Here is a 118442-nt window from a genome sequence, read left to right as displayed (position 1 = left end):
CCTCCCTTGAATATTGCATTGGGGATCTAAGCTCATGTTTCCAGTGGGGAGGGAGAATACCCAGACCATGAAACATCCTCAGAAAGTGAAAGAGCGGAAAATGAAGAATGAGAAGGAAGGAATACATTCAGCATCAGGGCTGCAGTGGGATGTTTTTCTATATCCACACAGAATTTGTGGGAATGGGGTGCTCCCTCAATGCCAAAAGTCACAGGCTTTGTGTTTAAACTGCTGCTGTCAAAGCTTGGAGAATAACTAAAACAAAAAGGTCACAGGTCAAGTGGATGTTTTCCAATTAACCAGAGCTCCGTTTAAATCCTGGGGAAGGAAATAACCCAACAAACATCCACCAGCCCTGTGCCTGTGTCCCCTGCTCAGGTGCTAGCTGCTGCTGGCAGCAGGTCCTACTGGGACATGCCACAGGCTGTCAGCTGCCTCAGCATCCTGAAACAGTCCTCAGGCAGCATCACCTCCCCAACAGATTTCTGTGCAAATTTCAAATTCAGCAGGATTGGTTTCAGATTTGATCTAGGTCAGCAATCAGGAGGGTCAAGAGGCTGCTTCAGGTGAGCATGGAAGGTGAGAGAACACCAGCCTGTGGGCTGGAGGCTCATCCTAAGCCCCTGCAACACATCTTCAGCCAAGGGCTGGTGTTTGCTGCTCTAAATTCAGCAGTTTTGGGTAAGCAATGCTTCAGGGGAGCATCAGGGCAAATGTGTCTCTGCCACTGCTGCACATCGCCCCTCGCAAACTCCCCCCACAAGGTTTTGGTGTGGCCAATTGCTCTTCCCTGAGTTGTAGCCTGAAAATAGGGATAGATAAAGGCAAAGTGTTCTGGGAGCCATGCCAAGCCAAGGCACCGAGTTGTTAAGAGATCTGTATCTCAATAACAGATTTTTTTTGGTCTTTATCAGCTTTTAAGAGAAAATACGATGCTTGCAGGAGCAGATTGAGATCATCCTAAGGAATGGAGCTCTCCTTTTAAAATAGTATTGCTTTTATTACTATTATTTTAATATAATAATAATAAGATAATAATAATAATAATAACAATAATAATAATAATAATAATAATAATAATAATAATAATAATAATAATAATAATAATAATTCTGCAGTGAAGCCATATATGAGAATGTTATTTGTGTAGGAACTGGAAATGAACCTGAAATGATCAGCGTATTTTTTTAAAGGCACTTTACAAGTAATTTGGCATTGGAAAAGGTACAACTATCCATCAAAGCAGGGCTTGGGGATAAAATAATTAGAAATCACACAACCATAGCAAAGGAAGATTAGTGCTAAAATTAGAAGCCATAAAGTTGTTTTTAGATTAGGCTGGAATCTGGGCAGGCTGCTTTATGGTAGACTGTTACTTTAAAAAAATGTAAGGTGAGAGGTGTGAATTGTCTGCATTTGGTCGTGTCCCAGTGGAAATGCTGTTGTGAATGTTGGGTGGGATGATCTATGAGGTGAAATTCAGGGAAATCCTCAGGGGATGGAAGTGCAGTCCCGTGTGAAAGGTGACCAGCTGCTAAAGGAGCTGGGTTCAGTGCTGAGCGCTTCTCCACAAGCGTGTCCCCGTAGGTTTGGTTTGCTCCTAGTTTTGTTTCTGGGTTGTAGTGGCCAAACACCCACACTGCATCCAGAAAAGGTGGTGGGATGGCTGGAATTGGGAATTTAGGTTGGAATTTCCACCCACAGGTGGGGTGGGTGTGAGTTGGAGCTGCTGTGGTCCCCAGACCTGAGCTGTGCCCTTGGGTCCAGACAGTGAGATCAGGTGGGCACAGCCCATGGAGCTTCATCACTTTGTTTTCCTGCTGGACCTCCTCTGGCATGAATGGGAATGAATCCTCTATCACAGACAAACACAAAATTCATCAGAGGACAGATCAGGAGAGCTTGGGGTCTTCATTCTGCACAAGAGAAGAATCCAGGGACACCTCAGAGCCCCTGCCAGGGCCTCAAGGGGCTCCAGGAGAGCTGCACAGCCACTGGGGACAAGGCGTGGAGGGACAGCACAAAAGGGAATAGTTTTGCAGCAGAAGGAGAGATCCAGACTAGATAGAAGGAAGAAATTTTTTGTAATAAAGGAGGTGAGGCCCTGGCACAGATTTCTCAGAGAGGTGGACGCTCCATATATAAATCCCTTCAGGAAAAAGGGCCTTGGTACTAAAGCACTTCTGGTATACCTGGAAGGATGTAACATGAGCAAAAGGCTGGAGGACAAGGTCAGGCACATCCAGGTGTTTTCACTGAGGAAGATGTCTCTATCTCGAGGAGAGACCCCTTCACCCAGAGAAAGATGACTTCTTCAGGGCTCATGCCTTTAGATTTGGAGTGGGGGACTGCTGGGATAGAAACCCAAACTTTGTGGGATGTGCTGCCTAAATATGGACACAATTAGGTGTACCTCTTCCCCTGGTCCCAGCAGAGGTGCCAAATGGAAAGGGTCTCAGGTTCCCTGCTGTCTGGGAAGCACCAGCCCTGTTGTGACCACCCACAGCATCTTCCCTGCGCGTGCATTTCCCGGTGCCTGCAGGGGAAAAGTGGAGTTGAGCAGACTGCCTGCTCCCCCCCAGCACGCTCCCCGCTGTGCCTCCAGCTCAGTGAAAGCAGGACAACTCCTCATCGACTCTTTGTAGCCCGAGAACAGAGCCTTGGAAAAGTCCAGCAGCGGGAACTTTACTAATTCCAGCTAATGACTCCGAAATACTGACTGAAGGGGGAACAATTGCGCATCATCAAAAGTCGCAGACAAAAGAAATGCAGTGCATTGTAATAGCAAACGAAGCTGAATCTGATCTGATGGAGCACCTTTCATATTCCAAGCGTTTCAAAGCCCTTGGCAGAGTAATGAGCTGCATGCTGACAGCGGGGCCACTGGACTGGGCTTTATGTGGCCAACAAAAGCCAGCACAGTTGTTGGCAGAGGACTGCTCGTGGTGGGAGAGGGGATGGATGGTGGCTGGCATGTTGGTGCTATCCTGTGCTTTCCTGGTGTTTTTAGTGCTCTTGGATCTCTGGCTAGTGTTTGGATGGGTGCTGGAGGCGACCAGGCAAGATATGTTGGTCTTTCTTAAAGGGGGCTTAAAGGAAAGATGTAGACAGAGTTTTTAGTGGGGTCTGTGGTGAGAGGGCAAGTGTTGATGGTTTTAGATTAAAAGCAGGGAGATTCAGACTTGGTGTGATGGAGAAAGTCTTTATGATGAGGGTGGTGAGGCCCTGGCACAGGGTGCCCATAGCAGCTGTGGCTGCCCCTGGATCCCTGGGGGTGTCCAAAGCCAGTTTGGATGGGGCTTGGAGTCACCTGGGATAGTGGGAAGTCTCCCTGGCCCTGGCAAGGGGTTGGAACTGGATATTAAGGTCCCCTCAATGCAAACCATTTCAGGATTCTTATTTAAGAGGGGTGGAGAGACACGTTCTGACACACATGAGGATCCCTTGGTGCAGCTGAGAATAGCCCTCGGCCTCCCAGGTCACCATCTGGCCCTCTAATCTTGTGGTCCCCATGACAGTTTCATGAAGGCCCACGTACAACTCCGGCTCTTTAATTTTAGCTAAGCCAGAATAGCTCTGGTGCAGCTGTGGGAACAGATATCTTAGCCCTCAAACTATTCCTGTGGCAGGGAAGTTTCTTGCCAGTTGCGAGGAGAGGAAAAGGTTAATTGCATATTTTTTTTTCCTTTTTTTCTTTCCTTTTTTTTTTCCGAAGAGGAAATAAGTGTACCTACCCCACCCTAAGGGGACAGCACAAATCTGTCACCCCTTGCTGGGTGGGGGCAGGCAGCTGGGCTGTGTTGAGGAAGTCACCCTGGGGAGGGAAGGGGTTTGGGGCATGGGTGGGGGGCCTTGGCTGCCTGCCCCGAGCTGCAGGCAGAGAGGGGGCTGTGGTCCTGGGCTGCATTAGACAAGGCTCTAATGCTGTCTGCAGAGCCCTAGAATTGCAGAATGGTTTGTGTTGAAGCGACCTTAAAGCCCATCCAGTGCCATCCCCTGCCATGGGCAGGGACACCTTCACTATCCCAGGCTGCTCCAAGCCCCATCCAGCCTGGCCTTGGGCACTGCCAGGGATCCAGGGACAGCCACAGCTGCTCTGGGCACCCTGGGCCAGGGCCTGCCCACCCTCCCAGCCAGCAATTCCTAATTCCCAAGATCCCAAAATCTGTCCCTGCCCTCTGGCCCTGGGAAGCCATTGCCTGGCTGCTGTCCCTGCATGCCTTGTCCCCAGTGGCTGTGCAGCTCTCCTGGAGCCCCTGGAGGCCCTGGCAGGGGCTCTGAGGTGTCCCTGGAGCCATGGGACTTCTAACAAGTTAATCTCACCCAGGGCTGTAATAGAAAATCTGTACATGAGCCTGGTTTGGAGTTAGGAAATTTGCTGAGGGGTGAAGGAGATCTCAGACCTTGTCCTGTGTGACCCAGGTCCTTCAGTAACTCCTTCCTTCAGCTCCCTGCTAGCCAAGACCACCAGATTCCAGCAGCTTCACGGCTTTCCTGGAGGAGCATGTGGGTTGGTGTTGGGTTTGCTGCATCACCCCCATCCCAGCAGTCAAGGGAGGGTGGGAAGCTGAGCTGCTTTGGAAGCCTGGATCCTCCTCACTCCATCTGTGTTTCTGTGCACTCCAACTGGGTCGGGCTGATGCCATGGCAAGGCTTCCTCCTGCAGACAGCAGTCTTGCAGGCTGTCATCCTGCAGCAGGGGCTTGATGGTGTGCAGATGGATTTGCTTTCCTGTTTCCCTTCCTGTTAGCCTCGTGCTGAGGCTGGCCAGCCCTGCTCCCCAGGCAGGAATATCTCAAGAGGCCAGCTCACCATCTCCATCATGACCCAACCTCGTGTAGGTGTCCTGTTTCCACTTCTGAATCAATGCCCAAAGGAATATAAAAGGAACCAACGTTTTAAGTTTCTCGGGGAGCTGATTGCAATAAAAAAACCACACAGAGCCTATCCAAATCTTTCTTTTTGTGGTTTTATATCAGCAGGGCTGGTGTGAGCAGCCTGTGCTCATCATCTTCTGAGTGTAGAAGGAGTCAAATCAGCTCTGGGGGCTCAGGGGAGATTGTGCTCAGAGAAGGAGCAGGGGAAGGTGGAGTTGATGTTGGTCCTGGTGGTGTGTTTGAGGTGGATTTACATCCTTACACTTCTCCAGAGGGATGCTTTGCCCATGGTTCTCATTTCAGCTGAATGTTGTGGTAAGGACAGGAGGGGGGACATTACGAGGGGGAATGCTGGATTTTTAATTCCAAGCTGTCACTGTTTGGTCCAGGAGAGTATCAGTGGAGCCTGGGTGCTGTTTCCCAGAGGAGGGGTGGATCTGGTGAGCCTGTGGGGCTGTGGGGCAGTGCTCTGCCCAAGGCTGAGCCACAGCCCTGGGGCAGAGGGGGCTCTCACTGCCCCCTCTGGCACAGCTCCAAGGCAAGGGGCTCATCTGGATTCTGCCAAATAGGTTTCCTTGCCTCCTGTCTGGGATTCACCATGTGTCTGAGCTTTTAATATCACTTCACTCTGCGTCCCTACGTCCCATGCCCCTGTCCCAGATGTATTTGTTTAAGTGGCTTTAATTAACTTACATTTTCCTGTGCGTGACAGCTCCTTGAGGCTTTGGTAGCTGTTTTCTGTCCTTCCACAGTTGTCACTGACATGTAGCACTTTCCCTGCAGACCAGCTTTCAAGCCTACCGTGTTCTTCCCTTCCTCTGCGGAATTATTTTAACATACTGAAGGGAATTGTTTCCATGTGAGCATAGTTGCACACTCTCAATTGATTATTAGGTGTGATTTTCCTCATCCCTGCTGGTATCTAAGAGGATTTTGTGCAAGGAAGCCAGAGTGGCGTGGGATGATGGCTCAGGTCAGATAGATTTATCTTCACCAGTGACAAGACTGATAACTCTGGAGTGGCATGGCTACAGGTGTTATCATTTGGGTGTCTCCTCAAGAGTGAAGGTTAATGTCTTGCCACTACTGATCCATCACAGTGTTATCTGCAGGATTTACAGGTCTTCTCGTGCCTTTCCAGCAGCAGCAGATCCAGTTTCCTGGAGCTCTGAGCTGGGTACCTGCTCCCTGCTTGCAGCAGCCGTAGGGATCACATTGGCAACCCCTTGCTCTCATGGATTTGTTTGGACTCAAAGTCAGGGAAAATTCCTGCTTGTCGCTGCACAGTTTTATGTTTCCCCAGTGGGATGGACTGGGGCAAGCCCAGGGGTTCAGTGCTCTGCTGAGGGAAGGCATCACAGGATGGGTTGGAAGGGACCTCAGAGCTGATCTCCTCCACCCCCTGCCATGGGCAGGGACACCTCCCACTATCCCAGGCTGCTCAAAGGCATCAGGCAGGTGAAGGCAAGATGAAGGCAAGACAAGCCTTGATCCTGTCTTCCTGAGGATCGCCCAAAAAATCTGACCAGGAGGATGGAAAAGAGCAAGGAGGGACTCAGATCTGAAGTAAAATCTCTTGGGGAAAAGAAAAAAAAAAGGAAAGAGCAATAAATCCAGCAAATTAAAATGAAAAGGCAGCTTACATGAGTGACAATTGTACAGCATCAGATAACGCTGCATCCTGAATTCCAGTGGGATAGGAAATATGAAGCAAAAATCACTCAGGTGCTTCTAGATAGCGATAAGGAAAGCAATTCCCATTTACCGGTAGAAATAAAATAAGAGGTCGTGATAAACCCTCCATGACTAGACTGGATTAGGGCTCTGGCTGTGAAAATTCATTACAGGCATGCAAAAGAATGCGTATCGTGCCAGCTAAACTGACTACAAACACCATTTATTTGGAGAAGAGACGATTCAGTCAGAATAAATAGATTTCTTTCAAAGGGAAGGGAGGGTGATCTGACACAAATCTATATTCCTGCCTTGTCATTTATTATGCAAATAAGTCTCACACCTCTCTAAGACATGAGGGATGAGTTTATGTTGGAGTTTTATGTTGGAAGAATAATCTTAAACTGCTCCAAGGATTCCAGGGCCAGGCTGGGGTTTCTTGCACACAGTGGCAGGAGATGCTGATTTCAGGAGGGGTTCTGGTGGCAATGAGGGTCATGCAGCTTGGTCAGATGTTTTTTCAGATTTCCCATAAACCAACCCATCCCTTCACATTTTTTCTTACTGTTTGTGGTGTTTTGCTTAGGATTCTTATTTTATATTTTATTTATTTTATTTTATATTATTTAAATTTAAATTTAATTTAATTTATTTTTTTATTTTTTTATTTTATTTTAATTTATTTTTGCTTTGTTCTAGAGTCATAGAATCACAGAGTGGTTTTGGATGGGAGAGACCTTAAAGGTCTCCTAATTCCACCCCCCTGCCATGGGCAGGACACCTTGTACTATCCCAGGTTGCTCCAAACCCCACCCAGCCTGGCCTTGGACACTTCCAGGGATGGGGCAGTCACAGCTTATGTGGGAAATACCTTTTCTTGTATTTTCTAGTATTTTATTTTACTTTATTTGCTCATTCTCTGTAGGAATGACTATATATGGGGGTCATGTGCAGATGGGAGCCTGTGGTGTGTTATCTATCCTTATCTTCAGTTCTCTTTTTTTTTTTGGTATCAGCACCCATTAAAGCTGCATCACTCTGCTGGGCTCAGTGGAGCAGGACACGTTTGAGGTTCAGACTCTGAGGTGGTTGTAGGTGGCAGCAGAAGCACTTAGCCTGATGTGCAGGGACCGAAAAGTGACCTAACACCTCCCGTTCTAGCAATTACATCTCTCAGGATGCTAATTTTAGAAAGAGAATTGAGCTGGCAGGGGCCACAAACAGTGGATGAAACCCTGATACTCCATTCGGCGGAGAGAGGGCTGAGCCACTGTTAAAAGAACAAAAAAACAGCAACAACAGAAATGAAACAGAAAAGTATATCTAGAAGGTTTTTTTTTTTTCCCTGACAAGAACGTTGTAATTTTTGTAGCTGTGTTTTGGAAAAACTCCTGATGAATTGTGTGGTCCTGAATTATATATGTGTGAGCAAAGCTCCAGGGGGGGAATCCTGACTCACAAATCCACCAAGCTCCCATCTCTGAGATGGACTCTCTGTGTGACTCAGGATATGTGGATCTTCTCTCTAATGCAGCATGGAAGCCAGGGGGATGCTTGGGGAGTAGAGGGATCCAGGTGAGACATTGTGCAGTTGTGGGACACCCAGACAACCTGGTTGTAGCAAACACACACTCAAAGGACTTCCCTAAATGCTTGATCCCAGATCCTTCTCCATCCCAGCCAGTCCAAAGTATTTGCATAGATTTCTGTTTCTGGTGATCTTAGGAGAAGATAGATGGGCAATAGATGGCTTGTGATGGGAGTAAAGGACAGGGAGACAGGTCTTGGATGAGTAGGAAGGACTGAGCACCCAGCTTCTGCTGCAGCCAGGGAGGAGGACGGTGCCCCGCATGGGTGTCTTACTTCTCCAGGGGTATTTCACACTTGTGTTGTACCCTCAGCATTTCTCTGCTGCTGGGCTGGCTGGGCTCTAGCAGTGCTCTGGAGAGATTCTGCTAATGGGATCTGACCTGATGGCTTTGCATGTTTTAAGTAAATTAAACACAGCTGCTAGGAAAATCCAGTAACCTTAACAGCACCACGGCTCCATTGCCTGCATTGTAATTACAGCGGCAACCGCTGGGAAGTTCTACTTTCTGGTTTATTTTAAAATAACTTCTGAGGCACCCTTTGATCAACTACTTCATCCCCAAGTCCTGCCTGTCCTCTCCCAAGGTTTAACCCTTGCTGTATCTTTAAGCATCTGTCTGATCACACTTTCAGTCAGTCACAAAGGCAAGCAGCTGATTGCAAAAATTACTTTTCCATCCAAATATATCCTTTAATTTTTGAAGGACAATTTTAAGCCAGAGTTTACAGGGTACATGCAGACTGCAGACACTGAACTGAGTTTTATGGCTCCTGGGGAAGGGCAACTTGAAATATGCATCTTTTTCGTATGCTTCATCCAAAATCCTTTGTGCCCTGCAGAGAAATGGGGTTTCTGTCACAGTGACAACAGTAAAAGGACTTAAATTTATGTAGGGAGCAAAATTAGGAGCCTAATTAGTTTTTCCCTTGTCAGCCCTTGAGTGCAACTCATGCTGCAAAATCAAGTGGTCATCTCATGGCATGGCATAGCTGTGTGCTCCTTCCCTGCATTAAAAACTCACACCAGCTTCTCTGTAGGAGCTGCATGGGCTTAAATTTCTGAAGGACACCCAGGATTAGGGAAATGGCTCAGGGTATTCCATCAGAGCCTGTAAAAGGGCATGAAACAGCTATGTTTTAAGCATGTCCCAGGTTGGCTCAGCATTGTGGGGTGATGGTAGTACCTTGATGGCAGCGTGTTCAGGGCGCCACAGCTGCTGCACCTGAGGTCATGTTGTATTTGATTATATAATCATAGTTTGGTTTGGATGGAAAGGGACCTTTGGAGGCCATGTGGTTCCATCCCCCTGCCATGGGCAGGGACACTTTCCACTACCCAGGTTGCTCTAAACCCTGTCCAACCTGGCCTTGGACACTTCCAGGGGTCCAGGGGCAGCCACAGCTGCTCTGGGCACCCTGTGCCAGGGTCTCAGCACCTTCATCATAAATCATGGTTATGGCTACCCTTCAGCCTGCTGGACATGGGATGAGCTGTCTCACAAAGTTCTGAGGGTATGTTTTCCGTCTTGTTTTCCAACCTGATTCCTTCTCTTTGCATCCAGGCTACCCAGGACAGGCAGGTCCCAGCTGTGGAGCCCTGCTCTGCTCTCCCATCTGCTGTCAGCAGCACACTGATGTGTGTCTGCCTTGGAGAGCAAAGCGGGTGCCTGTGCATGTGATTTGGGTGAAAACACTGGCTGAGTGTGATTGAGGTTGTAAAGTTTATGAGATTCTGCATTTTATGGTAAATTTTAAATTGACGCTGCAATCAGGGGCATTAGGGTCTGTAAAGGAAAGTCGGTGTGATGTGTTGCAGAGCGCGAGGTGGTAATTTCCTCTCTTATATTGATCCTATCAACAGCAAAGAATGAAGCAGCTGCTTCTTGGAGGATTGGTTTTTTAATGTGTTCATTTTATGTAATTTGTAGAGTATTATTTATTATGTGGGGTTTTTCCCCCCTGTGCTGCCTTTCCCTCTTCCCCCATTTCTAGAAGGGTGCAGCACAGTCTTACCTACACTTCTCACCTGTGGATTTCAAAACCCCTTTCCAGCCACAGCTGATGCTGCTATTTTCACACAGGAAGGGGAAAAGTGAGCACTGGAGATTGGAAAGGATGTCAGCCCAAAGATGCAGCCAGGTCACTCCTTCTGGCCACAATCCACATGCTCAGTTCTTTCCGAGCTGGGAGCGATGATCTGTCTCAGGGCAGGTTGTTTTTTTTTTTTTTTTTGCTGGAAGAAACAGTCCCTGGCAATAAAAAAAACCCAGCAGTAATCATCCCAAACACTCTCCTAGGCAATGAAATGTCCATTTGTGCCAAGGCATGGTAGAAATGCCTTTTCAGAGTTTGTTTTCCATGTGGGATTTTCTGCAGGGGCGTGGGTGACTTGGCTCCCGTGATTCTAGAGGGCATCTCCAGGGCACTGCCCTGTTTGAGGCAACAAAGGCTTTCAGTGAAGCTCAGGAAGAGTTTGAGGAAGTCAAAGACTCTTTAGTGCATATGAAGGGAATGGGCAGAGGCCTTTGGGAGGAATTTGGGGGTTACCTGGGTATGAAAGATGTGAGATGAGCTCTTCCCCAGGCTTAGACCTATTACAGATGAATCACAGCAAAGGGGGTGTTTTTATGATGTTTGGTTTTCTGATATGCCAAGAAGATTTAAAAAGAACTGATTGCAAAAGTAATGGGCATTTTTAAGTAACATTTTATGGGGATTTCTTGAAAATGCTGTAATACAGCCTACTGTAGAAGCATCTGCTTCCCAGATTAACAGAGGGTTTGCAAACAGCACTTGGGAAGCACCCTCCAAGATTATTTCAAAACTGCAGAACAGATTTGGTGAATGATTTATGACATGGATTTGCATATCAGTTGCTCTTTCTCCTTTCTTTGTCAAATTTACTTGTTTCAGTCCTATTATGCACTAGCACTGGAACCATCCTGGAAGTGTGGATGTGCCAGGATTGTGCTGCTCATCACAGCAGGGGCCTGAGGGTGCAGAGCTGCAGGGCATCCCCATCCCATGCAAATGGGTTTTATTTAGGAGCTGTTGAAACTTAGACCAGGAGCTGGAGGTAGGCTGCAGTGGCAGATAAAAATACTGACTTGGTGCTCAATCTCCTTTTAGGGTCAGTGGATGTTTGGCCAGTGGAGTCTGGAGGGTGTTTCACACCCCAAGAGAGATACTGAAGTTTGGGTAACTGAATGGCTCCCCAAACACCCAAAATGGTGTCAACTGCATCCCCATGGGCTGCAGTAAGAGCTGGGGCAGCCACCACACGTGTAGCCACAATTAATCTGCTGGCCATAGTGTCCATTTTTACCCTAGGACACATTGCTTAGTCTCCATCTGTCAGTCAGGAGGGATGCAGGCCCAGGGTTTTGCCGAAAAAAGCCAGGCATGGGTCTGGGATAGCTTAGGGAGTCCAGTGGAGCAATGAGAACCTGCATGAAGGCAACTAAAGCCAGGATCTGTGTGGGCACCCCCTGAGATGCCTTAGCTGGAGCTGAGCCCTGCCTGGTGTGCCAGGGACTGGTGTGGGTTTTCAGGCTGTCCCTGGGAGTCACCTCCTGGCCTGGACACTGGGGAGGGCATGCCCATGGTCTGTGCTGGCTGTCAGTCCAGGGCAGTCCTGTGCTTCAGGTGACCCAAATTCCAGCTGCTGGCTGCTCAGGGCTAGAGCATGGATGGCAGCCTTGGAGGACCACTGGAAATATGTGAGTGCTTGTGCTTTTGAGGACAGGACTGTTCCCTGGAGAAATCCCTGGTGTCCTCAGCATGGACATGGACCTGTTGGAATGTCCAGAGATGCTCCAGGGGCTGGAGCCCCTCTGCTCTGGAGCCAGCCTGGCACAGCTGGGGCTGTTCAGCTGCACAAGAGAAGGCTCCAGGGAGAGTTCAGAGCCCCTGAAGTGCCTGAAGAAGGCTTAGAAAAGAGATGGAGACAAACTTAACAGGGTGTGTTACAATAGGACAAGGGGTGATGTTTATAAACTGAAGGGGAATCAGTTTAGATCAGCTGTCAGGAAGAAGTTTTTTACAGTGAGTGTGGTAAAACTGGCACAGGCTGCCCAGAGAAACTGTGGATGCCCCAGTCCTGGAAACATTCAAGGTCAGGCTGGACAGGGTTCTGAACCACCTGGTCTAGCTGAAGATGTCCCTGTTCATGGCAGAGAGGTTGAACCAGGTGGCTGTGAAGGTCCCTTCCAACCCACACTGCCCTGTGATTCTGTGATAAAGGCTGTTTCTTCAGGTGGGCTTGGCCTCGAGGGCTGGACAAGCATTCCACATCCCCAGTTTATTTGGGAATCATCTCCCCTGGCCCAGCAACTCAGCCCAGCCAGGTGATGGAGAGGTCAGTGTGCTGAAGAGGGGCAGAAGCTCCACTGCTGGCGACGCGTGGTGAGAGGAGCAGCCCCACGAGTGAGCTGATGTGGCACGTCAGTGATGTGTCCAGGGAGGGTAATTAGAAATCTGAATGTCATCTGCAGGAGGGCGTGTTCGAGTCATTCTGCAAACCACCCCAAGAAGCTAAAAGGGGCCTTGTGGCTGAAGGGGAAGCCACAGGCAAGCCTGGTTGATTTGTAGCCTCTCATCGCACGTGTGTTTTGGGAACAGGAGAATGAAGCCTGGGCTGCCCTCAGCAATGCCCATCCTATTTTGGAAACTGCTGCAAGAGCATCAGGGCATCTTCTGGTGCAGAGGGTGGATCGTGGGTGTGTTTATTCTCAGCCACTCTTCTAGAGTTGATGAAACTGAAGCGCTCTTGGAGGGTTGATGAAACTGTGATTCAGGTGCAGCCTTTTTTTAGCCCAGGAACTCCCATTTATTGCCCCATGAGAATTCTTCTGTGCCTCAAACAGGGGTTTGAATTGTTTAAGTTGGAATCATAGAATCATAGAATCATTTAGGTTGGAAAAGTCCTCCGAGACCATCGAGTCCAACCTTCCCCCCAGCTCTGCCAAGGCCACCACTGACCCCTGTCCCGCCACGTGCACATGGGTTTTAAATCCCTCCAGGAATGAGGACTCCACCACTGTCCTGGGCAGCCTGTGCCATGGCTGGACAGCTCATTCTTTGAAGGAATCTCTCCTCAGATCCCATCTCAACCTGCCCTGGCTCACCTTGAGGCCATTCCCTCTTGTCCTGTTGCTTGTGAGGAGACACCAACCCCACCTGCCCACAACAGGGTGTTGAATTGTCCTTGCTCTGGGGAGCAAGGCAGTGAAGGACCTGTGAGGAGAAGGAGCTTTAGGCAGAAGTTAGAGCTGAAACTCAACACTTCTCAAGGGAAATGTGGTGCCAGCCCTTGCCCTGGTGCTGTGGGAGGCTGTGTGCTGACCCAAGCAGAGCTCATGAGCTCTGCCATGAAGCCAGGATCCATTGCAGGGTTTTTGCAGCCTCCCCTGGGAATTTTGCCCTAAACAAAGATGATGGTAGTGGCCCAGTGTGGACATGTTTACATTAAGCTCTTTGCCCATTGTTGATCACTTTTGGCTGTTGAGTGGCAAACAAGGTGTTAGTCCAGGACAGTGGTGGCTCCTTGTGAGTTAATGAACTGAACTAAGGAAGGAGGCTAATGAACTGGCTAAGGAAGGAGGTCCTGCTGGAGGGTCACAGCAGCTGGATGCTCTTGAAAGCTTGTGGACTCACTGGCTGCAGGGAAGTCCCATTCTTGGGGCTGATTGTGGCCCTGGGGCTGGTCTGCAGCCACTCCGTGCTGTACCACTCACATGTGCTCCATTAATGTCCTCAGACTGCCTAAATGTCCTCAGGCCAGTGAGGAGGAGAATTAGGGGCCATCACAAAGCTTACCCTTCATGGTTTTGCTCTGTTCCTTGAGTATATTTGCAGAGCAGTAATTTACTGGTGTCATAAATTGGGTAGGGTGATCAGAGCCTGTGCGTTTCTCCATCCTGGCATCCAGGTGTCAGCCTGGCTTGGAAAATGTTGTTGACACTTCCCCACGAAAATAATGAGAATCTCATAAAGGCTGAATCAAGTTTGCTGGCTCTTTCTAAAGGCTGGGAGAGGAATCTCATTTGCTTCCTTCTGTCATGAGTAATGGGAAATATTGCTGGTGGATTCTGCACTAGTAAACCCATTCAAGGGCTGCCTGGAGAGGAAAAAGAGGTGGTTGGGTGATTGATTCAGTCAGAAACCTCTTGGGGAACTGGGGAAGAGAAGGCAGTGTCTCCATCTCCAGCTGCCCCATGATAACCAGTATCTCCTTGCCCATGGATGTGGCACTTGGTGCCATGGTTTAGTTGAGCTGTCAGGGAACGGCTTGGACTTGATGATCTTGAAGGTCTCTTCCAACTCTGTGTGATTCTATGATTCTGTGATTCTGTAATAGAGAGACTGCACACAATGAGTGGCTGTTTCTTGCTTTGCACACCACTAATCCTTGGCAGAGAGATCCTGTTTTATTTGTGGCTTCCATGAGTAGGAGGGAGCCTCTTGACCCTGGCCAGGACTCAGGTACAAACCCAGGTTCGAGGACAGATGTGAGCTGGTGGTGTCATTTTAGGGAAAATACCCCAGATTACAGCTTCTTTGGCATGCAGACAGTGCATTTCTATCTGACTGCTGAGCCACAGGAGCATTTTCCAGCTGAGCACTACTGCATCATATGTTCCCAGTGTTGTAATAGCCACAATGGTCTTCCTCACTGTCCTCACCCAGGAGAAGGCCTGGGCCAGCCCCCCAAATTGTCCTAGGGGACCCTGTTGATATGTTGGCTACCTGCTAGTTGGGTTCTCGCACCTTGAGGTTGTTCTGAAGTGGAGTAAAGCACCCCAAAAATCCTTCTGCCACTCTCCTTCATCAGCCCTGAGTCCAGCCAAGCTGCTGGGGCTCCCACATGGAGGTGTCAGCTTCTGGAAATGCAAGCCCCCATCTCCATCATTTGAAGTTCCAGTGGTGGTCAGGAGCTTCTGTAGAGTTCCATTTCTCCAAAAGGTTTTCCCAAGCTGAGAGGGGCAGGGAACTTTTATGGGCAGAGTTGGGAGGATGCTGGTCATACACCTTCTATCTCTGCACCCCACTACTGAGCTGCCACTGGTGACTGAACTGTGGATGTAGGAATAAGCTGACAATCCTGAGGGGCCAAAGTGTAACGTTGATCTGGGGGAGGGATGGGTGAAGCAGCCCAGAGCTGCCCCAGTGTGATCCATTCCTGGGGCCTTCATCTTCCAGCTGTCACTGGAGATGTGATACAGGGGGAGGATGGGTGGGCTTGCCCTCCGTGGCAGGTGTTGCTAGGTGATTTTGTGGTACAGGGAAGGGTGATGAGCAGAGGAACTGACCCTGGGAACACGTGTGGTGGGAAAGCAGGAGCAGGCCTGGCTCTGTTTTCTCATCATCCCAGCAGAAACTTCTCCAGAGCTGGCCCTTCTTAACCACATAATCAGTCCTGGATCTGATGAGGGGTTTTGTTTTGTGTTTTTTTCTCTCTGTTTTTCCCTAGGAAATGGTCAGAGGAGCGAAAGGCACATCACCATTTTGAAACAAAACCAAGGGTACTGGTGAGTACACACTGGGATGAGCCTTGTGGGGAGAGCTGGCAAGTGGGATGCAGACTGGGGAGAGCTGTGTGGCTGTCCTGATACCTTCCTGGGGTCTTGGGGTTCTGATCTGCCCTTCAGTCACTGAGATTTCCTGTGGGAGAGGCGGTAGTTTGCTGTGTTAATGGATCAGCACAAATCATCTTTACCACCACCACCACGATTCTCTGCTGTCGTCAACGACCAAACCTCTAATTGCTCTTCCTGTAAATCCGTGGAAGATGCTCTCATCAATATGTGTGTTCTCAGTGCTGAGTGCTGGAAGGAGCAGGCAGCAGATATGCTGGCAGCTGCACAGGAGTGCACCAAGCAACAATATTTGTTAATGCTTGGAGTGCTTTTGGCTGTTGTTGTGCTTGGCCCCGTCCAGACCCAGTCACGGGGCTGCGATCTGGGTGGCATTTCAAGGTCCTCTCCAGCAGACCTGTTTTCTGCAGCTGTCACACAGGAGGCTGGGACTTGGATGTTTGCCTAGAGGTCTTGAACAGGAAGAAAGGAGAATCCTTTTTTTATCATCTGAGCTAGCTCAGATATGCCAGAGCCAGACCCTGAGCTGATGTTTTTGAACTGAGATATTTTGCATTGTATCAGGTGGGAGGCTGGGGTTTTTTTTCACTATCTTCTCATGAGAACTTCCTGGTTTACACTGGCCAAACTCTCAGCAGAGTGATGCTGTGAGCCCCCGCAGGTTCCCATCCCTCAGGGACCAAATTCCCACATCTTTCCTCCGTGCACGTGTGATGGATGCTGAGGGGCATCTTGGGGCTGGGCTGTCACAGAATTGTAGAACCGTGGTTTGGGTTGGAAGGGGCTTTTAAAGCTCATTTCATTCCAACCCCCTGCCATGGGCAAGGACACCTTCCACTGTCCCAGGCTGCTCCAAGCCCCATCCAGCCTGGCCTTGGACACTGCCAGGGATCCAGGGGCAGCCACAGCTGCTCTGGGCAACCTGTGCCAGGACCTCACCATCCTCATCATAAAAAATTTCTTTCTTACACTTACTCTTGTATCTGCTGTCACCTGGGGAGCAGTGCTGGTGGAGGTTGTATCACGGGGAAATGCAGATTTTTAAGACACACCTCAGCTGCTGTAATACAGTTCGAGTGTAGATGAAGGGAGAAACTTACACAGTGTGGCTTCAGCAAGCAATCTTCAGACATTTAAAAATCTAGGGGCCCTTTATGGTTAGTGGAGGTGTTTTTATCCCATGTTCTATCTGATCTAGTTTGGGCAGCCTGTGAGGATGAGCAGAAGTCTGTCCTTCCTCTTTGGCTGCAAGAGCAGCCCAGGTGAGGAATGGTGTGTCTGCAGGGTCACCATCTGATAAGGCAGCCAGGGAGGGTGCTGAGACCCTGTTTTCCCCCAACACCCCTGCCAGCAGAAGAGCTTGAGAAGGGGTGCTTTGTTCACAGGAATCATCCCTGACTCCAAAACAGGTTCTAATCAGTGCCTGGAGCACAGACTAAACTCCTTTCTGTCTCCCACACCTCCTCCAGCTTCCCTGCTGCCTCTCTGCAATCAGCTAGAAGAAAAACACAGACTGTTCCTGAGAACAGCAACCCCTTCTCCTGTAAACAGGGCAACCAGCAAGGCTGCTGCAGAGCTGAGTGCTGTCAGCCTGGGGTGGTGAATGTGGTTCCCATGCAGTTCTCTTGCACCCATCTGCTCCCAAATTCCAGCTGTTTCCCCTCCATGCCCCCCAGCTTCCTGGCAGAGGTGGTGATGCCTGGCAGGGCCAGTGTGTATCTGAAGCATTGGGTATTTCATCGTGCTGGCTTTCCAGACTTACACCAGTGGGGGTTTGGCCCCTTGAGCTCCAGCAATCCTGAAGTGAGGCAGCTTATTAAGCATCCGTTTGCGCTGTCTTTAGCGTTAAATAATTGGTTCCTTAGCATATTTGAGTTGGAGGGTATCTGATAATCCTCTGAACTATCCATCAGGCTCCATTATCATCTCTGCACTCCTGTGCCAGCTGCCTTGTGTCAGCTCTGCCTGGGGTTTACAAATAGATTTTGTTTCTCCTGCAGTTTTGCCTCTTTTCTTCAGCCTCCCTCTCTCAAAAGAGCTGTTTCAGGCTCCTTAAAAATTTGTGCAGACACTTCTGTCAGCATCTTTCTGCTGACTGGTGAGTGATGGGTCCCATCCTTGTGCTGCCTTCTGCTCCTGATGGGGTCCCCAAGCAAAAACTCTTCGTTTACCTCAAAAGGAATAGAATTGTTGTCTCCACTGAAAGGATTTCCACCTTCAAAGTGATAAATCTTCACATTGTTTGAGTTTTCTTACTGGCTCAGAGGATTTGTAGCATGCACAGTGATGACTTGTCAGCTGCCCTCTGGCAGACCAGCACTGTACATACATGTGGGGCAAAAACCATGTATGTCCTGATGGTATTTTAGTAAGGATGCTTCAGAGGGCTCCTAAAAAAGCCTCCTAGCCAGGTGGGTAATGTGAGAGCTGAGAATAGAATAATTAGAATAGAATAGAATAGAATAGAATAGAATAGAATAGAATAGAATAGAATAGAATAGAATAGAATAGAATAGAATAATTTGGGTCAGAGGAGACCTTTAAAAGACAGCTTGTCCAACCCCCCTGCAATAAGCAACATATACCATATTCAACTATACCAGGTAGCTCAAAGCCCTGTCCAGTCTTTATCATATTATTTTTGTTACCTGTTGCTGCTACTGCCATGCCAGCTGTGAGAGGGATGCTCAGCATCCTTCAAAAATCAGGCTTGTTCTCTCCAGGAGTGCAGCATCCTGGAGGAGGTGGATGGGTTGGGAGATTATATCCTTATGGATCTCATTTCCTTTTAGAGCTAATCCTAAAGTCACACACACCAGGGCTAGGACCTGCAGATGCATATATTCCCATTTTACAGGAGGTGCTGCTGGATGTTTTGCCAGTATCAGGAAAGACATAGCTGGGTTTTACTCATGCAAGATGAACTTCTGCCTTTTTATATAGCTTAAGAAATGTTTTTCCCAGTGAAATGTTGGGGTTATCAAAGCTGGTTTTAGGCTGACAGGGCAGGATTGCAGGTCATAGCAGGGTGTAGCACTAGGGCAGGCAAGAGGAGTCAGAAAAACAGGGCCTGTCTCTTTTATAAACATCTTCCTATATAGTGTGAACACTTGTTTTCTTACTTGTTCTAGAGGCATCTTTTGCTCCTAGAGTATAAAACCTGCAAGGCAAATTCCAGCATCTTCAGCCCATTTAGGAACTCTCCAGCTCGTACATTGAATTTTACCCCTGCATTTCCAGATTGCCTTTTAAAATTTTTTTCTCTAGTTCTAACCTGTCAAGAGGAGATTGATAAGAGGAGATTAATATCCTAAAAGAGCCACCTGGTACTTCTGTAAAAATACATTGGTGCGACTGTCTAAAGGACAAAAACATGGTGTTTTGTACCAAAATATATTTGCTTTTGCAATAGTAACTTTTCCTTTGCATCCCTGCCCTGGGTGCAGTGTATTGTTGGACAGGAGCCATCTCTTAAGTGAGCTTGCAGTATGAAGAAGGAAAAACAGGGTGAAAAAAACCTATAAACAGGGTAAATTATTGTGGAACAAGAGGTATTAATTTTGCTTAACACATGGAGGAGAGTGATGCTGGATGGTTTTAAGTGATCCAACAGAGTCCACACACCTTCAGCAGAGGCAGAGACCTGCTTTTCTAAGACATTTGCAATGTTTCAAAGCCTGCAGATTCTGCTTGTCCAGAAGACGTGACAGCGCCCTGGTGTCACTGTGAGACAAAAACCTCCCCGATTCCTGCGCCTGTGCCCTAATGTCATTACTCCCCTTCCCTTGCAGATCCGCATAATGACATTCATGGTCACACACGCACACAAAAATACTTTATATAAAGAAAATGAATCTGGCTTCAGCCGGCTCTCGCCTTCTGCTGCGCTTACCTCCAGACCCCGGCTCGCCCAGGGTGAAATGAGAAGGGGAGTTAATGTGGCGGGGTCATTTCTCACTGCTGAATTGGTCAGCCATCTACCAAGCCAATTTCTGCAGCTTTTCAGTGGTGTGGCAGACCCCTGGGTAATATTTGCCTGAATAGAGCCCTAAGTGTTTAAGCTGTATTGCTAGGAATGGCTGTTTTATCCTATGCATCTGAGATTTCAACTCATCAGACATGAAGCAGGTCAAGACTCTCATGCCATTGTGTGCATTATAGTGAACAGAACAGAATATGCTTGATAAAAGGGAGGACTTAAAAGAAATGCTTCTTTAGAGCTGAAACTTTCAAGTCCCACAATGCATCAAAGACCCCTCGTACAGACTTTGAAAGGGGTGAAAGGCATTACCTAATATTTGGAGGAAATGAATAATAAAGCATCCCAAGTGCCTGGAAACTAATTTAGGAGTGCACGCTGCACTGTATTGCCTCTGCTGGATTTGCTCCCCAGAAGAGTTGCTAACAAAAGGTTTAAAAAATAAAATAAAATTACGTTTGGCGACCAACTTTTCTGCCTTGAAATGCCCCCTTTTTTGTAATGTTTCCTGGTAAGACTTACTTATGAAAAGATGAAATACAGCCTGTGCTGCAAACACCAGGTCTCAAATGAATCTCCGGAGCCCGCAAGGTTTCCCACCATTCTCCTCCCCACCGCAGCCTTTTGTTCCTTCATGTTGAAAGCACTGCTTCCAGGATGCTTGCAGGATGCCCAGGCACTACCAGCTCCTGGAGTTTAGTCATATCTCAGGAAAAAGAGGGGAAAAAAGAATCAACCTATTTCTGTGGCCTTTGCTTTTGTTCCAGCAAAACCACCTTTGTGTAAAGCCAGGGCTGCTCTGCTGGTGACCTGTGGCTCCTTGCAGCTGGAATTGGGAGCTGGGTACCCTGCTGAAGGTACCAGTTGTGTTTCTGGCATCCCCATGGATGCTGAAGGTGCTGTTTGGAGCCTGAGATATTTATTGTAGAGTCACAAAATGGTTTAGGTTGGAAAGGACCTTTAAGCTTGTCTAGTTCCAAACCCTCTGCTATGGGCAGGACAGCTTCCACCAGACCAGGTTGCTCCAAGTCCCCATCCAACCTGGCCCTTCCAGATGCTTCCTTCCATCACCGCTTCTGAGATGCACTGACTCCTAACACAGTGTTCTCCAAGGCTCCCATGGGATTTGGGAGCTGCAGAGCTTGTGTGGGCTCAGCCTCTGCCTTGTGTCGTGAGATGGGAGTCTCCCTGAGCTCTGCTTTCACCATCTGTGGAGATCAGTTAAATCTGAGTGCTTTCTTACCTGCTTCTCCCCCAGGCCATGCTTAATTGAGGGCAGGAGGGCAGGCAGGAGTGCTCAGGCAATATTTACAAGAAGAAGGGGGTGTTAATGGGCCAGCAGGGCTGGAGCAGTGGGGTATGGAGATGATGGGCAGTGGTTCTCGGGCAGTGTTTCCCACTTTTTTTTTTCCCCAGTTACCAGAGGTGATTAAAACCTCAGCTTTGTGGCTTTATGTCCAAAAGAGTTAAATCTGGACTTCTACCCCCATAAAACTTCCAGTGCTGGGGCTGCTGTTTCAGTGGGACCTTCTGTAGTGGGAAAACAATGGGATATTGGGATGGGGGAGGATGCCTGTGAATTACCAGTCATTGCAAGATTGGAGGAAGGAGAACTTTTAGCAAAATAATCTTCAAAAAAGTCTTCTTTTGTCAATCCACCACCCTTGTTAGGCCAGTTATTCTAGTTACCGGTTATCAGAGGGGCAGTGGATGCCCCATCTATGGCCATGTTGGACAGGACTTGGAGCACTCTGCTCTAGTGGAAAGTGACTCTGCCCGTGGGCAGGGGGCTGGACTAGATGGCCTTTAATAGTTCCTTTTCAGCCCAAAGCATTGTGTGGTTCTGTGGATCTGTTTAGTGTATCTCCTTGGCATCCTTCCTGACCAGGGTGTGTGCAGCTGCTGGTTCAAGGCACTGATGGTCTCAGCCACAAATCCCAGTGGCTGGTGAGGCACAAGAAGTGGTGTACAGGGTGACAAACAAGACCCAAGCCTTTCCACCAGCTTTTTTTCCTTAACACTGGAGAGCCAGCTGACAAAGCCTGACCCATCTTTGACAAATCAATAATCAGAAACCAGGATAATTTCTCATGGAAAGGAAACCTGGCGGTTCTGCGAGGGGAGTTTCATGCCCTGTCTTAACGATACATCAGTGTCCGGGGACTTTTTAGTCTTGTGCTTGGGTTTTATGATCCATATTACTTCTCCTTTAATTTTTATTGCTTGGCTTTAGTTTTTGATACAGTGCTGGAAGCACCTTGGTGGGCAGGGATGGCTCCCTTAGCGCTGGCTGTCACCTTGTGGCTTGACCCACATTTCAGGGAGGAGCAGAGGGGCCGGACGTGGGCTCGACAGCCCTTTATGTGGTGACAGCCCTGCCTGTGTCAGCCCCTGCCTGCCAGCACTGCGAGCTGAGAGGTTGGCCTTGCTGATCACCCCCCTGGGCTCTGCTCCTTTCTCCTGGGCTTCAAGCAGAGCGTGGCAGGACATGATCTTTTCCCCTGCAGAACATCTCCTTCAGGGGGTCTGTGACCCATGATCGTGTTCCTAGGACGTGTCTGAGCCAGGATAACCAGGTAAGGCATTGGTGCTGGCTGGCCCTGGTTTCTTCCTCCCAGCAGATCAGGTGAGGTTTGCTTCTCTTCCTTGTGGGCCACCCTTGCTGTAGTTTTGCTTCTGGTTTGCTGCCCACTGCAGAGAGAAATAAAATCTTCTCTAAGATCATTCTGATAGGTAAAGGCAGTGAAATGTGGAAAACTCTGAGGTTCATCTGGGAAGCTTTAACACTTCAGGGGCACGGGGGATCAGCCATGCTCTCCTGAGCTGGACCCTCAAACACAATTCTGCCTGGTCTGCTGGTGTCTCAGAATAGCTCTGGATAAGATATGCTGTCAGAGGAAGCAAAGGGAAGGGATTTATTTAGCCTAGATGGGAAGCTGGCATTGCCCAAGCTTCGTGGTAATGGGGTGACTTGTGTTAAGGAGATATTTAGGCTGCACCGGTTGGCATCTCAGTGTGAAGGGATAACCCTGGCTGTCCCCTGGCGCTCCCTCCATGCCAGCTGATAACCCATGCCATTTAGGAGAGCTTTCACTCCTTGCTGCTTTGCATTTCTGCTCTCTGCTTCAGGACAGATCCAAACCCCACTGGCACCAGGGAAGATTTTCTCTGACTTCAGCTGGCTCCGTGCTCCCAGAGAGAAGACATGACACAACTTGTGCATCGCGGTTTATTCCTGGTGACAAGTGCACCTTCCCCAGTGCCCTTTCACACCCCTGAATGCAGGGAATGGGATGCTGGTCCCCTCCCAGGCACCCCAAGAGCAGGGCTGTCAGAGCCAGGGAGCTTGCATGCTGCTGGGAGAAATCCTCCCCTCAGTACCCAAGGGACCTGAGTGCTGGTTCAAAAGGTTGCCAAGCACTGTCAGCTCCTGTTTGGGGCTGCTGTGCTGAAGGGAGATCCTGCCAAGGAGGTCACAGGCTGAATTTGAAGTGATTGTGGTTTGAAATGATCTTCCAGGTTTGTCAGTCCCGTCAGAATTCAGCTCGTTTAAGAGTGGCCAGATGTTTGGGGTGCATGGGGCTGGGAACCACCCCAAGGAGGTGGCACAGCTGGGCCCTGGGCCTTCCCCAGCAAGGCAGTGCCCCACTTCATCTGCTGCAGGTGATAAACTGCAGGTAGCTACAGGAAAGGAAGGAGCGATGACTTCAACCTCAGCATCAAGTCTGCCATGGTGCTGAAGTCCTTCTGGTGGCAGCAGTGTGGTCAGGATCCATCCATCCATCCATCCATCATCCATCCATCCCTCCATCATCCATCCATCCATCCATCCATCCATCCATCCATCCATCCATCCATCCATCCATCCATCCATCCATCCATCATCCATCCATCCCATAGTTCCCAGACTATGGGTATCCTTCCCCATGCATGTGGCTATGTCCCTTTCCCTCTTCCCCCAATCAGATCTGACATTTGCTCATGCCCACAGTGGAGACTCCACTGATTTAGGCAGCTCAGGGAGAAGCTTGCTGTACTTGTCTCCCACCAGCATCTCATTTGAAATCCAACCTGCTCATGAATGCTCTTGCTCCAGGTTTCTTTATTGAAACACTTTGTAAATAAAATTAGAATACCAAAGCAGTAGAGCCTGGCAAAAAGCAAGGAGGAATGTTTCTTGGCATGTAAACATATCCTCAACCAAGAAAAAGCCTAATTTATTCTGGTGAAGCAGAGAGAATCCAGCAACCTCCCTTTTGTTGTGCAGTTCACATGTATTGCTGTACTCACACCTGAAATCTTTTGCTGAAAGTTTGGCATCATTTCTTCCCCTTTTGCTCAGAGAACTGCTAGATTCGAAGTGGCTTCATCCTTTCTGGCTCTGTAAGAGCTGATTCCCACAGAACCCACAGCTACCACAGAGGAAAGGACTCGTTGGGCTGGGAGCTGCAGCCTGCATTTCATCACCTACCAGGAGTCCCATCTGTCAGTGGGAGCCACACAGTTCTCCCCTGCTAACAAAATTATTTATTTTGTCCCGTCATTAAGGATATTCATGCAGCAGAAATGGGAATGATCTCTGCTTTGTGAGTTTCAGAAGCCCATTTTGTATTTGTCTTGGTGGTAGAGGAGCAGTAAAGAGCTCTGTGATCTCGCCTGTTAGGATAAGTGAGTTTTGGAAGAGGTTTTCTGTCTGATACTCTGTCTAAAAGCGTGGGGAAATGCCATTCTAAAGGCTGTTAAAACACAATTGCTCACTGATTTACACTGTCAAGGAGTGCCTCTTTACTGGGAGATGTACACTGAATAAAAGCAGTTCAAGTGGTGCTTTTAATAAATAGATAATGGAACAGCATTTTATCTTCTGCTTTAATCCGTTATGTTAGCATAGGGTAGTGTATCCCTCTGATAGATTTTGAGATAGCAGAAACTGCGAGTCAAACCACTTTCCTTCTGAGTCTTTGAAGAGGAATTGCACACTGGTGAAAGGTACTGGGCTCTCAGTGGACTGGGATCTTTCTCCCCTGGATGGATCAGTTGGGTCCCAGTGGGTTGGGGTTCAGGGCACTGATCTTAGAATCGTGAATATCATAGAATATCTTGTGTGTCCAGGGCAGGGAACGGAGCTGGGGAAGGGGCTGGAGCCCCAGGAGAGGCTGAGGGAGCTGGGAAGGGGCTGAGCCTGGAGCAAAGGAGGCTCAGGGGGGACCTTGTGGCTCTGCACAGCTCCTGACAGGAGGGGACAGCCAGACGTGGTTTAGATTGCATTAGGGAAAATTCCTTATAATTATAAACAATTCTGTGATTCTAAATTGGAAGGAACCCATAAGGACCATAAAATCCAACTTCCCCACTACTTGCAGCACTGTCTAAACATAAGAGTATCATGCAGATGTTCCTTAGACTCTATCAGGCTTGGGGCCACAACCTGGAGAGCTTGTTCTGGTGCCTGACCACCCTCTGGGTGAAGAGCCTGTTCTGATTTCCAGCCTGAAATTGTAACTTCATTCCATGATGCCTTGGCTTTGCCCATGGGCCTGTTGCCTTGCTGGGTGGCATCACCCATGCTTCACATCCCAAATGCCATGTGGAGTCCTCTGTAGCCCCCAGTTCCCATGGTTTTGACTGGGAAGGGTGTGGAGCCACATGGGAGGAGGTTCCTCTGTGGAAAGCTCTTCTCTGAGCCCTTGGACTTCTCTAGAGGCACCAGGTTGCTGGGGCTGAGTGCCTTGAAGCTAAATGAGCTGTTGGCTGCTTGGTTAGGAAAGAAACAGGACACTTTGGGAGGCAGGAAAAAGGTCATTTATCCTGTTGCTGCTCATCCTTGTTAATTCATTGTTTCCGTTGAAAACCCTGCACTTAGCTGCTTCATGAATGAACCCAGTGTCTGTGCCTCCAAAAACAACTTGGCCTGGTGAAAAATAAGACCTCCTTTCACCTCCTTTCTGCTCTGCCCTGTTTTTTCCCCCCCTTGTTTTCTTCCACTCACATCCATCCTGCCTGGGTGGCAGTCCCAGTTTGTCCCTGTGGAGCAGGGCTGGAGCCCAGGGCTGGGTTTACAGAATGGTTTGGGTTGGAAGGGACCTTAAAGATCATCTCATTGCTCCCCCTGCCATGGGCAGGGACACCTTCCCCTGTCCCAGGCTGCTCCAAGCCGTGTCCAGGCTGGCCTTGGACACTCCCAGGGATCCAGGGGCAGCCCCAGCTGCTCTGGGAAACCTGTGCTGGTGTTTTGTCATCCTCAGCATGAAGGATTTCATCCCAGGGGCTGCTCCCCTGTGTGGAAGAGGTTTGCTGTGACCCTGCAGGGGTGCTCCCAAGTCAAAGGGAATGGGAAAGCTGGAAGGAAAGGTCTGGAGAATGGGGAGTGACTCAGCTGCATGGCAGGAGGGACTGTCAAGGAGGAAGGGTGGGTAGGGAGATGGAGATATGGAATGAGGAGGTTTAGTGTGGGGGCCAGAGGGGCTGGAGGGTGACCTGGGTGCTGGGATGGGGCTGAGACATGGCCCAGCTGTGGTGAGCAAAGCCTTTTGCAGCGACTGCCTGGTGTGGAAGGGCAGATGGAGCAGAGGAGAGGTGCCTGTGCAGTGGTGGCTGGTCTCCTAATGCCCTTCAGCAGCTGGAGTGGAGCAGAGCTGGCACCACATCAGCACTGAGCTCTCTCAGGACCATCTGTGAGCCAAGGGCAATGAGAACAATTACCAGCCAGAGCAAAAAATCACCAGGAGAGAGGCTGGAAAAAGCTGTGGGGGAGGCTTGGAGCCAAGCAGAGGCAGAGAAAAGGGCATCTCTAAGCTAAGGAATGGCCAGAGAAAGTACACTGTCTGGTCTCCCTTTCTCATAACACAGGGGCTGTTCAAGGAAACAGCTGTGTCCATGAGAAAATACTTTTCCCTTGGGCTGAGCCTGTGAAAGTGACTGGTAGGGGATGCCTCCAAAGCTGGGAATTCAACACTCAGATAAGGCTTGGATGTTGTTTGGGAATGGTAACGAAAACAAGAGCTATAAATGAAACCTGGAAAAGTGATTACTCTTTATTCAGGGGTTCAAAACAATCTTGAACTTGTTGGAGTTGAGAGAGAACCTTCTTGGAAGCACAGCCGGGGTTGGCTAGGGTGGTTTGCAGGTGTATCAGCCTGTGGGTGCTGGGCTCTTTGGGGCAATTGGTAAAGCCTGGGTGGCACCTAAAGCCATAATGCCAAGCTGCTTGGACACAGGGACTTGGAGAGGTCAGCCTGGAGAAGGCTCCAGGGAGATCTTCTACCCCCTTCCAGGGCCTCCAGGGGCTCCAGGAGACCTGCAGAGCCACTGGGGACAAGCCAGGGAGGGACAGCACCCAGGGAATGGCTTCCAGGGCCAGAGGGCAGGGTTAGTGTTGAAATTGGGAATAAATCCTTCCCTGTGAGGGTGGTGAGGCCCTGGCCCAGGGTGCCCAGAGCAGCTGTGGCTGCCCCTGGATCCCTGGAAATGTCCAAGGCCAGGCTGGATGGGGCTTGGAGCAGCCTGGGACAGTGGGACTGTCCCTGGGACAGTCCCTGCCATGGGAGGGGTGGCACTGGATGGGCTTTAAGTTCTGTTCCAACCCAAACCAAACTGTGACTCTGAGATTGCTGGCCTTGTCCACAGAGCTTTTCTTTGAGGAATCCTGCCAGCAGGGAGAGCAGCTTTGAAGCTTTTCCCAGGGCAGGGAAGGAACAAAGAAAAGAGTAGATATTTCCTAAGAGTAATCTGGCTGGTCCATCTGGTGCTCCCAAAAAGGCCGGTGAGATGGCACAGCACGGGGGAAGGCTGTGAAAGGTTGGAGGCATCAAAGTGGAAGGTGATTAGAACCCAAGCAGAATAGCAGCAAGGATGGTCCCCAGGGAGGGAGGAAGCCTGGCAGGGTTCCATCAGGGAGGGTTAGCAAAGAGAAGCAGGAAATTAAAGCAGGGCAGTAATGAGGGTCAAGCTGCTATCTCCAAGGCTTTGGGAAGTACGGGTTTCACTGACTCTGAGCTGCAGAGCCTGCTGCTCCAGGGAAGGGGGATGGGAGGGGCACATTAATTTGTTAAATGGGTAGAAATAAATTAGTGTGTAAACCTGTAACGTTTGTTTCCCCAGTCTGAAGGGGAGAGCTGTGCTCAGCCTGGCTAGGCTGATGTTTTAACCAGGTCTGCTGAGGTTTTGTAGGTTTTTAAGCCAAACCGCCCTTTTGGACAGTCTTGATTATAAAATCTTCTCCATCCTGTCTCCCAGTGAAACTGTGTGGATGGAGATGCTGCTTTTCTGACCTCTCTCTTAAGTTTTTGGTGGCTCTTTTCTCCCACAGCCCTGGAGTGCTGGGGAGGGAACCTGAAAGGGGGTGGACCATTTGGGTCACCTTGTCCTGGATGTCAGCCCAGCCTTTACCTGGCTCAGGCTGCAAGCCCCTCCAGAGCCTTTCCAGGGCTCTTTCCTGGCCTGAAACGATCAGGATTCTGCATCCCCCACACACATCCCACCCAGCTGCAGGGCTAAGGCCTCCCTGTTAATGAGACTCGTTAGGCTCACACGGGGGAGTGGATATGTGGGGCCCAGACCATCTCTCATTCTCTCCTCATGAGTGTGCATCTCTCATTCCCTCCTCCTGGCTGTTTCAGCCATCTGTGCTCCATCCTTCAGCTGGGACAGGGCCTGCTCTGGCACTTGGGGGGTGGACCCTCTGAACTGAGTGGGTGCCACTGTCCCCACCATGAGCAGGAGCCCATGGTGATGGGGTTCAGAGGTGGGCAAGGGAAGATGCTGCCACAGCTTTTGGTTCTATTTTGCAGAGCTTTGTAGAGGTCTTCACAGCCACCCACTGCACCTTGTAGCTCTAGGAACCTGCAGGAGTAGGTGGTGGAAGCATGGCTTGGTGTTTGGATGGCTCAGAAGTTGCCTTGAGGTAGCCTGAAGTGCCCTCACCCCCAGCTGTGTTATGGCTGATGGAGGGCAGTTCTGGCCTGCACAGATTTGCTGCAGGATCAGAGCCTTTCCCCAGGGACCCACCACAGACAGGCAGGACCACCACCTTGGCCTGGAGCAGCTGGAATTTGAATGCAAATTACCCCAACTAACCTGGCCCGGCCACCCCACCACCAGCACGGGGGTGCAAGGTCTGTGCTGCCACCACAAGCTGAGCATGACCCAAAAGGAGGAGCCTTCAGCAGGACCAAACTCTGCAAAACAGCTTTCTGAGGTAGAGCACATCTCTCATGATTGCCCTCCCTGAAGTGACTTCTCATTTACAGGATCGTGACCTAAAGATCTGTCCCAGCAGGAGGAGACCAGAGGGAAGTCATAGGTCTCCCCTGCTTCTCTAAAGATCCTGATTGCCTTTTTGTTTCTTTGCCAACTTTCTCTGTTCCCATTATCTCAGTTTTTAAAGTGAGTATCTTTGGGAACAGCAAGGCCATGGAGATAAGAGCTGAGACAACTCCCGTGCTCAGAGATTCATAACCTGCTCCCATGTAAGCCAGGAGGGAAGCAAGCCTGCTTTCCTTTTTCTTTTTGTTAATAAAAATATTGCAGTGGGAATTTTAGAAAATCAAATTAAAGCACAGAAGGACCTGAGAAAGTCCAAACTACAAACTACTGCTGGAGCAAAAGGGCTCATTAGAATACGAATTATTTAGGAGGACAAGCTGGAATGCCATTATACAAAGTGTCACTGACTGAGTCCAGCGTAGTGTTTGGCTGCACTTGATAAACGAGTCCATTCTACTCCTCTTCCTCTCTCTTTTTTTTTTCTTAATATAGGAGAGAAAAATATGCAATTACAAGTTCAACCTGTTGAAAAAGTCACGTCCTGCTGGAGCAGTCAGACCCAAACCCTTTGGGTCATACACATCTCCCTAAATATGAAATCTTGGGTTTTACCCAGCTGCTGTAATCTGGGTGCCTGGGTGAGCACTGGGGGTCCCTGCTGCTGAATTTTGTGGGGGAATGGTGCTGCAGTGGGGTTCCCAGAGCAACCCCAGCACAGCCCCTGCCCACGCAGCATCACCTGAGCACGGTGCCAACCTGCCCGATGTGCTGGCTGAGTGAGGGCTTTGAGACAAGAAGCCTTTGTCTTCTGTGGTTATTTAATTTTACTTGTTTTCCCCTTCTCTTCTAAGTAATTTACTCTGGCTGCACCCTCCCTCGAGCTTGAGTGGAGCAGGGGTGGGATGTTCTGCCTCGCCAAGCACTGGCTGTGGTGGAGGGAAAACACTCTGTCCCAGGGCCTGAGCTGAGGCAAGGTGGGAGTGAAGGCAATACCTTTTTGGGAGGGGTTGGAGCACTTGTGGTTGTGCTCTGCTCCTCAGCCTGGCTGCTCTTGGGTGCAGAGCTGGAGAGGAAGAGGAGGTGGGAGGCAGGCAAGGCAGTGGGGCATTCCCTGGCAGGGCTCTCACCTGCTGAGGGCTTTGTGCCAGGCACGGGTTCTTAAAGGCATGCTCAGGAGTGAGGCTGTGGTGATCCTATCTCCCCTTTAGTGCACAGAAACACAGATCCCAGAATGGCCTGGGCTGGTAAGGACCTTAGAGCTCATCTCATTCCAACACCTTGCACTGGAACTGGTTGCTCGAGGCCAAATCAAACCTGACCTTGAGTGTTTCTGGAGATGAGGCAGATACATTCAGGTGAGATAGAAGAGGCCATCAGAATTAGTGACTCTTTGGGGAGATGAAGTTTCTTGTGAGCTCCTGACAGTTTGGGGAGTGGAAGCCACAACAGGGAAGATGATCCTGTGTCTAAGGTCTTTGATCAGTTCCTGCTGCATCTTCCTAGTGGCATTTGCAGTGAGACCCCAGCTGATTTTCTTTTTTTTTTTTTTTTTGGATGGGCACCTGTTTTTCACCTTGCATCTGGGCAGCCCAACAAGGTGGCTGCAGTGTTCTTGAAGAAGGCTTTACCTTTGGTTTGGATCACCTCACCAAAACTCTGTTGGTTGGCATTCAGTGATTTTAAGACAAACTTGCTTTTTTTTTTTTTCTTTCCCCTTTTGGCAAAGGTTGAAATATTTTGTAATGTCTAGCATTAGGTAAGACTTGTGATTTAATGCCTCATCCCTTCAATTCACCTTCAGCAATAACAATGTATTCTAATCCGCTGCTCAGGTGTTGATGGATGGGGCCTGTTTGGGTTAAACAGTTGGGATTTGAATTGTTGACCTCATTCTGTCCCTGGAGCAGGAGCAGTCAGAGGAGCCCTTGAGGAACATTGTGAGCAGCAGGCTCTCCATCACCAGTTAGTGGCAGAGTCAGATGGAAATGTGAGGCCAGCCTGGCCCTCAGCCAGATTTCATCTCCAGCTCCCATGGGAAACTGGATGTTTAGGACAGGGGCCATATTAAGAAGCCCTCTGCAAATCCTGACAGAAAATAGATTGGAAGCTAAATTTTTCCTAGAATTGGGTTCAGGAGGATGGAAAGATATATGATCAAAAAATTCCTTCTTTTCTGTGAGGCTGTTTCACAGGGGCCATTGCCCATGTTTGCTCTGTTGGTGAATGTGGAACTGAGCCATCTTTGGGCTTGGTTCAGGCTGGGATCAGGGAACAAACATCCCACATCACTCTCCAGGAGAAACACCACAGTACCACTCCCTGTGAGACCCTCCTCCCCATCCTTGTGCTCTGGCACCTCTGTGAGGTCCAGTGGGGGTGCCTGACCTGGATGTGGTCGTGACACTGGTCAGGGCTTTCTTGGCTCTTGAGATGAAGAGGTTTCCTCTCATCTTTGGCATGACTGAGCAGGTCTGGTCCCTTCCAAGGAAACTGCAGAAGCAGCAGAAGAGGAGGAGGTACCAGACTGTCCATGCAGACCCAGAGGAAGACACAAGGGAAAGCTGGGCAAGAAACTGCTCCTGTGACCTGGCTTGTGTGTCCAAATCACCTCCTTGCTCCTGTGATGCTCTGAAGACCAAAGACATGAACCTGAAAGTGAGGAGCACACATGAGCTGGTGGGCATGCACCCTTCTCTTCCCCACAGGGCCCTCTTCTGCTCCGAACCCAGGGAAATGCACTCTCACTTGAATTTTCTGAGCCCCACATCTCTCCAAAACCCACCCAAGCAAGGGATTGGTGTTGGCTGGCCACGGCCAGGATGAGTGAACAGCTTTTCCTAAATACAGTGCGCCCCACGTGAATATGGGTAACCTTTGGTTTTCAAGGATGGAAGAGTAGAAGTAAACCAAAATAAAATTGAATTGAATTGATGCTTCAGGAAAAAAAAAGAGATGTTGCTGAAGGGGTTGCTAAGGGTAGTTTAACTGATTCTGATGCAGAAAAGCGGCTTCACATAGGGTTGTTTGATCATTTAGGCTTGCTAAAGGTTTTTCAGAACCTTTTCTTTCTTGTCTGAAGCAGCAGACAAGGCTGTCCATGTGTTCAGGCTGCCCACAGGGATGTCTCTCCATGCCTGGTACCCCTGCTCTTCCCTTTGGGGTGTCACTGAGGTGTCCACCCATGCACTGAGTGTTTTCCCAAGGGATGGATAAAGCTCAGGGATGGGAAAGGCCAAATGGGATGTTCCTGTTAGAAGAAGCTGGCTCAAGCTTTAGTTGATTTCCTCAGGATCGCTAAGGTCAGTGTCAGAATAAAGTGTGGAAAGGGCTGGTCTGGGTCATGCATCCTTTCCCAGGCAATATCCAACCCCAGATGCAAAGTCCTGCAGTAGGGAGTCATTCATCCCGACCTCTCTCATCCCAGGCTCTGATTTACCTCCTAAAACTCACTCCAAGAAGTTTTCCCTGGGGATGTGTGACATCCAACCTTCTTCCCTCCTGCTGAGCCTGGGGTCTGCATCTCCCCACCACCACCTGCTACAGCATCACTGCCCTGGTTCTGAGCATCCTCTCTCTGCTTTTCCTTGACTGTTCCCTTCCTCGTATCTTCTGAGGTGCAGTGATGACCCCAGCCAGATGCTGAGCTGTCCTCATCTCAGCTCTGCTCAAATGGCTTGGCCCCTCCTGTTTGTCTAGTACATAGCTCATTGACCACCAAGGATGTTGTATTTGCTTCCAGATAAGAAAATGCTGAATCTTAGAGCTGGGATTGAGCCTTGTGAAATGCCCCTAGAAACAGCCTGATTCCCCTCTCACAGCTGTTTGTTGGGATCCCCTCTGAATCCCCTGCAGATGTGCTTTATTCTTGTAATGCAATGCTCATTTTATAATCAACCTGCCACGCCCTGGTAAATCGAATGCTGTATAAAAGCATATGTATATTATCTCTAAGCAATTATCTTTATTAACCAAACTTGTAATCTACTCAGAGGACGAAATCAGCTTTGTTTGACATGGTATGTTGACTGCAGAACCTCTCTGACAAACATGAGCTGTATTTCCATCCTTTAATTCTTCCTCTGGGTGACTCTTGGGAGGATTCCCATTATTTTACCCATGACTGATGGCAGGCAAGCCAACCTGTTCCTCAGGCCATCCCACTTGCCCCTTTAGCAGATCAGTGCAGTATTTTCATGCTTCCATCCATCTGGATCTTCCCTGGTATTCCAAGATTTATTAAAAATTAACATCAGCAGGCCAGAGAGCTTCTCAGCCAGCTGTTGGAGGGCCCTTGGGAGCAAGTTATCCAGGCCTGCTGATTCAAAATTGTTTATCGCTGGTAGATGGTGTTTAACAACCTCCTTGGTTACTAATGGACTGGAAAGTACTTCATCCTCCTCGTGTGATACAAGCACCTCATCCTGCCTTCTTTCCAGATGCAGAGCAGAGATATTGATTGAGCATTTCTTGCCTTTTCTGCATCATTACTCTTCTCCCCATCTGAGGCTGCGCTGCTGATTTATGCAAAGGCCTTACAATATGGCCTGGATTCTTGGCCGTCCCTTCCCAATGCAGCTGAACACGCTGGGTGCTTTGCTCTGTGACTCTGCACAGAGCAGAAGTCTCTCCTGTTTTGACCCCATTTCTGGGAGGGCCATTCCTTGGTTTACACCGTGTAGGACTCTGGCCTGAGGACCAGAAAATTCCTCTCTCTGCCCCCCATTGCTTTTCACTCATTAAAGAGGAGTTATGAATTTGCAGAGCCACCTCCAAGAGCTCCAAAACCATCAGCCCTGCCACAAAGGATGAAATTTGCCCCCAAAACTTTTGAGATTCTGTTAAGTGGTGACCATTCTACATGTCAACCCGTCAACCCATCAACCCCCATCTCCATGCTGCCAGGCTAATTTTGGGTTTATCATCCCTGGATATACAAGCCCTCGTCCCTCCTAGCAACGTGTGGCAGCTTGCTCTCTCCCCCGACCTAAGACAGAGCTGAAGGTTATTTTCTCCCATCTTACCTTTGCCATTTTCCTTTCCTCCTGTTTCCCCAGCTGTGGGTTGCTGCAATAATCAATCCCACATCTTGTGGCAGGGGTGGGCAGAGATCTTCCAGGGCCTTCTTCTACTTCCCTCTGGTGAGACTCTAACCTGGAGTCCTGTGTCCATCTCTGGGACCTCCAACATGAGGAGAATGTGGAATGAGCCCAGAGGAGGCCACAGAGATGCTGCCAGGGCTGGAGCCCCTCTGCTCTGGAGCCAGCCTGGCACAGCTGGGGCTGTTCAGCTGCACAAGAGAAGGCTCCAGGGACACCTCAGAGCCCCTGCCAGGGCCTCCAGGGGCTCCAGGAGAGCTGCACAGCCACTGGGGACAAGGCATGCAGGGACAGCAGCCAGGCAATGGCTTCCCAGGGCCAGAGGGCAGGGACAGATTCTGGGATCTTGGGAATTGGGAATTGCTGGCTGGGAGGGTGGGCAGGCCCTGGCCCAGGGTGCCCAGAGCAGCTGTGGCTGCCCCTGGATCCCTGGCAGTGCCCAAGGCCAGGCTGGATGGGGCTTGGAGCAGCCTGGGACAGTGGGAGGTGTCCCTGCCCATGGCAGGGGCTGGGGCTGGGTGAGCTTTAAGGTCCCTTCAATCCAAGCCATTCTGGGATTGTGTGGTGAGATACTGTGGGAGATGCTCATAGCTCTCATACTCATCGGATTGTAGCATTCAAATCTCCACTTTGGGAAGACATTCAAAATGTTTTAGCAGAAAAATGATTGATGTGATGAGGTGTTCAGAAACAAGAGCTAAACGTGGGAAAGAAAATAAGTGGAAATTTTTTTTATAATGAGACTAATAAACTTCTAGAAGCAGTTGCCAAAGGATCAGGGTAAGCCCCCTGATTTGAAATCTTCCAGCCAAGATTGCCTCTGCTTCTGAATACTGGAGGGCAGGCAGGAATGAGAGCTTTGCTGCAGAAATTACTGGGTGAAGTATTTTATTTTGTATGAAGCTGGAGGGCAAAATACATGATCATAACGGTTCCTGTTGCTTGAAAATACTGATATGAAGTAAACCTTTGTTTTGTAGCCTGAACTTCCTATGAAGTGTGGTCTGAAATCCAGGAGTAGGTTTAACATGGATGTCAAAACCTTGAGTAATGGAGTGATGGATGTTAAAATCTTGAATAATGGGAAAAAAACCCCAAAAGTTCTGCTGTAAAGTTTGGGATGGTGAGGGATGAGGATGCTTGGGGAGCAAAGATGGGAGCTGTGCAGGAAAATCCTCCTGCACCCACTGAGGGGGGATTGAGCAGCCGTGTTCAATATTGTGTGCAGCTCAGGTCCTCCCTCCCCAGTACAGCGTGAAAGCAGTGGAAATAAAAGCTTGGCTTTTGCTGAGGAAAAGAATGACCCACAATGTCAATTTTTTTTTTAATGTGGGAAGAAGGGCTGAATTCAATGTTTTCCTTTCTCGCTCCATCCTGCTGCAGCGCTTCGCTGTGTGGCGGGCAGGCTGGTGAGCAGATAATGAATCTGCCGAAATGTGGTTATTGATACAGCTGAGATCATTATACCTGAGGGTCTTGTGAGCTTTCCCATCTAAAGGGGCATTTTTCAGAAGGTTGTGGTCATGACATAAACAGTCTCATTCTGTCTGAAATCTCAGCTGCCAAAGTCCTGAGCCCGGGAACATTTTTTTAAATACATTATCAGGAAGGTAAATCAGGTCAGCTGCATTTTTATTTTTTTCTTTCAGCTGGGAGAAGTAAAATGGTTCATTTGCCTCTCACTATTAACATGATGCTCTGCAAGGAGCTGTGGCCTGATCCACAGCTTTTGAAAGCAAAAGAGATTTGTTTCCACCTGCATCAGGGAGCTTCTGTGGAATTTCCTATTCCCGGGTAAGGATAACTTTCCAGTTTGGGAAGGAAAGCAGGAGATCCGTGTAGAGGGTTACCAGCACTTGGAGGCTGAAATGCTGGGCCATTGTCTTGGTTGTCCTTAGCCCATCCAGGTGTGGGATGGTGTGAGTGGACCCAGCAAGGAGCTGTGGCTCATTTTGTGTGAGAGCAAAGGAAAAATAACCCGCCAAGAAATTACGAGGCAGAGAAAGCGTTTCAAAATTGCAGCTGGGACTGTGAATTGCACAGGGAAGTTTAAAGTGATTGCAGTGGAGGTCAGGCTGCTCTCTGCAGCATCAGTAGCATCTGAGTCTTTGCAGATGCTCTCCCTTCCATCCTGCAGCAGACTATATTTGGGGTTTTGCCACCTGTCTCAAATTTGGTCTGAGGTGCTGGGGAAGTTTTTTGGCACTGTGGATGGTGACAGATGTACAGTGAATGTTCAGAAGCTCTGTGTGATCTGAACCTCCTTGGGAGCTTTCATCTCACTCAGCTTCAGCTGCCCTGGGTCATGAGAGGTACCCCTGATAAAATTATGCATCAAACCATCAAGCTCTGAGGAGGGGGTCTTCGATCCATGTCATGCCTTTTTTGTTAACATCCATTTGTGTTTAAATTTCATTTTATCGCCATTTATTCTTAGTTGCCCTCACCCAGTCCTATTCCTGCACCAACACAAACTGAAGCAAACTCAAAAGTCTTTCTCAGTGAAGAGAAAGGCAAGACTGAAACATTAAAAGCAAGTAAAGTGACCTGGTTTAGTGGAAGGTGTCCCTCCCAGTGACAGGGGGGTTGGAAAGACCATGGTTGCACGTCCCTCCCAGTCCAAGCCATTCTGAGATTTTGTTTTTTGACCAGGATGTTGCCTTCAGGCATGTGCTGTCTATCCAAATACAGGTTTAATGGAAAGTTTGTGCAGAAGTTTTGCCATGTTTTTGCTAACATGAGATCTTTCTCATACCCTGAAGCTTCACGGGCCCAAGAAAGGCTGGGAGCTGTGGATCACAACAGATTTGGGAGCTCTGGGGGACCAGAGTTGGCTGCATTTCCAGCTCAGGGATGGTCAGGGGGACAGCTCTTTCGAGAGTTTCTCAGTGAAGCCATATGATGCAGGGAAATCCTTCCGTGTAGTTGCACATGTATTGTGTATATATATATATATATATGTATTCATACACCTGTTCAATATCACCTTGGCTCCTTCCAGCCCTGTTCCTTGAAATAAATCCAACTGTGCTTCCATTCTTGGAGAAAGCTGGGTAGAATAATTGACTGTCCTTCTGCTGGAAACAATGGAGTCTCATGGACTTCTGCTTTCCGTAACAAAACACTGGGGATCTCTCAGGATCAATCTGGATGCAACCATTAAGTTTTCAAATATAAAATCACCCAGGCTGTTTAGGGAAAGCACTTAATCAGCATTGGTTTTCACTGATTTCCTGGGTTTTTTTGGATAAGGGTGCTGTGGCAGCAGTAGCTTTGTACGTGGACACATCCTGGACCGGTGAACCTGCCCAGTCTGTGGCATGGGGTAACTGGTAATTCAGCCTCTTGCTGGAAACTGCTCCTCATCTGCAGGGTGTGGGACTACTAGCAAGGAAATCTCTACCCATTCATGCTTTCCTGAGGTCCACAGCTCTCTTTAGAGTTGGAAAAGCAGCAGCTCATCTCTGCACCACAGGGCACAGAGACCTCCAACAAGTTGTGTGGTGTCCCCATCCTCCTCCCTTCTGCCCTGCTGATGCACCAGGGAGGAAGGTGTTTGTCAGGATTGTGGGCTCACATTTCTTCCTTCCCCATACTCTTTAAAATAAGGCCAGCATTTGGAAGCACTTAGGCCAGGTTTAACTTTATTGCCTCGTTGGAGTTAATGGGGACACGCACCTCTGCAAATGGAAACCGAGTGTGTGAGTGTGTGGGATGGACACCTTGGAGGAAACTTCCCCAGGCTTTTCCAAATTTCCCATTTCCAAGCATCTTCAGTGAGATTTGTGGGGGGGAAATATTTTTATGGTTTCCGTTTCTTAGCAAAATCAACCTGTAAAAAAAACCCAAAAAGGTGTTTTGTTTTGGTTTTTTTTTTCCACCGCAGTTTGGCAATGAAATAGGGATGTTTGAGGTAGAAAATTATTTTCCTTTGAAAAATGTGACTGATGCAGCAAGTCTTGTTGCAAAAAATATCTTCCTCTAGCTCTGAGAGAGCTGCATTCACTGAAGCTGATTATTGGGCTCCAACTAGAAAGTTTAAAATCAGCCTGGAAAACTGAAGTACAAAAGGAAAATATTGTATAAATTCACAAACCAAAAAGAAACCCCAAAACTCTGTGAAAATTTATTTTGCCCATGAAAATCTTTATATTTGCTAATCGGTTTTTTTTTCTGATTAGATAAGCTTTTCAAGTATTCTTCTGTAAAGTTCAATATACTTGAAATTAGAGTTTTCCATACCTGTGGTAAGCAATCATTGCAACCTTTTCTGTTAAATTTTTACTAGGTGTTTCCTTTTGTCCATGTAAATCAAGGTGAGGTCTGGCACAACCTTTTCTGCTTTTTCTCCTGCTGCTCTTATTTCACACCTTCTTAGAAGTACTTTATTTTCTCCTCATCTATAGTGTAGGAGACCTGTTCAACCTTCCATTAACGCTGATCCAAAAAAAAAAAGTGAGCTAATTTCATATGGAAAAGGGCAAATAATTTCCAGGGTTCAGTGGGGACTTAATTGGTCTGCAGTGGTTTTTGAGTCAAAGTTATCGCTGAGATGTTTCAATTGTCACAGTCCACACCCAGGTATTTTTCTCTATTAAAGTACAGGGTTTGGCTTGCAAGAATTTGGAGTTGGAATAGTTTCGGCTAGAAAAGCCCTCAATTCCAACCATCCCTTCAGCACTGCCAAGGTCACCACTGTCCCCTGTCCCCAAGTGCCACATCCCCACAACTTTGAAACCCCTCCAGGGATGGGGACTCCACCACTGCCCTGATCAGCCTGTGCCAGCTTTGGACAATGCTTCCAACAAAGAAATTTTCCCCAATATCCAATTTAAACCTCTCCTGGTGCAACTGGAAGACATTTCCTCTCCTCCTGTCCCTGTTCCCTGGGAGCACAGCCCGACCCCCCCGGCTGTCCCCTCCTGTCAGGAGCTGTGCAGAGCCACAAGGTCCCCCCTGAGCCTCCTTTGCTCCAGGCTCAGCCCCTTCCCAGCTCCCTCAGCCTCTCCTGGGGCTCCAGCCCCTTCCCAGCTCCGTTCCCTGCCCTGGACATGCTCTGACACCTCCATGGTGCTGAGGACATTTTTGTACACCCTGATTAAACCATCTTGAGAAGCAGCACCATGAACAATGTGCTTTGCTAGCATGGGAGAGATGCAACTTTTTCTTCAACACATTGGCTTTGGTGAACTGATGAGGGCAAATCCTTTTGATGGGGAGGGAAAAAAGAGTTATGTTTGGTGGGAAGTGAGGAGTTGCATGGTTTTGTGCTTCAGGAGCTTGGGTGGGTGGTTGCACGGGTGCTCCCATCCCACAGGGGATGCCAGCTACAGGAATACCAGGAAAAGCAGTGGGTGGCAATTGGTGTTCCTCTCCATGCCGACTTTGACAGTCACTGGATGCTGCCCAAGTTTTGCTCTGCCCTTATCTGCGGCCAGACACATTGTTCACTCTGACTTCATGTACTGATTTACCCAGACACTCCTTAGAAACCCAGTAGTCAGAGGAGCTGCAGATAGTGCTTTGGGTGTGGGGATGGAAACAGCATTAATATTTTTTTCCCTACAGACTGAGAAAGCGTGTAATAAAAGTTTCAAAAGTAACCGTGCGCTGAGCACGGAGCTCTTCCAAGCCCTGTCTGGGAGTGCCAGGTTGCCCCAGGCTATCTTACACTTGATTTTGCCTTGTGCTTCAGAAGGGCTTTCCTTGTATAAACAATTTTGGTTGTGATTTGGGGTTTTTTTTTAGTGTGCCTCTTTAGAGGAAAACCATCAGAAAAGCCTGTAAAATGGAACTCAGTGTCCAGCTGCTCTCATCGAATTTATTGTATTAACAAAAAACATCTATTTCCTTGTCATTACTATACCTGCGCCAGAAAGTATCTCGCATTTTATGAAATGCAGTGTTTTATTCAGTGTGACTGGTTAATTTGGGGCAGAACCTCAAGAACAAGCTGTTCCCTGGGGCACCCAGTGAGAAGAAGAGGAGGGAGCCCAGTTCTTTATCACTCAACATGATGACCAACCCTCTGGGGTTTGTGCATGCCAGCAAGCTGGGCTTAGCCAGGCAGGGCTGCTGAGATGGGCTCCCGAGGGGTGAATCTTCCTCTGGGAACATCCCTGTGGCCAGGGGCCACGGGAGGTGCATGCAGGATGGCGTTGTTGGCCGTCTGGTGCAGCTGAGGTGGCCAGGAGTTGGCTTGCAAGCCTCAGTGCTGGGGGTGGGGCTTGGAAGCCTCACACTGGGCACTTGGGAAGGTTTTTCAGTCACTCATTCCTTGGATTGAACACTTGTGTTGGGGTCTTGTCACCAGGACAGCTCAGTGCCATGAGTAACCAGCCTCCCTGTCTGAAGATATTTTGCCTCCATCTTCTCGCTTGTTTGGGTCGTTCATGTGCAAACATGATTTTTTAACTGAATTACAGCCAGTTATTTTTTTCAAAGGAGGTGGTTTTCACCCCCCTCCCCACATTTACCCGACTCAGATGGGTGCAGTTTGCAGGGGAAGTGGAGCAGATCATAGGAGAGTCAACCACAGAGTGACCTCTATGGGGGCAAATCAGGGGTCACCAGTTAGACCAGGGAGGGGATTGTCTCACTGAGCAGAGAATGAAAAGAATGAGATAAATCTGCTTTAAGAAAAATAAGACAAAAAAAAATTTAAAAAAAAAAAAAAATCAAAACCATAGCAGCTCCCCAAGTTTTTCTTTCTGAAGAATTTTTTGTGCTGGTTTAAAAAAGGAAACTTGAACAGATCCGGTAAATATCAGCCCGCATCCCGCGTGTTGTTTAGACTTTAATAGTACAGGTGGACAAGGAGGGCTTGGTGCCAAATACTTTTGGTTTAGAGGGAGTGGTGGGAGTGAATTCTCCCAACCGCTCCTAGAAAGGCTTAACTTTCTGCACACAAATAAATGACAATCTCCGCTTGGCTGCAGACACCCGGGGAGCGACGCTGCCGGATTCCCCGCGCAGCCACGGCAGCTGAGGGTCGGCACCTGGAGAGGGAAGGTGAGTCAGATGCTATCTTTTTGCCTTCTGAAATACGTGATTTTTTAGCTTTTAAATCCTCCTCTCCCCTTCCCCACAGCTTTTAGGGGTTTTGCAGGATATTGAGGAGAGGGAAAGGCACTTGAATTTATTGCTCGGAGGCTAATCGTGCTTGTGTTGGAAATCTTTGGCGCGTCGTAGCGATCCTCTGTACTAATCTATCGCCATTTACTTGCGTTCTTAATTGCTGTTTGAACTCAAACCCGTGAATCTCTGTCTGATTTCTTTCCTTGTATCTTGAATCTTTACCAAGCTTGGAGATTTTGGCTGTACATCAACACCTGTATGATACTACCTCTCAATTCGCGGGGCTTGGGCTCTTTTCTTTTTTTTTTTTAAGTCTAGCTTAGTTATATGTTTATTTGCTTTAGATAGGAAATACCAGTGCAAAAACAGATCTGCCAGTATGTCCAGCTGTGTCGGCAAAAGAGATCTCACGAGGCAGCTGATTAGTATTTAAAATTAGAATAGAATACAATAGAATAGAATAATAGAATAGAATAGAGTAGAACAGGAATATATATTAATATAAATATTTCAGTACGTGGAAATATGTAACAGATGAAATATACATCAATAATTATACAATATATTATTCTATTATATATTTGTAATACTTGTTTGTTAGTATTTGTGTTGAAGGAGTTTCTGTTTAAGTTGTTCTTTGCGGAAAACTTGCAAGAAAAGAATCCCATTCTTGTCTTGAATTGTTAAAATGTCTTTGAAGATTTAATGCTGGCAGAAAAATTGTGATTAAGGACATGCTGGGAAGCATGGTCGGGAGGAGGTTGATGCTTGGTGCAGGGTTAAGCCCAGCTCAAACTGACCTGCTCCACACTGCCCATGCTGCAAGCGGGGCTTGCATGGGTAAGCCACAGCTCCTTTATCTGGAGACCCCATATCTGGAGCTTGGGTATAAATCTCAGCCAATCTGGGGAACTTTTTGCTTCTTCACTGGCAAATGGGATGCAGCAGGGCAGTGTGCTGCACCTAGCTGAGCGCTTACATTTTTAACAGCTCCTTCTGGAGATGAAACTCAGTTTCAGCAGCACAAATCCCCTCTCCAGCTCCCCTGACCCCATGCAGGCAATTCCCAGATCCGCACCGCAGACAAAAACAACAGCGGTGGTTTTGTTTAAGGTTGGGCTGAATGAAAACAGGAGGGGAGGAATGTGCCCAGTGGAGGAGGAACCGGCGCTCGGCCATCCCGGTGCTGCTCCCAGAGCGCGCTGGATGGACGGGAACGCTCAGCGCGGCCGAGCCGGGACCCGCAGCTTCTACTGCCCCCAGAAAGGGGAGGTGAGCCCCCCTCCAGTTCACTCAGGTGCGATATTTGGGGGAGTGAATTGGACTTTTTTCTTCCCTCTGCTTGGTGGGAGTGGAATCAGAGAGGGGTTTCTCCTCCTGGAAGGATTTTGACGTTGCTGGGTCTATCCGAGAGCTGTTTGCAGGGAGTGATACCACGGGCATGGCCAACCCTTTGTGCCTTCAGCATCTCTAGCACCCCACATCAACCTTTCACAGGCTTCTCGGCACATATCCCAATGTATCCACACCAGGACAGCCCAGCAAGACTCCTGGGAAGTCTCAGAAAGTAAAGGAGGTGCTCTGTGGTCTCTCCTTGGTCTTCCAATGCCTTCCATCACTCCCACCTCTGCAGGAAGGACTTTCCAAACCCCTGATCCAGAACAGGCAGTGTTTAACACTCGCTTTTTGCCTGTGCTTGACACTGTTTGCTTCAGGTGCCAGGCAGTGAGGAGTCAGACCCAGCGTGTTTGAGCACTGAGCAAGCATTAGCTGGAGAAACCTGGGATTTTCCAGCAAGCCCGGGGCTGTCCAGCACCTAACTCCCGTAGCCTCCTTTGAAATTCCTCCTCTAATTAATAAATAAGTAGCAAGTTTCACTGACATAATTTCAGAGCTATTGCTCTTAATTAAATAACAAATTATTAGAATAGTTTCAAAACTGGAGTCTTCCCTGCCCAGTTCATAGTCCTGGTCTTTTTCCCATTAAGTGTCCCTGGCGGAATGCTTTTGTACACTTGAGAGAAATTATAAAAGGTGAAGGATCTCAGACCGCAGAGAAATATGATATTATTGAGTGTGTGGACAATAAATTGAGTGTGTGGATGATCTTGGAAAAGCAGGCAGTGATGGGAGGACTCATCCCTGCTCCTGCCAGTGCCCCTGCCTTCCTGACAGGATGGAGATGGGAATATGGAATCAAGATGGGTCTCATCTGCGTCTCATTATTCCCCCTAATATTTGTATTATTTTATATATATATATATATATAAAATATTTTCTATAAACACAATATATAATATATTTATAAACCTATACACCTGTATAATGTATCTTTTTGTGTATAGTACCTATTATAAATTTACATACAATATAAAAATTAGTATATTTATAGATATATATACACCTGTGTAATGTATCTTTTTGTGTATAATACCTATTATAATTTTACATACAATATAAAAATTAGCATAATGTGCGTGTATGGTGTTACATTGTCATTTAATGTTGGAGAAGGGGCAGCCAGCACCCAGCTGCACCCTGCTGCAGGTCAGGTCAGTGAGGTAGCTGCACGGTTTATTTTCCTTTGCCTGAGAAAGCTTTAGTGATGAATAGAGGGAGGGGATCTGAGGCTGGGATGCTTCTGCCAAGAGTGATTTGGAGGCCTCTTTATATTAGTCAGAGCTTTTTTATTCCATGCTGGAAGCCTGAGAGGAGCTGCATGCCTGATGGCAACTTTGCTCACAGGTCTGCATAAGTCTCAAGTATCGCTCATGTGAGCAGCTTGCCTTAATTATAGATTTATTTCTCACTGCTCTTGGACTGCCTTCTTCCCTGTTCCTCAAAAAGATGCCCTTGCACCTGAGGAATGGGTGTATGGTGGTCCTGAGTGGGTTTTTGTGCGGTGGGCGAAGGCTGCCGTATCCCAGCTGTTGGTTTTGCAAGGGACTTGATGTTCTTGGCAGCTGCAGAAGAGGAGGAGGAGGGAATGTCCACACCATGAAATCTCTGCGCTGGCTCCATGTGGGTTCAGGCAGACGTTGGGACCATCAAATGACTTCCCCCTCCCAGGCAGAGGCAGCAGCCCAGCACTGCTGTCCCCCACCCTGCCCTGCCTAGCAGGAAACCAGTTTGGGAAGTGCCTCCGTGTTGCCTGAGGATGAGCCAGCCCAGGAGGAGGAAGGAGACCACTTTGGATTGAGGTCCTGGCACTGCTGGGAGGAGGCAGGGTGGAGGGATGGAGACCAGCCAGCTTCCTAACTATGCAAACAACCCACACCCATGTTCAGTGTTTATCCCTGCCGAGCCCGTCACCATGGTGTCTGGGCACCTTTTGCCAAGGTGAGTTGAAGCTGATGGAGCAGATCCTCAGCCAAACCCCAGGCTCTCTAGGCATGTGCCTGGGAGGTCTCCTAGATCAGCTGGATCTTCCAGAGATGCTGCTGCAGGGATAATCCCAATCATTTTGCTGTTCCTTTGGACCCCCTGCTGCTGCCTGCCCGGGCCCTGGCTGACTCCCGTTGCCGTGAGCTCCTCCAAGCAGGTGCATCCTCACCTCTGCCATGGAATTTCTTTATGTGTCACACCACAGTGCTGGGTGGGCTGCTGGAGAGGTGGATCCACAGGACCCTGTGCTGGCACTGCTGCCTTCATGCAAGATTTGGGCCCTTTCTCCACCATGTGGCTCTGGGAGGGAAGAGGAAGAGGAAGAGGAAGAGGAAGAGGAAGAGGAAGAGGAAGAGGAAGAGGAAGAGGAAGAGGGAGAAGAGAAGAGAAAAGAGAGAAGAGAGGAGAGGAGAGGAGAGGAGAGGAGAGGAGAGGAGAGGAGAGGAGAGGAGAGGAGAGGAGAGGAGAAGGAGAGGAGAGGAGAGGAGAGGAGAGGAGAGGAGAGGAGAGAAGAGAGGAGAGAGGAGAGGAGGAGAGGAGAGAAGAGAGGAGAGGAGAGGAGAGGGAGGAGGAGGAGAGAGAGGAGAGGAGAGGAGAGGAGAGGAGAAAGAGAGGAGAGGAGAGGAGAGGAGAGAGAAGGAGAGGAGGAGAGGAGAGGAGAGGAGAGAGAGGAGAGGAGAGGAGAGGAGAGGAGAGGAGAGGAGAGGAGAGGAGAGGAGAGGAGAGGAGAGGAGAGGAGAGGAGAGGAGAGGAGAGGAGAGGAGAGGAGAGGAGAGGAGAGGAGAGGAGAGGAGAGGAGAGGAGAGGAGAGGAGAGGAGAGAAGAGAAGAGAAGAGAAGAGAAGAGAAGAGAAGAGAAGAGAAGAGAAGAGAAGAGAAGAGAAGAGAAGAGAAGAGAAGAGAAGAGAAGAGAAGAGAAGAAGAGAAAACAGCAAGAGGGAGGAAAAGCAAGAGCATATATTTTTCTGCTAGTCTGTTAGGCTTAAAAAAACCAAGAGTTCCTTGTTATGGATGTTGGGCAATTTCAAAATGAGAGATGTCCCCTCCTGCCTTAGCAGCAAGTCACTGTCCCAGCCCCTCACTGAAGGGTGTCAGAGGGGATAAGCCACATTGGCTCATCACTGCCTCCTGTCTCCAGTGTCCCTCCAGACCTTCTCCCAGCCTTGCAGCTGCCTTCCTCCACAGAAATAATCGTTCAGGGGATGAGACTCAAGGCAGCTGTGGGTGGATTTGGTGGCTTCTCATTTCCAAGCGGCTGCCCAGCAGTTACATTATGGCTGCTGTTGCAGTCTGTGCTGAGGGACAGAGTGCCAGCTGGGAGAGGGCTCTGGAAGCCCGCCTCAGCTGGGGTTAGTCCCTCCATGCCACAGCTGGATGCTGAAGAGGAATGGATGTGAGAGAAATGGATCAGAATTGCTTTCCTTTGTTGTAGAATGATTTGGGTGGGAAGTGGCTTTAAAGATCATCTATTCCCACGCACCTCAAGTGGGCAGGGACACCTTCCACTACCCCAGGTTGCTCAAAGCCCCGTCCAGGGTGGCCTTGGACACTTCCAGGGATGGGACATCATCACTTCCAACTCTCACTGCTGTCTGTCTTTAGGGAGATCTTTTGCTTCATGTTGAATTAGTGGATGAGGCAACCTCCTCCAGGGGCAGGAGGCAGATCCCAGCCTCTTCAAGGTGCTGGGTGGCTTTGGGAGCTGCAAGGGAACATGAGAACCTCTGAGTGTTGCAGGGCTGTGATTTACTTCCTGGACAGGGCCTGGTTTACTTTGGGCAATTTATACCCTTTTAGTCATGTCTGAAGAGAAATTAAAGAGATTAACTCCTCTGAGCCTTGATTTCCGTGGATGTAAAGTAAGCCAGTAGTTGCATTCCATGAGTCTTGGTCTGGATTTGAGAGGTCTTGGAGAGCCTCTGGATACAAGGTGGTAAAGTGAACTTTCTCTAAGTTTTGTGTGGAAAGAGGATGACAGATTTTATGCTTGTGGCTGCAACAGGGGAGTCAGGTTGCAATATTCCAGCCTTTCCACTGTGCACACGCACTTTCCAAACAGTTTTGTTGCAATTAATTACAGTGCAATTAAAGCAGAACGACAGTGCTAACTAAGGGCAAAATCTTGTGAAACAAATGGTGTTTGGGCTGATTTTGTAATTGCTCCAGGTTCCCCAGATACAAATTACAGTGTCAGGGCTCCTGATTTATGGCAGAGCAGTACACACGCAGATAACTCAGGGCAAGAGCTGCCTGTGTGGGCTGCAGAGGTCCACGTCCCATCAGTTCTCCTTGTTGCTGACCCGTGAAGGGTGGGTTCTCTTTGAACTGTCCCTTGGCCAGCAGGACGCAGGTGGCACCAGCTGTCCCTCTCTGCCTCATCCCCAGGGCCTCTCACGAGGTGTGGGTGCAGCTCCACTCTGGGCAGAGGGGTACAGCCATGAATGGGGATGTGGTGGGCAGAGGGATCCCCTTCATCCGTGGTCCAGCTATGGAGAACATGGCTGATGATGCAGGACCATGTCCTAGGAAGGGCAGTGGGGGTCAGGAGCACAAGTCTGATGAGGAGCAGCTGAGGGAGCTGGGAAGGGGCTGAGCCTGGAGCAAAGGAGGCTCAGGGGGGACCTTGTGGCTCTGCACAGCTCCTGACAGGAGGGGACAGCCGGGGGGGTCGGGCTGTGCTCCCAGGGAACAGGGACAGGAGGAGAGGGAACGGCCTCAGGCTGGGCATGGGCAGGCTCAGGTTGGATATTGCGAAATTTTCTTCGCAGAATGGGTGGTCATGGATTGGCACAGCTGCCCAGTGGTGGCATCCCCATCCCTGCAGAGGATTTAAAAGCTACGTGGCTGTGGCACTTGGGGACGTGGGTCAGTGTTGGGCTGGGCAGTACTGGGGGAATGAATGGTTGGACTCAGCAGGATTTTCCAGCCTGAATGATTCTGTGATTCTACTGAGTGGCTTAGCCCTTGGGTCCCATCCTTTAGGTGCTTGCAGAAGGCCCCTGTGAGGGTGATCAGGTGAGGCTTGGCGCTGCTGAATCACAGACCAGCCCTGTCCGTCTGTCTGCTGGGGCTGTAGTAAACCACGGTGGATCACAGTGACTCAGCTGGGGAGGGTCACCTGCAGGGGGAATACAAAGCGGTTGTACCCTCATCTGCTTGTCCGAGGGGTACCAGGCATTTTGTTCCATGGATTGGTTCCCTCTCCTCCTGTTTCCAGCCCTGCTGGGAATATCATGCTTTGTTTTCATGTGGGAAGTCCCTCTCCAGATTAAAGAGCTGGAGTGGGTGTTTTCTCACCTGTAATTAAAAGGAGCAATCCTGTGACTTTTTAGCAAAGAAATCCTGTGTTGTGAGTGTTCAGAGGTTGTTAGAGTTAAAGCATTTCAAGAAATCCAAACAAAAACCCCCAGATAACTCAGATATCACTATCTGGAGCTTAAAAATAAGTAATGCAAATTTCTGAAAACATCATGAGATCAAGTAAAAAATGAGATGAGCTTTAAGCATCACTTTTTGTAATTAAGCCCTTTTGTATTAATTTTTTTCCCATGGACAATGGGGTTTGGGCTGTGAGTTGATGTTCCAGTGCTGCTGTGAACCTATTTGGGCACACCAAGGGCTCCCCACAGGGTCATAAAATGAAATCATACAAACACAGAACAGTTGGAAGGGATCTTCAAAATTACCTAGTTCCAACCTTCCCCAGGACAGGGGCACAGACAGCTGCCACTGTCCCAGGCTGCTCCAAGCCCCATCCAGCCTGGCCTGAGACACTCCCAGGGATCCAGGGGCAGCCACAGCTGCTCTGGGCACCCTGGGCCAGGGCCTGCCCACCCTCCCAGCCAGCAATTCCTAATTCCCAAGAGCCCAAAATCTGTCCCTGCCCTCTGGCCCTGGGAAGCCATTGCCTGGCTGCTGTCCCTGCATGCCTTGTCCCCAGTGGCTGTGCAGCTCTCCTGGAGCCCCTGGAGGCCCTGGCAGGGGCTCTGAGGTGTCCCTGGAGCCTTCTCTTGTGCAGCTGAGCAGCCCCAGCTGTGCCAGCCTGTCCTTTTAGGAGAATTTTCAGCCACAGACTGCTAATCTGTCCTGTGGTGCTCACAAACATCCTTTGCTGTGGGTCTCAGGTGTACCTGGAAAAACAAGGTGGGTTCTTAGCACCACCCCAGCTGCAGGTTGGAGTTGAGCATCTTTCCCCAGCAGGCTCTGGTGTTGGGTACCAATGCTCCCTGCTCACATCCCACCATCAGCTGGGCTCCTGCTCTGAATACTAAATCCTGAGACAGAGAGAAGAAGCCCGAACACTGATTAATTTGAGCCTGCGCTGCTCTTATCCTGGTTTCAAAGTAATTGTCTCTCTTGTCCACAATTTTCTCTCCTTACATTTCACTGCATATTTATTAGGTTTTTGTGAGGCTATCTGCAGCCACATTAAACCAATTTACTTCTTGAAATGTCTGACCTTTGATCTTCCAGCCACTGCCTTTTGGAGACAGAAAAAGAGCCTTTAATAACGTGTCACATGAAAGGCTGGCTGCAGAGCCTGTCACTTGCACACCCCAACTCCAGTTAATAAACTATCGGATGAATCAATTATTGCCTCATAATTGTTACCTATATTTTTGTGCTAAACAGGAAGAATATTTCCCCCCCTCTTCTCCCAGCCGCTTTGTAAGGCTAATGCGTGCAAACAGCTACAGCTAATATTTCTCAAAAAACATCCTCAGTCTTTGCAGCCAGTTCTGATCTTGGCAGATGTGTGTTGGGGGCAGGGGGGGTTTGCAGAGGCATTAGACTATCTGTGTGTACCTTATTTTAGGAGTGCCTGCAGCATCCCTCCCTCGGTGCTGTGTCTCCTGAGCCCCTCCAGCTGCCCTCTGCAGCAGGCACAGGAGAGGAGGGGGGAGTTGGTAGGTTGCAGAGTGCTTTGCTGTTGGTATTTTGGCTTTTTCCAGGCAGCAGCAGTGAGGCAGGGATGTGCCTGGACTTCTCCATCACAGCAAGGTTGGAAGCTGCCACCCCAGTGACTGCGCTCCTCAGCATCACCTGCCAGCACCTCCTGGTGTCCTTGTGCCTCAGGGCTGGGTGCTTCTGTGTCATTGCTGAGGGACAGGCATCCTGCTCCAGGGGTGGTGCCTCACCCCCCAGCCCATGGAAAGGACAGGCTGGGGACAGGGCCCCTTTGGCACTATTGGCACAGCCAGCTCTCCATGTTATGAGCCAGGGCACCTCGCATCATGGTCTTGGCTGCATCCAGCCACACCACGGACCTTTTATTTTGCATTCCAGTTATGGAGTGTAAAATATGTTATCTCTTACTCCTACAGAGCCATAGAGCTCTTGCTGTGAAAAATAGAGGCAGATGTGGCCAAGCTGCTCTTGAAGTAAGGACTTGGGGATGGGCTGGTGGGATGCAGTGTAGCTCCCCTGGGGTCTCTGCAGCCTCTGCATGCAAGACACTGCTGCCCTGAACCCCAAGAACACACTGGGTCTAAGATCCCTTTTTTTTCAGGCTGCTGGCTCTCTGCATCTGGTTTGGGCTGGTGTTGGGGAGGATGGAGAACGTTGCTCAGGTCCTCATGGAAAGCAGAACATTCACAAGGCCCCAGGGGTACAAGGAGCCCTCTGCTCAGGCTTTGGGGAGAGGGATCCCTACCCACTGCCCTGGTAGGGGCACATCCTTCCCTCTTCTGCTGAAATCAGCAGCAAAGCTGGGTTTCACAGGGGTGGAACGGGCCAGTGAAGTTTAAGCACAGCAATTACAGTTTCTGTCACCCGCAAGGTTTTCTGACGCATCACTCTGGAGCAGCGTCTTGCCCAGGAGCTCCATTTCACTCCCAGTGACATCTCTCCAGGGCAGGAGCAGGCAGCTGTCCAGAGGTTACAGATCCATCCTGGAGGTGGCCTTGGCAACACACTTCAACATCTATGTATTATTTATTTCCCCTGACTCTTCACATCTCTTACGTAGCTGCTTAACAGCACCAGCCTTTCACAAAAGGGATGGAGAAGGGCTGAAAAATGCAGAAGGCAACCCAGGTCTTCTCTCTCTGCTTTAATCTTCCCAGGGTGACCTCTAGCTTGCCAAATGGGGAAGGCTCCTGACATCCCCAGTCTGCAGAGCACCACAGCACTGAGCAGAAGCAGTCCTGAGTTTCAGGGGAAGGAAAAACCCACTGCATTGCTCTCTGGCACATCTGTGCTGATTTGGCTCTGTGTTGACATGATTTCAAGCTTGTAGGATTCAGCCTCTTCAGAAAGGCTGGGATTAATTGCTGAAATGAGAAATGCTAAAAAGCTGGGTGAAGAAGGGGTTGAGAGAAAGAGGGAAGCATGGAAATACTCTGGGTTGATAATTCCTTGTGTCAGTCTTGAGTTTATTGGCATTCATGGTTATTGTTCTGTAGGAGATCATCTGCTGGGCTTTGCCTGCCGTGGAAGCTGGGGGAGGCAGAAGTGAGCCTCACTGGGGAATCACAGAAACTTGGAGTTGTTCAAGTTGGAAAAGCCCTCCAAGACCATCAAGTCCAACCATGCCCCCAGCACAGCCAAGGCCACCACTAACCCATGTCCCCAAGTGCCACATCCACAGGGCTTTTAAATCCCTGCAGCGATGGGGACTCCATCACTGTCCTGGGCAGCCCATATAATGACTGGACAGTACTTTCCATGAAGAAATTCTCCGTAATTTCCAACCTAAATCACCCCCTGGCCCAGCCTGAGGCCGTTCCCTCTCCTCCTGTCCCTGTTCCCTGGGAGCACAGCCCGACCCCCCCGGCTGTCCCCTCCTGTCAGGAGCTGTGCAGAGCCACAAGGTCCCCCTTGAGCCTCCTTTGCTCCAGGCTCAGCCCCTTCCCAGCTCCCTCAGCTGCTCCTCATCACTTGCTCCAGACCTCCACTTCATAAGTTTTAAAGCAAATCTCAAATTTGAGATAAGATTCAGGTGGCCCTGAAGACCTTAATAAACTTCCATTAAAAAAATAAATGTGCCAAACCTTACTCTATTCATTGTTGATGGCATTTTGGATAGAGGCACTTAATCTACTTTCCAGCTTTAATCCTGACTCACACCTTGCTTCCTGCTTTCTGGGCAGGGAAAATGTCATGACTGGGCACACATTTTATTCAGGACTGTTTCCAAGTTGAGCTTCATAGAGGAAGTTAGCCTGGAATATGACAGGGAGAAGTACCTGTGTTAGTTTTCACATGGAAAGCCACATGATCACATTGACATGGAAGTCCAGGAAACCCATGCAGAGATTTCCACCTTGTCCTTGGGTGTCTCAGAAATCAGCACTTTGCTTTCAGGTATTCCAGCAAAGAGAGCCCTGGCATTGTGGGTTGATTCTCCTTAAAATGATGCTGGCACTTTTGCCTCTTTTATGTTTAACATCCTGTGGTACCCTGGCAGGACCATTCCAGCCGAGGTGCTGGGCATTATTTTCCAGCCCTAAATCCATGAATGCTCTGCCTGTGGCCCCCACCATATCCCATCCAGGTGGGCAAGGAGAAATTCAAGCCTTTTTGACCTTCAGCTTTCCTCCTTGGGCGATGAAATTAATACTCCCTGCCATACCTTGGAGGGATGCTGCTGGGATTAATTAGTTAATAGAACAAATCTCACCCGCCTGCCTCTGTAAGGGCAACTATCATGTGGCTGAGTCAAACATTCACCTTTCCAATGACCACAGGGGACCTTGGGTCTCTGTGGCTGGGATTTTGCCACGACTTGGGCGGGAGCATCCTGTGGATCCTGCCAGGACCCACCCCTTGGGTGGCAAAGGGCTGAGGCTGTTGCAGAGATGCCGCGGGTGCCTCCCTGCAGCCCCACACCACATAATTCCAGGCTCGCAGTGCTGCCTCTGCAAAGGTAGATTTGGTTTCTATTAATAAGGGGATAATAGCACGGGAAACCTGGCTGCAGGATGGCCCGTGCCCAATTACTGCAGTCACTGGGCTACAGCAGCAGCTTCCCTGCAATTATCCCACCGCGCGCCAGCACAGCGCAGCCCTCTGTGTTTTATTCTTAGCAACAGAGCCCCGGGCAAGGTCAGGGGGGTCCCTGCAGCGAAAGTCTCTGGCTGGGGGATGCTGGAGTTGAGATGGGGGATGGCAGAGCCACCTCAGTGTCACCTGCTGGAGATGGGGCAGGTGGGGCGTGCTGGCTTCGTGCCCTGGAATTTGCAGTGATGAGGCTGGCAGCAGAGCAGTGCCCTGCTTTGTTCTTGTCCCCAGCCAGGCAGTGCCAGGGGAGTCCTGGTAACTCCCAGGGGGCATATGGGCTACTGTGGGGTCATAGCAATTAATTTCATTTTTTGGGGAGGCACAAGAATCCCAATCCAGGCAAAATGCAGGGGTGGCCTTGGCCATGCTGGGTTAGCACTTAAACCTGATGATCTTAAAGGGCTTTTCCAACCTAAACGATTTTGCAATTCTATGATTTAAGGCTGGATGTGATGCTTGGTCTTGGTCCCAGTGTAAAATGGATTGTAGGGAAGCTCTGCTGATTTGCACCCACTTAGCAAGCCCAAAGTGGAATTAGGGGTAGGAAGGGCAGGGGATAGTCTGGGGATTGAGATTTGGGAAACCCAGGGTGAATTTCTTTTCCAGCACATTCCCTGTGCATCTCTGGGAAGTCACTTTCCTTCTTCATCCATCAGGTAGGTATCCATAAACATGGTTAATGGCCTGGCAGGAGGGATACAGGGAGAAGAGGTGTATTCCAGACAGGGAGATGCTCAAAGCCAAGCCACCCAAATCACTCTGAAAACGCAGAAAGCCCTTCTTAAGCTTGTGTTGGCTGTGGGAAAAAGATGAATGAAAAATATGTGCCGAGGATACAAAGTGATGCTTAAAGGGCAGGAGTAAAACCTTTCTGTGAGAAAAGTCCAGCTCAAGCCTGTGCTGTTTCAAATTAAGTTTTTGGTTTCCTAGAGGCAGCAGACAATGGTTCACTCAATTCTCTCCCCACTGTCATTAAAACTCGAGTGTGTTGTCTGGATATAGTATTTTGCCCTACCTTAAGAGCTCTAATCTTTTTAGGACCATTTCTTGCCGCTATCTGCAGACACTCGAAAGCCTTCTCAACCGCGGAGTGAAATACAATCCCTGTCTTGGGGAGCTTTCCCTCCCCTTTGTCTTCTGCACAGACAGAGGGAAAATTACCACTTAACAAATCTGCCAGGTCTGAAATTTTCTCCCCCCCCTCCTTCACCCCTTTTGCAGCTATCATTTGTCGGGGGTTGCTTTCTCCCAGTACCATCTGCCTTTTGCAGGGAGATGGCGAGGAGCATTTTATTGTTTGCCGAACAATTCCCTGCAATTTGCTGTTTGCTATTTCTTTTGGGCTCCTTTAATACCTTTTTTCACTTTCTGCTGCTTATTTTTAGCTTGCACGCCATTTGTGTTTGTTCCCCAAAACTGTTTATATTTTTTAAAGCCTCGCTTTGTTGGTAATTTTTTTGAGTATCCCTGCTTGCATGCAAAAGCCTCCCTGTCCTGCCCTTTCCCCAGCACCCTGCCAGGCTGAGTGGTAGATGGGACAAGCTGTCACTCCCAGCTTCTCTGATTATCCCTGTTTTTCCCTGGAATCTCACTCTTCTTTTGTGCCCACACCATTTTGGTTTTACCCAGTGAAAATCCCAGCTGAACCGTGGAGGTGCTGAGTGATGCCACCAGCACAGACCTTGCCAATCCCAGCTCCCTTTGGGTGATTTACTCTGTCCTGGTGCACTTGAACATCCTCTGGCTTTGCCAGGTGCCAAAACACTGCCAGGGATGGGCTGAGCCACCTGGCTGCTGGGCTGGTGCCGCCAACCACAGGGCTCAAGCTCCAGCACATGGCAACCACCTGGCATATGGGATTCACTCAATGGTTTGGGTTGGGAGACCCTGCCATGGGCAGGGACACCTTTCACTATCCCAAGTTGCTCCAAGCCCCATCCAACCTGGCCTTGGACATTTCCAGGGATCCAGGGGCAGCCACAGTTGCTCTGGGAAACCTGTGCAAGGGTGTCACCATCCTTTTTATGAAAAGCTCTCTCATACCTAATCCAAATCTCCTCTTCTTTAGTTAATCCCTTGTCCTATCACAGCGCCCCTGCTAAGAAAACTTTGTCCCCATCAGAGCCCATGGGATGGCCCTGACCTGAAGCCCCTCTGAGCTTTGGGCTGCCTCTATCCTTGAATAAAGCTGAGCTTTAGATGAGGGCTAGTCCAGGCTGATAGTCTAGACAGAGAGCTGAGTTGGGATTTGTAAAAGCTAACATCAAATTTTGGCTCTGCCAAGAGCTTCATCCATGGCCTTTGCAAATCGTCAAGTCTTTCTGTTCCTCTTCTGCACGAAACAGGCAATCTCTTTTTTTTCCCCACTGTTTCTTTGGGCCACAAGCATTTAGGAATGTATTATTCCTTCCTTGGTCTCACTCACACAGTGCCTTTCAGGGAATGAGCATCCAGCCTGTAGCTATAAGTCACTGGTGCCGTTTAAATGGTCACTGCAATTAATAGCAAGAGTAATAATAACAGTAATTGTCATAGTAGTAGTAATAGTAATAATGATAATAATGATAATAAAACCTTGCCCAGTAGAAACTTAGTCAGATCTGAACATGCTCCGAGCTACCATCAGTAAACAATAATAGTTGATATTTTTATTTCTTTGCTTGTATTTGGACCGGTTGGGCTATGCCTCACTCCTGTTATTCAGCACTGCAGCTGGAGAATTAAAATCCATCTTTTCTCCAGCCCCCTCTCAGGATTCAGAAAGTGGAGCAGGAGTTTTATTATCTGTACAAATATCTCCTGATCTGCCCCAGTTAGCTGCCCTGAGGGCAAGTAGCCACGTCCAGCATGACCCCCTTGTTTCTGAGCTACCCAAACTGTGTCTGCTGTGTCAGCCAGGAATATATATGTTTCATTTGTCCCTGGTGGTCCCATCTTCTCCCTCATTAATATTGCAACAACCATTCCTCCCTGGGAGCACCACCTGGCCCCAGGAAGGCTTTGAGCCTCCCTTTTTTAGGCAGGTACACAGTAACTCTACTAGCTCCATCCTTCCTACACACTCAAAGTCACTGCCTTTTTCCTGGGATCACTCAAAAAGTACATTTATTACAGTCATCATCTCTTCTTCTTTTTTTTTTTTCTTTAATGATCAGGTGGATTTATGTTGGAAAACATAAATTATGTTGGAAAAACAACTTGAATTTCCTGACTTCAGAAATTATTAGGCATAGGTCTGGAGACACTTTCATTTTGCTGCTGTTTTTGCTTTTCCTGGAGGTGCGACCCCAGAGCTGCATCTTTAATTGCTGTTTTCGTGAGCATCACAGCAAATGCACTGTGGTTTAGAGGAAAAAAAAAGTGGGATCTCTGTTAATAACCAACACATCTCGCTGCCGATATCTCAGACCAGCAGAACAGTGTTATTTCTCCTGTCTCCTAATAACAAACTGATTTTCTCTGTTGTCTTTCAACATCTGATGAGTTCTTGCTCCCATTTCCCTTTAATAAGTGCTATTTTGTTTCCATTATTACTCAATAGTAAAATCTTTTCCCGGCAACTTTACCAGAAGTAGATTTACAGCTGTGAAAATAAGCTTGGGTGTGATGAGATCTTGTCGTTTTATTATCTATTAAGTGCCTCGCACAACTTTGTTGTTATCAAAATGTAATTATGCATTTAAATAGGTCCATCACCTCTGTTTGTTGGTTTGTGTGTTGTTTGGTTTTTTTTTTTCTCTCTCTTTAGGAGTGAAATGATGAAAAAGCTCCAAAACTGATGCTTAATATAACTCAAAATATGAATGCCACTGACTTTGCTGGCCCGTTCTAGGGGAAGGGCAGAAAACACCGTGTGCAGCGGTGGTGTGGATCCGCCTGGGGTGGCGTTCGTGTTAAGACACATCTTTGGTTTGGCTTTTTTTCCTCCGTGCACATGGAAAAAGCCGTCGTTTCCTGGTTGGAGATTCGGTATTTACTGATCCGTGCGCGGCGCTGGATGTGAATTGTCGTCGGAGGCTCTGGGCGTGGGCGAATCATTGTATAATGCCCACACCCTTGGGGTGGCTGAGGGTGTGGCGCTGTCTTTGCCTCACCGTGCAGCTCTAAGATGTATTATTACCCAAAAGGAACACGCCCTTCCGTGCCTCTTTTGTTTTTATTAGGGATCGCTCTGAGCCAGCGCTCCCAGCACCTGGCAAAGCCGCCGCTGGATGGAACTGAGGCTTGCCCGGGCTTCCCGCTGGGATTCCCTGCGGAGCAGCTCTCACTGCCAGTGCTTTGGGGTGGGAGTGAGCCAACTGGGGCACCTCCATGGGCTTGATGGCTTCTAACCAAAGGTGTCTGGCGTGGCTGAAGACCACCAGGAATTTATATTGGGCTGGTCTTACCTAGGCTGAGCTCCCAGACGACGCTTACCTAGGCAAAGATTTCCATGATCAGTAGGGGTGGGAGATGGAGAGGTGGGAAAGTATTTCTGTCAGAAGTGGATGGGGCAGGAGAGAATTACCCCTGTGCAGTGGGCTTGCAGCCTGATCCCTGTTTTGGGCTGGAGATGCCCTGTGTGAGGGCTTTTGAGTCAGTGAGCTGCTCCACCTCAGTTTCCCAACCTCCTGGCAGCTGCCCAGCTGCTTCTCCCACATGGTGCAGGTCCTGAGGGTGGCCAACACAGCCAATGCCTTCTTCAAATGGAGGCATTTATTTCAAACTGTATAGGAAATAAGTGTCACAGTTAAGAGCCCACTGGGTACATCCCCATATTGCCTTTTGCAGAAACACACCCCACTGATGTCACATCTTCTCCACGCTGGCACAGCCACTGTGATGACTCTTCCACTATCTCCACCTGGATGGCTCTCAGGAGCACCCCTGGTGTCAGTGGTGATGCCCATCAGTGCTGACTCCTTTGCTCACCTTTAGGTTGCTGCCACTTCTCCAACCACCCAGCTTTCCTTCTGTGAAGGGTTTTATTACTTTTTTTTTTGCCTGAAGCAGGGGGCCGTATTTAAATGAAACACATCCAAGGCAAACTTGCAGAGAAGTCTCACCTTTCCTGTGCTGCATGATTGAATAGGGGGGCAAAGATGCAACCCCCTTATTAGAGTAATATAATTTTCCATCTCAAATAGGAACCAGGGATGTTTTAATGATTGGGCTCATTAGGTGGACTTTCAACTTAAAGTGTCTGTCTGGCAATTAAGTCTGGAAAAAGCATGACTGATGACCACACCTTCTGTGACTTAATGGGGAGTCTGAAGGCTGATCTTATTATCACACTGATACAGTCTGTGATAAAAAAGAATTTAAGATACTCTCCAGAGATTTATTTGCCCATTAGGAAACTGTCAGGAGAAGGTTAAGGGAACTCGTAAGGTCAAAGCTGAGCAGAGGAAAGTACTAAACACTTGGGATACAGGTGGGCAAAACAGGATGACAAGATTTCCACTCTTGGCTCCTCTACTGGCTTGCCTCATGGCCTTCATCAAGACACTTTCTTCCTGTGTTTTTTCCAGTGTGAGTGGTTGCCACCTCGTTGGGCCCTGTGGTGGCCCTGCAGATACTTGGTGTAGCAGCACCACGTCTTTGCCTCGGTGACACAAGTCCCTGCAGCCATCCACTGCTGGATGAGCACGTGGAAAAAGTGGTGTGGAGTGGAAGGAAGCACAGGCAGTCAGCAGGAAAGTGGTGGTGATTAGGGCAGGGAGATGAAAAAGGCAAAATTTCTGTTCTCCTCCAAGAGGATCCTCATGGGTCCTCAGTGATTTCCTCACCTGTTCTGTCTGCTTTAAAACATGACCTGCTGTAATGTTTTACTTAAACGTGGTGTTTAAAGGACTGGAACTTATTGTAGAGCTCACTGTGCTAGCTTCAAACCTCCTGTTGGGTACCATTTTACTGACATTAGCTTGCCATAGCTTGTCAGTGATTTTAACTCTGCCGATGGGTTGAACGCCCCAGGATAGGGGAGCCTACTCTTCTGGCTTTGTACTTCACTTCAGCTTCCTTAAGTACAGTGGGGAGAGATAATTCAGCTAAATACGTTTCAGTACAAAGTGAAGGTTTTGATGACAAAAGAACTGCTCTGCGTCTGGGTCAGTTTTGTCAGATTAATGGTGGAATTGTGAAAAAATGGAAGCGTTTCATTTCAGCATCTGCAAAGTGAAAGTCTTGACTCTCACAGGCAGCATGATTTGTTTAACTCAACATTTGCTGTGTTTTTGATTAAACAGATGCCTAGAATTTAGGAAAACATTTTGTTTTCAGGCTGAGCAAGTCAATTTTTAGCATTTTTCAGTTTCAGAAAGAATTAGTTGTGCTCACTCCCATCATTCCTCTCCTGAAAAGCCTCCTCCACTTCACTCTGTATCCTTTGCAAGGGGGTCTTGCCAACTCCAGCCCTGTCTCGTCCATTAGAAAAACAAAGAGTCCCAGACTTCTCTTATCATCCTTCCATTTTGTCTTCCCTCTGTGCCAAATAGAGTGTTGGGAGGCAATCCCCCCACCCCTCCCCCCATATACTATTTAGATTTGTGTGAAAACTAAATAATTTAATATACAGGCATTTGCTCTATGTCTTTAAGGAATCCTTTTGAAGTTGACTCTTTTGACCTTCAAGGCCCTGCATAATTTTTTCCTTCTCCGCTTCCCTCCTCTTTGTTGTTCCCTGTGTTCCTGTAATCTTCTCTCCTGCCTGCTTCCTTCACCTCCTCCCACCCTGCTCCATGAATCCATGTGTTATCTGCTTGCCGTGTTTGAAGCACGCAGTGGCTGGTGCAGCCAGCATCCCCCTCTGCCCCACAAGCCTTCATCTCACCCCTCTCTGTGAGGAGCCTCTCCTGCCCACCCCCTTCTCTCCAGATGATGTTTTACCTGCGCTCTTTCCACCCCTCAAATTGCTTTTTTTTGTCTCCCTCCCATTGGGAAATGTTCAATTAGGGGACCTGCCTTAATCTTCTGGCTGGCCAAGTGCAATACGTCCACCCACAGCTTTCAGCAGGGGATGGGCTCCCTTCCCTCTCTCTGGACAGAAGTAGGGCTCCACCCTCCCGTGCTTATGGCCTTGTAGCTGTGTGAGATTCCTGAGCTGAATCCACATCTTGTCCATCCCCTCTGGCTTCTCTGCTGGCCCCGTGGTCTCCCTGCAGGGGACTGTAGGGTTGTACATTCCCACACTGCCCAGCACGCAGCGGGGTCCTGCATCCCCTGACCAGACTCTGCCATTCACAGAGTTAAGAGTGATTCAATTAAAGAGGTTTCAGACAGTGGGGAAAAAAAAAAAAAAAACCCAGATGTGTAAGAATTGCTGGAGAGTCTCAGTTTTACAGCTTCAGGGAATGTTTTTCTCTGTTTTGCCAGGAGTTGCAGCATTCCTGGGGTGAACAGGAGGACTCAGCTGACCTATCACAGAATCATAGATCGGTTTGAAAGGGACTTTTAAAGCTCATCTAGTCCAACTCCCTGCCATGGTCAGGGACACCTTTCCCTATCCCAGGTTGCTTCAAGCCCTGTCCAACCTGGCCTCGAGCTTTTTCAGGGATCCAGGAGCAGCCACAGCTGCTCTGGGGAAACCTGTGCCAGGGCCTCACCACCCTCAGTGTAAAGAATTTCTTCCTTCTTTCTGGCTTCAATGGGACAAGCAGTCTTCTTTCTAAAGAGTAAATACAACTCTGAACAAAGGATGTGTACACATGCACACACACAGAGATTTCATGGAGATATTTAGGCATGGGAGTGCTGGTTCTGGAGGGGAAGCCAAGCTCTCACCCTGCATTTATCTGGGCAAGGTCTTCCTGCTTATTCACCGGGAGGGAGGAATATGGATTTGCTCCTGGTGGAGGTAAATATTCACAGTGATTTCACCAGGGCTTGCACTCCTCCTGCAGCAAATGTGTGAGCTGAGAAAGGGCAGCAGTGGTGAGCTTCATGAGGAGCTGCTCCCCCTCCTCGCCAGGGTGCAGAGTTCATTTTTCCACTGACACATCCCTGACAAACGCCCAAGGAGAGCTGGCATGGGCAGCCAAGTGATTGTGTTGTCACGGCAAAGACTAGTGAAAGAAGAGCAAGATTTATATCCTGGCTGCTCAGAGGGCTGGAGAGAAATGGCCCAGTGCCAGGAGCCATGCAGGCATGGCTGATTCTGTCTTCAGTCTTCTGCCAAATGTGGGCTGGATGGTGGCTGATGTGAAATGGGCTGCACACTCCTGGTCCAAGTCTTGGTGGGCATGGTTCCACATCACAGGAACCAGCCATGCAGTTGACGCTTTCACTGACAGTCTTAGCAGAAAGATGAGTTGCTGAATTGGCCCCGAAGTTGAAAAAAAAAATTAAAAATCCAAAGAACTTTGCAGGAGGAGAAGCTTGGCCTTCTACCAGGGAAGCAGATGACCCCAGAAAGCCCAGCACACACAGACATGACTGTGGTGATGGGTTAATATGTTCAAAAGCAGTGAGGGTAGGGCTTTAGGGTGCTCTGTGGAGATGTGGCCTCAGGTGCAGGTTGCCTGCATACCTGTGGTTGTGTTATTTCATCTGCTCTGTGCCTTGGCTCCCTGTCTGCAGAACTGGAGCACAGAGTCAGGGAATGGTTTTGGTGGAAAGAGCCTTTGAAAACTCCTGATACAACTTCCACCTCTCAGTCAGGCTCACAACTTTGTGTGGTTGAGTTGTGAGCATCTCCAGGGATACAAATCCCAGCATTTCTCTGGCTGCATGGTTCAAAGTTTGACCAGCCTCTTACTAAGAGGCTTTCTTATGTCTGATATAAACTTGCTTTGCTGAAACTTCTTCTCCTGGCTTCTGGTGCTCTGAGACCAGTCTGACTCCTTCTTCTCTATATTTTGCCCTAGGTAGGTAGATGAAAAAAATTAGATTCCCCCTTCATGCCCTTTCTCTGGGCTGAACAAAACTCTCTTCTCACCTCCTGTGCTCCTGCTCTCTGACCATCTTGGTGCCTCCACAGTGGCAATGTCTCTCTGGAGACTCCAGAGTGGACACAGCCCTCCAGCTGTGGTCTCAACAAGTGATTAATGGAACAGAAAGTTCACTTCCCTTGATCTCTGGGCACCACTTTTGTTCATTCAGCTGAGTGTGTGCCTGGCCATCTTCAGTGCAAAGACATGCCACTGTGTCCTGGGCACCTTCTTGGCCACCAGGTCTTTGTCTACAAGGTGTCTCTCTAGACAAACGTGGGTTTCTCTGGACAAATTGCTTCCTCTGAGGTGAGATGGATGGGAAATGCCAAGGTCTTGGCAGAGTTTGGCAGGTTGTCCATAAAAATGCAGGATCTGGAGGATCAGATGGGGCAAGAGCTTGGCCATATCATGTTCCCATCTACATCAAGAACCAAGCAAGGCTCAAATTTCTCCTTTGAAAGACTGAAGCCCTGCTAACTGCAGAGAGGTGAGGTAGCTGTAGGAGCTGGAAAGCACTGTAGAAAGGATGAGGACACACAGAAACACTCGTGTTTTTGGTCTCAGGCTTGTTCAGAGGAGGTGCAGCTCATGTAGCCACTGTGGTTGCTGATTCAGTACCTGCCCTGTGAATATAATAAGAAGATTTCTGTCTCCACCACTGCCCATCTATCACCTTTCACAAGCCTAGGAGCAAAAGGAAGAATAAGAGGAATAACAAGAAAATAAAGAAACACTGCAGCCAGAAAGCTATCCTCTGTGTTTCACAATTCTATAAATTATGCCCTTTCCTTCCTCTTTAATCGCCAGGCTTATAAAATATGCTTGCAGCAGAATCATATACTTCCATTAAAGTTTCAGAAGAGAAATACAGGCCCCATCTGCCTGTTTAGCAAAGCAGGACAGTGCACAACCATTTCTTTCCTTTCACCACCCCCCCTCAAAATCTACTTTATGGCAGGAGTTTTCTCTTTTAGGACTGGCTGTTTATATAATTTTCTAATTTCAGCATGGTTTTCCAGAAGCAGTCTCCTCTTTGTTCTCACATGGGTCTTCCTCCAATGCCTTCACACTCAAATGCACCTAAAGAGCAGAGGTCCAGTCTGCCCTTGGTGAAGGTCAAAGGAGAAAGAAGTCTTTTAGGACTTGAGCAGCGTTCTTGGGGGTGTGTTTCTGCTCTGCAGACAGGGCAGACACTGTCTGAACAGCAGGAGTTGGCAATAGTGAGAATTACTAAACTGGACTGTGGAGGCAACCATGAGCTTCACTGCCCATCCCTGCTTGCTCCCGAGGATATTCATGGATTTTGTGTTGCTCTGGAGTCAGGATGGGCATGAGATCTTAGGACTGTGTTGCCTGGATGCCAGATGAGTGAGTGTGGCATTGTCCCCATTCACACGGGAGCTGTCCCCATGACCCCCCTGTGCAAAGGGCAGGGAGAGGAGGCAGCTTCGGGGTGCATCTCCCTCTGTGTGTAGGGTGGCATGGCAGGGGGGTGGGCACATCCTGGGGGACATGTGGCACAACCCGTGCCTGGTTCTGCATGTGGACAGGGCTGGCTTTCAGTTTTGGGAAGCAGCGATGGATGAGAGGGCACGACAGCCTCCACTTCTGGTTCAACCCACTGGGTCCCCGTGGAATCAAACAGGGGTTTGGGTTGGAAGGGGCTTTTAAAGGTGATCCAGTCCCATCCCCTGCCATGGGCAGGACAGCTTCCACTATCCCAGGCTGCTCCAAGCCCCACCCAACCTGGCCTGGGACACTGCCAGGGATCCAGGGGCAGCCACAGCTGCTCTGGACACCCTGGGCCAGGGCCTGCCCACCCTCCCAGCCAGCAATTCCTAATTCCCAAGATCCCAAAATCTGTCCCTGCCCTCTGGCCCTGGGAAGCCATTGCCTGGCTGCTGTCCCTGCATGCCTTGTCCCCAGTGGCTGTGCAGCTCTCCTGGAGCCCCTGGAGGCCCTGGCAGGGGCTCTGAGGTGTCCCTGGAGCCTTCTCTTGTGCAGCTGAGCAGCCCCAGCTGTGCCAGGCTGGCTCCAGAGCAGAGGGGCTCCATCCTCCTGGTCATTTTTGTGGTGTTCTCAAGACCTGTTCAGTGTCTCATCCTGGGCTGCACAAGACATTTGCAAACTGGCTTGAATCATTATTTATAGCACTGCACCCTTAGAAATCTCTCCTACCCAGCAGAAGGACATGTTCCTCTTTTTTTGCCATAAAGCCTCATTTTTATTCAGTGGCATTCGGAGCAGAGTGGATCCAAGGGCTGGGGCTGTGTGTCGGATTTTTCCGTGCCTGGAGATTTACACCCGCACTCCTGCTGCCATTAGAGGTGTCCTGCTCCAAGTATAAATCAGACTGTGCTCTGGTGGATGCTTTATGTGTTTCCCAGAAGTCGTGCGCGAAGGTAGGAAGGACCCACTGCAAATTTTGAACTGGCTTTTGGGGGCTTTTTTGAGTGCTGCAGGGGGAACACAACCACAGGGGGATTTATATTCCCTTTTCCTGAAGGGTTCACCATAGAAGAGGCTTTTTTTTTTTTTTTTTTTTTTTACCACCTCCGGCAAGAAGATGTTTGGTTTGATTTAGGTTCAAATTTTATTTTTAAGCAAAATATGAGAAACACAGGAGAGGAAACCGCACTCTGTTCCTTAAAATTAGTGGCAAAAAAGACAGGGCTAGAAAAATATTCTCTGATGCATGCATTTGATGAGCATGTACCTTGGCTAACACAGTACTGAGGAGCTCTGAGTGTCCAACAGGATTGTACCTTTTCATCTAAAGGTAGTTTTATTTTTTTTTAACAAGGATTCAGCTCCTGGGCTTGCCATGTTCTGTAGTCCATCTCTGTGTGTAAAATGTCAGCAGCTCATGTTGGCCTCTGATTCTGCAATACCATTTGGAAAAGGGAGTTGAAACCAAACCCATCTCAGACCTCAGCCTTCCACTACTTACAGGGACATGGTAAGAAAGGATGGAAGGCAACTTTTCAGATGGGCAGATAGTGGTAGGACAAGGGGGAATGGCTTAAAACTGGCAGGGGACAGGATTAGATTGGACTTTGAGAAGAAATTTTTTCCTGTGAGGGTGGTGGCGCAGGGTTCCCAGAGCAGCTGTGGCTGCCCCTGGAGTCCAAGGCCAGGTTGGATGGGGCTTGGAGCACCCTGGGACAGTGGAAGATGTTCCTGCGCAGGGCAGGGGGTGGCACTGGGTGATCTTTAAAGTCCCTTCCATCCCAAACCAGTCTGTGAGTCTCATGACCTACCTGAGGGAGCCTGTGTTCAAGACCATGACTCGGGGAAAAAGGAGAGAGAAAAGTTGTGTGTAATTTGGCCATCCACCTCCCTTTAATCCCCTTCCTGTTGCTTCTGACCCGGTGAGACAAGAATCTTTTTAATTCTTCATGATTTACCTCCCCTGATTCAATGCTCAGCCTTCAACAACCTTGGAAGACTCTAAATCCCCCTTTTTCCCTTTTTTTTACCCTCCACAAAAGCTGGACCCACCAGCAGCCACCTGGGCAGGGGGAGCAGCCCAGCTCTTGGCCGTGCTCGCGCACACGCCCACAGCACCGTTCCCTTGTAATTAAATCTCTTTTTTTCCCCTGGCTGGAAGGATCCTGCTATAAACAAGGGTTTTCTCTAACCATAATTGCGCCCGGTGGAGGGCACAGCTCTGCAATCACTCGGGGCTTTGTTCAGAGCCAGCGCCTCTGCCTCTCCTCAGGTATGCCAGCAATGCCAGCGGAACTCCCCGCGACCTGACATGAGTCCCAGGGCAGGGCTTGCAAACACAGGCAGTGGTCAAAACGGGGCTTAAGTGCCTTTATAAATATTTTGAAGAGCTGGCTTGGAAGAGGAAAGTCCCCGGCGTGCTGCGGTGCTGGTGTTTCATCCAGCGCTGGTGCGCAGCTTTGAAGTGTGGCGTGAGCAAGCTGCTGGGCTCCTGCCCATCTCTGGGAAAGACTGGGTGAACAAAAATATACATATCTGTACGTTTAGAACCATGCAAGAGATTGTATCCACACCCCTTTTGGTCATGTGTCTTCATGGACAAACAGGGGAGGGAAGAAACTGACGTGGTGCAAAGGGGTGTTCTGTTCATGTGGTGGATGTATGGCACAACATCAGGTTGGTTAGGGAGATCCACAGGTGGGAGGTGGGGTGGGGGAATGGACAGGTAGATGCTTCCAAGTGTCTGGTTTTATTGCAGCCCCTTACCTGAGGAGTTTTCCTCTCCTAGAGAGTCATCACTGCAATATATGTAACCAGAGGCTGTCGTATTTGTGCTGTGGAGGGAGAGGCAAAGCACAGTGAGATGGCAGGCCAAGTGGGGTGAAATGCTGGTATTTTCCCACCCAGGACAAAAAGTAGGTCCTAGGATAGTGTGAGTGGTTCCACATGTGTGCTGTTGCTCTTCAGAACATTGCCCAACAATAAACACACACCCAGAGCATCCTCCATTCCTTTGCTCAGGAGGTGAATCAAACCTGCACCCTGGGAAGAGTACAAAGAAGAGCCATGTGCTCCCCATGCACATGCAGTGCCCTTTTCCAGCCCACAAGTCCTTGGTGTTGCTGTTGTGTTAGACATTTGGGGGTTTTTTTCCCTCTTTTTTCTCTTTTTTTGGTGTAAGAAAGCAAGAGCAAAGCAGCTGCCCCATAAGATAATCTATGTAAGAGCTGAGAGCCGAAACATCCAGAGGTGTGGATATCACTGAAGAATTTGGGTGGGAAATATCATTAAAGGTGATCTGATTCCACCCCCTTTGCCATGGGCAGGGACACCTCCCACTATCCCAGGCTGCTCCAAGCCCCATCCAGCCTGGCCTTGGGCACTGCCAGGGATCCAGGGGCAGCCACAGCTGCTCTGGGCACCCTGGGCCAGGGCCTGCCCACCCTCCCAGCCAGCAGTTCCTAATTCCCAATAGCCCAAAATCTGTCCCTGCCCTCTGGCCCTGGGAAGCCATTGCCTGGCTGCTGTCCCTGCATGCCTTGTCCCCAGTGGCTGTGCAGCTCTCCTGGAGCCCCTGGAGGCCCTGGCAGGGGCTCTGAGGTGTCCCTGGAGCCTTCTCTTGACAGGGCCAAACATCCCCGGCTCTCTCAGTCTGTCTCAATATATCACAATGCCCTGCAAGGTTGATCTGTAACATTTTCTCTGGAAGTTGTAGCACTTTAACTGGACCAGCCTAGTCAGACTTGTACCATTTCCCCCTGAGCAGATGCAGTCAGAGCTGTACAGATGTTGCCTTATGCACCCAGCTGTGCCACTGGAAGATAAGCCTCTCTTGTGGAGTTTGCTGCTGGATCCATACTCCAGGAGCACCGGCCAAGTTCTCTTCACCCAGCTGCCTATAGCAGGTTGGAAGAAATCTGATTGCTGCTTTTTCCCTAGCAGAAATTTGGATTTTCTTAACACCTTAAAGGCTGAGCTTTGTGGAGCAGTTGCCTCTGGCCTAGCAGTGGATGAGAAGCTCGGGATCCTTTCTTATGGCTGTATCACATCCTGGAGCAGAAGAGAGCATCTCCCCTCAGTCTTGAAGTGCTCTGTAGGAGCGTGTGTGTGAAAGAGGATCATTTGCCTTGATAAAAGATGGTTTTTCAGTGATGTAACTATCTTCATTCTGCACTCCCATATCCCATCCCTAGAAGTGTTCCAGATCATGTTGGATGGGGATCAACCTGGTCTAGGGGAAGGTGTCCCTGCCCATGGCAGGGGTTTGGAACTAGATGAGCTTTAAGGTCCCTCCAAACCATTCTAGGATTTATGACCTCCACGGTGGCTCCAGCACAGAATCCCAGTGAAATTCAGATCACTCTACTCAGTCTGTCCTGCAGACCACTGTAACATCCTGATCCTCTTTGTGCTGGTGCAAATCCAGAACAACATCAGTTAAAATCCCAGGAGTCAATCCAGAATTACACCAGGATAAATAAGAATACATTTTACCCAGAAAAGCCCCCCAGAAATGTAATTCAGTTCCAGCAAGGCCAAGTTGAGGCTGTAGGCAGTGCCCTGTAATTGAATGACTCCTTTGGACATCCCCTTTGAGTTGAGGCATGTGAGCAGCTTCCCTCTTCCCTTGAAGCTGTTTCCTTGTAAAGCCTCTGTGAACTTGTGCATGTGTCAATGTTATGGTTATCACACATGTAATTTCATCTGACATTGTAATGACAGCATGGGGAGTTCAAAATGTAACAGTAAATATAGTTGTTAGGGGGAAAAAAAATACCAACATCCTAGCCCATCATCCTGAATGCCTCTTCACGTCATGGGAGGGATGCAGACAGACTCCAAACACCATCAGCATTTCTGGGTTCCAGTTGGAAACTGCCTGGAGTTCAACATAGGCCAACACAAACAGGCGAGACTGTCTCTCTACATGTCAGGGCTGCATTTTCTCCTCCTTTCCCCTGTTTTGTTTTTATGTTTTGTTGTTGTTTTGGAAGGGTCACCCCTCTAAAGAGGGGAGAGGCTGGGAGTTCTCCCTGCTTGTTGGGGGTGTTTGGTAGCCTGTGGCACCATGCATCCCATATCCTACGCTCACCCTTGGCTGAGAGCTGAGTCCTGACTCGACCCCTGGTTATTTTTGAGTGCTGTTGGTCTGTGATGCTGTATTGAAGGGTCATTTGCCAATTCCATTATAAGCCTCATTTACAACTCAGCTCGTTTAAATCAGATCAGACTGTGAGTTGGCATGTGCCAAGAGTCAGCTGGGACACAGGACTTGCCTGCTGAGGGACCTGATCCCACAGACCCCCTTCTTGCTTGCAGAAGGGTTGGTTAAAAAAATTAATCCCACTGATTTTCAGTATTATTTTTTTTCCATCTGTTTGAGAGAAACATCTAAGCACTGGATATTTTTCTTTTCCTTCTTCCAGGGAGAGTTCAAATGTTTTCTTTTCTGTTGGTTCTCCACCAGCTTTGACTATATTTACCAAGCTGGGCATGGGTGGGCCCCGCCGGATCGCACGGATTGCTCAGGCGGGTGAGGCTTTGCAGGAGCTGAGGGCTGAGCTGAGGACTCAGCTGCTGTTTAGCTTGCAACCAGCTTGGCAGAGAAACCAGGGACTTGGCACACAGAAGGAGCTGAGATACAAATGAAATCTGAATCTGACCCCAGATCTTCAGTTAAATTGCTCTGTAACCTTGAGAGCTGGATTAAATCATTCCTGGAAGACAGGGAGTTACCTCTGGATATTTGGTGCTTGGGCCATGCTATAAGGTTATGCCCATATATTACCTGTGGTCTTCAGAGAGCTCATTAGATGGTTGGTTTACATATAAAAAGTCTGGATGAAAGTCTCATCCCCTTTCCCTGACCATCCTCTGCTGAAACCTGGCAGTATTTCCACTAGAAATGCCCAGCTCAAGAGTTAGGGATGTGATGCATCTCACTGGGGCTTCAGCATGGTCAGGACAATATTGGCTTGCAGAAAAAATGGTCATGGGACCACAGAACCATCAGATGGCTTGGGCTGGAAGTGACTTTTGAAGGCCATCTCATTCCAGCCCCCTGCCCTGGGCAGGGACACCTTCCACTAAACTGGATTGCTCCAATTCCCATCCAACCTGGACTTGAATGTTTCCAGGGATGGGGCAGCCACAGCTTCTCTGGGCAACCTCTGCCCATGTTTTACCCCCCTCATCATAGGAGCTTCTTCCTCCTAGCCAGTCTGAATCTGCACTCTTTCTGTTTGAAGCCATCACCTCTTGTTTCCATGGGTGCAGCATCTTGTGAAGGTCCTCTTCCAGGCAGCAAAGGATAGAGGGATGCAATATTCACCCACTCTAACTCCCCTCTCTGATGGGGCAGGGCCTGTAGGTGACTCAGGGAAGACACTCACAGGTAACATTTGTGTCTGTTGGTCTCTTCTCTGAGCCAGGGTCCTGAATTTTCATCCTGTGTTGGGTTTGACTGTGACACCCCCGTACAAGGCCAGGACTATCATTCTGTCCATGGTTCAGATGATGGGGTGGTGTTGCTGGACAGGGCTGTGTCTTTGCAAGCTGGGTTGCCATTGCAGGACAAGGTGCTCTGCAGAGGCACCTTCCATGAACACACCTCTCCAAAATCCACCTCATGTCTGTGTGGGAACTCTTTGGGCCCAGCCATAGCACGGGAGCTGGTGTGTTTAGAGCCCCAGGACTGAAATGGCAATTACAAACCAATGAGGCTGCAAGGGCTCTCATGAGAGCCAAGCAGGAATAGAATATTTTGAGTTATGCCAGAGTTAAATAGACCAATCTGAGGTACCTTTCTCCTAAATACCTGTGGGATTTATGAGCCTAATGAACGGCAACACGGTGTCAGCAGCACAGGTCACAGCGGGAGCTGAAAGGAGAAGCCGAGCTCATGTTACAGGGCTTGGCCCAAAGCAAGCAGGGCTTTAGAGAGGTGCTGAGCTGCTGAGGTTGTCCTCCTGAGAGAGAGGACAAAGCTCCTGCCTCTGCCTTGCTGTGAGTCTGGAGATACCTCAGGCTTGGCAGCATCTCGGCCAGCTCATGGGGATGATAGGGTGCTCCTCCTGGAGGGTTGATACTGGGGCACTAAATGCAGATCAGCAAAAAAGCCCCCCAAAAAGGGATGTGTGCCACTGGGGATGCCCAGTGATGCTGCCAGGGAGCCTGGGCAGGGTCTGGAGGAGCAATCCTGCCTGGGCAGGGGTTGGGGCTCAGCTGCTGCCAATGCCACTGCCGAGCTGAGCTTCCCACCCCTCCGCTGCTGGAGCCTGCCTGTACCTGCTCCCAAGCCGATATTAAGCCTGCTCAAACACTGCACCGCCTTCTCCTCACATTGTTTTCTGTACCCCACACCCAGCACCAAAATAGCGATAACCCCCCCTTCCCCACCCTCCCGCGGTGACTCAGGCTGGCGAGCAGGCACACATCTGCTTCTGATTTAATGTGCGAGCGCTCTGACCCTTTTATTTTTGTTCCCAAAGTCCTCCCATCGTCGGTGGCTTTCTCTCTGGGGGCGAGCTTGGGAGGGGGAGAAGGGAAGGGGAAGCTGGATCCCCATCCTTTGTGCTCTGCTTTTTCGGAGCCCTCAAAAAATGTATTTATTTTGGAGCTGTGTTTTCATGAGCAGGCTGGTGACAGCCTCACCCGGATCTGAGTCCAAGTCCCTCGCAATCCTGTCCACTCCGGAGGGACGCCAGCCAAACCAGTTTTCCATGGTTAAGCTGGGCACATTTTTCCGCCGTGGTTGGTTGGTTTTTCTTTTTTTTTTTTTTTCCCTTTTTTTCCTTTTTTTAAAATTTTTACTTTTGTCAGGAAGCAAACCCACCCAGTGTGTGCAGGCCGTTCAATAGGAGCCCTTTTTTTTTAATAATTTATTTTCCTTTTTCTGGCTCTGAAGAAGAACAGGACAAGAGAGAGTGAAGGGGCTGGTGTGTTTTCCCAGGAGAGTTCAGAATGGGAGGAAATGGCTTTTTTGGCTATTTTTAAGGCCGTGCTGGAAGGAGGTACCTACCACTGATGTGCTCATTGGATTGTAATGTTGTGTGTTAATAGGGATGTATCCTATATATATATCCTATGTCACTCCCTGTAGCAGGGTCTGGGCACAATGGGAAGGTGTTGGGGGAGAGTGGGTGCACACACATGGGCAGAAATGCCACCAGCAATGTCACATACCTCATGGACCTTCATCTGTCTCATGCCAGAGCTGCTGGGGAGACCAGCAACCAGATGTTCAGCCATACCCTGCATGGGCATATCTCTGGTGGGGATTTTCCTCTTGCTTTCTCTTTTTTCCCTCATTTTGGTGGTGTGGGAGGGGGAGCGTGTCACTTGAGGTGTGAATGAGTTTCCATGAGAGTGGGGTGGTTGCAGAGGATGTCTGGAAACCCTCCTGGTTCACTTAACATATTCCCCCCTCCCACACGTGTTTTGAGTGTGTGCATATAGATTTGGGTGGGGGGGAGACACTCACCCAGCATCGTTGCCTGTACCAGCAACATCGTATTAAACACGGCCAGGAGACCATCAAGGCTACACAGAGCTGTGTAGACAGGGTTTCAGGAAAATGGGAAAAGGAAAAAAAAAGGATCCTGAGCATCTTCAGCCATGCAGCACCTTCTGAAGCATCAGCAGAGAGGAGCAGTAGCAAGCTGATGCTCAGAGCACCATCCCCTCAAGCTCCAGACCTCCAAGGAAATGCTTGAATGGGGGGACAAGGCTGCAAGAAAAGACCGTGGTCACTGTGTGACCACTCTGTAAAGTCTTCTCTCTGGTACCTGCCTAGATGCTGTGGTTAATTAATTTGCCCCTGCTCTGTGTGTGGATGAAGGCCTCAAAACACCATCTGGAGCCAGGTGGTGCCTTTGATGTGGCTCCACTAATTGTTTATGTTTATTTGACCATTTATCACCAGGATGCCCCTTTGCCAAGGCCTGCTCAGCACATCAGATGGCATTTGTCATGCAGCATGCAGACTTCATCAAGCTGCCACCCAGAAGTGTCCTGGAGCTCCTGATTTTGGAGCTTTATATAAATTCTGAAACTGGGCAGTGTGACGGGCAATTCAAGGAAGCTGGGAAAAGGAAACCAAAGTGAAAGCATGGCCCTTCAATTACAGCAGGCACTGAATGCTATTCTGGCCCTGACAGAGCTCGTGTTGGTGTTTATCTGGGGCTGAGAACTGGTTCCAAGGAAATGGGAGGGGCATGGGACTTGGTGATGTGATCACAGAATGGGTTTGGGTTGGAAAGGACCTTAAAGATCAGGTAGTTCCAGCACCCTGCCATGAGCTCAACCTGTTCATAACCCTGTGCCACCCAAGAGCTCAACTTCAGCCACAGGTTCCTCCCCAGAGAGAAACTGAGGACAGAAAATCGAGTTTTATGTGGACCAGGGTCAGGTCCTGGTGGTCATGGAGCAGCAGCAAATTCCCATTACAACCAGCAGCACCCAACTGTTCAGCAGGTTGAGGGGTGATTTGATTCATAACTTGCAATTTTGCCAGATCATATCTGTATGTAAACAAAGTTGATGAAGTACAGAGTACTTCATGTAGGCTCTGGGGAGCTGGAGTCAGCCGGCAGGGATGGATTTGTTCACAGGTGTACATTTTCTGAGGTGCTTAAGGAGGGTTTAAAAATTCCCTGGGATGGATTCACACAGGATGGATTCACACAGGAGCTGCTTTGGCCTCCGCATCCTGGTGAGCAAATGAGTGGCACCTGTCACCACCTTCCTAAGCAAATAATCCCTGTGGAGCTTCCCAAGTGATGTTGTAGCAGAGATTCCAGCAGATCTCCAGTACTGATGTGCCTCAGACCTGCTTGGCTGGATAAACTCCTGCGTGGATTTTGGAAACTGGGAAGAGAAAGGGTTGTTGCTGGGATCACTGGAAACTCTGGAGATGTTTCTAAAGCACCTTTTGTTTTGGACTCCCTGATGGGACTTCAGTGAATATGACTATTTTTGTGGCCTGCTTATAGGAAACTGGTAGTTCCAGCTGGAAAAAAAGGTCAGTTTTATATAGTATGTGCAAATATAAATAGCTCACGTGGGCTCAACTTGCCAGCCAGATGCTGGTAAGGATGAATCCTTGTATGCCCAAGGATTTTGTTCAGAGATTAGTATGAATTCTGACAAGTCCAGTAAGTAATGAAGAAATAGCAGGGTGAAGGTCACCCCTGTGATTTCACTCCCTGAAGCCTAACCACTTTAATTATGTGATCAAACCATGCTCGACTGCTGGGGCTCTTCCCTCTCACACACCCTCTGGAGGGCTGGGCTCCTTGGCCACCCCTCTCCTCCTGGAATCAGGAGGAGGTTTCCATCTGTGTCAGCATCCCGGGGACGCTGCTTGGCCTTTCCCCTGGTGTCCCACAGAGCATCCCTTCAAACTGTGCTGACCTGTTCCCTTTGCAGAGCTGCTCCCTTGCCAGGGGACCTCTGGGGTGATGCCACCTCTGCACCCACCCCCGGGGCTCCCTCCCATCCGTGCTGCCAGCGAGGAGAATGCCACCTTCTGTGCATCCTTCCTCGCCAAAGCATCGCTTTGGAAACATCTTCCCTCTTCTGCTCTGTCCAGATCCAAGCAAAATCCACGGGTTTTTGGCGAGATCCTCATTTCTGTGTGGATGAACTCAACTGAAGGCCGAACATCCCAAACTTTCCCAGCTCAACCCCGTGTCCCCCAGACTGGTCGCAGTTCCTGGAGTAGTAAAACCCTGGCGGTGATGCTGTGAGGTGGTTCCCTTGCACAGAACCAGCTTGGGTCTGCAGAGGGCTGGTGTCCCTCAGAACTGTGGTGATTTCCTTCCCCCAGAACAATCTTTGGGTCTGCAGAGGGGTGTTGTCCCTCAGGACTGTGGTGATTTCCCTCACACAGAGCCACCTTTGGGTCTGCAGAGGGGTGTTGTCCCTCAGAACCCCAGTGATTTCCTTGCGAGGGAGGCAGCGGTCGATGTCGCCACGTTTTCCTCATCGTTCCAGGCATCCCAGGGAAGCGGTTGAAAGGCAAGGAGCTCTCTGCCCCACCTTCCTGCTGGAGGGCAGAAACGCTTGCTGCTGGGGTGGGTGGTTTAATAACATGTTCTTCTGGAGACAAGATGTTCAGAGGGGAGGTGTTCCCCCATAGGAAGGAATAAATATAAAGGCAATATTAACTTTTTTTAGGTTTTACACCTTCCTTCCTTTTCTAACAAAAAGGCAGTCCCACCTCTCTGCTTGCCCTCAAATAGGCATTTGGGGATCCCAAGTCTTTCTTGGTGTTCCCAATTGGAGTGAAGTGCTTGGCCAAGGCAGCGGTGTTGTCCCTGTGGGGCTGGCTGTGGATGGGGTGTCAGTGTGGGTGTCTTTGCTCAGGAACATTTGCACAAGGGACTTGCTCAAGGTTGTGGATGCAGGAACAGAGGCTCAGCATCCCTATTCCACCAAAATAGAATCAGAGTTTGATTTGGGTTTGAAGTGACTACTGTGTCCGAGCCCCATGCCATGGGCAGGGACACCTTCCACTATCCCAGGGTGCTCCAAGCCCTGTCCAACCTTGTTCTGGGCACTTCCAGGTATCCAGGGGCAGCCACAGCCTCTCTGGCAACCTGTGCCAGTGTTTTTCCACCAAGTAACAGGAGCAGGAGTGATCAATCACTGGCCAGCACACCCCAGTGAAAGCAGCTGTAATATTTTGACAGATTACGGTGATCTCACATGCACATCTTAATTGCCTCATTATGAAGAGACACAAATAAAACTGGGGGGGAAAGAAAAAAATAACCCACATACATTTATGGGCTGATGGATGTAGCAGGCAGGTCTGCACATCCATGGGTGGATGCAGAGGGAGAGCAGCCAGCCCACCCTGGCTGCTGCCTCCGCTCCTGCAGCCTGGAGCAGGGATTGGGAAAGAGGTGCAGGTAGCAGAGCAGCAGAGCCAAAGCATCTGAGCCTCAGGGTGCTGAGTGCCCTGGGCTGGGGAGGTGGTGCTAGAAAATAAATCAGGGTGAGGAAAGGCGTTGAGATCTCCTCCTGACTCTCCCATCCTTGGAAGTGTCCCAGGCCAGGCTGGACGGGGCTTGGAGCAGCCTGGGACAGTGGAAGGTGTCCCTGCCCATGGCAGGGGGTGGAAGGAGATGAGCTTCAAGTCCCTTTCCAGCCCCAACCATTCTGAGATTCATTCTGTGGTTCTCTGACTCCCTCTCCTGACAGGGTCAGCAGCCTGGGGTGCCCTGGCGTGCTCAGCACCCCAAAGCCTGGCTCTGACACCTCTGGGATGCTCTGCTGGGTGGTCTCATGCTTCAGGGGTAAAGCTGGAATTCCTCCAGGGGTTTTGTGTCAGCGAGGACCGAGGGATGCTCAGGAAGGGGGGGCCAGCAGCTGGCTGGGATGGGGGAGCAGTGGTCAGGGATGTTCAACCCCAAGCCTTGCCCCTGGCCTTGCACCCTGAATCCCTCTACACACACAGACTGGGTGAAGGGAGGAACTGGAGACACCTTGTTTTGCCTGGAAAAGTGACATTTTGACACCAGGAGCAGGCAGAGATCAGCCAGAGCCTGAGGCTCCTTCCTCCACAGTGCTGAATGCAGAATGAGCCTGGCATGGGGGGGCAGCTGCTTTGCATCCCCTGCTTGCCCTGGGGCACCCCCATATCTTGGGGGCGCAGTCCCACAGAGAGTCACTGGAGGCACAGAAAAAAGAAACACAGTCAGGAGCCAGCACTTACCTGAGGGAAAATCACAGCAAAGAGAAGGCCAAGAAATGCACATTTTAAAGGGAGATGCTCAGAAAATCTGAATGCGAATAACAAAAATATAAAGTAAAAACACAAAAAATATGAACATCTACAATATTAATGCAAAATTATAAATATCTAAAATATACAAATAATAAAATATTAATGTACCAGAATATTAATATATTAAAATATTAGAGTAATAAAATATTGAAACGCTGCATGTTACAGCAATTATGTTGCGTGCCAGCAAGCAATTAAAAGCCAAAATTGCCATCTCCCAGCCAAGACTCAGGGTGTGAAGCGCTGTCCCCGTGGATGGGACATCCCCCATCCCTGACACAGCCCTGAACCAGCAGCCACACCTTGCACAAGCCTGGGCTCCCCCTGGCAGCCTTTATCTCCTCCAAGGGCTCGGCTTTCCAGGGCGTTGTCACCGGGGCTGAGGAAGGAGATGGGAAAGGGAAGTGCTGGTGAGGATCCCTCACAGGTCACAGGTCTCCTGCTCCTGCCGTTGAGCAGCACTGAGACCCGGGGGCAGGATCCTGTCCCTGCCCAGGGCTGGCACATCTTTCCAGGGCTGCTCCAGGCTGTGTTAGTGCTCCACTTCCACCCCTACAAACAAACAGAGGCAACACGAGTTTGCTTTATCTGTTTTCTGTGCATATGTGTTTATAATCTATTGAGCGTACTTCTGGTTTTTACTTACCACGGTGCTAAAAATCAGCATTTTGCCTCTCTCTGATATTTCAGTTTTACATTGCTGGTTTGGAGATGCTGAGATCCTTCAGTATTATAGTGAAGGAGGTTGGAGAAAAAAATATTATTAAAGAAAAAAAAAATGAGGTTTTGAGCAGCAGAGTGCCTGGATGAGCTTTGGGTCACCCAGGGAGTGCACGTTGCAGGTGGTTTATGATAATTGCTGTAGTCCCTGGCTTGTATCTGGTGTTTTTCACCCAAAAAGAGGACAAATCTTAGCTGCCCCAACCCCTCTTTTTTTTCCTGTTGCAGCTTCAGGTGTCTAAATCTGTTGGCAGAATGTTGGGGGAAGCAATCCAGTATCCCACCTTCATTTTTTTATAAGTGGGGCTTTTCCTGGCAAGAAAGTAATGAATGAGTTTTAAGCATGACCATAAATGCAATGTTTTGCAACGTCATCTGCAGAATACATTTATTTTAGGTGCCCTCCACCCTTTCCACCATCTCCCTCCAGTTTATTTTCACAATGCTGTAATTTTCTTTTATAAAATGAGATTTTGCTGTTTAACTCCGTGTCGCCTGCTCAGCATTTGCGTGCGTGCGTGTGTGTGTGTGTGTGTGTGTGTGTGTGTGCATGCACTGGTGACATTTGTCACCATCTGATGCTATTTTTAAGCCTGTTATTATTGAGGACCCCACCCTTGGCTTGGGGATGGGAAGGGGGGAGTGCAGGAGGAGGGAGAGGAGGGAGGGGAAGGAAGGAAAACGTCAGCCTCAGCACACTTCCAGCCTCTGGCCATCAACCTCCCCGGGGGCATGGGAACCATAAGGTCATTTCTCAAGCTCGTTGAGCTCCAGAGCTGTCAAACCACCCTGAGAGTTTAAAAAATGCAAATGCATGCAAATGAATGGGCTGTTTCTCTCCCTCTCCCCCCCCTCACCCCCGGTTTAAATGACATGAATCACCTTCAATTTTGCCAGCATCCTGTAAAGTTACCGGCTTGCCTAAACGCTGCAGTTAACAGAGCCACATCTCAGGAGGACCAGGGAGGGATAAGAAAGGAAAAATAGCTAATTTCCACCAAAACCCCGTAATTTTTAAAATATATTTTATGCATATAAATTATATGTAACTATGTATTTATACACCCCAGTCTCCCAATTCTAATTTTTCTTGCTGTCAAGCAAATAACCCACTAATTAGGGAGAATGAAGCTTAGTGTCCAGAAAAAGCCCTCTATGAAAACATTTCTCAGGGTAGTCTGATATTCTGCTGTTCTGATTTTTGGCACTTAGGGTGATCTGGCAGTGAAAGATGAAAATAGGAAGACACGTTCCTTCATGCAAGAAGCTCCTTTAACACTCAGGCTCCTTCCAAACAAAAATAAACGAGTAGATGATAAAAACAGCAATAGAAATTTAATTGCTCACGCTTATTATTCGGGATACAAAGCCCTAGAAAGGAAGCTGTCTTTTCCTCCCTGGCTCAGGGGTTATTTATTATCTTACACTCCACTTGGAGAAGGTATTAGATTTACTGTCATTTATCGGCGATTTTCAAGGAGGATTGGATACAGAGCTGGTCGGGATCGCAGAGGAGCGTTGCTGGTTAACATGGTTAAGCACAGCACACTGTAATGAATCAATTTGTTTCAGACAACAGACGTAATTAGCGTGGAGGTAATGGGCACACCATGGGATGAGGGGCTGGAGCATCCTCCCTCTGCTGAAAATGTGAGTGGCCAGAGCTGGGTGTGATTCCTGGTTCCTCTGCCCAGCTCCAGGCTTGGGGACCTGGCTGGAGAGGGCTCCCATGGCTGGGGCTCCCTCCAGCCCCTGTGAGGCTTCTCTGAGCTTGGACAGCTGGACAGTGTCCCCCATCCCTGTGAGGCTTCACTGAGCATGGACAGCTCTCCCCCATCCCTGTGGTCCATCACCTCCCTGTAGGTTGCAACATCTTCCGAGACCTTCACTGTCTGGCTCCCACACACCCGTTTTTGGCAGTGCTGGCTAGGTGTGGGGAAGATACCTGCAAGGTCTCCCTGGGGAGGGAGGAAAAGGGAGACAGCATTCCTTTTCCCACGGGAATGTTTCCTGCAGAGTCTGATCCCCTCTACAGGCCTCCCAGGCTTCCCAAGGGTTGCTGGCCAAGGTGAAGCACAGGTTTTCATGGACAGCCTCCATCAGACCAGGCTCTTTCCATGCCCAAGGCAGCTGGGAGGGCAGGAGCCAGCTGAAGTAAACCAGGTCCCTACTACTGGTGGCTTGGAAGGAGGTTTGGAATCAGCAGAGCCAGAAGCTGAGCAGGGAAGGATTGCCAGGACATGGCGATGGATCCCAGGAGACCTGCAGAGGTGGCATGGTGTGGAACTGGGGAGCCTGCCTGGTGGTGTCAGCCTTGCAGAAGGGATGGAGTGGGGCTGCAGTTTTGCTTTCACGTGCCCTGAGTTCCCCTGGAGATTAACTGCTCTGTCCCTTGGCTGTGAACCAAGTGTCTACCTGCAGCAGGGCCAGGGCTGGTAGAGGTGACACTGCATGAACACATGCTCTGTGTCCTGGGGGTTTCCAAGGGTTAGTGTATTCAAAGTTATTCTGTCTGTTTGATGTATTCTGTCTGTGAGGGGATTAATGTATTCGTCGCCTGCTGGAGGAAATCGCTTTCCTTTCCTGGGATTTCTCATGTGGAAGGGCTGCTGGAGCCATGTGAAAGAGGAAACATCTTACAGATTAAAAAATGGCCAAAAAAAAAAAGAATCAGGTTTTCCTCTTGGGTGTGGGCTTTTTGCTTCCGAGTTTTCCTTTGAAGCTAAAGCTGCTCTAGCAGGGGAAGAAGTCTGCCAGATGCACAGGGCATTTTGATACCATGCTGGCGAGTCCAAGCAGGATTGGGAATGGAGAGAGCTCAGCTCATGGGAAGAGATAGCAGACAACAGTGTCTGGCCAGGTCCTTGCTACCTGGTTGTCTTCCTCTGAGTGTTCAGGTACACACTGTGACGCAAATCCTTGCTTTCCTCCCCATTCCCAGATCCCTCAGGAGGACATTCCTACGTGGCATGTCCCCATGTGAGGTGACATGTCATAGCTTCCAGGCATGAAGTAGAACTAAAGATCCATAAGGATGAGTCTCCTGCTGCTGCGGGAAGCCGTGACCCTCCTCTCTGGGATGTCCACTTGTACCAGCCTCAAAAACAATCACATAGATGAGATGGACACTCCCTGGCTCATCTCTTCTAAGCAGAATAGGTGCTGGCTCTTGGCAGTGTGAAGCAATAGAGCATCACACTTTCCCCACATAGCTCCTGGCGGGGCAAATCCAAGGTGTACCTGGAACAATGCTGGCTCCAGGAAGATGCAGAAGAAATGTGGTGGGTACGGAATCATTGCACAAGGTTCCTGGGGGAGGGGTGTAAGAGAGGGGAGCAAGCTTGTGGTGATTGTGAAAAGGTGAACAGGGTGGGAATTGAGAAGGAGATGAGGAGATGGGGAGGGAAGCAGAGGATCTGGAAGGAGCTGAAGGTGGCCTGGAGATGCACTGAGACATGCAGGCAGGAGGTGATGGCAGGTGAGGCAGAGGAGGGAAGGACCCCGGGAGAAGGCAGCATCCTTTTGGCATTATCAGTTGGCAATGCCCTGCTAACGCTCTGCTGTTGGTGCTTTGTCCTAGGGCACTAAATGAGAATATGGCCAATGGCATTGAAGATCTTATCGGGATCCCATTCCCGAACCACAGCAGCGAGGTGCTGTGCGGCCTGAACGAGCAGCGGCACGATGGGCTCCTGTGCGATGTCATCCTCATCGTGCAGGACCAGGAGTACCGCACCCACCGCTCCGTCCTGGCCGCCTGCAGCAAGTACTTCAAAAAACTGTTCACTACTGGCACTTTAACAGACCAGCCCTATGTTTACGAGATTGACTTTGTCACGCCTGAAGCACTTTCTGCCATCCTCGAGTTCGCCTACACCTCAACCCTCACCATCACCACCTCAAACGTCAAGCACATCCTCAGCGCCGCCAAGATGCTGGAGATCCAGAGCATCATCAACGTCTGCCTTGAAATCATGGAGCCCGACAGGGAGGCTGAGGAGGAAGATGACAAAGAGGACGACAATGACGATGAAGACGAAGATGAAGACGAGGAGGAAGAGGAGGAGGAGGAAGTGGAAGATTTTGTCAATCAGGAGAACCTAGCTGATGTACAAGAAGTAAGCTGCCACCAAAGCCCTTCTGAGTCCGATCTCACCGAAGAAGCTTTTACAGAAGCACCTAAAGATTTTCCAAATCACTTCCCAGCCAGTAATTCCTCTGGACACTTGGGCATGATACGAGACTTCTCCATAGAGTCCTTGCTGAGTGAAAACTTGTACCCTAAGGCAAACATCCCAGAACGGAGGCCAGCTCTGTCTCCTTTTGCCCCCAGCTTCTTCCCCCACCTGTGGAACGGCGACTTCAACTCCTTCTCCCAGCTTGAGGAGCCACAAGTAGAAAACAGCCCCTTGGATCTGGTGATCAAAAAGAGGAAGATCAAGGAAGAGGAGGAGAAGGAAGACCTGCCTCCACCTCCTTTCCCTAATGACTTCTTCAAGGACATGTTTGCCAACACCCCAGCAGCTCCCTTAGGGCATATTAAGGCAGAGACTGACTATAGTGCTTATCTCAATTTCTTAAGTGCTACCCAGTTTGGAGGAGTTTTTCCCCCATGGCCTCTGGAGGAAGAGAGGAAAATAAAGCCCAAGGCATCCCAGCAGTGTCCCATCTGTAACAAAGTCATCATGGGGGCTGGCAAGCTGCCCAGGCACATGAGGACCCACACGGGGGAGAAGCCCTATATGTGCAATATCTGTGAAGTTCGCTTTACCAGGTGTGTGTTGGTCGCCTCTGCCGTGTGTGGGGAGTGGGGTGGTGGCTGGAGGGGCCACATCATACCCCATGACTGATTTCTCAGCTGCTCATCAGAGAAAACTCACCAGAGTTTTTGTCCCAGAATAAAAGTAGGGAGGAAAGCAGGGCATGGTTTCTGTCCCCTTAGGAAAAAAAAAATAAAAAGGGAGGAAGGGAGGGTGGAGGAAGAAAAAGAACCTACTGATTTTTGTGGGTTGCGGATGACATCCACAGCTCACTGGATCTGTCCCCTCGCTGGACAAAAGCTTAAATAAGTAACAGGATATTTTCAACCCCACCATAGTTCACCACAGTGGGACCAGAGTGAGCTGGAAAACAGATGGTCAAACAGCCAAGGACGCTTCATCTCTAATGTGCTGAGAGACGCATTGAGCTGGGAGGGCCATTTAGCCACAGGATGTAATTAGTTTGGGTTTGCACTTTTTGGCATCAGTATAGACCACAACCAAGTTGCACACATTTGGACATGACAGTATCTGGGCTCTCTGGGCTTTCTGGGGGTGGAGTGGCCCTAATTATTATGTCTTAGTAGTGCAGTTGGGGTCTCGGTCTCTTCCCCAAAGTAACAAATGACAGGATAAGGAGAAACATCCTCAAGCATCACCAGGGGAGGTTTAGATTGGATATTAGGGACAATTTCTTCATGCAAGGCACTGTAACAGCCTATCCAGGGCAATGGAGGAGCTCCCATCCCTGAAGGGGTTTAAAAGGTGTGTAGATGTGACACCTGGGGACATGGTTTGATGGACTTGGCAGTGCTGGGGGAACAGCTGGACTCACAGAATCATGGAATGGTTTGGGTTGGAAATGGCTTTAGAGTTCATCCAGTTCCACCCCCTGCTGTGGGCAGGGACACCATCCACTATCCCAGGTTGCTCCCATCACTGTCCAACCTAGCCTGGGACACTTCCAGAGATGGGGCAGCTGCAACTTCTCTTGCCAAGTTGTATTTAGCTGTGCAAATCTAACGTTCCAGCCTGAAACCATGCTCTGCAAAGCTGGGCAAATTTAATCGGTGAGCGGAGACAAATAGATTCCTGGACCTGCTCTTGCTGAGTATAATTAATATCTAATGAGAACAATCTTTACCATAATAATAAAGCTTTCTGACAAGAGCATGGTATTTCAGCTCCTGGCTGCATGTGAGAGAGAGAGAGAGCCCTATTAATCTGGGGTGAGAAAACCAGAGGAAAATAATCTGCACAGTAGGCAGAGGCGAGCTCCTGACAATGGCCGGACACCTGGGGTGCTCCTGCATTCAGCCTGTCTTTTCTTCTCCTGTCCCTATGACAATATTCGAATGGAAGATATGCAGATGATGAGAATTTGACCTGAAAATAAATTTCCATGCTCCCCTCCATTAACACAGCAGACACCGTATTATAATGCGGGGAGCATCGTGCCTCGGGCGGGCATGTGCAGCGTGAGCCAGCTCACCCTGGTATTTGCAGGGGAAAGGCCACTGCCTGGTGATAATTCCTGCCCGCAGGAATTTGGATCTGGCTCCTGCTGGTGCTGCATCCCCAGGTTAGCACTGTTGTCTCTCTGGGTGTGGTGGCCTCTTGGACTGGAGGGACAGCCTGGCCAGCCCCATCCTGTGGCCCCTGTCGCTCTCTTGTGTGTGCTGCTGCAGGTGCTAATTTTGGATAAGGAAACAGCCTGCCTAGATCCATCACTGACATCTTCCCTGTAACAGGAATAATAGAGCTGAGCCTTCCCAGAGGGCTCCCAAAGTCCTTTACAGGCAAGGGCAGCATTGTTCACTTAGTTCAGGGAAACTGAGGCACGACGCCTAACCCAGACAGGTTATATCAGCGTGGTGGGGGTTGAAAACTCCACACAGAGCTGGTCTAGCATGACCCATTACTAATACAGGACTAAACCTGATAGTTTCAACATTTCCCATGTGCTCAGCATCTTCTAAACACAGGGCACGGGGGTAGAGGGACTTATCCAAGGGAAGAAAATTCAAAAAACTGGGACTCACCCAACAGTGCTGTCCCTCAACACCACTGATGAAAACTGGTCTTGCGGGTCACTCCATGCAGAGTTGGGTGCTGGAGGGTCTTTTCCTTCTTTAACACCCTGAGCAAAGTGGATATCTTAAAATATTGATTTGTTTTTAAATGCATTTGGAAGGATTTTGAATAGCGTGCAGCTAATTGGTTTTGTTTGGGGTGGGGTTTTCTTAGCTGTTTTCATCATTACTCTGATGTGAGAGCTCTCTTTTAGGAAAAGGTGTAGTTTTAAGCAAAGTGGAGTGATTGAGATGCAGAAAGAGATTTCTACTGGGATTTCCTGAGTGCTGCCACTTGCATTATGTGTTTTGCTCTTGGGGGAGGGGGGGAATCCCTTGCTTTCTGAAAGCATTGGACTTGCACCCACGGTGCCTTCACTGGGGAGATGCAAGCTCAGATGGTCCCTTTTGGGGTCCCCTGGGAGGGAGGGTGCAGGGAAGCAGAGGTTCCCAAATGGAATTTCAGTATGAATCTGTCCTTTGCATTACTTCTGCATTTAAGGCACTGTGGAGGTGCGAATCTGCTGGGGAAATGGAGAAGATGTATTTTCCTGGGGTGAGGAGTGCCCCAACCTCCCCAGCAGATCCCTTCCCCTCTGCATCAGTGGGATCTCTCATCCCCCAGCAAGGACCCTACGTGCACCTGGACCTGCCCCTCCTGCTGCCCACGGACATCTGATCACAGGAAGCAGGACTTCATTTAATGGCTCATTAATTATTTTTTCTTAAACAAAGGCTGCTCAGCTTCTAGTCTGCTGTTCCACCCTGCTAGAATGCTGGAGAAAGCAGCAAATAATTCAGCTTTTCCACCAAGACAACCCCAGAGTGCTCAAGGAGATACTGTTCCAGCTGGAAAGGTTAACATTATTTGTTCCTATTATTTGTGTTGTGACAGCTCACAGAGCCCTAATCGCTCTCCTAATGCAATTGCATTAAGGTTATTCACACACACAGAGTGCGGATCTCCATCGGAGCGAGCCTCCAGCCCAGCTCCCAGCTCACAAACCCCGTGTTCCCCATGGCACATCCTCCTGGGGTGCTTCACCACAGAGCACCTCACCCCCCTCCAGCCTCTGAGCAGCTCCACAAACCTCCCTTGCATTCCCTGGAGATGCTGCTGGGCCAGGGAGGATTGGGTTTCTCCCCGTCCGCTGCCGGAGATGGGTAATGGCCTGAAAAGAGCTTTGCCTGTATTTACATTATACAGTCCTGGCACGCAGCGTGTTTATTAGGAAAAGCGATCCTGCTAGGTTAAACATTACCTACAGAGGTTTAAATTAAATCATAGGTGGGGTCGGCAGCTCTGCTTTTTATTAACGCTCCTCCCCACCTTTGCAGCACGAGCCCCCGTGCTCATCCACGCGCGACTTCGCCGTTTGGGGTGAAATTCTCCCTGCTGCTGCTTTGTCTGCTGCTGAGCACTGGCTCCAGCCCTTCCAGAGAAAATGCACCCTTGTGAAAACCTCGGGGTAGCACCAGCTTGAAAAGTGCCACCGTGGGAAGTTGGCCTGAGCTTGGCGCAGGGACTGAGAGATGCCTTTTTTTAATGTCTCCCTAAAAAAATCTGTAGGTGCAGGACCAGGCTGGGATCAGTCTCCTAAGAGCAATAAAGCATCCTCTGGTGAAGAAGTCACTCTCCTGCTAGGGATACTCCTTTGCATCTTTGATCCTGAGGGACTGGTGTACAGGGATGCCTAGCCCAGGGCTGCATTCCTCACAGTGGGGCCAACACCTCTGTGCTGCTGGGCATGTCACCAAAAACTGTTTCAATATGGGCTGGGTGGCAAAAACTTGCAAGTTTTGAGGGCATGACCTGCCAGAAGAAACAGATTTTTGTCTGGTTTTTATGTTATATAAATTAAATCATCATAATACATATTAACATTATGTAATTTATAATATAATTATATTTTAAAACAGTAATGAATTGTATATTCTTTATATTAAAATACACCATATAGTTTTATATGACATATCTGTAATATATAATATATATTTGATATCTAGTAATGAAATTACTCCATACATATGGAGTTCTACATATTTTTAGCCTCAATAGTAGCGTGTTGGAGGGTTCATACTGAAATAATTTTGGAAAGCAATATGAATTTTCCACTTTGCTCTTTACTTGAACACCACTGGTGCAACCCAGGGAGCAGTGTTCAGTTCAGCTGAGCCATAATCAGCTTCACTTTTTATAATTGTACTTTTTTGATGTGATTTTGGTTTTTTTTTGGTTTTTGGCTGCAGAAGGAAACATTTATTTTTTGAGGAAAAAGCAGTGATTGGATTGCCCGTATGGGAAAATATTCTTGCTTTCAGATGTTCTCCTTAGAAAATACATGTGTAAATATTTGTAAATAAGTGCCATTAGGATGGATATTACACTTTTCCATGGCTGGACTTAAAAAACTTCTCCAGACTGTGTGGGAGGTTGGATGTGTGCTGGCCTTGGAGACCCTGGCAGGGAAGGGCAGAGTGCCTGGGTGCTGCACCTCTGGCAGCATCACTCTCTGTGCTGCTCCTGCTCCAAAAGAAAGCTCCTGAGACACCATGTGGTCAGTGCAAGAATAAAAGGAGAGGAAAATCGGCTCCAAGAGGGACTGAATTTAAGCAGTATTGTCCTGCATTTCCAGGTTCTCAAATCCCAACTGATTTAGTTATTTGTAGGCCGGAACAGAGCTGTATTTATTTAATAATCCCAGATTTAGTTATATATAGGTATATTCCCATATTTAGAATCTTGCTCTTTACAAGTATGTGGAAGGAGGAGGTAGCCTACTGGGAGTCAGGCTCTTCTCCCAGGGAACAAGGGACAGAACAAGAGGGAGCAGCCTCAAGTTGTGCCAGAGAAAGCTGAGCTTGGAAAATCAGGAAAAATGTCTTCCTGAAAGGGCTGGCTGTCCAGCCCTGGCACAGCTGCCCAAGGCAGTAATGGAATCTCCATCCCTGGAGGGATTTAAAAGCCATCTGGATGTGGCACTTGCGGACATGGGTTAGTGGTGGCCTTGACTGGCGGTGTGGTTGGACTTGATGATCTTAGGTCTTCTCCAGCGTTAATGATCCTCTGTTTTTTGAGTTTATTACAGGGATTTTTTTTCCCTCCAATTTAAGCTGTTTTGAACTCTCTGGGATGGGCTGCAAACTCCTGACGTGGAGGGCTCTGTGTGAATGATGTTTTAGTGCCCGGGAAAGAGGAGGCGAACGCAAACCTCAGCCTGCAAGACCATCCATACATTGGGAGAGGCCCCATGATGAGCTCCTCACCTTCCCATCACCCTGATCCCAACTGGGGGAACCAATCCCAAAAAGAGCAATCCCAACCCTTCCGGCCCACACCGCCTGACCAAGCGCCTTTTCTTTTGCAGGCAGGACAAGCTCAAAATCCACATGCGGAAGCACACGGGCGAGCGGCCGTACCTGTGCATCCACTGCAACGCCAAGTTCGTGCACAACTACGACCTGAAGAACCACATGCGCATCCACACAGGCATCCGGCCCTACCAGTGCAAGTTCTGCTACAAGAGCTTCACCCGCTCCGACCACCTGCACCGCCACATCAAGCGCCAGAGCTGCTGCACTGCACGGCCCCGGCGCGGCCGCAAGCCAGCGGCGTGGCGGGCGGCCAGCCTGCTCTTCGCGCCCGGGGGCCCGCCCGTGGAGAGCGGCTTCGTGATGCCGCCCACGCTGGAGGAGATGAGCGGCCACCTCGGCAGCACGGCCATGTGCCTTCCCGGGCCCAGCCCCAAGCACTTCCTGAGCGGGGCCAAGGCGCCCTTCAGCCTGCAGGAGCTGGAGAGCCAGATTGAAGAAACGCAGATGAATCTCTTCAGGCGGGCCCAGATGGACATGGAGAGGAACGCGGGCATCTTCGCCTTCGCCCTGGGCCACAATGAAAACCTCAGTGCCCAACCCTTCTTCCCTCTCCCTGACCCTTGGAGCACAGGCTTCAGCGGCTTGGCAGGGCTTGGCCACGTGGCTCCCATCTCAGAGGCCAGCAACTAAACCCGCGCCGGGTCCCACCATGCATCTGCTCCCATCCCAACAAGGCAGCCCGCTCCCCTGGGCTCCCACCTGCCCTTCTGCATCATCAGGCTCCCGAGATGCTCTTTGTCCTCTCACTGCCATGGGACTTGGGGCACGAGGCCATCCCTGGGGCAAGCAGGGCATGGGCAGGTGCTGTGCCCCATGGCCACCGGCACTTTAGACTCCGCACTTGGCTTTGGGGCCGTCAGGCACTCCCTGTCCCGTCCCTCCACTCATGGCTCCATCTGGGAAGGCCAGGCCAGGACTGCTGCTCTCTTCAACACCCCCAAAAATGTCACTTGCCTTATTTCAGGGCTCGGCCATCACCATGAGATGGCTTTTCTGTGGGAAATGTTCCCCATTTTCCCACACAAGGAGCTCACTGGACACTAACAAGCCGTCCAGACTTGGGTTTGTTATGTTGCATTCCTTGGCCCTTTTGGTCAAAAGGACTCTTCTGAATTCTTTCTGGTTTTGTTTTCTTTTCTTCTTAATTAATTCCCATGTCTGGCAACAATATTTATTCTACAAGGGATAAAGGGGAGGTCTAGCAGCCTTGCTGGGAGAGGGGGAGAGGGAGGATACTGGCCACTGCCTTTCTCAGCAGTATATCAGATTTACAGGGCTGGTGAAAGCCCTGACCTGCAGCATGAGTTGGGACCTTAAAAACATTAAAAACATTAAAAAAAAAAAAAATGGAGATCGAACACCTAGCACAAAGCTGGGTGGAAAAGGGGGATTTTACTTATTTTGGTTCTTTAGCTATTTCAAAGTTTCAAAAGGAGAACCAAAGCCTATTTTGAGTATTTTAACTTCAGTTGCTTGAAAAGGTGAAGGAAAAGTTTTGGAAGAATCAATAATATTTCAATACTGAGCTTTTATTAAACCCTTGCTTTGAAAAAATGAACCAGTGGGAATTTTGAAATGAAAAAGTCATTTCAAACCAAAGAGTCAGAATTCGCTGCCGCTGACCATTCTGAAATGTCTGGGGTTCTGTCCTTAATTCCCTCAAATTCTTACGTGATAGTGATGAGAAAAATTTACAAAACACTCAATGTGTCCCCAGATCTGCAGTGCTGGTGGGAAAAAATCAGGAGTGCACATATCCCTGCTGCTTGTCTCAAGGGATCTGTGTGGAAAAGAAGTTCACTACTGGTGTCTTGATGGTGATATCATCTACTTGCCAGCAAGTAGAAACGCTGTTTCTTCACTGTAGTTGGTTCAAAAGAGAAGGTGGTGACATGTGACGGGGTACTCCAAGTTGAAGGTCACCAGGGTGGCCAGCAGGTTTGGGGTGACTCCCCATGATCCCTGCAGACCCCATCTGGTAATTCTTTCGGGGCACAAAAAATGGCCAGTTGGCTGGAATCACCCTGTCTGCCTCCTTCAGCCCCAAATCCATGAGCTGCTCTGAAGGATAGAAGGCTTTTGGTGGCCATCTGCCTCTGATGGCTCCTCCTGGATGAGCCGTGGGAGGCAGACATGGTGGGATCCCACTTCCACCCCTGGCTGAGGTGGGTTGCAGTGGTTGTTTTACACAAAACCAACACTTGGAAATGTAAATGTTACAAATTGGGGCTTTTATTTCTCTTTTTACTATGACCTTTCAACGTCAGCAAAATCGAAGGGAATGCGAGGAGCGCGGGTTCATGAGGTTTTTGGTTTTTCCACCAGTGGCGAGGTGGCTGGATGAGAATCTGCCCACCAGAGGCAAGGAAGGGGACACAGGGAAGTCAAGGGTTCCACAGCCCTCAGGAGGGTTGAGGGACTTCTGCTCTGAGTCCACCCATAGCAGAATGGTCCCAAGGAACTGCCCAGCACTTGGCTTCCTCCTCCCAAAAGAAATCCTTAAAGACTCCATGTGCAACAAAAGTCAATGGAGAGAAAAAAAAAGAAAGAAGAAAAAGAAATCTTCTTAAAACTGCATCAAACTTTTTCTTTTTAATCCACATCAACTTCTTAAACAAGCGACATTTTGCAGATGATTGGTTCCTTCAGGTGTTTTTTTGTCTACGATTTGGAGTAATTGTAAAATATCCAAAGATGCTGAGTACTGTATGATCTGCAAGGACTTGAAGCAAGGTGTTTTTTCTGTCTTGGTTTGTTTGTTAGGTCGGTTGGGTTCTTTTTTTTTTTTCCTTATATGTCTAAGTGGGGATAAACCTTTGCAATTTTTCTATTTATAACTATTTTTATGTGATTGCTTTATGTACAAAACAATGGAAAAAAAATCAAAACAAAAAAGTAGAGAGGAACACACACGTACACAAACAAATTTGCCTTAGTTACTCACGGGACAATCACCCTTAACTTTGATTGATGCTAAAAAGCTGATGGGAAAAAAAAGGAGACTAGATCATTTTATGTATTTATTAAACTGTATTAATTGATGCTTTTAAATTATTAGCAGGGCTTGATTCTCTTGCCTGTGGCCATGGTGAGAAGGCAAAGCCACTGCAGTTGCTGAGCTGCCAGCGCAGCCACCCGTGTGGCCTCAGCTCTGTGGATGTTTGCCTGACACCTTTTGGAAAGCCAGAATAATCACTTATTAATTAAAGATTGAGCTGGTATGGGCTCCAGCCCGAGGGGCTGATGCTGATGACAATTATGGAGTTAAGGTTGATTTTCCCGCGTTGGCGCTGGGTTGGGCAGGGCTGGAGGGGCTGAGCGCTGGCAGTGATCATCTTTTGGGGTGTAGAGGGATGATTAGAGAAAACTCTTGTTTCTTCCCGTTTTGGTGTTGTGTGGTGAGTCCAGGCCACAGGTATCCACGTGGGAGCCCAGCTGAGTGTGAAGGTGCCTTCCTGGGGATCTGCTCCCGTTTCCCAGCCAGGGCGGGCGTAATGAGCACCAAACCTCGGCCTGGAGGGACATGAGTTCAGTCCCAGCTCACAGTGTGGTGGCCTCTGGTTCATCCAGCCCTGGCTCCAACAGCACAAGGAGCTGGAGCTGCTGCAGCCAGTCCAGAGGAGGCCACGGAGATGCTGCCAGGGCTGGAGCCCCTCTGCTCTGGAGCCAGCCTGGCACAGCTGGGGCTGCTCAGCTGCACAAGAGAAGGCTCCAGGGACACCTCAGAGCCCCTGCCAGGGCCTCAAGGCATTTTAGAAAAATGATGGGGCAAACATTTTAGCAGGGCCTATTGTGGTAGAACAAGAGAAGATGTTTTAAACTGAAAGAGAGCAGATCCAGCTGAGATAGAAGGAAGGAATTTTTTACAATGAGGGTGGCAAAACACTGAAACAAGTTGCCCAAAGAGATGCTGACTACCCCTGGATCCCTGGGAGTGTCCAAGGCCAGTTTGGACAGGGCTTGAAGCAACCTGGGATAGTGGAAGGTGTCCCTGCCCATGGCCTAAGGTGGGACGGGATAATCCTTAAAGAAAGGTCCCTTCCAACTCAAATCTTCTTTTGATTCTATGATTATATGAACACAAATGACACCAACATGAGCCCTCTAATTCATGTGGTCACGCTGAAATTGCAGAATTCCTTTGCTGTTTTTGAATGAGGTACAAAAGCCTGGAAGATAAGCTCCAGCTAGGAACGGTGGGACTCATCCCACATTGTTCAGCCATTTAGAGGTGAAGTAAACAGGTGCCCTGAGCCTCTTGAGACACCTACATGTTGTCCTGCAACCTGCAACGTGATTTCCAGCCTGCCTCTGAAGCCACCCTGGCTCTGGAGGGAGGCAGGTTCTGGTGGAGGGTGATTCAGCCCACCCACGCTGGACCTCCCAGGGGTGGGATGAATCACCTTTGGGCACCTCTCTGCTGCCTACCAGCGTGCTGTGCTTTCCCAGAGCTCACTGAGATAAGGTTAACCACGGGGAGGGATGTTCCCAACAGCACCGCCCCCTCCTCTCTGCTCGGCTCACGGGACAGTCCCTGGAAAAACCTTTCCCAAGAGGATGAGATGCTGGTACAGCCCAGGGACCCAAGTCAGGCTGCTTGATTTCTTCCCAGTCTGTTTTAACGGGGAACACTATGGGAAATAAAGGCCTGTGTCAAGCCTCCTGAGCCTGGGGACCAGGGGTTCAGGCTCATGGGTCGTACGCCCTGCTGCAATCCCAGTAAAACTTCCCAAGTTCTTACAGCCACAGGTCTTTTTCCTTCTTTTACACTTCAGAGAAGGACTCCACAGCATCAGGTGCTCAGGCAGGTGTCCAGATCTGCAGGCAGAGTCCAGAAGTGTGGCTTGGGAACAAAGAAATACCAATCCCCCTCCCAGGGCAGGTGGTTGATTGTTGAGCAGCTCCTCTGTGCTTGGAGCCTACAGGACCGTGGCAGGGTCAGCCCATAAACTGTGTGGTTTTGAGCACAAAAAAATCCCCAAATGAAAATTGTGTGAATTACTTTTTAGCTATTTAAATACACCTGTAACTTCTTTTTTTTTTTTTTTTAATCGGCTCTTGTGGCTTTTAACCCCATTTTATGCTCACATTCTGGTTTGCTTGTAATGCCACAACAACAACAACAAAAAAGAAATAGATTTGCAAGGGGAGGGTGAAAAAAAAATCTAAAAATTGCTCGGAGGAGCTGTGCATTAATCAGACACATGGGAATCACGGGAAGAAACCAGCTTCAGTAAATGCTTGTTAGCAACAACATATGGCTACATGCTTGCTCCTGAACAGCTGCTGTTATCTGCTGGAGCATCCAGGCTGTGCAGGGGGAGCAGCTCCAGGGTGATGCTGCACAGGCAGTGTTTGCCTGGACCAGGTGTTGCTGCCAAAGGAGCATCTCCTGGCACGAGTGGCAGGGAGCTGGATGGGCAAACCCTTTCCCTGGGCTTGAAACGCTTTGCTGAGCATTGCAAGAGCCTCTTCCTGCAGTTGGGCAGAAGGAAATTACAGAGAGAAAAAAATATTTGTGTTTTAAGAAGGGAAGAAAGAGCCTGCAGTTTGGGAAGTGAGAGGCTTTTCCATTTGGCAGTCACCTGCAGGAAAAAAATAAAGGGAATAATTTTGCAAAGTGCAGCCTAAAATGTTTTAGACTTGAATGTGTCAGCAGGACCCCTGGCAGCACCAGTGAGGCTGCAAATGCTGCCCAGTCTCTGCTCCACTTGTGCTCTGCCTGCAGCCCCCTGGGACCTGCTATGCTCCCCCATCCTTTTCCATCCACTTTGGAGGGGATTAGTGCTTTATTTACAGTCTCGGTGCCCTGAAGCTGGAATATTGTGTGGTTGCAGGGGAAACTTTTAAGGTAAGAGAGTACATGAAGCAAGACGCCAACCATCTCGTTTTAAGAAAATGCTGTGCTTGGCAGCAGGTCACCCGTGGCTGGGTTTTTAAGATCTGCCATTGCCTTTTGGTACCTCTGACTGTGTGCACCTGTGTTTCTTTCCAAGCCAAAAATGAAAAGGGAAGAACTGAGAAAAATCCCTTCTTGTAGAAGATACACCCTATATAGTCCGAGCCCGAGTGAACTCATCCCCATCCCACCTCCCAGCCCCACCTCTGGGACCTCCAGCAGAGGGGGAGAAAATACCTGTGGCTTGGAAATACCTTTTTTCCCCCCGTGTTTTCCTATGTTGAACCAATGTTTTACATGACTTGCACTATTTGCTGTAGGGCAGGATACTGTTTAGGTTTCTTTGTTCCAGTCTCTTGTTTGGTTGCGACTCCTCTTGGCGGTCCTGTACACGTACCTGCTGCACATCTTACACCCCTGGAGAAAATAAACTCTTACCTGAAGCACTGAGCCTCTCGTGTGTCCTTAGAGCTGCTCTGGGGCTGGGGAATTTGGATTTCAGCATCAGATTCCTGGCGGAACTTGGTGATCTCGGGGGTCTTTTCCAACAGAAATGATTCTGCCATCAAATGATGATGAGCGGGCTGATGGAGCATTTTGTGGTGGCCCTCCAGGGTCACCCTTCATGTGGCATCATGTGCACCCCACGAGGGTGCAGGGGCTGAGAAGAATGAGATTTTGTGCGGGGCAAATAAATGCTCTGTGTGCAGGGACAATTGCCGGGGGGTTGTTTCTCGGCACATCTGCTTGCTCAGCTCCTGCACTCTCGAACTTGGGCTGCCCTCGTGTGGTGGCCTGCAGGCAGCTCGGCCACCGGAGCCGCAGCGGGGACGGCAGAGGGCTGGGACCCACATCTGGAGCTGTTCTGGGGCTCTCAGCAGCACCAGGACACGCAGGACCCTCCATCACCTCCCGTCTCACCCAGGCACGTCTGCTTGCCAGGAAGAGGAAATACAAACCTCAGCCACATCCAGAGGGAGTTTAATGGTTGGACTTGATGGCTTTAAGTGTCTTTTCCAACCTAAATGATTCAATGATGCTTCAGAATTTTTTACAGCTCAGTTCACCACCACCAAATAATAAGGCCAGTGAGGCTGGGAACGTGCCACAATTGTTGGTGGCCTCATAGGAACCCTGATTTTTTAGGGAATTATTCGTGCAGGGTAAGCCAGGACTGGACCCTGATTCCCAGCGCAGCCTCAACTGATATTTCCCACTTCCCCTCATATCACTAATAATTTAGCTCAGTTCAGGCAAGCAGGGGTTTCTAATGTAAATCTCGCACAATTATATAAAGCCCATTTCCTTAGGAGCTGAGACTAAAAACCATAAATGCAAATGCCAAGGAGGGAGTCAAACAGCAGCGCTGAGCTGCAACCCCCAAAGTTTCATTTTATTTCCTTCTTTCTGCAGGGATGACACTGACTGAGATGTCACAAATCCGATCGGGCTTCCTAATAGTTCATGCAGTGCCTCGAGCCCCAGGGGTCATCTGAAATTCAGGCAGCCAATTTGCAGGCAGGAGATGCAAAGCCAGACCAGGCAGGGGCTGAGGTTTTTAAGGACAGACCCTGTCTGTCAGCTAAAACCTTCCTCTGCTCTTGGGTAACCTCTGGCAAATCCTTGCAGGGATGGCTGTAAACCTGCCTGTCTTTAAGGGGTGGCTGTTAACTCAGTTTCCATAGTGAACAGGATGGGGTTGTCTCAGTGGGACCAACTTCTGCAATGTTAGCCGGAGTTCTGCATCGTTGGGGAAATATTTAAGGCTTTACCTCTGAGTTCTCAGAAATAGGCTTCTCATTTAGGCAGCTTTTGCAATATTTTGCTGGAGGTCTTGATGATATATTCACTGAAAAATCAGTTGGAAATGCAAAGTCTTCACATCCTTTCTGAGACAAGGTCCCTGCATCTGAAGTGAAGGTGAGCAGTGATTTGCTCTGGGTGTTGATGCAGGGGTGTGAGCCACGCTGTGACACCCCAAAATTTAGGATGATTAGGATTCAAACAGGACCTGGATGAGAAAAATGCAGAGTGAACAGAAGCTCTGTGGGAGATGGAAGAAAATCTCCCATGGAGAGACAGTGAGGCCACACCTGCATTGCTGGGGACAGCTCTGGGCCCTCAGGACAAGAGAGACACTGAGGGGCTGGAGCGTGTCCAGGGCAGGGAACGGAGCTCGGGAAGGGGCTGGAGACCCAGGAGAGGCTGAGGGAGCTGGGAAGGGGCTGAGCCTGGAGCAAAGGAGGCTCAGGGGGGACCTTGTGGCTCTGCACAGCTCCTGACAGGAGGGACAGCCGGGGGGGTCAGCTCCCAGGTGACAAGAGGAAACGGCCTCAAATTGTGCCAAGGCAGATTTAGGTTGGATATTGGGAAAATTCCTTCATTAAACATCTCTCCAGCCCTGGCACAGCTGCCCAGGGCAGTGGTGGAGTGCCCATCCCTGGGATTTAAAGGAGATTTGAAAGATGTCTAGATGTGGCATCAGGGGACATAGGTTTGTTGGACTTGGCAGTGCTGGGGGAATGGTTGGATCTGATGATCTCAGTGGCTCTTGCCACCAAAATAATTCTGTGATTCTGTGAGCTAGGGGCAATCATCACTGCTGCAGCAGCAGTCCAGATGCAGATGAGCTCCTCATGCAGCTGCCCAGTGCTCTTCAATCAGCTCAGCCTATGACAGAGATTTGTAGCTCCAAGCAATTGGGATGCTTTTTCCCTGGAGTGAAAACAGCCAAGGTGGATAATATATACATACACACATATATATGTGTGTGTGTGTGTGTGTGTGTACACATATATATAGATATATACACACACTTTCAGATGGGTTCAACAACCCTAATATATGTATGAACATGCTAATAATATAATATAATATGATATAATATGATATAATATGATATAATATGATATAATATGATATAATATAATATAATATAATATAATATAATATAATATAATATAATATAATATAATATAATATAATATAATATAATATAATATAATATAATATAATATAATATAATATAATATAATATAATATAATATAATATAACCCTATATATGTGTGAATGCATTAACAGACTTACACACATCTAGTATGCATTTAGCTGTTACCCTCACCAGATTTTATATAGAAGACGACAGAATTTCTCCTTTGGGAAGGGAAACTGAGGCACGGGGCGGCACAGAGATTAATTCACAGTGCCCTTGCAGCACACAGGTATCTGTGTGTGTGCTGCTGGCCTACCCTTTACACAGGTGCAAACCATCCCTGGGGAGTGCTGGGCCTTGGCAATGGCTTCATCAGCCTGTTAAATTAAATGTTAGGAAGGAGTATTCCCAGGAAACACCCCCTCCCTGTCTCCAGCATCCCTGTCTGATTCAGCACAAATCGCCATCCGGCTGGTGAGGGTGAAATTTGGAGCAAGAGGGAAAAAGAAAGCAACCAAGAGAGGGCGTTTTTAACCGAGAGGAGCCCAAGGCAGATGAGCGGGGAGAGCAGCGGGGCCCGCACGGCCGCGGGGCGCTCAGGACCGTCCTTTATCTGTGATAAAGGTTTGGCTCCGAGGCTGGAGGAGTCTCTGCCAACAGCCCACCCCTGAAAAAAATCCCACCACCAGAGGTAAAGGCCCGCGTCCCTGGTGATGCTGTGAGGCACCCGTGCGACAGCGAGGGAAAATGAAACGCGAGCATCATTCCAAATGGCAGTGAGGAAGGAAACTCCTTCCCCGACATCCCTATAAGCAGCATCAGAGTAAATCCCAGCAGCAGGGAGGGGCTGCAGACCTTGCCACCCACCCTCCTGATGGGGCAGGGATGTCCAGGGCAGGGGATGTGGCCATGTCACACACGGGGGCTCCTTGTTTGCAGCGAAATCCTGAGCCGGCCTGTGCCAGCTGCTGCATTAAGGCCCCATATGCCCGGCCATATGCTCCATCCACGCAGGGGGGTGCTGGGGGGGCCTCCAGGGGAGGGAAAGGGACATCCCAGCCCGTGGGAGCAGGTAGGGTTTGGATAGGGACCGGAGATGTGGGAAGGATGCCCGGTGATTGTGAGATGGTGTGGGGTGAATGTCTCTGTGCCCAGCAGCAGCACAAGGGGACTGGACCGTGTTGGGGGCGTGGTGAAGGGCACCACAGGCCTTTTGAAATGGGCCTGGCATAAAGCAGCTAAAATCTGGGCAGGAGGATGCTAACAGGGTGTAGGAGGGCACCACTGACACTTTGCAATGTGTTTCTCTAAAGCAGTTCGGCAGCAGGTTGCACTTATAAAATTTACTTTGAAGTGGATTTTCAGGACATGAACGAGCTTGGGAACGTGTCACGGTGGGAATCAGAGGGTGCTGGGTGCTGCTGCACTTTGGGAGCACAGCCTGCCTGGGTGGCAGCAGCAGGGTGGAGGCAGGAAAGGGTTTCAGCTCATCCAGGTTAGACGCTCACAGAGGTGTTCACTGGTGTTCCAGCTCCTCCTACAGTCGAGGGGAGAGCGATCCTAGCAATCCAGCTAAACATCTGGAATGGGTCACATAACCACACTTTGGAAATGCTGCTTGCTCTCCATGTCCCTTCTCATGCCCTGTCCCCTTTGCCTATCAGTCTCCTTCCCCTGAACCCAGCACTCAAAGCTTCTCCCAATCACCACTGAAGATCCCAGCACATTTAAACACCCAGGATGGGATACAGCACGGCACTAAAGGACACATTCTCCGTGTGGAACAGCAGGTTAGGGAGGCAGGAGGCTGTGGATGCACCCAGAGCTCCCAGATGCTGTGTGAGGGGCTGTGAGGGACACCACCAGATGAAGATCCACAGGTGCAGCCCAAATAGCCTGGGGTTGTTTGTCTGTGCTTCTAATCCCACAGCACAGGGAGAGAGGAGGGTGGGACCTGCACCATCCTCAAGCCATACTGTGGGGTGAATGTGGTTTTTCCTGCACTCTTGGTACCTCAGACAGGTACTGGTGAGAGAGAGAGAGGATACCAGCATGATGCAAGAGGCTGGTGAAAATGCTTGAAAAGACACTTTTTGCTCCGAAAATCCAATTTATCTGGACAAATTAGGGTATTGGTTTCAAACAAAACTGGGGACCTAAGCCTCATTACATTTAATAAACTATCATGTGTTCTCTCCCATCAGCCTGCACCAGGCTCTCTGTGATTTACAGCCCACAGCTGTAACCTGAGCCATCTCCCTGCTTAGAGAGAAACTCATTTAATCTGAGTCCAGGTCTGAGGCTCCTTGAGGGAAGGCAGCTAATCTTTCTGCCTTAGCTCCTCTATTTGTAAAATGGAAATGGTGACTTTATCCATCTTTGTGGATGGCTTATCGCTTAATCTGAGACTCTGCTGTGCCTTGATCAGGGAGCCTGGTGTGAGGAGCTGTATTAGCTGCATTGTTTGGGATGCTGGTTCCTGTTATGGCTCCGAGGATGTGGAGGGATTTGTGAGGGGAGGAGGGGAGGTGGGGAGGTAGGCACTGGGGAGCTCATTTCAGTGTCAGGAGAGCAGGTACAGGCTCACGCCTGGTGAAAAGTGAGGAGCTGCTTGCTCAGGAGGAGATGGGGAATATTGAGTATAAGGAGAAATGAGTCTTGCTGTGGCCCTAAACCCACTGGGGCCAGTGCAGAGGAGGCCACGGAGATGCTGCCAGGGCTGGAGCCCCTCTGCTCTGGAGCCAGCCTGGCACAGCTGGGGCTGCTCAGCTGCACAAGAGAAGGCTCCAGGGACACCTCAGAGCCCCTGCCAGGGCCTCCAGGGGCTCCAGGAGAGCTGCACAGCCACTGGGGACAAGGCATGCAGGGACAGCAGCCAGGCAATGGCTTCCCAGGGCCAGAGGGCAGGGACAGATTTTGGGCTATTGGGAATTAGGAATTGCTGGCTGGGAGGGTGGGCAGGCCCTGGCCCAGGGTGCCCAGAGCAGCTGTGGCTGCCCCTGGATCCCTGGCAGTGCCCAAGGCCAGGCTGGATGGGGCCTGGAGCAGCCTGGGACAGTGGAAGGTGTCCCTGCCCATGCAAGCCTTGAGCTCAGTCAAGGCAAGAGGACAGAGCTGTTGTTGTCCCTGCCAGTGCAGGACCAAAGCCTGAGAGGATCTGCATCTGCACGTTGTCTTCCAGTGTCTTTATAATTCATGATGGTCTGTCTGAAAGAAGCTTCTGGCAACGTGTTTTCGTTACTGGTCTTAAAATAGGATGCAGAAGAAAGGTTTCTGGGACATAATTCATTTTATTGGCTCTTCTGCACCAGAATTAATTACAGCCATGTTTATTACTCCAGCAAGTAGAGATGAGTTAGATAAGGGAATTACTTTGTTTGGGACAATGAATAATTTATGTCGCAAATTTGCCAGAACCTTGAAATTTGAAGGCCTGGTTTTGCTTCCTTCCATGTCCAGGGAGCAAGATTGAACCACAATCCTTGTTTGTGACAAACATTTTATGATTTTTCCATCACTGTAATCATGTCTTCAGATTCCTGTACCACAAACCATGGAATTTCTCTGTGTAGGGTGCCTTGGCATCCAGGTTACCTCTGTGTGTGGTGGTGAGAGGTTTGCCCGAGAAATAACCCGTTCTGTCCTAGGATAAACACATAATGCACAATAAAATCACAACTGGCTGCAGAGGGAGTTTTGATGGCTTTGGTGGCTCATCAAACCCTCTGCCAAGACACAGGTTCTGTGTCAAACCCACAACTCCTAGTTGAGCTGGAGGAGAAGGTTTTAGAAAGACACCCTGAGCATCAGGGACTAAACCTCCCAAACTTTACCAGAAAGTCACTGTTTATTTCCCAAAGTGACTTTTCCCCAGGCTGTGGGCTTCTGATGAGTATTTGAATCATAGAATATCCTGAGTTAGAAGAGACCCACAAGGATGATCAAGAACTCTTGGAATATTATTAGCATTTGTGCCCCAGGAGAAAATAAAAAATCTATTTTTTCCCGAAGAGGATGGAGCTGTTGTTGAGACTTTTCCTGTCCCTGGGGTGGGCACAGCTGCCTGCCCACCTCCCTGAGAGCCTGCACAGCTGTGGGCTGTGTCCCAGAATGGAGCTGGGTGGGTTTGAGAGCCTTTTCCTTGGAGATGGGTGGTGCCTATGGGTTTATCAGTCTGGTCTGCCTGTGTTGTGGAGCAGAGCTGGAGGGCTCTCAGTCAGGCATACGCTGGTGTCCCTTGGATGATCCCTCACTTCAGAATGAGGAGGGTAGGTAGGAGGGAGAGACAGAGAAAGTCAGAAACTGCAACTTCAAAGACAAGCTGGGATGGGAGCCCGTCAGCTTCTGAGAGGAAAAACAGGAATGGTTTTCATTAGTGAGAAGGTAAAACACATGGCTAGACAAATAGCAATGCCCTTGCATAGCTCTCTTCCAGTCCAAGAAAGGACAGTGGTGGGGGACACTGGCACCCTCAGTGGAAACTGTTATGTCTTAGGAGAAAAATCTATTTATTTTAACCAACTGAGAAATAGGCTTCAGCCTTGGAGTGGCTCCCTTTTTGTGGCACCAGCGTTGCTGCTTCTGCAGAACAGAGGGCTCTGATACGGAACCAAGGCTAAAAGAAGGGACTGAGTGAGGACAGAAGGACACTGAGGCCTAATCTGCCTCTGCAGAAGCTAACATTGCTCTGAAGAATGCAAGCTGAAGGCTGGTTATCCAGACCTTACAGTCTGAAGGGAGGTCACCAGCACGTCCCAGCTGCCACAGAGTACCCTCTGTACCATCCAGCATGGGCAGAAGTCCTCTCAGAGCACACAGAACAGGTGGGTGGGCAACTGCAGGGAATATATGTCTTTTTCAGAGTCACTAAAAGCAAAAAGCAGCAGTGGGACTGTGATGTGGAATGAGCAGGCCACGGGATGGCAGAAGAAACCCAAGCCAAACAAAGCCCAGGTGATGAGTGTGGAGGGGGCAGTGGGGAATGGTGGCACTGCAGTGACTTGAGCGGTTTGGCCACTGCCTGACAGATGATGACAAACACCAACACTGGCTGAAAATTAACACTTAGGGCTTGGATTTTGGATGTGGGTACCTAAAATGGGATTCAGCAGCCTGCTCTGGCAGTGCTCTGGTAGCTCTAAGCATGGCCCCTGTGTTCGTTGCTGTGTGTTGCTTGTGCTCAGATCAAGCCTGAGCTGTGTCCTGAAGCCCTCAAAGGTCTTTGCTTCTAACACCCATCCTCACACCCAAGACACAGCTGAAGCAAAACACAAATAACCGTGGGGAAAAGGAATCACACTGTTTCCCAATTTTTTTCTGTTAAAGTACAAGTATGCTGGTGTTGCTCTCCTTCTTTGCAGGTGCAAGGAAGGCACAAGTATGTTGGACCCCCCCCCCCCACCATGAATTTTCTCAGATTTGCAGGTCAGGATTCATCCAGCAGCTGAATTTTTGTCTCCTGCAAAGACAGAGAGGAGGAAAAAAAAGCGTGATAGCTAAAAAGCCACCTGTGGATCAGTCACAAGCAGAGCTGGAGGCTGCTGAGGGAGCACTTTTCACTGGCGGAAGTGAACAAAGTGGGCAGCTCTTTCCCTTGCTTGGTGTTGAGAGTTGTCAGGCAGCCTGTGAGATGGTGTCTGTGCTGGAAATGTCCGTGACAGGAGAGGTAATTCAGCAGCTGCTGAAGTGTGTTGGCCCTCAGCTTCTCCTGCCCTCCTGGATGTGGCCTTAGAAGCCAACTTCTGTGGGTGGGAAGGTTAGAACACTCCTGGCTCCTCCAGGAGGATACGCTGCTGTCCTGGTGAAGCAGCTTTGAGGCAAGAGTTTGGCATGTGTCAGGGCCCAAACACCAAAACTTTTAACTGTGCTGCCTCCCAAATCTGCTAACCTCATCCATGCAGTTTGCTCCCCTGCCTCAGTTTTTCCTCCAGTATTTTTAATTCCCATTTACTCTGACCCCGAGGGGTCAGTTTGGAGGGCATGGGGAGAAGTGGATCATCACATGGAAGAGGGTGAGCAGGTCAGTCTGAGCAGGCTGTGGTTTGCACAGAGGCTTCAGGCCTGGGCAAGGGTGAGTGCCAGCTTACTGCAGGGTTAGATTTTGGTGCAGGGGCACTTTTTGCAAAAGCTTGTAGTGACAGGGCAAGGGGGAATGCTTGCCAGCTGACAGAGGGCAGGGTAAGATTAGATATTAGGAAGAAATTCCTCCCTGTGAGGGTGTGAGGCCCTGGCCCAGGGTGCCCAGAGAAGCTGTGGCTGCCCCTGGATCCCTGGCAGGGTTCAAAGCCAGTTTGGGTGGGGCCCTGAGTAACCTGCTCTGGTGAAAAGCGTCCCTGCCCATGGCAAGGGGCTGGAACTGGATCATCTTTAAGGTCCCTTCCAATCCAAGCCACTCCATGATTCCCAGCAGCTGTAGGCCGCAGGAGGCCCCATGCCACAGGCACAGCCCTTGAGTGCCCACTCCTTGGGATTGTGGGTTCTTTTTTCTTCCCTAACACTGAAATCACTTCTGAGACAAACCACAGCATAAACCAAAATGCAGTGAGTGCAGAGTCAGGCTCTGCCCTCCCTAGCAAGGCTGGGATCAGTGTTCCAATGTGTTTGCAAGGGTTAGGCCCATAGTGTGCACCAGCCAGCCTGCTTCTAAGTTAGTTATCAAAGCCTCAGAAATTTGTCAAAGCGATTAGAACATAAATTGTGCTAAATTAAGAAAGAAGAAGCTAAGAAACTGAATACCAAAATAACAAAAACTGGGTAACAGATGACTGTGAAACACCTAGACTATAACCAATCACAGATGCTAAGAAATGGAAGCAGAAAACGAGAGAGCAAAACAAAAGCACCAATCAAGAAGTGTGTACTTAGTAGTTTATAGAATCTATAAATATGCGTGTAATGTAAACAATAAGGGGCTTCTGCTTGATCATATTAGTCAGTTATTCAAAAGTCCTAAATTTCCCACAATAGATCAGTGTCTTTGTGACCCCTGCCTCTCTCTGCTCAGCCACAGGGAAGCTCCACAAAAGCTTCCACTTGCTCCCACCCATCCAAGGCTCTTAAGGACCACGCAGGGGACAGCAAGAGAGCTGAGCCCATCTGTGCTGTGGGACTGCACTGGGGGAGAGGCAGAGCTGCAGCCCTTGGGCTGACACATTGTGCTGGTGGGCTGCAACAACACCCCATATGAACCTCGTGCCCCTCTTCACAGGATCACAGCATGGTTTGGCTGGAAGATCATCTCATTCCATGCTCCTGCCATAGGCAGGGACATGTTCCACTAGACCAGGTTGCTCCAGCCTATCCAACCTGGCCTGGAACACTTCCAGGGAAGAGGCATCTTCAGATAAGCCCCAATTCCCCTTCTTCTGATGACTCCAGAACTAAGTCTACCGGAGTGTCCAGGCATAAGCAAGCTCAGCCTCATGCTTAGCCACTAGCAAAGCACCTTCTGCTTTCACTGTGTTGTCTTGGTCCTCAGATGGAATTTCCAAGTGCTGCCTTGTTGAAATGGCTTTAACAGCATCTTTGGACTGGATCAGACTTCAAGGTGTCCATCAGAAAGGTGGCTGCCACAGCCTCTACCACAAGAGTTCTGTGTCCTTTCAAAACCCAATGCCCACCTGGAATTCTATGAAGCAGCCAAGTTGGCAAATTTGCAGACAGAGGTCTAGTAAGGGAGCAGCTGGAGTTATATTAGCACCAGGCTGTACAATGCAGTTTTCCCAACACAGTAAACCAAAAACAGGGAGAAAGTTGTTTTCAGTCAACCAAGAGAACAGATTTAAAATTCCATATTTAAAATTACTGCAATATAAAGTAATGCTCCAATGAAAGCTCATGAAATATATTTATTCTGAATGATATGAAGGAAAAAAGGGAGTAATTACTTAGCCAAGCTATAATTTCATTCATTATTATTAGGTGGATTTAGATTACTTGCTAGTTTGAGATTAGAGATTTCAAAGACATGTCTGAAATCCTCTTTCTAATCCAGAATTGCTAAATCCTTGGGTATTTCTCCACGATCATGCTTTGATTTGCATCTGTGTTGATGTTCAGGGCATAATTTCAGTTCTCTGCCAAATATTTGTTCCTTTCTGCTCCCCTAAACACAGTCCCTTGTTTTCCTGATAACAAACACTGTAGACAAACAGCACCAAGGTTCCACAAGGCTCCCAGCATTTCAGATCTCAGCATGGTGCTCTAATTATAAGCTAAAAGAAAAAGAGAATTAACTTTGTTGAAATAAAAAGTGCCAGCAATGTGAAACCACTTGAAAATGTGACTTTCTTTTTTAATTTTAATTTTTCTGTATAATCATAGACTGGGTTGAGTTGCAAGGGACTTAAAAGATCATCTCATTCCAAACACGGACAGGGACACCTTCTACTATTCCAGGTGGCTCCAGCCTTGTCTTGGGCACTGCCAGGGATCCAGGGGCAGCCACAGCTGCTCTGGGCACCCTGGGCCAGGGCCTGCCCACCCTCCCAGCCAGCAATTCCTAATTCCCAATAGCCCAAAATCTGTCCCTGCCCTCTGGCCCTGGGAAGCCATTGCCTGGCTGCTGTCCCTGCATGCCTTGTCCCCAGTGGCTGTGCAGCTCTCCTGGAGCCCCTGGAGGCCCTGGCAGGGGCTCTGAGGTGTCCCTGGAGCCTTCTGTTGTGCAGCTGAGCAGCCCCAGCTGTGCCAGGCTGGCTCCAGAGCAGAGGGGCTCCAGCCCTGGCAGCATCTCCGTGGCCTCCTCTGCACTGGCTGCAGCAGCTCCAGCTCCTTGTGCTGTTGCAGTAGACAGTACACAGCAGGTACACAAACATGACAAACCTTCTTTCTTGGGCTGCAGCTGCCAGAGATGAATTCTAACCCCTGTCCCCAGTTGCTGGGTCCCTTTGACTCTGCCTGCCCATGAGCTGTTCCTGAGTGTGGGGATGTGTCCAAGGAGAATGCAGACAGAGCTGGTGCTCCAAGAGGAGCTAAACCTCAGCTGGATAGCTGGGGTGGCTCCCATAGGGCTAACAGGGTTATGCCAATTTATGGTAGGGAATGTTTTTTTGGTCCTTCATCTTTTTGGAAGGGGGTTTCTAGACCCTACTGGTTCTCAGCCATTTCTCTTGGTGTTAATATACTCCACAAGGTGCTGCCCGTCTGCCCTTGTCTCTGTTTGGGGAAGAGGTGATTATTTCTGGGTGCTTGTGTGATGTGAATCCTCAGTAAGGTGGAGTAGATTCTCATTTCAGGTTGCACAGTCAAAGGGGAAAGGCATCCAGTCCCACGACTCTGCTCACTGCAGTTTCACCCATGGAAATTTCAACTTCAGACAGGGTCCCAAGTTTTCACTTTGGGACAACAGGATGTCACTTCATGTTCACTGCCACATCCTAGCAACTGAACCTCACATCAAGAGAGGGAACAAGGAGTGGTGCTCAGGGACCAGCTTAGAGGGAGTATTTAGGCAGCTTCTGAATTGTGGCACTCAGCACCCTGATCATTAGTATGGCTGAAAAAGGCATCCATGTTTTCCTGTGTAAAGTAAAATAAAACCAATAATTGTATGAGGAGGGGAAAAAAAAACCCAACCACATTTTGTTAAAAAAAACTCCTCAAAACAAAACAAAACAAGACAAAAACCAACAAAATAAAAACCACCAGAAAACCAGTGTGGTGGAGATGCAACTCCAGCCCTTTTGGTTTTTCATCAGCCTAAACAAATGCTCAGGGTGTGAGTTTGGGTGCTGCCCAGAGCTGTAACCACAGTGGTTGGTGTTTCAGTCATGTCTGGTTTCTAGCTGCTACCTGCTCTCACTCAACTGATTTTTAACTTGCTTGGCATTTTCTGTGCGTGCAAGATGTTTGATTAGAGCCCTTGTGCTGCGTGTGTGGAAATAAAAGGCCAGCCAGGAACAGACAACTGATTAGGCATTAGGTGAGGTATAATCCTCCCTAATCATATTTCTAAACGTGGTAGTTGGAGGTGGGATTAGAGTTATTAACATGCGGGCAATAAATCATATAATTTATTTAACAATTACAGGCTCTTTGTGAAGGGAGGTCTACATGAGGTATAACCACACACCAGCTCCTTCATCCTATACAGGATGGAGCTGCTGTCAGTGACAAAGCTGGCAGATAGGGATGGCTGTCCACTGACATGAAGAGCAGCAAAATAATCAGAAATTCCTCCACAGGATCCCTATAGGAGAACACTTGACATCTAGATATTAAACTGTACAAAAATGGAAAAAAAAAAAAAAAAACCAAAAGGTAAAAAAAATTTTACTGAAGTTTCCTGGTCTTCTCTTTCTGAACACACTGAAATGCCAATGTACAATAATCTAAAAAGCTGTTTAAAAACTTGTAGGATGAAGAACAGGAGGCAAACACAATAGCTGGCAAGCAGTGATGTTGTGCAAGATCAGCAAGGAAGGGAATTCCAGAGCTCCCAGATCAACCCCTGTCCTGACCCTGTCATACAGCTACGCTGGGCACTGTGGTATTACACCAGAGATTTACATGCCAGGTAGAAATTCTGGTAGTCAACAGATTTGTATTTTAATTCTTGAGTTTATCATGCCTGCCTTTGGAGAACTGAGGGTTCATCCTGTGATTATGCTGAGGATGCTTGGGACAGCAAGTTTTTTCCTCAGTACATTAAATACCAAAACAAAACAAAAGTCTCAAACCTGACAAGCAGACCCAAGCTTGAAACCTTTAGAAACACCAAACCCCCCAACTCTGCACCCCAGCCTGTTGCCTAGGGTAGGTATTACCCTACTGAAGGGTAATTCCAAGTGGCTCCAAGAAGGATGTCAGGTCTGCTGTGCAGCCAGACAGAATGCCAAAGCCTGGGGGCATCTCAGCCCGATCCCAGCACCAAGCAGATGCAGATGAGAAAGCCCAACACACAGAGCTCTGCTGTCCATGCTCTCTGATTGCTGCAGTCCAGGAAAAGGTGGGGCCCTGGGCCAGATGCTCTTTGCAGACAAGTTTTGGGCATGGTTTGGGATGTAGGTCAGGCCAGGAACCATTTGCAGCAAGGTTTTCCACATGCCTGCCCTGTTTGGAAAGAGGAAAGTCTGGCTCTGTCTGGGTGTTGCTGGTTCCACGCCGGCTGCGTCTCTGGCTGTGGCACCTACACCATGCTCTGCTGATCTGCTCACGCTGCTGCAGGAGGGGGAAAATGAGACTGCTGTGGCCAGCCTCAGGCCTGGTTCCAGGTTTAGACCCTGCAGGTTTAGACCCTTCATGCTCTGCTGTGTGTCCAGAGCCAGGCTTGCAGACTTGAAGTAGCCTGAGGTATCTAAAATTTAAGAGGCTACATTTATAGTCAGGCCAGAAAAATAGAGGGAATTCCTATCATTCATCTCACCCTAAAATGACCTCTAAAATAGGCCAGATGAACTGTCCTCTAGAAACTTTAGGATGAGTAACTTAGACTTTGATGTCTAACTTCTAACATTTGGTGAAGTGCATCCAACCGTCTGTCTGCTAGGATTTGGTGTTGGAGATAGCCTCAAGGCACTCTCAAAAGCCAGCACAGGCCTAGCCTGTAAATCCCACAAATGCCTTTTTTTGTGGTATATATCATAGAGCAAAACCATGTTACAAATATTGTTGCATGGGAATGAGGTTGGCCCTGTTCCCCTGATCTTCCTCCTCAAGGCTTTGTTCTTGCCACAGACATCAGCCATGCAACGCAGCTCCTGGCTCAGAGCACGGAGATCTTCCATGTAAAGCATTCTGTGAGAGACCTGGCAGCCTCACCAACAGCTGAGGCTGTAGTTGGGTCATGTCACGGACTTGAGCCATATCAGACGCCAGTAAGTCTTTGTGCTCAGAAAAGGGCAAAAAGACAGGAGAGGAGAATGGCAGGATTCATTCATGGGGACAGTCCTATCTATCTGGATCATAAAGGGTGCTGGGATAATTCTCTCACTCTTCTTTGCTCCTCACCCTTTTGATGGGAAGCAAGCTGAGATGTTCCGTTTAAAAAAATATTTTTTTCCAAGCCACTAGCCTTAATTTTTAAATGTACTCCAAGTGTAAAGTGTCACGGATTTTCTTCTGGCTTTATCTAGCAGCAGGAGACCACTATCTACTGACATTAGCTGTTAAATAAGTGCAAACTACCTGTAACTGCAGCATTGCATGTGCCTGGGGAATTTGTGTAAGCCTGAGCTGATGACAGGGATGGACTTTTGAAAAAAAAACAAACCAAAAACCAAATCCTAGAACACCTTAAAGAGGCAGAGTTGATTCATCGAATTGTGTCTTCATCTGAAAATGTTGTACTTGCCGCTGACACAAATAACCTGTGAGATCATGACTGAAAGAGGATTCAAGGGGAAAATATTCTCCCCTATCATTTTGTTAACTTTGTGCATTTGACAGCACATCAGTGTGTCTAGACAGTTCCATGGGTAGGCTGACAATCAGCTGTCTGGCACTGACACGTGGCAGGTGAGACACTGCAGGTGCCTCTCCTCCGGATCAACCACAGGAGAAACAGCAGGAACATCAGCTGAAGGATGAGAAGAGGGCATCCAGGGAAGGATGATCAGAAAGAAGGCCAAGTGACTGGCTGTCACTTCTCTAAGCATTTTCAGGACAGGGCATTTCTCACACAGAGCATTGTGGCTGTCAGTGCCCATCAGCAGAGTCATTAGGGCTTGTGCTGGGCACTTTCCTGGGGCAGAGTGACTGCTGGACTCAAACCTGCTCCAGGCATGTCTCCATGGTGTTTCTTAAGGATGGACAGAGTTCAGACTGACATTCTCTGACTCTCTTCCTCCCCAAACAGTGTAATCACCTGCCAAGTTTGGTGCATTGCAAAATCCACCAGGGCCTGGGTAGCCAGCCAACCCTGAACTCCACACTGTGCTGGTTACAGCACTTGCAAACTCTGAGATACTGAGTTCCATCAGAAGTTTTCAACTCTCATTAAACTATAGATGAATCCTGGAAACAGCTTTCCAGATGATTCTTCTGTTTTCTTTAACTTCTAAGGGACTTTTTTCTTGCTGGTGGGCCAGAGTTCAGCTGAGCTTCATACACAAAATTGAACAATTGCACCCAATTCAAGGTCCTCCAAAGCATTGTAGTGTGATAAAATCACCCACCGAGTGCTTGGGCCAAAATTCTTAGCCTCTGCCCTGCAAACCACAAACATCTATCCCCTTTCTTATCTAAGAGGTCTGTGGTTACACTGAGCACAGTTAATGTCAAAACTACACACAGAGAACAATATGGGTCCTTGAGTCCAAAATAAAAAACTTGCTTTAAATCTTTACCTAAATCTTAAATTTAGCTTTTAAGTTTGTGAAAGACACTCGCATTCTTTCTGCAAAGAAGACATAATGTCCTTGGAACATTTCCCATATAATGTCTTAATATGTGCTTGAGGTGCAAACTGTTTTTTTTGTTTTGTTGGTTGGTTGGATTTTTTTGCTTTAATCTTCAAGCCAGTGGATGAGAGCAAGATGCTTCCTTCTGAAGGCTGTTACTGTTTTTCTTCTGTTGCTCTAGACTCCGAACTGCTGCAGATTGCTCTTTGTGCAGGCTTGGAAAGCAATGTATCTTGGAATGAACACATAAAGCAGGATCATTGAATATTAGCCTCGTCCTTTGTTTCTTGCCCTTTGCAGACCACTGCCTCTATTTCAGATGCTGCTCTTTTTATTGTCTATGGTGTCATCTCCCATGTTTTCCAAGGTTTTCATCTTTTGCAGCTCATTTTTGCCCTGCTCCCTGCCATGACACACATCAACATGCTGATTAATTCTGAATCTGACTTTTGCAGCCTGTATGCAGGGATTTCCTTATCTCTGCTTCATAAAACTGTATGATCTGTAATCTGCTTGCCTGCAGCCCTGTCAAACTTGCATGAAGGAGCTGACTCTGCCAGACTGCAGTTTCAGGTTTGGTTTGGTCACATCTACCAGAAGACATACATCTCCATTTCCATTTCCACCAGCAATATCACTCTAAAGCATTTAAGTTCTCATTTTTGTCTGACCTTTCCTCACCTGTAAGCTCTGAAAAATCAAAAGCTGTCCTTGCCTGTGGCTGGAGGCTGGGAATCTTTTCTTACTGCCATGTTTCATAAGTATTGACAAATTACTTTTACAGACCAATTTCCACAGTGCAGTAAGTGTAGTCACTCAGAATTGGTGTTTTTAAGACAGCTGTCTGAAGGAATCAGGGGTGCACATCTCAACGTGAAGAGCAGGGACTGAGTTTGGGAAAGCAGTGGCTTTAAAAAGAATTTACTGGTCACTGTATCTATTCCTAGTTTCACATAGTAGCCCAGAGTGGAAGGGGGCCTTTGAATGTTTGGGAAAGCAGTGGCTTTAAAAAAAAACTTACCAGTCACTGTATCTATTCCTAGTTTTACATAGTAGTCCAGAGTGGAAAGGCGGCCTTTGAATGCGTAAACAGATGACAACTGAACAAAGGCAGAGAACTGTTGTACCACTGTAAATGAATTAAAGGGCTGTTCACGGTTTCAATGTTCATACTTTAAAAAGAAAACTGAAGAGGTAAAGAAGGTTTGGGATAAACCTGGAAGTTTGGAAATCCTCCTAGCAGGGAAAGACCAAAGAAACTTGGTTTAGATTGTTTACTTAAGAAAAAAACCCACTGAGGTGTCTCACTCCCAGCAGCCAAATATTTACTTGGGATAAAGATTTATATGTGAAGACATCAGTGTGACAAAACAAAACCAACAAAAAGCTATAACGAGATTTGATGGCACGAAGATAAAAGAGAGAGGCCCCCATTTTCACCACACCAACCTACCAGGCAGATAGGGGATCCTTCTCAACCCAAGTTTGTCATCAGAGCTGAGCTGCCTTTCCTGCAACAGCTCACAGCTGCAAAGGCTGTGGACCCACAAAGGGATCCTTTGGGGAAATTATTTGGTCTTTGAAGTGAACAACATACCATAATGGTTGTAATGCTCCATCTTAGTTGTAAAGTTGTATACTCTGGTAAAATGTTAATTTTTAACCTCTTGCAGGCAGCACATGGCATGAGGACAATGACTGCCCACATATTACTGAGATGTGGTCTGTGTGGCCAGCAAGGCACCTCCTACATATAAAACAGGGCAAAACTTACTTCTGCAGGCTGGAGTTTGTTGTGCTGAGAGAGGACAGGTGCCCACCCCCAGCTTGATCCTAAACTGGGGGAGGACACAGCCAACTGACTCTTACACCACCCAGCAGTGCCAGGGATATCTCCTCGTGCTCTGCCCAGGTCCTCGTAAACACAGCGGCTGTCACAGCATCACTCCAGGGCTGTCCAGAGCAAGGAGCTCCTTCTCCTGTCAAGGAGACAAGGAAACCAGCCCCTGGTAATGCAGGATGCCAGGGATGGAGGCTCTGACACAGGCTTCCCTGGGGATTACACAGAAAAACTATCAGTTGGCTGCAAGCACTGTGAGAAGGATAGGCTTTTTTTTTTCATCAGTTATTCATCATGATACATGCCAAGAGCTAAAATAAACAACATGACAGCTTTGTAGTGATAAAGTCCCACTATATTTTTAAGGCCCGATTTTTTTTATGGCAACATTTTTATTTTGTGTTATCTTCACCTGCTCAACAGTAATATATGTTTTATATCTCTAAATGAATCTAAGCAAGAAAGGATTTGTCAGGTCCTTTAAAGTCTTGCTTGATTTATTTGGTCCATCAGAATAAATCTTTTAAGATGATAACTTTTAATCAAAACTTTAAAATTGATAATGTAATACATCACTAGTTTCTGAAAACACAAGGAGAATGGCCAAAATCCGTAAATAAAGGTTTGTTAGACCAATAAAACAAAAAGAAAACTTCTACCTCAAAGTGTTCTAAACACTTCTTCAACTAGTATTGACAATATATACAGAGATCACTCCCAACTCAGCTACCAATCTTGCACAGATGGCGTAGAAAACTGGGGTAAATCTCATTGAGACTAATCTATACAAACATATGCTTAATTAGCATAGTGCATCTTACACAGTGTAAAACAGAAACAGACTGTATTGCAATAACTGATCACGGCATAAATTGGTTTATTTTGATCCTTCCTACAGAGCCACAAACTATTTGTTCTTGATTATTTTGCAGATTTCAGTGTAATGAATTAATGCTAGTTTCCTGGAAAAGCAAACTAAAAAAGAAATAAAGATGATAAAAAATTTAATCATACCAGGTTTGCATTTATGCTGAATTTTGTTTCTATGACTGGTCCCACTGGCTTATTCACTGCATAGATTTAAGCATGTACTCAAATCCTTCCTGGACCAAGGCCTACCATCAATTCAGAAACAAAGCTATTGTCCCCCAGGCCTGCTCGGAAATTACACTTGTTTATTTAAGTCAATAGAGATAAACTTGTGTAAATCTCTTTGTAAACAAGGCTATTTCACTTTAACGATGGCTTATTTGGGGTTACCATAAATGTGTTTCTAATCAACTAATCCAAAATAGAGGATGTAGGCAGATGAATGGTGCACTGTTTGGAAGAATAAAAAAGGACAAAGGAATAATCTGAGGAAAACCAGAAATGCTGGCAACATGAAAAGTTTCTACACAATGAAAAACAGAATTGGGGAAGGAAAAGCCAGTTTCGGTGCATGAAAGTTTCCTGTCAATTTCAGCACAAAATCAATCAAGATAATGCAGCAGAGGAATTAAAATTTGAGTGTCTGACTGTGCCCAAGTTGTCTGTCAATTCATTACGCTTTTGGTTACTGAGGGAAACTGGGTTTATGTGCACAAAGGCACTAGGAATTAAGGTAAGTTAAGGCAGTTAAATCATTTACTCATCAAAATCATAGTGTAAATTAAGAACAGATATGTAGGTCTTCTTATTGTGCTTTGAATGTCTCAAGGGGGATGTCACTTCTAAGGATTATGTCTAACTCCATTCCATCTGATGAAAGCACTGTACTTTATACCACAAACACCAACCAGTTTGTGCAGTGATGGGTCAGAAAGGCAGAATTTTGCTTTTAGCCTATTATTTTGAGTAGTGGTTATTTCTTAAGTCTGCTTTGCCAAGGGGATAAGACAGAGACAGCAGGCTTACATCAAGAGCTGTCAAGTTTTATTTTTTGTCAATATTTTTTTCACTGTGGAACTGATTCCTCTTTTTTTTTTTTTTTTTGGCTTTGTTTTGAAATCTTCCAACAGCCCGGTCTGAAATGACAGTGATTTGTGTAATATTGGAAACATATTTCTGCATTTCAGAAGAGGCAGTGAACAGATTTGTGTTTCAAGGTTTCAGAGGTTGTTCATTGCATTATTGAAATAATGAATAATTTAAATATTGGAAAGATAAGAATAACAGAAATACACAATGTCTTTTTAATGTATTTTGCTGTTATTCCCAGCCATAGATTGCGGCATATTTTTTCAAGTTTGAGAAGTTTTGTGAGTATTTAATTTATGCTGGTATGACTGAGTAAAGTTGCTGTTTATTTTGGAGATTTTTATCCCTCATGCAATGGCTTTATTTAAATTTATGATAAATCTCTTCTCTAGTCACTTTAATGCAATGCCCATTCTGACGCTATGCCAGACATTACTTGTCTTGAAAATCAACTGACATGTTCCTCATGATGTGACGGGGAAAGCAGAGCGTGGTTTTCCCTTTAACCCTCTTTGCGCAGCCAGAAGAACTGGTACAGGGTGAAGCTGTGTGCAAGCTTGACGAGATACAAGGGAAAGGGGTTTAATCCATATTTAACCCTCAGAGGGAGACACAATCTCAGTCCTCCAGGAGGCTTTTCATGCTGGTACCAACAATAGGGGTGGTTTTTGTTGTACTGCTTCCCCCACGACAGGCAGTCCTGCAAGGGCATGGACAGGCTGTTTCCATGTTTGGCCATGAAGTAATGCAGAGTGAAAGGGGATCTGTGCCTTTCACAGCTTCCAGACTCAGTGCCATTCCCTCTTTCATAATCTTTTGCAGATTTGTGCAAGGGGAAAGTTACTTCCATGTAAGTTTGGAGAGAAAATAATGTGCTCAGATGGCATTAAGAGAAAGCAGGGAAGCAACACTGCAGCCAGTGATGCAAGAGACAAAGCACCTATTGAAGTACAGAATAGTTCTCCAACAGAATGAGCTAAGAAATCTAGGAACACTTAACAGTGGTTTTCCATGGATTTGTGGTTGTTTTTATACACAGAAGTAAACACTATACCCTAATTTGGATGGGAACCACAAGGACCATGAGTCCAATCTCTGGCCGTGCACAGACATCTCAGCAATCCCACCCTGTCCCTGAGGGTACTGTCCAAATGCTCCTGGAGCTCTGGCAGAGCCCAGCTCCTGCCCTGCACAGACCTCCAACAATCCCACCCTGTGCATCCCTGGCAGCGCTGTCCAAAGGCTCCTGGAGCTCTGGCAGCCTCGGGGCTGTGCCCATCCCTGGGCAGCCTGGGCAGTGCCAGCACCCTCTGGGGGAGAGCCTTTCCCTGATATCCAACCTAAACCCCCCTGGCACAGCTCCAGTCATGCCCTGGGTCCTGTCAGTGGTCACCAGAGAGAAAAGATCAGTGTCTGACCCTTCAGCTCCCTTCATGAGGAAGCTGCAGACCAGGGTGAGGATTTCCCCAGTCATACATTGTTACCTGTCTTGAACTGATCTTTTTGTATGACACCTCTGCTCAAAGCTCTTCTGTTTTTTCCAGTTTAACACATCACTTTGACATGTTGGTAATAATGACTTCAACACAAAAACTATCCACTCTGCCTCCAAGACCTGTCTTCCTGGCATTGCACTTTGCACTTGTCTCTACCTCCACGCAGGGATATCTGCTAGTGTTGAGTCATTCAGAAATCCTAGGAGTCTTTGAAGTTACCTGATATTGAAGTTGTATTTCCTCTGGTCATACGCTTTGGGAAGCCAACATGTATCCTCTATAGCACAGCACAGCCAGCTACTGCTTCTTCATACTTTTTTTAGGTCCTAGGTTATTTCATACAATCACAGAGTGGTTTGGGTTCGAAGGGACCTTGCAGATCATCTTGTTCCACAGGCGGGACACCTTCCACTAGACCAAGTTGCTCAACCTCCTTTGTTCTTTTTAGCAGACAGATGACAGATACCACCGAGCTGTTGCTGTCTCTGCACATGACATCCTTTGTGAGGATGTCTGCTCACACACATTCAGAGACATTAAGGGAGATGCTCATGTTCTCGCACTGCAGACTCAAATCCGAATGGGACTGACAGCCATTTGTACCTAACTGCTAATGTCCAAAATGTGCTGAGCTATGTGGCTTGAGAAACATGTGAACCTGGAGTGAGCTCAGAGGAGGCCATGGAGATGCTGCCAGGGCTGGAGCCCCTCTGCTCTGGAGCCAGCCTGGTACAGCTGGGTCTGTTCACCTAGAGACAAGAAGGCTCCAAGAAGACCTCACTGAGGGCTTTCAGTACCTAAGGGGATCTTATAAAAAAAGATGGAGATCAACTTCTTACAGAGCAGATAGGGAAAGGACAAAGGGAAATAGTTTTAAACTAAAAAAGGAAAACTTAGGTTAGACTTTAGGAAGAAATTCTTGCCTTTAGGGTGGTGAGGCACAGGGTGCCCAGAGAAGTTGTGGCTGCCCCTGAATCCCTGGCAGTGTCCAAAGGCAGGTTGGACAGAGATTGGAGCAACCTGGGATAGTGGAAGGTGTCCCTGCCCATGGGAGGGGAGTGGAACAAGATGAACTTCCAGCCTTCCAACACAAACTACTCCAGGATTCTGTGACTAATTAAAAGGACATAGCAATATCCAGCTTTGGTGTCAGGGATCAAGTTTTGCAATTTGTTTTACTAAATCAAGTATTATTTCACAGAATTATAAAATAGTTTGGATTTGGATTTGCATGAGACCTTTAAAGGTCATCCAGTCTAACTCCCCTGCCAAAGGCAGGGATATCTTCAATGAGATCAGGTGTCTGAAAGCCCTGTCAAACCTGACCTTGAATGTTTCCAGGGATGTGGCATCCACCAGCTCTCTGGCCAACCTGTGCCAGTGCTTCATCACCCTCATCAAGAAAAACTTCTTCCTAATGCCCAGTCTAAATCAATGCTCTTCCTGGAGGTGCAGGCGTACAGCTGGGAGCTCCTTCTAGAGCAGATGCACATCCTGCCTGCCTGCTTTCTCCACAGCCATTCTCCTTCTGAGGTAACTTCTGCGCTCTGGGATTTGCAGTGTGATGCTGCCTTCTTCCACTGGTGTTCCTCCTCCTGCTGCTGGCAATTTCCTGTCCTAGAAAAAGCTTTATGCAAATGTTGGATTTTTGTGTGTGTGTGTAAGGGTCTCCCTGCATAAGCTGGCCAACCTTTTGGCTGATTTCAACCACACCTGAAAGAGAAGTAGAGCTTCTGGAAACACAAAGTCTGTTGAGCTTCATGGCAAGCAGCAGCTGTGTTAGAGAAGACACACGTGGTTAAGTGCTCTGCTGGGGAGAAAGGCAGGCAGAGCTCAGCCCTTATCAGCACTGCTTGGCTTCCTTGGCAGTAGATAAGGGGCAGGCAGCTGGCCAGCCAGAGCACACACATCCCTGAACCAGGCACAGCATGTGCTGCTCCAGACAGAAGCCAACACAAGTAGGTTGGGGACATAGAAGGGAGATTTAGATGTATCAGGAATCAGCCTTGGAGATAGGAGGAGAGGGAGCCATGAATCTGTTGCAGAGGAGAGGTGAAGGGAATGTCTGACGCAAATCCATATGAAAACTGAGCTTAATTAAATAACTCTTCATAGAAAAGAAAAATTCTCTCTGAATGCAGCGAAATCTCCATAAAGCAAGTGAAGTGTTGCCTGAATAGTCTGTATGTGTTTCCAGGCACAACATGACTGGAACACCTTATCTTTCAAAAACATGATGGCAATCTCTCAGATGCTCTGCTTTGTCTGCAGAGGGGATCTTCTCCATTTCACTTCGCTGTTAATTTCATGACCAGCTTGAATCTCAAACATTTGGAACTGGCTGAAAATGCTACCAAAAAATTAAGCCACATGTCTGCTTCAGCCTGGGAAAGTAAAGGCACAGAAGAGGCAAGAGGAGGATTTCTGTGAGTCCACATTCTGTAGAAGGGCTAAATATTGTGAAGTGTCTCACCTTGCTCCTGGGAATACCAACCCTGTTGAGATGGGAGTTGTGCCCAAGACACTGAATCATAACACCTACATCACTGAGTGCAGAAACCCTCTCAGTCTAGAAGGTGAGCATGACTCTGGAGAGACAACTGATGTGTTAGGGAGATGTGACCTCAGGTGTAGAGGAAGTGGCTTGAAGTGGAGATACATGATATATACTAAAGTATCAAAAAGGCAAAAGCAAAAAAAAAAGAGGATCTCCAACAGACCTACAGCAAATCTGGAATTGACCTTCTCACCCCAAAAAACCCCATTAAATTCCCACCTTGTGGCTTCCCACTTGTAGAATCATAGAATGTTAAGAGGTTGGAAGTAACCTTAGAGTTCACCTGACCCCCACTGCCGTATGCAGGGACACCTTCCACAATACAGGTTGCCCCATGCCCCATCCAACCTGGCTTTGAGCACTTCCAGGGTTGGGGAATCCACAGCCTCCTTGGGCAACCTGTCCCGATGTCTCCCCACCCTCATAGCAAAGAATTTCTTTCTAAGATCTAGCCTAAACATCTCTTCTTTCAATTTCTACCCATTCCCCCTTGTCCTTTTGCTGCAGTTCCTGACAGAGAGTCCCTCTCTGGCTTCCGTGTGGGCCCTTTTGGATACTGGAAGGTGCTGCGAGGTTTCCACAGAAACTTGTCTTTTCCAGGCTGAACAGCCCCAGGGGACCTGCTGGGTATCATTGCAAAGGTCTCTACAGACACAACAGCCATGGGTTTCACAGATGAGTCTCCAAACGTGCAGAGCCACAACAGGCTCTGATTCCCTTATGGTGACCCTGGGCCCCTGCTGGGGCACAGGAATTTGGTTACCTTTCACCATTACCTCAACACAAGTGGTTAAAGCTTTGCAGAGACTATTGATGACAATAGCTAAAAAAACCCCCCTCCAGCATATGGGAGGAACCCACTGTGTTAAGAGTTAAGAGTGTGCTAAGTGTTACTGAGTTCGGGGCGCAGGCAGCAGAGGGAGGCTGGGCAGGCTCTGGCGCTGCCTTGTGCCCGTGTCACACCTCAGGCCCCCACCCTGGGACTGTTGCACCATTGCTGGACATGGAGCTGTGGGCAGTTTCAATCTATTTAGAACCACAAAATCATTTAAGCTGGGGAAGCCCTCCATGACCAGCGAGTCCAGCTGTGACACCAGCACTGCCAAGGCCACCACTGACCCCTGTCCCCAAGTGCCACATCCACACGGCTTTTAAATCCCCACAGGGATGGAGACTCCACCACTGCCCTGGGCAAATTGTACCAGGGGTGGACAACCCTTTCCATGAAACAATTTTCCCAATATCCAACCTCAACGTCACCCGAGGCCGTTCCCTCTCCTCCTGTCCCTGTTCCCTGGGAGCACAGCCCAATCCCCCCGGCTGTCCCCTCCTGTCAGGAGCTGTGCAGAGCCACAAGGTCCCCCCTGAGCCTCCTCTTCTCCAGGCTCAGCCCCTTCCCAGCTCCCTCAGCCTCTCCTGGGGCTCCAGCCCCTTCCCCAGCTCCGTTCCCTGCCCTGGACACGCTCCAGCCCCTCAGTGTCTCTCTTGTCCTGAGGGCCCAGAGCTGTCCCCAGCACTGGAGGTGCCTCAGCAGCGCCGGCACAGGGGGGCGGTCGCTGCCCTGGTCGTGGTGTCACACTATTGCTGGTAGAAGCCAGGTGCCACAGCCCATCCGTGCGGACCCCAGCTGGAGTCCAGCGACAATTCCCGCCGGGAATCGGCGCACTCTTTCTCAGCTTCCACCGTACCCGCCGCGGAAGGATACGGAGCGAAGGCGCCGCACTGCGGCTGCGCTGCTGCAGCTCATCCAAACCTCCGACGCGCGCCGATCAGCCTCCCGCGGCGGGCGCGCGCGCTGTGACTGACA

General features: G+C 48.8%; 1 protein-coding gene across 1 annotated transcript; it reads left to right on the top strand.

Annotated features, from left to right (window-relative positions):
* The first annotated feature begins 15627 nt into the window (after nucleotides 1-15627).
* ZBTB7C (zinc finger and BTB domain containing 7C) lies at nucleotides 15628-87793 on the top strand. The gene is made up of 3 exons (XM_030968995.1): nucleotides 15628-15670; nucleotides 79988-81181; nucleotides 86608-87793. The coding sequence occupies exons 2-3, from the start codon at nucleotides 80004-80006 to the stop codon at nucleotides 87242-87244; spliced, it is 1815 nt and encodes a 604-aa protein (XP_030824855.1). The 5' UTR covers nucleotides 15628-15670; nucleotides 79988-80003; the 3' UTR covers nucleotides 87245-87793.
* Nucleotides 87794-118442: the final 30649 nt, after the last annotated feature.

This window comes from Camarhynchus parvulus, chromosome Z (genome assembly GCF_901933205.1).
Source record: "Camarhynchus parvulus chromosome Z, STF_HiC, whole genome shotgun sequence".
Classification (NCBI taxonomy): Eukaryota; Metazoa; Chordata; class Aves; order Passeriformes; family Thraupidae; genus Camarhynchus; species Camarhynchus parvulus.
The sequence above is the reverse complement of the archived record's forward strand: the minus strand, read 5'-3'. Positions and strand labels throughout refer to the sequence as shown.

What these genes read in the sequence shown, in the direction of transcription:
- ZBTB7C (XM_030968995.1), top strand. Translation starts at nt 80,004, where the DNA reads ATGGCCAATGGCATTGAAGATCTTATCGGGATCCCATTCCCGAACCAC. An exon ending in TGTGAAGTTCGCTTTACCAG is followed by an intron (nt 81,182 to 86,607) that starts GTGTGTGTTGGT and finishes TTTCTTTTGCAG; the next exon opens with GCAGGACAAGCTCAAAATCC.